At 35.4% G+C, this 104,157-nt stretch overlaps 7 protein-coding genes and 1 long non-coding RNA gene across 13 annotated transcripts in view; 5 read left to right on the forward strand and 3 right to left on the reverse strand.

The window, feature by feature from the left end:
- The window catches only part of LOC131938944 (uncharacterized), a 10,499-nt gene extending 10,178 nt beyond the window's left edge, over positions 1-321 (forward strand). For all 3 annotated transcript variants that reach the window (XM_059297189.1, XM_059297191.1, XM_059297190.1), the window contains exon 6: positions 1-321. This exon is cut by the window's left edge and continues 342 nt beyond it. The gene's annotated coding sequence lies outside the window, so the exon portion shown is untranslated.
- An 18,696-nt stretch (positions 322-19,017) lies between these two features.
- Positions 19,018-30,137, forward strand: LOC131938959 (uncharacterized). The gene is made up of 6 exons (XM_059297209.1): positions 19,018-19,273; positions 21,966-22,196; positions 27,840-27,931; positions 29,437-29,467; positions 29,669-29,773; positions 29,948-30,137. The coding sequence occupies exons 1-5, from the start codon at positions 19,018-19,020 to the stop codon at positions 29,674-29,676; spliced, it is 618 nt and encodes a 205-aa protein (XP_059153192.1). The 3' UTR covers positions 29,677-29,773; positions 29,948-30,137.
- Positions 30,138-36,132: 5,995 nt separating this feature from the next.
- LOC131938931 (uncharacterized) lies at positions 36,133-39,719 on the forward strand. Its single transcript, XR_009386375.1, has 3 exons — positions 36,133-36,284; positions 38,318-38,376; positions 39,506-39,719. It is a non-coding gene; the product is annotated as an uncharacterized LOC131938931 (long non-coding RNA).
- Positions 39,720-46,017: 6,298 nt separating this feature from the next.
- LOC131938954 (peritrophin-1-like) lies at positions 46,018-49,068 on the reverse strand. 2 transcript variants are annotated; one of them, XM_059297202.1, is made up of 5 exons: positions 48,955-49,068; positions 48,878-48,921; positions 48,006-48,261; positions 47,110-47,328; positions 46,018-46,318 (listed from the first exon to the last, which is right to left on the reverse strand). In XM_059297202.1, exons 3-5 carry the CDS (start codon positions 48,259-48,261, stop codon positions 46,314-46,316), a joined length of 480 nt encoding a protein of 159 aa, XP_059153185.1. In that variant the 5' UTR covers positions 48,878-48,921; positions 48,955-49,068; the 3' UTR covers positions 46,018-46,313. The 2 variants fall into 2 exon arrangements, with proteins under 2 accessions (XP_059153185.1, XP_059153186.1); XM_059297203.1 differs by having other exon boundaries at positions 48,878-49,006.
- Positions 49,069-59,816: 10,748 nt separating this feature from the next.
- Positions 59,817-61,898, forward strand: LOC131938955 (peritrophin-1-like). The gene is made up of 4 exons (XM_059297204.1): positions 59,817-59,835; positions 60,225-60,480; positions 61,160-61,378; positions 61,657-61,898. The coding sequence occupies exons 2-4, from the start codon at positions 60,225-60,227 to the stop codon at positions 61,659-61,661; spliced, it is 480 nt and encodes a 159-aa protein (XP_059153187.1). The 5' UTR covers positions 59,817-59,835; the 3' UTR covers positions 61,662-61,898.
- Positions 59,832-85,630, forward strand: LOC131938953 (peritrophin-1-like). Of its 2 annotated transcripts, XM_059297200.1 has the most exons (5): positions 59,832-59,857; positions 83,389-83,465; positions 84,063-84,318; positions 84,997-85,215; positions 85,435-85,630. In XM_059297200.1, exons 3-5 carry the CDS (start codon positions 84,063-84,065, stop codon positions 85,437-85,439), a joined length of 480 nt encoding a protein of 159 aa, XP_059153183.1. In that variant the 5' UTR covers positions 59,832-59,857; positions 83,389-83,465; the 3' UTR covers positions 85,440-85,630. The 2 variants fall into 2 exon arrangements, with proteins under 2 accessions (XP_059153183.1, XP_059153184.1); XM_059297201.1 differs by lacking the exon at positions 59,832-59,857 and having other exon boundaries at positions 83,342-83,465.
- Positions 70,197-72,276, reverse strand: LOC131938957 (peritrophin-1-like). The gene is made up of 4 exons (XM_059297205.1): positions 72,257-72,276; positions 71,460-71,715; positions 70,663-70,881; positions 70,197-70,443 (listed from the first exon to the last, which is right to left on the reverse strand). Exons 2-4 carry the CDS (start codon positions 71,713-71,715, stop codon positions 70,439-70,441), a joined length of 480 nt encoding a protein of 159 aa, XP_059153188.1. The 5' UTR covers positions 72,257-72,276; the 3' UTR covers positions 70,197-70,438.
- A 6,775-nt stretch (positions 85,631-92,405) lies between the features above and the next one.
- On the reverse strand, positions 92,406-94,516 carry LOC131938952 (peritrophin-1-like). Of its 2 annotated transcripts, XM_059297199.1 has the most exons (4): positions 94,415-94,516; positions 93,688-93,943; positions 92,990-93,208; positions 92,406-92,639 (listed from the first exon to the last, which is right to left on the reverse strand). In XM_059297199.1, the coding sequence occupies exons 2-4, from the start codon at positions 93,941-93,943 to the stop codon at positions 92,635-92,637; spliced, it is 480 nt and encodes a 159-aa protein (XP_059153182.1). In that variant the 5' UTR covers positions 94,415-94,516; the 3' UTR covers positions 92,406-92,634. The 2 variants fall into 2 exon arrangements, 1 of the variants encoding a protein (XP_059153182.1); XR_009386377.1 differs by lacking the exon at positions 92,990-93,208 and having other exon boundaries at positions 92,624-92,639.
- Positions 94,517-104,157: the final 9,641 nt, after the last annotated feature.

The raw sequence follows: 104,157 nt of genomic DNA on the forward strand, positions 1-104,157 counted from the left end.
ATACAATCTATGTAATTTTTTTAAATGTAAGTTGTTAATTTCTCGTATGATAGGGTTTTAGTTTTAAGCTTTAAATTCACTGAAACGTAACCTTTAAAATAAAAATAAAAAGCGAAATCCAAAAAAAAAAAAAAAGTAAAGAATTGAGTTACTCCACACCACGCGTATCTATCAGTTGTCTCAAAGTAGCAAACTATTCAGATCTGCACCCTCCTCTCTATCTTAGCCCCTTATCTGAGCCTATGTCAACCACATTTTTAAAATGCAAGTTAAACAATTTTAATCTGTTATATTGTTGACATTTTACATTTAAAAGTTTAAAAACACTTCATAAATAAAATGAAAAATAAAGAACCAACTATTTTTTATTTTTTGCTTAGTTTTTATTTTTTATTTTTTAACAATAAAAATTAGTTTAAAAGTATTTCAAAACATTCAGTTTACGAGAAAAATGGCCCTTTGAGGAAGGATACAACGGGCGCTAGGTTGATATTGCTGTCTATTTTCTCTAAACTAAAACGTACTCCCCCCCCCCCCCCACACACACTTACCGTCCCATTCAAAGAAATATAATTATATACTTTTTCCAGTGTCCGCCCCCTCCCAGAAAATTCTACCCCCGCCCCCAAAAATTTCAAGTACCCCCACCCCTCTCCGGGGAGGAAAAAGTTTGAAAGAAACACTGGTCGCATTTGTAAATCATACAAACTAAAGGAAGAACCTGGGCGGGGCTTCGCCCCTACCGGAAGAAATGCATGAAAAAAACTGCACACTTTTTTTAGATTAGAAAAAGTTCCTCCCTTCGGGAAGGAAAAAGTCTGAAAGAAACACTGGTGTCGCGCTTAGCAACTACCCGAAGAATTGCATGAAAGAAACTCTGCTCGAAAACTACTTTTTAGATTAGACACATGAATTAGGCGGTAATTTTATTATAGAGTATCGATGACGATATTTCTTTAGAGTTCTGGGGGGGGGGGGTCGGCTTAGACGTTCTTACAGGGGGATGGGCTTCGCCCCTACCCGAAGAATTGTATGAAAGAAACTAAACTCTTCACGCAAACCACTTTTAAGATTAGACAAAATTGGCTTTTTAATTCAATGTTTATTCGAGAATCAATGACGTCATATTACTGTGTGCACTCTCCGGCTTGATACTATTTTCTACTATATGCTAAATGTGACGTCATATTTCGTTTTCGTTTTACTATGCATGTTTTTAATTTGCTTGTGTTTTCTCTATAGCGTTCTTGTCAGATAGATACACAGATAGATAGATATATACATAGACAGACAGCGAAAACTATTAGTATTAACGAGAAAAATGGCCCGTTGAGGAAGGATACAACGGGCGCTAGGTTGATAGTGCTGTCTATTTTCTCGGTACTTTAATTTATACAAAATATAGTCATAGGCATATCCCTAAACCATGCACCTAATCCCATTCATGACAAAAGTCGCATTTAGAGTTTCTTTCAGGCAACTCTACTTGGGAGGAGGGGGCTTCACCCCCCTCCCCCCCACACACACACTCCAAAACATGTCTACCGTCCCATTCAACGAAATATAATTATATACTTTTTCCAGTGTCCGCCCCCTCCCAGAAAATTCTACCCCCGCCCCCGAATATTTCAAGTACCCCCACCCCTCTCCGGGGAGGAAAAAGTTTGAAAGAAACACTGGTCGCATTTGTAAATCATACAAACTAAAGGAAGAACCTGGGCGGGGCTTCGCCCCTACCGGAAGAAATGAATGAAAAAAACTGCACACTAAACACTTTTTTTAGATTAGAAAAGTTCCTCCCTTCGGGAAGGAAAAAGTCTGAAAGAAACACTGGTGTCGCGCTTAGCAACTACCCGAAGAATTGCATGAAAGAAACTCTGCTCGAAAACTACTTTTTAGATTAGACACATGAATTAGGCGGTAATTTTATTATAGAGTATCGATGACGATATTTCTTTAGAGTTCTGGGGGGGGGGGGGGGGTCGGCTTAGACGTTCTTACAGGGGGATGGGCTTCGCCCCTACCCGAAGAATTGTATGAAAGAAACTCTTCACGCAAACCACTTTTAAGATTAGACAAAATTGGCTTTTTAATTCAATGTTTATTCGAGAATCAATGACGTCATATTACTGTGTGCACTCTCCGGCTTGATACTATTTTCTACTATATGCTAAATGTGACGTCATATTTCGTTTTCGTTTTACTATGCATGTTTTTAATTTGCTTGTGTTTTCTCTATAGCGTTCTTGTCAGATAGATACACAGATAGATAGATATATACATAGACAGACAGCGAAACTATTAGTATTAACGAGAAAAATGGCCCGTTGAGGAAGGATACAACGGGCGCTAGGTTGATAGTGCTGTCTATTTTCTCGGTACTTTAATTTATACAAAATATAGTCATAGGCATATCCCTAAACCATGCACCTAATCCCATTCATGACAAAAGTCGCATTTAGAGTTTCTTTCAGGCAACTCTACTTGGGAGGAGGGGGCTTCACCCCCCTCCCCCCCACACACACACTCCAAAACATGTCTACCGTCCCATTCAACGAAATATAATTATATACTTTTTCCAGTGTCCGCCCCCTCCCAGAAAATTCTACCACCGCCCCCGAATATTTCAAGTACCCCCACCCCTCTCAGGGGAGGAAAAAGTCTGAAAGAAACACTGGTCGCATTTGTAGATCATACAAACTAAAGGAAGAATCTGGGCGGGGCTTCGCCCCTACCGGAAGAGATGCTTGAAAAAAAACTGCACACTAAACACTTTTTAGATTAAAAAAAGTTCCCCCCTCCGGGGAGGAAAAAGTCTGAAAGAAACAATGGTGTCGCGCTTAGCCACTACCCGAAGAATTGCATGAAAGAAATTGCAAGAAAACCAATTTTTAGATTAGACACATTAATTAGGCGGTAATTTTATTATAGAGTATCGATAAAGAAATTTCTTTTGATTTCTTACTCGGGGTGGGGCTTCGCCCCTACCCGAAGAATTGTATGAAAGAAACTCTTCACGCAAACCACTTAGATTAAACAAAATTGCCTTTTTATTCAATGTTTACTCGAGAATCAATGACGTCATATTACTGTGTGCACTCTCCGGCTTGATATTATTTACTTCTATATGCTCAATATGACGTCATATTTCGTTTTCGTTTAACTATGCATGTTTTTAAATTGCTTGTGTTTTCTCTTTAGCGTTCTTGTCAGATACATAGATAGATAGACAGATAGATAGATAGATACATAGACAGACAGCGAAACTATTATTATAGATGATTTCTCTTTGATAAATTTTAAAATAGAAAATATTTTGTTGAGACAAGTATTGCTAAAAGAAACATTACTTAGTTTTGCAATCTTGTCCGTATATCTCTCTCTCTGTGTGTGTATGTCTGTAAACACGATAACTTGAGTACCGTTACAGCTAGGTTGATGAAATTTCAAATATAAGTATTCTATCAAATTTGTAGATCCATCTCAACTTTTCAGTGATTTCCGATTAACAGAAGTGGTACTTTTTCTACTTTGAATTTTTCAAAAGTCTTTAACTTGAGTACTATTTCAGACAGATACATGAAATTTCACATATACGTCTGACTTCTATCACATTTTGAGTAAATTCCAATGACCGGAAGTAGTAATTTAGGCTATTTCCGATTTCTCAAAAACGCTTGTGAATTTATAAAGTACTAATTATATTCCATACTATTATAAACATTTTATTTGGCGTTTACTTGGTGTGCAACTCTTTTTTCTACGAGATTCTATTTTTACATAGTTTAAGTAATTACAAATGGATTAAAAGTATTGTGTATCCCCCGTTGTGTTATATAAGAATATTCGAGACAGTTTAAGGGAGATCATTACCGGTTTATTTTTAAATTACGGCACAGGACAGAACAGCATGCAGGTATGTTGTAATTGACCAATGATATATAATATAAGGGAGTGCATGTTATCTCTATACTTACTGGAAACAATTATTATAATAGTTGAGTGTCGACCTTTCCAAATTACTAACTGATAGCATTGGTAGACTTCCTGGAGGATTTGGACGATAAAAAAAGTGAACTTGCTCTTCCTGCTTCATGCAACATTGATACAGATACGTAAACAATATCTTAGTAATAAGATGTGGAGATAATCAAATAAATAAGATACCAGCCTGAAAATTTATAAAGCTGAGCTTCCTGGTTCATATCTTTTGCCGATCTTAATGTGCTTTTAAACCATGCAGAATATCAAAGGTGACATTCTATGACTTTCATCTCATGACATCTCCTGCTGATAGGGACATGACTTGAGCCGTCACACCTGAATAAGTTGCTTCTTGTTTTGTACACACATGTCTACATAGACCACCACCGTTTGCCGACATGTACACTAGCAGATAATACTTGGCGTTATAGCTTGTATAACTTACTCGCACATTTAGTCAATTTTAGCGGCACCCCCTCACTAAAATCAAACAAACAAACACACACACACATATATATGTATATATTATATATATATATATATATATATATATATATATATATATATATATATATATATATATATATAAAATAAACATACATATTTCATTTTTTATTTAAACCCACAAACATGTTTGATTTAACATTAATTATAAACAACTATATATGCTGGAGCAAAGCCTTGCCGATTTGTCTTTGTATATTTCGATGAATGGTTGACTTCTACATCCAGCAAAGCCATTATATTTACAGCTAGAAAGTAGTATAATATATAAACGATTGAGACCATGGGAAAAAAATGTCTTCACTGCATTCGATTTGTTAGCATTATTTGTTAATATTTTAAAATATGTTAATCCAACTAGACGAAAAAAATAGAAAGTGTTCCTCGAATTTATCTAATTTTTTATTCATAAAAAACGTTTTAATAACAAGCTTTTATTTAATAACTAGACTACCCGTTGTCCAGTTAGATAACTGTGGGTTTCGGGGCTCATCCATAAATGACATCACGTCTGTCACTTATCATCACAAAATAACCAGACCCCACATTCAAAAAGACGTAAATTGAAAAAAAAAGTAACATTGATATGATGTGTCTAGAACCCGTGCGACCGGCATGGAAGACAAATACACTATCACCTTAGTTATCAAGGCTTGTGACGTCATAACAATTCTTGTGCTTCATATAAACAGTTTGACTCTGTATAAGAAACTTGATTTACGCGAATAGGCCCTAGATCTAGGATCTTTCAAATCACGTATGTCAGCACTTATCATCCCAAAATAACCAGACCCCACATTTAAAAAGATGTTTTTAATATTTTAAAAACTCTACTTAACTCTACTTCACCTGCCCAGTGTCCCGCCAAGTGTCAGACATGTTTGAATTTAAAAAAAAAACGATTCCGGCCGAGCATGGCTCTGCCCACACTATCCCTTCATATGCTGAAAACATAGAAACAGGTGAACTCTACTTCACCTGCCCTATGCCCCGCGAGGTCCTGATAGTCAAACTTATCATTCACATGTAGGCGGTAAGAAAAAATATTTGAAAACATTGTTGTAAAAATTATATTTGCTATTACTAAATTTATTGTTCTAAACTTTTATAATTAATGTGGTTAATTTACCAATTAATATATCAATAAATTAATTAAAGGCTTTACATTAGTTTGTAATTAACAGTGTGTTTAAGAAAGAACAATATTTACCACCTAAAACCTATTTTACAGCTCTACACATAATGCAGATCCTTCCCAATAACAAATAAAAAAAAAATGAGTTATCAAACGTCACTATTCAGTCAAAGTTTAGCCATTGTTCTAAAACTTTAAAACTAATGTGGTTAATCTACCTATGAATAAATCAATAAATTAATTAACGTCTTTAAATAAATGTGTGATTAACTGTCTGTCTGCAATAAAAAAATATTCTCTACCTACATACTATTTTACAGCCCCCCATATAGAGCAGTTTCCTTACAGTACAAAATCAGACAAACAAATAAATATTCAAACATGTAAACAAAGTTGAGTTTTAGTAGTATATAGATAATGAAAGTCTCAACTAGTTTAGTATAGAAACTCATTATTATCTAGATATAATTATCTAGATTCTAGATTCTACGACTGGTTTGGTTAAGTCGAGATTTTTGCGGTAACTCTAGCTAGACTCTAGCTAGATCTAGATAGATAAATCACTTGTATTCTTGAATAAGATGATCCGTGAAGCTAAAAAGCAAAGATTTATATCAAATATTTAAGGACTAAAATAGTTTAAAAAAGAAACTCAATAATGTATTCTGATTTTAAAAGGCTTTTTAATTTTAAATAATTAATTTTGGCTTGACCTAGATTCTAGATCTATCAATAACTCCCTTCAACAGCTGATATTTAGATTCTAGATCTAGATGTCTAGAGAAATTTGATGTATACTAAAATAAAAAGAACTGTTGAAAATTGATATTAGTGTTGGAACGTTTTAAAAATAGCAAACGGACATATCTTTAAAGCTATAGCCGACAGAAAATTAGCTTTATAATGCGTGTTGAAATTTCGAATGGGCAGCACAATATTCAATGGAAGCCGCCATTGTTGTTATAAAAAGTAAATAAATCATGTGACGTCACTATTCACTATAAGTAAAATTATTGTTCTAAACTTTTATAATTAATGTGGTTAATCTAAAAATGAATAAATGAATAAATTAATTAACGTCTTTAAATAAATTTGTGATTAACAGTCTGTCAAAAAAACAAAAATTGTTCTCTACATAATTAGTATTTTACAGCTCTACACATAGTGCAGATTCTCTCCTGTAACCAAACGGACAAAAAAAAAATAAAAAAAAAATAAAATAAATTAAATTAAATATTCAAACGTGTAAACAAACTTGAGTTTTAGTCAGAGTTTCTTCCAGGCATCTCTTCGGGGGGACATTGTCCCCCCAAAAATTTTTTACCGCCCCCCCCCCCCCCCGAACGAAATGAAATTTATATAATTTATATAGAAAATATATACTTTTAACAGTGTCCGCCCCCCCCCCCCCCCCGAAGAAAGTTTACCGCCCCCCCCGAAGATTTCAAGTGCCCCCCCCCGGAGAAAAAAGTCTTGAAGAAACACTGGTTTTAGTAGTATATAGATGCACTAAAAAGTAGAAAATAAATTATAGACTACTATTTAAATAACTAAAGAAAAGCGTGGGTCACTTTAGTATCTATTGGATACCTTTACTAATATTAAGGAAGAAATTCATGCTTTTATTTATAGTTATTTAAATAGTAGTCTATAATTTATTTTCTCCTTTTTAGTGCATTATTACATAAAAGCTTGTTTACAAAACGGTTTTTTATGAAATTTGTTTTAAGTACTTTACAGATTTTAACTACAATAGAGTTACATGACTAAAAAGAACTGCGCATTGAACGCAATGACACCCTATTGAACGTGATGGAGCGTATGTAATAGCGCTGAATAGTTTGATGAGACAGCCTACTAATTTGGATACAATTTTAATTAATTTATAAAAATTTAATCAACCAAATAATTAAGTGAAATTTAATGTCACGTTGCATTGTCTTCATGTCTTGACCCACGTACCAACTACGAACTGTATCTTACAGTTAGAAGTGCCTGCAATTTCGCTCGGGCCTTTTTTATCTAGACAGACTGACGACAGACTGACGACAGACTGACGACAGACTGACGTCAGACTGACGAGGAAATGAGTTAAATAAAAGCTTGTAAAAAGCGAACTTTTCTTAAATGTGATGTTAAAGATTTAAAAAAAGTGCCCTATCAAAAGTGACAATAAGAACAACAACAACAAAAAATAAGTGCACATAAAATGCACTAACACAAAATAATAACAATTATAAATATTTATCAAAAGATTTGTCCAAGGGACATAGCTGCATTTATAACAAATAATTTTTACAAAACAAATTAACCCCCCTTTGCCAAATAATAATCCAATTATTTTTTAAATTTCTTTTTCAGGACAGTGACAGGCGTTAAACAGAACATAATTAAACTTATCAATAATTAGTGTTAAAACGTAATGGTGGAATTGCTTGAAGTGGGTCGTCCATAAATGACGTCACGTGTTTTTTTTTATTTCTGCCTCCCCCACCTTTCAACGTCATCGCCTAACACCTCCCCATCAACTCCCAGTTCCAAAGCGGTTAGATACGCACATGGGGTAATTTGATTGTGGGTGCTGCACAGATAGACAGACCGACACATTTTAAAACGCTCACACACACACACACACAAACAAACACACGCACACACAAACACACAGAAACACACACACAGAAACACACACACACACACATACACACACAAACACACGCACACACAAACACACAGAAACACACACTCACACAGATACACACACACACACACACACATATATATATATATATATATATATATATATATATGGTTCCATGACACATGATCTCAGGACAAATGATCTCGAACAAAATATCTCACGGACAAATGATCTCAGGACAAAAGATCTCAGGACAAATGATCTGAAGATGTCTAAAAGAAACTCTGACTTTTAAGAAGGTTTCTGCCATTGAATTTTTATTTTATTTCGGTGGGCCGCCATAAAAATTGAACCTGCAGGATTAGCTAAAAAGGATCTCATGGAACGAATATCGGAATAAATCATTTTGCAAAATTAAAAGCATGGAAAAAAAACAGATCTAAAGAAACCATGAGCAATTAAAAAAAAAATTGTTTGGTTAGTGTCGCCACAATGAGGGTTGTTACCTTATGAGGGTTACTCAATGTGTCACCCCATCATCCCCAACAATTTTGCATTTTCGATGAGGCGTGACCCGTCTCTCACTAATCTTTTATTATTTTAGCTGGATAAAAAAATAGTTTTAACAGTAAATTTTACAATGTTTCGTCATGGTGTCACTCCAAAATGTTGTCTTTGATGAGGACCGCACCTCAGCCCCCGTCTTTTGATGATACTGTGTTACTGCGTTTGGTTACTTATAATGTTACAGGCCAATTTTTTATTTATTTTTGGGGTAGTAGGCCTACATAACAATATAGAATAAATACACAATCAGACGTATAAAATACTAAAAATGTACAGAATATTTACATTATTTAAAACCCTCCATCTTAAGTAGCAGTCGATTTCCACGCTTCCCGTTTATATAGCCCCGTTGTAGCTTATCGGTTCACGAAGGGGACCTCTGATAATTTGTGCATATCAACCCAAAAATCTTAGCTACGCCACTGACAATGACGAACACACATATATTAAAACACACTCTGACGCACACACTGACGAACACCATGTCGAACACACTCACTCATACACGCATCATAAAAAGGTTATCATGCACAAAAGACTAAAAGCCTGCTGTGCTATCCAGAATATGTATTACAAATGTATTGACCAAAACAAGGAAAAGTTTTAACTATTTTTAAAACAGCAGCAATTGCAACTATTCTATTATTCTAGATTACCATTATATATGGGACACTTAGCTTCAAGTTTCTTAACATTTTCTAACATCAAAGCTAATTCAGCGCACCTGTTCAAACTATTTACCAGCTCAGGGGCCCTTAAGATCTTGGGTTCAGGGACTGTTCACCTTCGTTACTTATTTGTTACGTCACTTGAAAATCCATTTTCATAAAATTCTATCATATATAAACTCTGAGGTAATATCCATATCCACACCGTGGCGAAGCACGGGTATAAACTAGTCTAAATATCCGTGTTTTACCTACCACAGTGCATTTTATCAATCCATGCTAACTATAATATTCTAACAATAATGTCCTCTTATTGGTAGTGTAGAATTCACAAATTATGAATTACTGAAAAGTAGCAAATAAAACAACTAAATAGCGGCGTTTGCTTACGGCGAGGGTCAGCTCGTTCCTAATAATAAGACAATGCGATGCAATTTAAAAGCACTCATGGTTCGATGTTTACTTTTATGGTTCCAAAATCTATAGCGATGACGAAAGGAAGGAAGGAAGGACTGACACACTACACCAGCGTTATATTATGTATATATATATATATATATATATATATATATATATATATATATATATATATATATATAGCTAATATATAAAGTTCTTTTTTTATGTCTCAGCTTTGTATCTTTATCAGCGAGCCTCGACGTTGTACTGGAGGCATCCGCTGTTACATTATTTTGTTCATCATTCGACATATGCGGACTGGTGTAGGCTTACAATTTTCAACTATCCTGTTGTCTTTCGTACAAAAAGTACATAGTGGACTATAAGTAGGCTATATAGTGTTATAGATGTTGGGGAGTTATGAATTATGTTGTTCTACCTGAAAGAAAATGAAAGCACAGTGAAATCGGGGTTTTAATGGAGAGCGTGGGGCGGTAGGGAGCAGGGAATGCGCCAAAAGGTTGTCTGTGTAAAATGTTGGTCAGGTTCAGGTTGGGGTTTGGGATTCCCTGTAATAGAGCATGTATTTTAGGAGGGCGGGACAATGTTTATAATGTACATTTTTATTTTGTTAATAGAAGAAGTAGCATTCATCCAGTTCAATTACACCTACTACCCACCACAGTCCTCCTTTTTTTTTAAATTTGAAGATTAATATAAATATAAATACTTACAAAATCCAAGTTAGGCATTACAGAAAATATAGAGAAATTTAGAACATGTGATAAATGGTGTTAAAGGGTAAAATAGTCAATAAAGGGAGACAGTCCCGGCTTCCTGCCTCACTCCGCAATTACTTGATGGCTTTCCCCGTTCGGGAACAAATTCCTAGCATACAATAATCCTTAAGATCTTAATGCATCAACAAAATCAAATCAAATTGTGTGCGTATGTGTTTTAAGTGCAGTTGGAGAACAAAAGAATGGGGCCGGACTTTGCTCGTTACCTGGCCCTGCATAACATTATTTTTTTCCAAGAAGGGGGAGCACTTGCGGTTGTATGACGGATTGGTATGGCTCTGAGATGTTTACTGTTGTAGTGCTTGTGGTATTGCGTCTATTGCTTTGTAATTTCAGGGGAAACAATGTGTGTTACTTGAACCAGTGTAAAGTGTGTCCATTTCCTTATTGTTTCCCTTTCAGGCTTGTATTCGTTGCCTCGTCGTTCATGTCCTTTACGGCGATGGTATATATCGGTTCCAGGAGCTCATCATTCCACGGGTTTTGCTAGACTGTTGATATAATCTGTCACGTTTTATTTGTAGTTGTCCTTCATAAGCCCTTAACTACAGAATGTCTTGATCGTCGTTTGGCTTGGTGTGTTGTGTGCTTGTTCCCTCTCTTGTCGTCTAACAGTGTGTGTGTGTGTGGGGGGGGGGGGGAGATTAGTAACTTGGCGTTAGGGTGCCAGATCTGCCCATGTACTTATTGAACAGGGGGAATAATCGTGTGGTCTCCCTGTTTACCCGTCGCTCACTGACATCAACAACTGAGTCAGTGAGCAATTTGTCGTCTTGGTGTGTTCACACAGTTTTTTTGTATATACCTGTCTCATCGCAGTCGCCTCGTGATCCCTAAGGGTTATCTACTTTTCCCTAACCGTCAAGTTGTCACTCTGAGTCACTCACCGTCTTGGGGTTAATGGGCGATTTGAGCCTAGTTGTTGTTTAGAATTGAAGAGTGTGAAACATTTGGTGATGAAGATTGTTGTTTGGTGGTCTCCCCTACTTTTTTGTTTGTTTATATGTTTGTATTTTTCCCCCCTACATTTGAAAGTTGCATTGAGTGTGTCCATGTATTTAAATGGGTGGTTTTATATTTATATTCTAAATTGTGGCCGTATTGCCTAGTCTTCGTCTAAGTGTTGCTTTAAAGATTGCGTCAATGTCGTTTTCAGTATAAATCCGTCCTTCGTGCTTGATCTTATTGCGGGTTATCTATATTGTTCATCTGTATCTGGCTGTCGCTGTCAATTTATCATTGTCATCTGATCTAATTTTTTGTTTTTATTGTGTTGTCGAGCGTAATGGCTGTATTTAGGGTTTGCCTAACTTTTTGTAACGTTTTGCATTCCAGATATATATGTCGTTCTGTTTCTTGTATGTTCTGTTTACATATTTGACAAGTTGTATTGAAGTATGTGTTTACTTTGTGATGGGTGTTGTGTTGTAAATAAGTCTGTAGCTTACTCCTCTTTCTCTCTTTCTTTTTGTGGGATCTGTTTATTGTGGAGGTTTCTAAAGGGGTCGCTAATGTCTATAGTATTGTAATCTCTTTTCCATTTTATCCTGATATGTAGAGGTACTAGTTGCCTTTCGACCAGGATGTCATATATTTTCTTTGTGTTTTCCCCTATAATGTTTCTGTCTGTTTTGAAGATTTTAAGGGCGTCTCTGTAAAAGCTACCTATATCTGTCCCTCCGTAATGTGGTGTCATATTGTTTGTCTTTAGAATGGTGTTAATTCTATGGCCCATATAGTACTGTGCTAGTGGTTGGTAGTGCGGTTCTATTCTAATTCTGTCCAAATGTTTTAGTCTGAAAGCATTGATTTTCGTCTTAATGTCGTGTAATCTGAATATGTCAGAAGACATGTCTCCTCCGTCCTGCATGTCGTCCTCTGACGTGCTGTCGGTCGGGACTTCAATTACGTTTGAAGAAGTGGGAGAGGGTGTTCTTGCTGGAGTGTCTGCTCTCTTGGATCCACCTGAGCTACTCTGTGCATAGCCTGGGCCGTGTTCCACACTCTCGTTGCTGTCTTGTGTAAGTTCAACTATTACTGTGTCTACAGTAGGGACACTTACGCTGCCTTTCTCTGATATATTCTCATTATCCGATAGGTCCTACGGGAGCGGATAATGTTCCGGTTTGGTTAACCTGGACTCGTTGCGATTTAATTTTGCTTGCTTCCTCTCTCTTCCCAAGGCAACCTCTCTCTTTCTTTTCCTTAGTGCTCTTCCATTCTCCGTCTCCATCCCCTCATCTGTCGTCTTTTCTTTCCTTGATCTTGTTCTCTATTCGGTTCTGCCATCTTCTCTTTGTTCGTCGCTTTCTTCCGGCATATCGAGTGGCCAACTGTCCCAATCTAAGAACTCTCTGATTCCTCTCGAACTAATTGCAGTTCTTCCTTCTCTGTCTTTTTCTGTCCAACGCAAGTGGGTATATAGTTCTCATCTTTCAGCTGAATTTCGTCTACAATTCTTGCATATAGATTGTCACATTGACGGGGCAAATGTCTGTCCGTACCGCAAAGACAACAGACAACCCTCCTACCCTCTATCTGCAACGACATGTGATGGGTCTCCTCTCCTAAGGTAGTGTGGTAAATCCTTTACATCCTTCTCCACTTGCGTGTTTAATTTTATAACGTTGCCTGCGTCAACTATTCTTATGTAATGCTATGTTCCCTCCTTAACATAGACTAGTGAGGGAATTTTTTATCTGGCTTTGTGGGTAATCAGGAGGGATCCACTTTACGATTCCCCTGATCCCTTCTTGTCGGCGTGCACGCAGGAGATCATGTTCACGATGAACCGGTCCCTCGAAGATCCTTGATGCCTGCGTGAGCCGTGTTCAGACATGTGTAGTCTCTGGTACAAATCCTGTAATCCTATTGTTACGTACCATGTTTTAATGTCCCCGTATGTAAATACTCTGACTATTTCTGATGTGGGTATCATTGTAAGAGCCGCAAATTGCCGCTTAAAGACCTCGTGCGGCATATCCGCTGCACCAGTGGCATCCACAATATAGACTTCAATGGTTTTAGGGTGATGTGTTAGCCATTAGTGTGTCATAGTATGTAGTAAAAGTACTTACATGTGTGAGAAACAAAATAATTCAAATGGAAGCACGATACCTTCCTGGTTGTGACCCAATGAACAAAACACATCCAATAGAAATAAAACACATAAGAAAAATACTGTGTAAAATAAAAGTAAATCCAGCAAATGTCAGTTGAATTCTTTTTTAAAATTTTTGTTTAATACTTTTATTTTCCAATTTAAAACAAATACAGTAAAATTCCACGCCGTTCGGGTGGATATTTACAAGATAGTTACATTGGTGTACAGAGTATAGTAAATAAATAGCGAAGTATGTAAATGAATACAAAAGATTCATTGACTTTAAAGCTTGTTGGTTCAAAAATTGAAAAGAGGCTGATTTGTAACATGTTTGCCAACCAAAGTGGTGGAAGATTAGTCGAAAACAAAGCTGGTTTACATGAATTTCATCTCATTCTGTACAATAAACATAGTAAATACCAAAGAAAAATGAATAACCAGTAGAGTAATCACACACACACACGCACACAGTCACACACACATTTGTTGTTTTACACAGATTTCGTTTACATTTGTACAATAGTGAATTAAAAAAATAGTTAATAAGTAAATGAATAAATATTCGAAACTGATGTTTTGGGGGGTGGTGGGGTAGTTGGAACAGTTAAAAGAGATGTGGGGTTATCATATCTGAGGGTGATGTGGGCAGAGTGGGTGGGGCGGTAGAGTGTCTGACGAGCCATGGAGAGAGTGTCTTTTTTTAACCTTCTGTCTTGCAAGGCGGTTAAACGTATTCATAGTCAGAGGTTTGATATATGTTATGGTTTCCCACGTTTATTTTATTTTTGTGTTTTCTGCATTTATATTAATAATTTTGAACACATTTCTTTTTTACACCTATGTCATTTTTTAGTATTCTCTGATTTAATAATAATTAAGAGAATAAATTGCTTTTTACTTTGCTTAGTATAAAAATATTACAATTATTACACTTGCTAAATAGGGGTGATAAGTCATGGAAGAGGTTTGAAGGTTTGTCTATCTTAACACTACAGCTCATATAGTTTTTTGTCTATGAAATTGTGTGTGTTGGTTACTGTATAACAATCACTGCTGTAGTAGATCTTTTAAAAAACAAACAAACGTTAATCATTTAAGGTTCAAAACAAATTATTTTGTTGTTTTTGGTCTGATTTTGGCCCCCAAAACGACCCCCCCCCCACCATTGCGGGGTCTGGCGGCATGGCAGTTTCATCCCCGTTGTTCAGTAAAAACAAACACTGAATGGTAGATTTTTTTTTGGTATATTGTTTTTTTTTCTTTATTACATTATGCAAATCTCGTGTATGCATGTCTTCGCTTGTGTGCAATGGTATAGGTGATCTATATATAGAACATAATAAGCTTCGTGTTACATTGTTAATCTTTATCTTGTAGGGTCACGATTGTTCGTGATGTTACAAAAAAAAACCGGATACGGATATAGATCAAACTATTTATAGATCCGAAATAATTCACCGTCGGATGTTATTTAATCCTACCATCCTTTTTTCTCCTAACTAGTGGAATAATATTACATGTTTTATTACCAGACCTAATGCACTATTTGAAATATCTTTATTGCTGCAGCTGTCATTTAAATCAGAAAAATAATACATCGCTTTGTATCAATAAAATAACATTATAAAATGAAGGACTTGAGGTAGACGAATGAGCAGTAAATAGGTTGTTTGATACGGACAATTTTCTAGCAATCACTACGATAAGATGGTTTGCTTGTTGTATATGTTAGTAAACATAGTATTTATGTCTTAAACAGTTGATAGCGTTCGTGTCGCCAGTAAACAATCAAGTATGTAGACAGGACCAATTGATAGAAGGAAGTGTCTGATATCTCTATGTCCTACTTGTCCTTAACACTTTTTATTCCAACATTTAAGCGTCGACTTTGTCAAAAGTTGTAACTGATAACACTGGTCTATATCCTGGAGGATTAAGACGATAATAAAATAAACTTGATTTGTTGCCGTATGCAAAAATAGTGGGTTGATGTAAACTTAGGCTGGATTAAATAATGTTAAAAGGATAAAAAAGGAGTAACGAAAATGTAAGTGTATCAAGATATAACTCCGGGTTTGCATCTTTGAAATTGATGCAACACTTTCTCGATGTCGTTCTAAGATTTCTGCAGTGTTGTCGTGACTTGAAGTGTTATGCATGAGTGCACGCAAAGAAACAGGTACATTTTTTACACGGATTTGTTTTTTGTTTGTTTAAGACAACAGTCAGTGTGTACACGTGTGTCTACATAGGTCACCATCTAAAGTCTACATTCACAACTAGCAAACTAAGTCTATTTTTGTAACTTCGAAGCACTACACCATATGGACGATCGCACAATCATTCAATGTGGGGGAGTTAATTTAGACATTCCTCACACAAATTAATGGAATATATATATATATATATATATATATATATATATATATATATATATATATATATATATATATATATATATATATATATATATATAATATACCATTTTCAACCAACCATACATTTTCTGTGCGCATTTCTTGAACAAAAGTCTATTTTTATTTAGAACTAATTTTTTAACTAAAATATGAAGCCACACAAAGATCCAGATTAAAAGATTTTTTAAACTAAACTGTCTGTTGCAATGAGACACCGGTCTAGCATGAGTGCTGAGTCCTGTTTAACTGGATATTTAAGGCGTGGCATCCTATTTTCCACAGCACCAGCTGGTTTATGACGTTAGTTGACACCATTTAAAAATTAAAAAAAAAAAATTATTGGCTCGTCGTCATGAATGGAAGCCGTCATTGGTTATATAGTATACTAGCCAAAGGTACCCGTTTCACGTGAATTATATGTCTATATAATTTAAAGTGTACTTGTTTGAGAAAAATAATTAATACTAATAGTTTCGCTGTCTGTGTATCTATCTATCTGTGTATGTATCTGACAAGAAAGCTCTAGAGAAAACACAAGCAATTTAAAACTTGCACAGTGAAACGAAAACGAAATATGACGTCGTATTGAGCATAGAGTAAAAAATAATCTCAAGCCGGAGAGTGCACACAGTAATATGACGTCATTGAATAAAAAGGCAATTTTGTCTAATCTAAATGGTTTGCGTGAAGAGTTTCTTTCATACAATTCTTCAGGTAGGGGCGAAGCCCCACCCCGCGTAAAAAGAAATTTCTTCATCGATACTCTATAATAAAATTAACGCCTAATTAATGTGTCTAATCTAAAAAGTGGTTTTCTTGCAATTTCTTTAATGCAATTCTTCGGGTAGTGGCTAAGCGCGACACCAGTGTTTCTTTCAGACTTTTTCCTCTCTTCCCCTCCTCCCAAGTAGAGTTGCCTGAAAGAAACTCTAAATGCGAATTTTGTCATGAATGAGATTAGGTGCATGGTTTATTGATATGCCTATGACTATATTTTGTATACATTAAAGTACCGAGAAAATAGACAACACTATCAACCTAGCGCCCGTTGTATCCTTCCTCAACGGGCCATTTTTCTCGTTTATAAAATAGTTATTGGTCAAACGCATTGTGCTTTATTACACGCTGAACGATATTAGTGACAAAGCAAAGAAATAACTAATTAGCTAAAAATCCGACACAGTTAACATAACACAGGCACACACTGATTAAGTGACTTAAATTATTCCGTTAAAAACTCGGCTATTCAATGGTATTCTTCTTGTTTTTAAAATGATTTATTTTTATTACGTTTTTATGTATAGATTTATAGATTTTAATGAAATAGTTCATTTCTTCATCAGTAATCATATTAAATGCACTCGCAGATTGAGACTGAAAATTAATTAAGAGACTTAAAGATTTCTTAAAAAAACCCGGCTGTTCAATGGTGGTTATGTTGTTTTTGTCTTTTAAAATCACCTATTTCGGCTGAGCATAGGTCTGACAATACCATCCCTTCATATGCTAAAAAGACAGAAACAGGTCAACTCTACTTCACCTGCCCCGTTTCTCTCCAAGTCCCTATAGGCAACTTTATTATCAACATATTAAAAAAAAAAGAAAAAAAAAAAGATTGACTTCGTGTGTCTCGAACCCGTAACACCCGCATGGTATCAATTACACTCTCATCGCAGCTGTTTAGGCACCTTATGAAACATGAAGAATAAAAGACTTATACTATACTTACGCAAATAGCCCTATTCTTTCAAAGTAAATTTTATCCCAAGTTTGCCAATTCCAAATCCATAGCTAAACAAAGATTTCTATAAAATAATTAAGGCCTGAAATAGTTTAATATAGAAATTTACTATGGGAATATAATCTAGAGTAGATATTCTAATTCTAGATCTTAGCGTCTACGTCTAGTTTTTCCGTAGGTCTAGTCTAGATCTAGAATCTCTAGATCTAGAATCCAAATAGATAAATTAAATTTTATAAGTTTAATCCGAGAAAATTGTATTGTATACATTTCATAGCGTACTTAGATCTAAATAAAATTTGAATGAAGTAGTTCATTTCTTTATATTCTAAAATCGGAAGATGACGCCATGAGTTTTGCGTAATTTCCTTACTGTAAACAATTGGCCTGTGACGTCATTGTTTCATGGGTTCTTTTTCACAACTATGAACACTTTTCCCGTGGCATAATTAAAACTGTTTTTCTACATTCGAATATGCCTTTATTTTTTATTTTTCTTCTTTAAATAAAATTTTGTTTATACATTTAAAACATCTACCATATTATTTTCAACAAATGTCCGTATCAAGTTCTCCATATATCACTGAAGATTCTGATGTGATATCCTGCGAAAGTATTTTGCGGACAGAGAGAGAGAGAGAGAGAGAGAGAGAGAGAGAGAGAGAGAGAGATTAGTGCGCGCATGGGCTTTTATATATTAGGATAGTATATCTATTGTTATTTTCAACTGACCATTTATATAATGGAATGTTTTGTTTAACAAACGCCCGATGTTTAGGTAATATATTTCTTCTTGAAATCGAACGCAAGAAGAATTTGTACATTGAACTGTCTGTTGTGATGATTGCCAGTCTTGCATCAATGATTTTTCCAGTTTTGGCTGGATATCAAAATTGTCACATCCTGTTTCACTTTATGTACCTTGTTTGGGGAATCTGTATAAATAGGACAGAAGCTACCTGAGAAATAAGCTCCCAACATTAGTTTGGTTTAAGAGCAAGTTGATAAACATTAGACATAAATTTTTAATCTTAATCTCTTTCGTGATCTACTACTATAGGATGACACCACAGATTCTGATCCTCGCCTTGACCGTCGGCCTGGCCTGGTGTGGCCCCCTCACCAACAGATGTCCCCAGCCAACAGCAACCTACCCCAACCCCGCAGCCTTCCTGTACGGCAGCCCCGACGACTGCCAGACGTTTTTCATGTGTAGCCATGGCAACCCTATCCGTATGTCATGTCCAGCCACGACCACCTTCAGCGAGGCTTACCAGACCTGCGTCCACAAGGACAGTCACTACGACACCTGTACACGTGAGTTCGATCTTTGATCTCATCGATCACAATGTTAAACTGCAGAAATCAATAATGATTACATAGTTACCTATTGTTGAATTGATGTAGCACAAAGTAATTATAACCTTCTTAACTCTCTAGCCACATAGCCGGACTTTATGCCATAATTTTAATGTGCGTAGCTGACGACATGGTTGTGTTAGCTATCCCGATTGTAATGTTTGAATTTCGATATTTAAAGTCTGAAAAAGTGAAAAAAAAATGCAATACGACAATATACTTTGTTATATGAGGTTACAATAATCTAACGTAAATTTCAACAAATCTTAACCATAAACATAATTCTTTAAAAGAGCGCTGTTTTCACATTTTATTTTTGGAATTTAAAAGGAAAGTACCAACACAGGTTAGATTTCGATTAATTGTAATTTTAAAAAAGCACGGGTCACTTTACTATCGATTGGATACCTTTAATAATATTAAAGAGGAGACCCACGCTTTTCTTTATAGTAATTTAAATGGTAGTGTATTATTATATATAAAAAAATCATTTATTTATTTTATTTTATCCAACTGTTTTCTTCGTTTTTACAAGTTTTTATTTAACTTACTGTCACTGTCGTCCATCTAGATCGAACGCCCGAGCGAAAATTCGTGCACTTCTAACTGACATATACCGTTCAAAGTTGGCACGTGGGTCAAAACATGAAGACAATGCAACATGACATTAAATTTGATTGGTTTTGATTAGATTGGTTGCCGTATTAATTTTTTATGAATTAATTTTATTTTTGTCCAAATTAGTAGGCTGTTTCATCCAACTTCTCCGCACTATTATACACGCGTCATCACGTTCATTAGGTGCGCACTGGTTTTTAGTCATGCAAATCTACTGTAAATTAAAAAAAATGTAACGTACTAATTTTTTTTCTCAAAAACGTTTTAAAAACAAGCTTTTATGTAATAATGCACTAAAAAGTAAAAAATAATTCATACACTACTATTTAAATAAATATAAAGAAAAGCTTAGGTCTCTTCCTAAATATTATTAAAGATATTTAACAGATACTAAAGTGACCCACGCTTTTCTTATTATTTTCTTATTAGTTATTTAAATAGTAGTCTATAATTTATTTTCTCCTTTTTAGAGCATTATTATATAAAAGCTTGTTATTAAAACGTATTTTATGAATTTTTTTACAAGCTTTTATTTAACTTACTGTCTCTGTCTGTCTATCTAGATCGAAACGCCCGAACGAAATTTCGGGCACTTCTAACTGACAGATTCGGTTCACTATTGGCACGTGGGTCAAGACACAAAGACAATTTAATCTGATATTAAATTTGACTTAAATGGATCCCTAAATAATTTTTTATGAATTAATTAAAATTGTGACCAAACTAGTAGGCTGTCTTACCTAACTATTCCGCAATATTATACGCGCATTATCACCTTCGTTAGGTGCGCAATGGTTTTAGTCCAGCACCTATATTTTAAATTTAAAGAATTTAAAGTACTTAAAAAATAATGCACTAAAAAGTAGAAAATAAATTATACATTACTACTTAAATAACTATAAAGAAAATCGTGGGTCTCTTCCTAAATATTAGTAAAGGTATCCAATAGATACTAACGTGAGCCACACTTTTCTTTCTAGTTATTTAAATAGTAGTCTATAATTTATTTTCTACTTTTTAGTGCATTATTACACACAAGCTTGTTATTAAAACGTTTTTTAGGAAAACATTTTACAACCTTTTATTTAACTCACTGTCTCTGTCTATATTCAGTCATCAGTCTGTCGTCAGTCTATATCGAAACGCCTGATCGAAATTTCGGGCACTCCTAACTGACCTATTTGATTTAACGTTGGCACGTGGGCCAAGACATAAAAACAATGCAACATGACTTTAAATTTGAGTTAATTGGTTACCTGGTTATGTTTTTATGAATTCATTAAAATTGTGTCCAAATTAGTAGGCTGTCTCATCAAACTATTCCGCACTATTAGACACGCGTCATCACTTTCATTAGGTGCGATTGGTTTTTAGTCACGCAACTCTACTGTAAATTTAAAAAAAAAATTAAAGTACTGAAAAAAATTCATAAAAACTTTTAATAACAAGCTTATATGTAATAATGCACTAAAAATAGAAAAAAAAATTATACACTACTATTTAAATAACTATAAAGAAAAGCGTTGGTCTCTTCCTAAATATTAGTAAAAGTATCCAATAGATACTAAAGTGACCCACGCTTTTCTATATAGCTATTTTAATTGTAGGGTATAATTTAAATTGTAGGGTATAATTTATTTTCTACTTTTTAGTGCATTACTACATTAAAGCTTGATATTAAAACTTTTTTTATGAATTAAAAAAAAATTATTATTTGATATGTCGTAAAAAAACTTACGTAAATGTTTTAGGCACGCAAAGGGTCAGTTTTTAGCCGTATTTAATTATTTATACATTTGTATCTAAACCTATATGTAGCAAATTTTATTTAGCCTATTATTTTTTCATTGGTTTGTTTTACCTTTTTAATTTCGCTTTTTATTAAATCAACTTTTTAGTTTTTTTATTTACACTGTTCGCTTTTCACTTCTTTAAGTTCGCATTTTACACGTTTGATTTAAAAACGAATTAAATGACGTGATAACCACTGTAAAACGGGATGCCAATAATATTGATTCATATCTTTTTCCAGGTGAGAACGCCATCAGAGAATGTTCTAGAGGATCCACCCTTATCGCTCACCCCACAGCCTGCCAGAGGTACTACAACTGCTCTGACAACACAACGAGGTCTATGTTCAGCCGATTCAGTCAGTTTGAGATGGAGTGTCCCTACCCTCAACTCTTTGACGTCACTGAGAGACGATGCAAGCCTTACAGAGAGGCCTATTGTGGCCCTAACAGGGTTGCTGCTACCGACGCCTGTATGTTCATGTTAAAGTTTAAATTTTATAAAATAAAATGTTCACAGTTATTACTCAATATTTGCGTCATAATAACAAAGTAGAAAATGGTTGAAAGTTAATTGTTTCTTTTAGCTCCGAACACTGGGACTTATAAGAAAATTTTATAAAAAAACAAAAGAAACGAATGCATACCTGAAAAATTAACTTTTTTTTTTGTTTAAGGGAAAGCTGTTAAATCCCCAATTTAAATATTCCCATAAAAAAAAAGACAAATCACGTTCGATCTTAGTCTAATGTTCATCGGCAGTGGGCTAATCAACACATACTAGTTTGTAATTTGTGGCATTAGATATAATTTAGAAAAGGTTTACGAATATATATTGTGCGGTACAGGCAAACACTATCTATTGCATGGATATTAAACAAGAAAGTAACGGATAACGGTAAAAACATATTATTTTTTTTTACTGCAGGTGACTACTACAGTACACAGTGTGGCTCCGCCGACTGTCAGCCTTGCAGGACCAGGTTCCCCTCATGTCAGGGTCTAGCTGACGGCATCCATGTAAGTGCAACTTTGAAATAAACAAAAATTAAACCTTTATAGTATTAAGCTTTTAAATGCACTGAAAATAAGACAATAAAACAAACTTGCTACCTTTTATAAAAGCATTGGTCTCTAAACTACGTAAAAATCTCATGAGCAACCTTGCTTTCATTAGAGAAAGCAATGTTTTTCTTTTCTTTTTTTGCAATGCATTAAATGCTCATTATTATAACGTTTTTTACTTTATTTTCTACTTTTTAGTAGAAAATCTATGCTGTCAGAGATGTTGAAGTTTAAAATATAGTGCTCAATTGGTTATTAGAGCTAGAGCAAGTGTTATGTCAAGGTCTAGTTATCGGCGATGCCAATTGAAAGTTTCTTAATTAGTTTCTTTTATCGGACTTAACAATATATCACTCTAAAAATATCATTTGAGATTGCTTTATTGAAATAATTTCAAGATTTCTTTTACTTAAAAATGTTGATAGAAACTTTACTGAAATCTACATTTAGAACACATTACTATGGTCTATTCGTGCTTGTAACAGGAAATCCCTAGTCTTCTCTGGTCGCCATGGTACATCCAGTGTGATGCCGAACGAGTTGAGAATTTGATGTGCCCGTTCTCTCCAGTAGGAACCAGTGACATCTTCTCCCCCATCAAGAAACAGTGCGTCTCTTTGTGGGAGGTTCCACGAACCAATGGGGGTCTGGCCCCCAGCTGTGTCAACAAGGCCGCAGGGAAGTTCAAGACCGAGGAGATTGACAGTGTCTACTTCACCTGCCCAGGCGGAGATGTGTTCTTCTGCCCCAATGGGAAGGCGTTTAATGAGACCATACAGCAATGCTAATAAGCCACGCTGATGGCCTGGTTAACTGTACCTTTGTACACATGATATATGTAACATCTTTTTTAAAATATATAATTTTTCCCTTCATCCAGTGATAGGGTTTAGTTTAAAACTTTATTTTCACTGACATGTAACTTTTAAAATTAAATAAAAAGGCGAAATCCAAAAAACAACGTCACGAATTGAGTTACTACATACCACGCGCATCTATCAGTTTTTTAAAAGTGTCAAATTATTCATGTCCCACTTCAGATCTACACCCTCCTCTCCATCTTAGCCCCTTACCTGCCCTCATGTCAATCACATGTTTAAAAAATCTATTTAGTCAACTTCTGATAATTAACCTCATTAATGGCAGTTGCTAATAAATGGAGTTCTCTCATTGAAAAACAGATATTTTGCTTGAAATCCCACGTTCATAATAAATCCATCGATGCTAAATTCATTTCCTTATTGGGTTTTTTCTTGTTTACAATGCCAGTTGTTATAACTACTAAACGTACATAGTTTGTTATTTTTTTGACATTTGACATTTTAAAATTAAAAACAAATGTTTAAATTTAAGTAAAAATAAATAACCAACCCTTACAAACATTTCTTATTTGTTTCTGTATTTTTTTAATAATATAAATTAGATTAAAAGTATTTTCTAAATTCAAAACATTCGACTAAAAATAGTTGAATAAGTTTATGATTTTCATTTTTAAATTGTTAATTAGAATGTTTTTCGGTGGGACAAATCTTCTAGCGTATCACACAATCCTAAAGTATTGGTAAAAAACGAAATGTTGCGTTTTGGGTTAACAGCTCAGCTTTATTCAACCATTTACTAGTCAACAAAATAAAAACAGCAAAATTTTGATAGAAACATTCAACACACAGAAACAACATCAAGCATTTCTCTATGGTGTATTAAAGACGACACAGCAACCACATTCAAATATCGCCCGAAGCATATTAAACCTAATATATTACTATCAGCAGTAACAATAATCGCGTGGGTATCAGTACAATTCTTGCTAGATTTATAAGAAAAATAAAATAATCACCTAATTATAACCAGAACTTTATTAGATTAAAAAAATGAATCCAATTTTTATCAAAAAGAATAATCTAATATTTATTAATGTAAATTAAACAACACTACACTCAACTAAACATAACATAACAACTAAAACTTTAAAACTAAACATAATAAAACGGGAGTGATCTCCCCTAAACTTTCTCGAATATCTATAATATATCTATAATATAACGCTACTGGTAGTGTGCCAGTCCGTCAGTCATCGCTATAGATCTTGGAACCATAAAAGTAAACATCGCACAATGCAGTGCTTTTACATGTAATCGCATTGTCTTATTATAATTAATAGAGTAGGATTTGTTTATATAACGACTTAAAGTTATTTTATAGTTGCCACAGTTTTTACACTTTCGAATAACGTGAAGAAAATATTAAATACAAGCACATTGCTAAAACATATTAAACGGATCAATGTCAAATATAATTTTTGTTTAGATTTCTAGAAAAAAAGTGGATACATTTTTTTAACAGTAGGGACGGAAAAAAACTAATTAATTTAAATATTTTAATAGTTATGCCAGGGGAGGTAATTTAAAAATAAATTCAACTCATGCTAATACAAAAAATGTGAATGCAAAATCTGCGGACGTGCAAGAGTGAATTATTGTTGGAATAACATAATGCATATTCTGAAAACGTGCAAGAGGACATTATTATTAGAATATTATAATTAGCATGGATTGATCAAATGCAACGTGGTAGGTAAATCACGGATATTTTAAATATTGCCTTTTGTTTATTTTATGGATAAGTTGGGTTATTATAGTCGTTTACTAAGTTGAATCAGACGGTTCCACCGGCGCCCCGGCCGGATGCAATTTAAAGCCCCGGGCTAGACTGTGAGCACTGTGTGTTTAGCTTTGCATTTAAGTTGTGTTTATGTTTTGCGTTTGGGTTTGTGTTTTTTTTTCGTTTGCATTTGTGTTTGCATTGTGTTTGTGTTTGTTATTTCTTTAGTGTTTGCGTGATGCGTTTGTGTTTGTGTTTGTTTGTTTGCGTTTGCGTTTACATTTGCGTTTGCGCTTGCATTTGCTTCTGTCATTGGTAAAATTGTATTTCATTTCTCTTTGAGCTGTGAAAAGATGTTAAATTAAAATATAACTTGTACAATTACATGTGATACAACGCTCAGTAAACTTGAACAAATTCTCAAAGAAGAATTTAATTTCTCCCCATCTCATCATAAAGCTTGGGTGGAGTAAATAGAAATTTTTATTCAACCTCAAGTTTATTACTTCTAAGGGACATTACCCTGACAACAAACAAGCTATCACTCACTGTATTAATATTATTACTTCCCATTTTTTTAAATTTTGTTTTTAATCCGACCAAGGGAAATAACCTAAGGGAATTAGGGAATTACAAGCTAACCCAAAGCTACAAAGTTATCTATAAAAATGAATATTTTACTTTACGAAACAATTTTTTAAATTGCAGGTGACTACTACAACAACCTTGCAGCAGTAGGTTCCCCTCATGTCAGGGTCTAGCTGACGGCATCCAGGTAAGTGTGAACTTTAAATAAAACAATTTTTTCATTTAAAATAATTAATTACACATTTTATCTGATACGAGACGACCCGCGGCGTATCATACGCCGCTATTTAGTTGTTTTATTTTCTACTTTTCAGTTATTCATAATTTATGAATTCGACAGTACCAATGCTACCTCTGAAAATATTTGCTTTAAAATACTAACCCCCCCCTTTCCCCTAATCCCGCCCTTACCCCCTCCTCCCCTCCCACCGTGAAAGCAGCCTCCTCTTAGTTACCTCCTGCTCCTGTAAGTTTAAAATCGTTTCAAACTAAGTTATCTGCCCCTAATAGCCGTCACTAAACCCGGCTCTACGATTTGTAAACATTTAGTTTGACTACAGCTCACCAGACCATGTGGGGGTGGGGTGGGGGTGGTAGTGATAGTGATATAGAGAAAGAGAGGGGACTGTAAGGCGCGCTTTGCAGCTTGTTTTCTAGCGTCTCCCAGAAGAGAATTATATATATATATATAGATCTTGATTAAAAATAACTTTGGCGTGAATAAAAGATAACATGTCGCTGGCACATTCAGTCAATCATCAATATGTAACATATTCAAAGTGACCATCTGCTTCCTCACATTCATGCACACTATTTTGAGCTGACTGGGCTAGCTGTTTAGTTAAAATTTAAATATATTTGGGATAGCTGTTTAGTTATCTGTATGCCACAAATTAAAGAATGTATATTTGCCAATATGTTACCAATGTCCGAAAGACAGTTACCCCAAGGGTGTGGGTGTGTGTAGGTGTGGGTGGGTAGGTGTTGGTGTGTGAGTAGATGTGGGTGCACACATGCACACACGCACAAACACACACACATCCACACCCACACCCACATACACACACTCAGACCTACCACACACACTCTCACCCACCCACCCACCCAAACCCACCCAACCACACTGACCCACATCCACACCTGCACACACCCACAATCACCCACACATACCCGCACCCGAACACACACACACACCCCTACACACACAACCACCCACCCACCAACCAACCCTTACAGACACTCACGCACACACGCACACACACACACCCACAACCAACAACCCGCACTTACACACACACACACCCCTACCCACACAACTACACACCCACCCACATACACACACACGCTCGCACTCATACATACATATCCTAATCCACACAACCAAACCCACACTCACACTCAAAACCCACCCCCAACCACCTATCTAAACGCACATCCGTTTAAGTGATTATCTTATTTTTATTTTAAATCTAGCCAGAATTGTACTGACACCCACGAGATTACATTCACTGCTGATAGTGCTAGAGTTGGTTTAATACCCATCCAAACACACATTCCACACACACCCACACACACCGACACACACACCCACACACACCCAAACACATACACACATTCCCCCCACCCCACGCACACCCACATACCCCAACCACCCCACCACGAACCCCCTTCATCCCACACCCACACACCCACATTCACCCACACACTGACACCTATCCACCCACACCTACACACACCCACATAACTCACACCCTTGGGGTAACTGTCTTTCGGGCAGTGGTAGCATTTTGGCAAATATCCATTCTGGAACTGTGGCAAACAAAGATACAAAGTTATCATTAAAACAATTTTTTTTCCTGCAGGCGACTGCTACAACAACCAGTGTGGCACCGCCCACTGCCAGCCTTGCAGGAGCAGGTTCCCCTCATGTCAGGATCTAGCTGACGGCATCCATGTAAGTGTGAACTTTAAATACAAAACTAAACTACTCTCCCAATCATACTTTAATTTTAAATTTCGTAACTAAACAGCTAGCCCAGTCAGTACAAAATAATGTGCATGCATTAGAGGGAGCAGATGGCCACTTTCAATATGTTACATTGTGATGTAATACATGAGTCATGTGTGTGGGCTGACAATAATTGATCGGAAAAAGAAGGAGTGGTAAAGCAAACTGGCATTTACAAAATTTCAGAGGCGAAACCATCTTTGGAAAACTCCAGAAACGGTTAATGTTCTTACAACATAAACAAAAAGATAAAACATTGAAATAATTTTATTTTGACTAACAACAGCGTTAAAGAAAATAATTTATTTATCGTAAGGTTGATATTAAAAGATAGTTGGATGTCTAAAATGTATTTTGAAAGGAGTCAAAGTAAATGTAAAAAACAATGTTTAATTGACTACTTTTTATTTAATGTGGAGTTCGTTGAGATTCGAATACATATTTGTAGAGAGAGATCTGAAACACTTTTCTATTGGTGGTAATAGATTTACATTAAATATTAGAAATATGCTTAAAACAGAAATCTCACGAAATACATATATTCTTCATAAAACGTAGGTATTGGTGGGTTTATTTCAGTTTAGTTTTTGGTGTACTTTCAGTTATTCGTGCGTTTATGAGTTTTAAGTTTGTAAATTACTATACTAAAACACCCATAGATGCAAGAAACATAATAAAAATAGAAAAATTGCTGATTGGTGCTTGCAAAGCCGGTGTTGTTACCGCAGTAATCTCGTTCAAAAGCTGGTGTTTGAAGTTCGGATAAACAAAGATTCGTTATGTGACATAAAAAAAGAGGCGTCTATTAAATAAAAAATTCAAATGACAGACTGTCAATTTTACATGCACAATCAGTTTAACAGTAAGGATCAGTAGGTTCATTTCAATGTCATTCATAAAACTACCTGAATATGTAAAAATAAATATTTGACACGGAGATACTTATTTTTAACTCACGACATTTTCAACAACAAATCAACAATAAGAAGAATCGCCAATGAATTATACAGAAGATAACTTTTTAAACTGAGACAAAAAGAGCAGAAGTTTATGAAGTTTTATTTGTTCAGCGAAATGAAAATTCAACAAATACTTTCTACACTTTTAAAAGTCTTTTGAGAAAAACGTGATTTTCAAATGAATATGTTGCACACACCTAAATTGGTTTTTGTCAGCACTATTTAAGTACTTCTTTTATCATCAAAAACAGAGGCTCGCCCATGGTTTGTAATTGACAAGGCTTCTCACTGAAGAACACAAGAAGAGAACATCTCTTCCAATAATTATATTTACATATGTTCTATACATATTTCAAAATATGAGGGTGTATGCTGAAAACACGACAATATATCTTCATATCTCTGAAAGCATCAAAAGAATACATAATATAGTAAAAGGTGTTTATTTCAAAAACAGTTTTAGATATAAAGTTGGCTTGCTTCTCTCTGCAGATGTTCATCTGCCACGGAACACTAACCAAAGGTATGTTATGTATATATATATGTATATATATATATATATATATGTATATATATATATATATATATATATATATATATATATATATATATATATATGTATATATATATATATATATATATATATACATATATATATATATATATATATATATATATATATATATATATATATATATATAATTAAATACGTTTATATTTACAGACAATTAATTAGTTGGATCCAAACTCAAAAGTTTAAATAAAATGTGGGCGTTTACTTTCACAAAAGTGGTAATTCTGCAAGTGTTACTAATTGAAGTCTACGGTGGTAAGTAAATAGCTATTCCTGATAACATCATATAATGTCAACTATTCATGATTATATCCTGCAAATAATATGTGTGCTGAAATGTTTTCCTTTATTATATAAACATCAGACTATACCTATAAATAAAATAACACATAGTCCAAGACTATGAAATCTTACGTATCGTTCCAACAGCTGACCTCAGATGCCCAGACAACACACAAATTGACGTGACGCTTTTCGTCGACTACCCCAACTATCTTGGCCCCGACAACTGGAACAAGGCGCTCACGTTTTTGGCTGACGTCATCAAGCAGTTCAAGATCGGACCCAATGATGCCAGATTTGCTGCCGTCGGATACACAATGGGCGCTGCCACGTTGTACGACCTTAGAAGTTTGACCGACTACTCGGCTTTTGATAAGGTAAAGAAAAAAAGAGATTTTTTTTACTGGTTACTATCTTCTGATACGGCTAGATCTGGGAAACGTAAGTTAATAATATGAAGGAGTTATTCGCTAAATATATCAACAACCGCCAACGTTTTCTGATAGTTAAAAAACTGTTTAAATGTTTAACCAGATTACTAAAGCTATACCCCCATAAACAACTTTCCCAGGCTTTGAAAGGACCAGGAACCCAAAGTGCCCAACCCTTGACTGACCAAGTCTACAACACCATCACAGGATGGAACATGTTCTCTAACAAGGAGACAGCAAGAAAATCTGCACCGAGCGTCGCCGTTTATATCACAAATGGCGTCTCATCATATTGGAACAAAAGTAAAGAATATCGTTCTAATTCAGTGGTTCCCAACCTTTTTCGAGTGGCGACACCCTTTTATAAAAATTAAGTGACCCGCGACCCCCATAGAATTAAAAAGGCGAAATTAGTATGGAAATTAATAAGCATTTAAATAACATTTTCTAATAGACTTTCAATATCAACTACTCTTGATAATTGTTTTAATACCATGAGTAAAATTGCATACTATTCACTAAACATTCGTGGTTAATTTTTTTTAAAGCATTTTTTTTGTTAACGCCAACCTATGTCATTATCATTATCTTAATTTTGTTTTTAATCGAAAAATAGTGTTGAAAATATATTCTCGAAAAGTCAATCAATTTAACGTTTGGGTATGAATGGTGAATACTACGCGGAATCGTTCTACAAATCAAAGAATTCATCTTGTAATTCATCGTGAATGCTGCAACATCGAGGGAAGAAGAGAATGGATAATGCGTCGATACATATTCTTTTTTTTTCAGCTCAGAGAAATAGCGCTGCAGTTCGTTTTCACTTGATTCAAGATGCCCAGAAATTTCTTCTTTCAAAATGTTAATTATCTCACAATTAGATTCATCTACCACACTGCAGAGTTTCTCAAATTTACAATATTTCCAAGATTTTGCAGCTTTGATAAAAATGCCCCGAGATAAACATGGAAAGTTATAATATTCGCTCATTTTCCCTGAAGCTTCAGGTTATGCTTATGTTGATGTTCGAACACATCTGCTAGGTATGATACTCTCTCCAACCACTCGATGTCGTTTTAAGTATACCAAAAGGTCTTGTTTCCTTTGCATTTCCAAGAACAATATGATTTCAGATTTCAATTCAAAAACACGATTCACAACAATTCGTTTGACAGCCAGCGCACTGTAGTGTAGAAGAGCAGAACCTCATGATCTTTATTCAGGTCTTTGCTCAGTTCTTTGAAGGCTCCAGATTTTATATAATTTACAACTTATACTAGCAATGGAGTCTTGATGGCGATTGGTGAGGGCAATGGTTAGGGAGCTAACTCTTTCTGCTTTCTGAAAGCTCGATTTTGACCTAAACATAGATGGTGCACCATCCGTACAAACCCTCACAGCCGTTTTAACCCATTTTAATCATCCAATTAAAAAAAAACGTATTTATTTTCTCCATGCTATCTTCACAAAAGAGCAACTCTTTTTTGCTATCATCTGAATGAATATAGACAAAGACCAGCAACTGCGAACACGAACTCACGTCTGATGATTTATCAACTTGAAAAGCAAACAATGGTGAAAGCTTAATTTCAATAAAAATGTGTTATTTAACATCTACGGACATGTAATAATTAACTTCACCATCTTCAACATGCAGCGTTTAATGAGATTTTCTCCTATTGTGTTTTTTTTGCTTGGCATTTTCTGTCGCGACTTCATTTGATGCTTGCATTAATGCTGTGTTTCCTTGGTGAAAACTTCCTGTTCGATCAAGTCTCTGACGTTTGCAACTAGCTTCATACCGACGAAAGAACTCCATATCTTTTTTGGTGTTTTCGAATGACTCGTCTCAAATAACGTTTTAGTTTTGAAGATTTCATAAACTCGTGACTGAGAAAAAACTTTGTACAGTACGCTTTGCTTCTTCTCTATTCCCTTTCCAGTGATGTTAGTAAAGCCGAATTTCAAAAATTCTTCTAAATATTTATGTTTTGTTTCAAATTACTAAGGTTTAGTATACCAGTTGGCGACCCCCCAGAAAGCCCTTTGCGACCCCCTGGGGGGTCGCGACCCCCAGGTTGGGAACCCGTGTTCTAATTGTTGTTCATATATAGCTACTTGCCTTTTCAAAGGCTAAGTGCTCTTGGCGTTTGAGAATATATTATACGTTACTTTACATCTATTCACGTTAGAGAAGTGACACCAATTCTATCTACAATGTGCAATACATTTTAGACATTGCTAAAACTCATCCTGCCCGTGATTTAGCTCGCATGACAGCAGAATATACGTATTATAATGAATCAGCTCACCGTATATAATATATTAAATATTTTACTTTTCCTGTAGAGAAGTGGCTTACAACTTAATTTTTTTTTAAAGTAATTGAAGTCTATGATTTTTTATATTATTATCAGTTATACTTTTAAAAAAAGATATATTTTGAAATTTTCTTTCGTTAACAATAACTTTCAAATAGTTTCAGCTTTTTAACATTATTTTGTAAGGGATATATTTAGCAATGTTCTCTAACTTATTTATAAATCAATTTGAAATTTGATGCTGAGGCTGTAGCACGATTATTTTTACAATCTTTTATTTAACTTGCTTTTTCTGTCTGTCTGTCGACAGTCTGTCGTCAGTCTATCTGTCTAGATCAAAACATCCGAGCAAAATTTCCGGCACTCCTCATTGACAGATTCGGTTCAAAGTCGGCACGTTGGTCAAGACATGAATACAATGCACTCTGACAATAAATTTGACTTAATTGGATGCATAATTACTTTTTAATGAATGAATTAAAAGTGTGTCCAAATTAGTAGACTGTCTTATCCAACTATTCTGCACTATTATACGCGCATTATCACGTTCATTAGGTGCACAATGGTTTTTAGTCATGCAACTCTGTTTAAATAATGAAAATTTAAATTACTGAATGTTTAAAAATGAAAAACGTTTTAATAACAAGCTTTTATGCAATAATGCATTAAAAAATCGAAAATAAATGATTTTCGTTAAATATATTATAACACATTTCTCTTTAAAAAACTATAAATAAAAGCGCGGGTCTCTTCCTTTTCTTTATAGTTATTTAATTTATAAATGTAACGAAAATCATTTAATTTCTATTTTTTAGTGCATTATTACATAAAAGCTTGTTTTTAAAACGTTTTTTTAAAAATGAATTTTTAAAAAGAAATTACGTTAAACTTTATGTAAATACTATTTTTTACTTTATCAAACGATTTCATTCTGAAGTAATTTAACCCTAAGTTTTATTTCCATAATAGCGATTACCCTTTTGAAGAGCTTTAACGTAAAGATTGTCACCATTGGCATTGGCAAAAGCGTTTCTGTGCCAATCCTCAAAGCTCAGTCCTCGTCACCTGATGACGCACTACTGACCGCAAGTTCTGACACCTTGCCCGATGTGAAAAACAAAACCGTTGAAAGGATCTGTGCAGGTAAGTTGAGGAAATGGGCGGGGGGGGGGGGGGGGTAAACCATTGCTTATACTTAGTACCCGCTAAAATCGGCGCCTACTAATTCCTCATTCCTACTCAGCTGACTAATGTCGATGTAATAACACTGCCCTCAACTCGGCGATTGTGAACGTCCGGCTGTTTTTAAAGTAGCTCGATCGCGACACATATTTATAACTGAATTAAGGGATGGCTAATCACTCTTGTGTAACGTAATTTAGAAAGTAATTAAGTTATTACGATATGCATTTTGTTAGACAATAACGGACACACACATTTCCCCTTTACTAGATGGTGCAAATATTTGGTTTTGTTTGGTTTGAATTATCGAGATGTAGGTAATCAGCTTTTGGGTAAGCTTTCGAAAATTTCATCCTCAAGCAGGAAAAATTCAACTGACAACTCAACAGGCGACAACTCAAAAGACAACTACAACTTTACCACCTGTGCAATGTAAGTATAATAAAATAGCAATTTTTAATTTACCAAAAACGTAAATAAGTTACGCAGAAAAAAAAATTAACCTATTGACAGCGACTTGATCTCATCATTAAGACAACAAATTCTAGAAAATTGTTCAAGATACCGCCTATAATTGAAACTATCATTTTTTTTTTGCAAATATTGTTTTAATTGGTTTAAAATATCGTGGTGTAGGCAGTCAACTTTTTTTTTTGCGCCAACAATGTCTTGATGCAGAGACTCTAAAAAACATATCCGTGAAGTCCTACTTGCGAGAATAGACTAATTGACTAATTATTAAATAGAGTTATTATAAAACAGACACCTAAAAACGTTGAACTGCGTTTGTAGCTAGGTAATTTTGAATGTAATTTTATTGGTTTATCATCTGGGCTCGCTCCACGCACACATACACACATATATCTAACTATATATATATATATATATATATATATATATATATATATATATATATATATATATATATATATATATATATATATATATATATATATATATATATATATATTGGTTGGAAGTATGAACTTCATTTCGAACAAAATGTTACACAAAAGTGGAAAATACATCTCACATAAAAAAGGCATAACTGAGCATTCATTTTTAGTCGCATCAGCGTTCAGCTTCAGTAATGTTACACCAAATTAAATGTATTTGTTAATTTTTAGCGCATGTTTCATTAGTAATTGTTTTGTGATTATGATAAAAGTATTTTCCATTAAAAGTTGTATTTAATGTAAGATTTATTTAAATATTTTTACTGCAAGTTGTGAGTTGTTTTCATTCATCAGAGGCGTAGCGAGGGGGCGGAGGGCGGGGGGGGGGGGAGATATGTCCCCGGGCGCCGACCTTAGGGGGCGCCAAAATGGGTTGGAAAAACAAATTGAAAGTTTGAGGGGGGGGGGGGTGAAAAATCAAAAGTTTGAGGGGGGGGGGGGTCGGAAAGGGTCGCTACGCCTCTGGCATTAATTCACACTTATACATCGGAATCTACAAATTATTGTAACCATCATTATGTATTACTGCTTTCTATTACTGAATTATTACTACTACAAACGTATCATAACCTGTGTACCTTATTCAAAACTTAGAGCACATGATACTAGAGAACACATATTTTATATTTCTAAATATATATTCTCTAGAGAAGTGGCATACTATCATCTTACCGGTTGAATTACTTCCATGTTCTTAATATTATAGATAATTATAGTTTAACGTGATCTTCTTTAATTTAATGCTAATCACATAACTTCCATTTACATATTCGTTAAGCTTTAAAAAAATATGACATGTTTCTTTTTTCTAGCTGGTTGTTCGGCCTACTTTTCGTTAACCGCGCAAGCTTACACCACCAAAACCCACTTGGTAATATATTGGAACACTTATCGATATTGTCACGCATTTCTAATAATAATTAGATAACATTACAGAGATAATAGACTGCATAATTTGCAACAAGTATAAATGAAAACATTTTTCATTTAGATGTACACTATTTATCGTTAATATCAATGTGGAACATTTAAAATGAACGAGCCGACAAAAGATAATCGGCTAACTTTAATTAGTAAAAAGTTTTTAAATGAAGGCAATTTTATAAAACAAATTTTTACTAATAATAACAGACTTTATTAACATATTATGCAATAATGATTTTTGTAATTTAACACATTTCGGTGTTCAATACTTCAATTACAATGATGCTTAAGCTTATAAATGTATAGGTTTTCAATTATTTACAAAGTAAGAGTAAAAAGCAAAAGGATAGATACTCGAGATAAACAAGTTTATTCCACCTATCAAAGTCAACGACACATTGTGAATGTATTTTTTATTCTATTAGTAATTAACATATTTATTATATTTAATGTTAAGATAACGCATGTGATAGTAGAGACCAGTCTTGTACAGATATTCTCCCTCTTCCACAGGATTGCTTCAAATTATGTACAGCCAATCGTCTTTGTTATGGTTATGTGTACAAAGTTGGCACCAGTTGTCAACTAAATTTGATGAACGGAGCTGTAATTAACACTAACGATGATGAAACGCAAGTTAGTCCATACATTACCTGCCCCGTCAAATCAGGTGATTCATTTATTTTAAAAAATACGGATATATATATATATATATATATATATATATATATATATATATATATATATATATATATATATATATATAATACATCACACATGTCCAATTTTTAAGGTAAATTTAAACAATTTAGTTCCTTATGACGTAATAAAGTTAGAAAAAAAAGAAAGCGGCTTGAGGTTTTATCTGTTATTTAAAAAAAAAATTATATTTACAACTTCGAATAGAGCGCTTAGTTTAATAATAATTCAAATGTCGAGGAACTTAAGTGGTAGCGGAAGTTTGGTCGTTTCATACCGGACTGTTAGATTGATACGAAAGACATTTAATTAAGATTCGTTACCTTTAACGCGTGGCTGGCTTAATGATACGCTTAACTGGGTTTTTCGATATATGTAATTTTATGCTTAAATAGGATGGTAATATATATATATATATATTTATCAGATAAGTTTCTCGAATTCAGGTTGCAATACTTATAATGCTTCCAATAACACACAGGTAATGATATGGTGTGGGTGCTTTAGTATTTTCGACTGGTCCATCGAATTAAAATGTTTATACTTTGATGTCGGACTTGTCATTAGATCTCGATTGTCAAAGTTATATAAAACAACGATGACCCTATCAGAAAAGACTAAAATAATAAAGTGGAAGTGGGCAGATAATTTAATTTGAAGCGATTTTAAACTTAGTGGAGGTAACTAAGAGGAGACTTCTTTCACTGAGGGGGTGGGGGGGGGGGGGGTAGGGTAGGGGATGGGTTGGGTTGGGGAAAGGAGGGTGGGGGGGGGTTCGTCTTTAACGACCTACTGATAGTGTTTCAAAGTGGCAGCATTGGTACTGTCGAATTCACAAATTATGAAATACTAAGAAGTAGAAAATAAAACAACTAAATAGCGGCATATGATACGCCGCGGGTCGGCTCGTCTTGTATATTCTTAAATAGCATTAAGGTTTGGGATGGCATTTCCGGTGCAATCGCACTATTAAAAAAATCCTAAAAAAAACGTTTCAATAACAAGCTTTTATGTAATAATGCACTAAAAAGTAGAAAATAAATTATACACTACTATTTAAATAACTATAAAGAAAAGCGTGGGTCTCTTCCTAAATACTAGACACTACTATTTAAATTACTATAAAGAAACGCATGGGTTTCTTCCTAAATATGTTTCAAGCCCGCTTTTCTTTATATTTCTCTAAATAGTATTTGACGACATTAATACGTCAAACAATTTTGATATCAGGACCAATGAGACGACATATATGACATTACTTATTCAAACGTTTTCAATTAACAGCGCTCTTTTTAAATAAGTCGTCATTAAAACATATTTAAAGTAATTGCCCAATGTAAACTTTTTATCCACACCTCCCTCGACAATTAGAGGAGAACCGTCAATCCTCACCACCACCACCCATCAACCGCTCAAGACAAAATCCGAAGCAAACTGTTAACATTTATTTTATTTTTGACTGAATTGTATTAGTATCTTCAAACAAAAGCTGATGGGGTTACTTTTATATTTAAATGGACATGGTAAGTTCAGAGAGGTTATACAAAATTAAGACAGTAATGCTGGTTATTATTTTAAGACGAAACACGAGATTTGAAAAGAAATGTTTCACTCTCAAAATTGTATTGGAAATTAAGATTGGCATTTTTACTGAGGTTTTATTGCCTAGATTTTAGCCATATTATTGTGTGCTGACGAAACATTCATAACTTTACTTGTTACATTATTTAAGTTTTGAGATACATTAATTATTATCTTATTATTGAACTGATAATGAATAGTTGCATTATGTTTTATTGAATCAGATGTTATTTGAGCGTTTATATTAACAAATACATTTGTGTATTTGTGATTGTTGTGGTGTTTATATTTGAATGCATTAGTGTGTGTGTGAATGTTTTCCCGATATATATATATATATATATATATATATATATATATATATATATATATATATATATATATATATATATATATATAATTTAAGCTTTTTTTTTAAAACAGGTGGTTGTTTGGTATATTCGGATCTTCGTATTACAGCTATAAATTTCACCAATCACAAGGTAACAATATAAACATTTCACTACAATTTATTTTAATTCATTTTGCTGTGTATTTTAAATATTACTAGACTACCCGTCATCCATTGGATAACTGTGGGTTTCGGGGGTCATTAAACCCATTTAATTTTTTAAAATCTATAGCCTAATTTATCTAAATGTACCTTCTTCCCCTTACGCTGTTAGTGTATATGTTACAAGAAAACTATAAAAAAACAGTCATTCTATAGAATGCACTTACGTTCTCAGGCAAAGTGTTCAATATCGCCGTTGTAATATAAATTTTCCTAGGTATATATACATATATATATATTTATTTAAAAAAAACGCATATATATATATATATATATATATATATATATATATATATATATATATATAATACAAAATACAAAATAAACAACAGGAAATCCCTTTTAAGAGACCTTAAATAAATCAAAAGTGCGATCCGTTAATATTTGTCGCAGCATAAAAGGCTAGAATGGTATTTTGAATAGCTCTAAATTTTCGTTCTAAGCCTAACCCTAATCCTATTTCTATCTATATCCCTATCCCTACCATTATCCCTATCCCTATCCCTATCGCTATATATATATATATATATATAAATATATATATATATTCGGTGGGCAGGAGGTGACACCATTAGGTGCGGCACAGTGTGACCTTCTACCTAGCGACCCCACTGCCTACACCTATTGTAAATTTACTGTAAATTATATTTAATATTTATCTCTTATAATGAGTGTCATGGTCTAGATATAGATTGCTGGCTTGCAATCTTGACGGCGTGTTGGAACAATGTTTCTGTGAAAGAATTTTTTATATACTAGTTTTAATAACTTTATAGACTTAGCACTTTTGCTCCCACGAGTAAAATGTTTTTTTTTGACATGTCTATTTAAACTACAGATACGTTATATAAAAAAATTAAAACAGTAGGCAGCGTAATCTAAACTATCTTATAAAATATAGTATTATGATTTGTAGAATATGTTTCACACATTAACTTAATACAAACAATTATTATAAATTAACATCGATTTTTTAAACAAAATCAGTATCAAAATGTTATTTCAAATATTCTCTAAATGTACATGTAAAATGATTTGTCTTTTACTCTCACTAACAGGATTGCTTCAACACTTGCGTGGTAAAGCCGACGTGTGTTGCATATTCCTATTCCAAAAGACTTACGTATTGTGCTCATTACACCTTGGATAAAACAGTGATTGACCCAAACATCGACAAGTCAGCCACAGCTTATCTTCGCTGCCCAATGCAGTAAAAATGGTGTTATATAGCGTGGAATTGGATGCTCAATTTGGAGTATTATATTCTAATTAAAAGGATTAAATAATAATACGTTTTTTTTAATTTCTTTTACAAAAATGTTGATTAGGTCCAATTAACCAAAGTATTAATATATAGTTAGCTAACGTAGTTATTTGTTTTACATATTTTACATAGCTAATTTTAAGTTATTTTAAAATTTTAAAACTCATTAGATGTTATAATCAATGTCACCAGTATAACTAGCTGCATACCCGTGCTCCGCCATTTGAAATCTTTTTAAATGTATCAACTAAGAAAGAAAACACAAAAGAAAACACAAACACAAACACAACACAAACACAAAAGGAAACACAAACCGAAAAACAACGCAATCACACACACATCAAACACAAAAGAAAACAGAACACAAACATTTTACAAACATAAAAGAAAACATAAACACAACGCAAACACAATGCAAACACAAACGCAAAGCAAACACAAAGCCATAGCGCTCACAGTATAACCCGTCGCGCAAAATCGAACCCTGCCCGGGTGCTGGCGAACGCGCCTGATTCATCTTAGCGAACGACTATAAAAAAAACCAGCTTGTCCGCAAACCTAAAGATAAAAGTAAACATAGGGGTATTTTAGGAGTGGCTTCAAAACTGTTATTGATTAAAAATAATAATTAGTAAACAGTGCGCTGTTGCAAAGTACTAAATGATATAATCAGAAGACTTCCTGGATGATTAGAACAATAAACAAGTGATCTTACTCTTTCTTCTTCATGTAGCATTGATACATATACTTAAACAATGGCTAGGCAATGAGGTATCCTGTTGATAGTCAAGTAAAGCAGATACCAGCCTGAACATTTATCAAGCTTAGCTTTCTGGTTCATATCTTTAGCCAGGCTTAACGCGCTTAAACCATGTTAAACATCATAGGTGAAATTCGATGACTTAAATCTTATGTCATTTCCTGCTGAGAGGGGCATAACTTAAGCCGTCACACATTGGTGCACACACAGAGGCGGGCACAATGTTTACATGGATATTAACTCTTGGTCTAAGACAACGGTCCATTTGTAGATGTGTTTCTACATTGGCCACCAACTAAAGCTTACATTTACAACTAGCAGACGATGCTTGGTGTTATCTAATATATAAAGTTCAATTCTGTATGTTTATATGTTTGTTATCAAGGATCAAAAGGAATATAAGAAAAAAAAAGATACTTGATGGATTTAGATTATTAAAAGTGCTCATGGTCTAAATTTATGAGTAAAAAAATGACTATTGAAAGTTTTTCAAAACAATTTTCATTTTATATACTAAGAATAATAATATTCAATTACAAACATTATATAAAATTAAAAAAAAATGTGTATCAACGTTTATAAAATTTCTAAAATTGTGTCTGAAATGTATTTGCATTTTGTCCTTTAGTTCTCATAATGTCCCTTGATTTGGAAACAGTTACTTCCCATTAAAAAACCCATTAAATCGGGGGAAGAAAGAATTTACTTTTTATTACTTTGTTTGGTGTTAGGAAAAAAAATAATTACATAATTAGCGGGGATCGATTAAGTGCAATGTCGCTGGTATTTTTAATACTGCCTTTTATTTATTCTATACACTGAACATACTGTTTGCTAATTATTTTTTAAAATCAATAACATTTAATAAGCCAGGCTATCATGTGAGCGCTATGCTGCATAATTTCGTTTTAAACAGTGCGATAGACTATGGATAAGAAAGGTTACTATCGCTCACATGATAGCCCAGGGCAGGGGAGTAGCGGGGGGGGGGGGGCGGGGGGGTGCGGACCGCACCGGGTGACTCCATTTAGGGGGGTGACACCAAGGCAAAAAATAGCAAAATATATAGAGAAAAACTCGAGGGGTGGGGGGTGCAAATCGAAAGTTTGAGTGGGGGGTGCAAACAAACAAACACAAACACATTACAAACACATTACAAACACACCACAAACACACCACAAACACACCACAAACACACCACAAACACACCACAAACACACCACAAACACACCACAAACACACCACAAACACACCACAAACACACCACAAACACACCACAAACACACCACAAACACACCACAAACACACCACAAACACACCACAAACACACCACAAACACACCACAAACACAACACAAACACAACACCAACACAATACAAACACAACACAAACACAACACAAACACAACACAAACACAACACAAACACAACACAACACAAACACAACACAAACACAACACAAACACAACACAAACACAACACAAACACAACACAAACACAACACAAACACAACACAAACACAACACAAACACAACACAAACACAACACAAACACAACACAAACACAACACAAACACAACACAAACACAACACAAACACAACACAAACACAACACAAACACAACACAAACACAACACAAACACAACACAAACACAACACAAACACAACACAAACACACCACAAACACAACACAAACACAACACAAACACAACACAAACACGACACAAACACAACACAAACACAACACAAACGCAACACAAACGCAACACAAACGCAACACAAACACAACACAAACACAACACAACACAACACAACACAAACACAACACAAACACAACACAAACACAACACAACACAACACAACACAAACACAACACAAACACAACACAAACACAACACAACACAACACAACACAAACACAACACAAACACAACACAAACACAACACAAACACAACACAAACACAACACAAACACAACACAACACAACACAACACAAACACAACACAAACACAACACAAACACAACACAAACACAACACAAACACAACACAAACACAACACAACACAAACACAACACAAACACAACACAAACACAACACAAACACAACATAAACACAATACAAACACAACACAAACACAACACAAACACAACACAAACACAACACAAACACAACACAAACACAACACAAACGCAACACAAACGCAACACAAACACAACACAAACACAATACAAACACAACACAAACACAACACAAACACAACACAAACACAACACAAACACAAACACAACACAACACAGACACAGATAGACAGACAGACAGACAGACAGACAGGCAGGCAGACAGGCAGGCAGGCAGGCAGGCAGGCAGGCAGACAGACAGACAGACAGACAGACAGACAGACAGACAGACAGACAGACAGACAGACAGACAGACAGACAGACAGACAGACAGACAGACAGACAGACAGACAGACAGACAGACAGACAGACAGACAGACAGACAGACAGACGGACAGACGTACGGACGGACAGACGGAAAGGCAGACAGACAGACACATTTTCAAACACACACACACACACAACTACACTTAGCCTTCCCTGTGATATTTTCTGTGCATCGAATTACACGCACAATTGGCTTTTACTAAAGGACCTTTCTTTTTTATCAGGAAATCGTTTTGAAACTGTCTACAGATGTCCAGTCAAGTGTGACGCCTCAAGCCGGAGCCTCACAGCGGGTGATTTCATCAACAGGAAGTCTTAGAGACTGGAGCCAAGCAATTATTGCGTGGGTTAAAAGCAGGTTTAATTTATTCTATAGATATAAACGTATATTCGCCTGGACAAAACCCCACCTTTAACCGTTTCTTTCATTACTAGCTGAAATACCCGTAGTAGGCTGGCTGCGCGGCTGAATATTATTGTACCTGTTAACTTTTTTCTGTCTTTTTAAAATACCCACCCTTGTCCTTGGATGGAGTTTTTATCATACAATTTTGATTCAAGTGTATACTTGTGAACAAAATTGCATGAGAAAATATAGGATGTTTATCAATGTGGTGCGTTAGACAGTTCCTAAAGGTGGTTGTAATTTATGTAGTTAAGAAACTAACACATTTTTCCTAATCTCAACAAAAACCCGAACTATATGTTAAATCGAAAAATAAAATAAAATGAGGATTCAACTTTGAAAAACCTTATTCAGTATTAATGTCAATGTAACAATATTTATTGATTTCACAACTCATAAATCTGCATGACTGTTTATAGCAAATGAAAAACGTAGTTAACGAACTGTGTGCCGTACAGTTATACACTGACACACACCTGATGTTTTATCAGTTGTTTTTGTGTATGAATGATGGAAATTGTTGATTATGAGAATTATTATGTTACATGCCCACATCCGTCAAATCATTTATTTCCATACTAAATTTTAATGTTTCATTCATTTGTATAAATGTAGGTATCGTTTCATAATCAATGTAATGGTCAATTAGTGAATAGACTATTGAAATTTCACCTGTAGTTGTTATTTTCTTCTGATGTTAAGTGTATGTTGTGTATATTTAGTCTTGAATTTTATGTACTTTAAAACGTCCACTGTATAAACGTAATTCATTAATAAAATTAAGCGGTAAAAAAAAAACCCTAGATGTGAAGCATGTCAAAATTGTAACAGTCCTTGGTAATTTAATATCGACGCATTCTACGCCTTGGGGTTTGTCAATAAATAACGTCACGCTTTTTGAACACGTACCTTTGATGAAATGACGTCACACTTTTTAATACTCTCAGCTCACTTATGAAATTGAAAATATTTCTTAAATTTGCAACTAGAATTACTTTTTACAATTGAGCTGACTCAATATTTGGCATATTGATAAATTTTTATTACAATGTACAAAGCCCTTTAAATACATAATGCATTCTAAAACTAATTTTAAAAATATATTTTGAAAAAGCAAAGAGTGACGTCACACTTTCATGACACCTGCTTGTCACACCATCACAAAAAGTTTTGTCTTGTGTCATTATGGGTTGCAGTTGCATAGCGGTAGAGAGCTGAACTGCTAATCTGCAAGTCTCGGGTTCAAATCAGTAGACCGTAACTGAGTCCACCCAGCTCTGATGGGTACCTAACTCACGTTAGGGAAAGTAAAGGTGGCTGGGCATAGCGCTGACCACACTATCCCTACACTTGCCCCGTAGACCGTCATGTTTGAAAGGGAACTTATACTTATCTACATTACTGGTTATATTGTTTCTCTTGCGAACCAATCTTTCAACTAGGCTGTGTAGAGTTGGTCCGAATATAAAATATACATTAGCTACATGTATATAGATACATATTCCATATAGGGCGGGAGTTTTGCTCATATGGACGCCCTCAGGCCAATTTCTTTCATATATTATTTTACCCATGTAATCCATTAAAAAACACAAACAAAATGAAAACTCTTTACAAAAATATAGTCTGATGACACTTGTGGTGTCTTTTTTAGTACACCATCGAGCAATGTTCAGTGGCGTCGGAAGTCGGGTGTCACCTGGTACGGCACTTCGTTGTGTCACCATATATATATATATATATATATATATATATATATATATATATATATATATATATATATATATATATATATATATATATATATATATATATATGTGTGTGTGTGTTTATGTGTGTTTGTGTGTGTGTGTACCGGGTTACATAGTCCTATAATTAAAATATATGCCAAATACGCGTACATGTATGTGTATAAGCTTTAATCACTGCAGACTCAATAGTAACGATGTTTATCAAAAGTCAGTTAATAATATAGATGGATGTAGCAATGTTTTCCCTATAGTTAGCACGTTTACGTCATGGTGTCACCCACACTCTCTTGTAATAGTTGTGAATTAACGGAACTAGCAAAAAGACATTTTTTGTACATTTTTAAATTGTTATGCTTTGGTGTCTTCCCCCTAAATGTTGTCACCCGGTGCGGTCCGAACACCTCGCCACACCTTCGATACGACTCTGGCAATGTTTAATGTAGTTTCTGTATCTTGAATGTTCCTACCTAATTTTTCGCTGTTTTATATTTATGTTCTCATGTTAGAACTAGTAAATGGTTGAATACAGCTGAGCTGCTAACCCAAAACGTAACATTTCTTTACGGCTAGTGTGATAAAAGAGTTCACTTGTTTCTGTGAGATTGGCGTATGAATGGACAGTGTGGTCACTATTCCCAGCCGCCTTTACATTCCCGACTTGAGGTAGTATTCATCAGAGCTGGGTTGACCCAATGGACGTTCCGCTGACCTGAACCCGGATGTGAACACGAGACTTTCGGGTTAGCAGTCTAGCTCTGTACCATTAGTCAACATTGTACCTGTTGTTGTGATACGCTCGAAGATTTGTCGCACCACAATATTTTCTAATTAACAATTCATCAAAGTAAAATAATATACTAGTACAACTATTTCTTGTTGAATATATTTTTTATTTTGATAATTTTTTTTTAATTAATTTTTATAAAAAATACAATAAAAACTAAAATGTTTTTACAACAGTTGTTTCTTTATTTCATTTTTAAAACATACATGATTTTTAATTTAAAAATAAAAAAAAAATTAATTGGATTGTTGTGCACGAAAAGACAACTGGAAAATGCGAACATAAAAAAAACAATCAGAAAATGAATTTAACAGTGATGGATTTCTTATGAACGTGGTTTTTTTTTTTAATTAGCAAAAATGGGTTTTTTGAAGTGCGAAAAAATTCCACCGATCAAGTGAGTTGGCCGAAGTTTCCTAGGACATCCCTCAGTGAAATAAAAGTGTTAAACTGGAGTTCTAACCTAGAAAGAGATATTCATCATATTAATATCGATCGAATAGCATTAAAGTGTTCTTTAAAACTTAGAGTCATAAATTGATTCATTTAACAAGTTTCACATTTTAATAAATAAAAGAAGGACGTGAAGACGCTATAAGAAAAACAGATTAGATGAAAACTTGAACAAAAACATCGCAAAGCAGAGAAATAAATTAAAGTCGAAATAAAAGAGCTAAATAAACATTGCTGAAAATAAATTGGGAACATGCTGTTCATTTGAAATGCGTAAAATCTTTATTGAAAATTTATTAAATTTATTAACTTTTAAAGCAAACTAAGTTTTCTTTATTTTCCATATTAGGTTGGAAATTATGTAGAAATTAATAAATTTGATTCACTATCGTATTTAAAATTGTGATACAATACACTTAGTAGCTGATGAGTCAAATCATACTATGACTTTAATTACAATTACTTTAGATTTTAACTGTCGACATTGAAACATTTTTATCCAGACCGCTGATGCTGTGATGGATGTCATGGATGTCATGGATGTCATGGATGTCATGGATGTCATGGATGTCATGGATGTCATGGATGTCATGGATGTCATGGATGTCATGGATGTCATGGATGTCATGGATGTCATGGATGTCATGGATGTCATGGATGTCATGGATGTCATGGGTGTGATATATGTAATGAACGTAAAACTACTACATTGAAGCAAGACACTAACTTAAAGTAATGGTTTAATTATCATTGATTTCATGAGTTTATTATTGAATCGATGAGATCAAAGATCGAACTCACGTGTGCAGGTGTCGAAGATGCTACCCTTATGGACACAAACTTGGAGCCTCTCATTGAAGGTGGTCAAGGCTGGACATGACATACGGATAGGGTTGCCGTGGTCACAGTTGAAGAAAGTCTGGCAGTCATCGGGGCTGCCGTACAGGAAATGATTGGGGTTGGGGTTGGCTTCGGTTGGCTGGGGACATCTGTTGGAGGATGGGACGGGCACGCTCGGTCCTAAAGAAAACAAACATTAAATATAGGCTGAGTAAAAGAGAAAATATAAACATGGTTACAATTGAGATAAGAAACTGACCGTAGGTTTAATTTCATTTATGTTTATCCACTTCTAAAAATAGCACATATAACTGTGAGATTTCTAAATTTTCCTTGATTAGTTTAAAATAGCTAATGTGAACCTTGATAAACTGGATTCGCTATCGTATTTGAAATTACGCTAAAACACAATCGGGTAGTTAGTGAAGTTAATTTATACATTATATAATGTATAAAACTAAAAGTAAAATCATAATATGATAACCATTATAATTAATTCAAATTTTATTAGTCTTTGTACTTTCGGGTTTAACCCAAAAAAAAAGTAAAACTCTACTTTGTGATTACGATTAGGGCTAGGGTTATGTTGAATGTGAATGCTAGATTACTTCAGATACAAAAGCAGAATATAAAAAAGTGTTGTTTTTGTTGTAGGATATAGATTTCAAAACTAAAACATTCTAACCCAGGAAGCTGACCCCCCCCTCAAATCAATTATTTAAAAAAAAAACAGGCATAACTACATGCTAGGTAGATACAACGGACATACCTTTACTTAACCGCTAGAGTTAAACAGCACGTAACTAATTAACGTTTCAGCTATAATTCAGTGTGATCGATGTGGTTAAAGTACTCACTCGTGCAAGTGTCGAATTCACTGTTCCTGTTGACACACGTCTGGTAGAGCTCATTGAAGGTGGTCGTGGCTGGACATGACATACGGATAGGGTTGCCATAGTTACACATGAAAAACTTCTGGCAGTCGTCGGGGCTGCCGTACAGGAAGGCTGCGGGGGTGGGGTTGGTTGCGGTTGGCTGGGGACATCTGTTGGAGGATGGGACGGACAGTGCCAGACCGATGGTCAAGGCGAGGATCAGAATCTGTGGTGTCATCTAGAACAGATAAACAAGCATGTGATATTATGCAAAATATTAATATGTGGTGCTATACTACAATACTAAATTACGATTCGGATTTAATAAGCCTTTCCTGTTAATCGACATGTTTTTAAAACAAATGACAACCCATTAAATCTGACAGTACTTAACAGATTATTATTTGAGCAGTACCAAACAAAAATACAAGCCACTCGTCCGAACTAATGCTGGGTACTCATCGTCACTGAGACTTATGAAAGTAAGTTTCATAAAGGTTTTTGAAAAGAAATGTTACACTAAAATCTGAATACACACACTAACACACCCACCCACCCACCCACCCACACACACACCCACGCATACACACAGACACACACACACATATATATATATATATATATATATATATATATATATATATATATATATATATATATATATATATATATATATGTATGTATTAATATATATATATATATATATATATATATATATATATATATATATATATATATATATATATATATACATATATATATATATATATATATATATATATATATATATATATATATATATATATATATGATTAAATACATCTACCACACAGATCCAGGTCTTTGTAACTTACTTTTAAAATGCTTGTTCTGAATTTACTTCTGAACGTTGATCTACCTGTAGTCTCCCTGTGATCTACCTGTGATCTACCTGTAGTCTCCCTGTGATCTACCTGTGATCTGCCTGTGATCTACCTGTGATCTACCTGTGTGTTGATGTGAAGTTCTCAGACAGCATCTACCCTATTTATACAAATGTCTCATCTAAGTTACAGTAGGACGTTGTGTAGGAATCAGGAAGTCACGAGTTGAATATCAAGCCACATCTGGAACAATCACCCATGCGAGACAATCTCCCCCCTCCCATCAATGACGTCAGCATCAACAAATCTTTTGTGTATTTTAATCCGGTTCTTTGTGTAATGTAAGACTTTACGCCCTAGGATTTCAGGAAGAAAACAATTACCTAAAAATTGGACTTTAGCTCTCCAAATGCATACAAATTATCTTTAGTTTGTTAAAAAAATTCCTATCATTACTTCCTAGAAACTCACTTTTTACAAAATCTAAAAAAAAAAAAAAAAAAAAAAACTGGACGAAGACAACAGCTTCCCACTTTTCCCCATCACCTCAAGGAACGTGTTACACCACCCCCCCTCCACTTTACCCATGTGTTTGCGACATTGAATGTGTTTGTGACTTGACGTTTAAGTGTAAAACAGATATTTTTTTGTAGTGTTGGAGGGCTCAACGTGTGAATGGGCTTTTTTGGATTGATAAGTTGAGGCCGATTTCTGTGGAGTATGAGTTTAATGTTCGCTCTGTTTCTCTTTTTATATGAATTTTCAAATTTTATATATATATATATATATATATATATATATATATATATATATATATATATATATATATATATATATATATATATATATATATATGATCAGATCGTTGAACAAAAATCACAAGAAATTTGACAGTTTTCACCGTTTTTCAAAATTTTGGCGTTTTACGCGTAATCGGAACGGAGAAACTGGGCTTTGCAATGCTCTCGGTGTGTATGTATGTGTGGATGTGTGTCTGTGAACATGATAACTTGAGTACCGTTACAGCTAGGTTGATGAAATTTCATATATAAGTATTATATCAAATTTCTAGTTCTGTGTCAACTTTTCAGCAATTTCCGGTATACGGAAGTGGAACTTATTCTACTTTTGTTTTTTTTAAAAACCAATAACTTGAGTACTGTTTCCAATAGATAGAAGACATTTAACATATAAGTTAAACAACTCTGTTCCTGTTTTCTTTCAAATTTTGAGCAATTTCCGGTGACCGGAAGTAGTAATTTACGCTATTTCCGATTTCTCAAAAAAAAAAACGCATAATAATTTGTAAAACACTAATGTTCCGCAATATTATACATTTTCGTTTGCTGTTCATTTGGTGCACAATTCTTTTTTTCTACGAGACTCTATTCTATTTTAAGAAGTTTAAGTATTAAACATTAATTAAAAAGCATATCTATTTCCCGAGTTGCAATCCCCCGTAATGCTATGTAAGAAAATTGGAGAAAGTTTAGGGGAGATCACTCCCGGTTTATTTGTGCATCGAATAATACGTAGACTTGGCTTTCACAAAGGAATTTTCCTTCAGATCAGGAAATTGTTTTGAAACTGTCTACAGATGTCCAGTCAAGTGTGACGCCTCAAGCCAAGGCCTCACAGCGGGTGATGTCATCAAGAAAAAGTTTTAGAGACTTGAGCCAAGCAATGGCGTAGCAAGGTCGGGTGTCACCCGGTGCGGCACTTAATGGTGGTGTCAACCCCCAGAGGCGTAGCGACCCTTCCCGGCGCCCCCGGGACAAACTTTCAATTTTCGATTTGCACCCCCCCCCCCCTCCCTTCCACCCTTCGGAGTTGTCAAATTTGCTCTTAAAATACTTTTTAACACTCGAATTAATCACTTAATTTAGTGGAATAATCATTTTTCTCTATATATTTTGCTTTTTTTTTGCCTTGGTGTCACACCCCCCCCCCCCCAACTGGTGTCACGCGGTGCGGTCCGCACCCCCCGCCCCCGCTACGCCACTGAAGCCAAGCAATAATTGCGTGGGTTAAAAAAGTTTTATTTATCTTATTCTAAAGATATGAACTCGTATGCACGGCTGGACATTATTGCCACAATTAACCGTTTCATTCATTACTAGCTGAAATACCCGCCGTAGGCCGGGTGCGGAGCTGAATATTTTTGTACCTGTTAACTTTTTTCTTTCTTTTTAAAATACCCATCCTTGTTCTTGGGTGGAGTTTTTATCATACAATTTTTCTTCAATTGTCTGCTTGTGAATACGATTGCATGAGGAAATATAGGATAGTTTATCGATGTAGGGTAAAAGACTGTCCATAAATGCGATTGTAGTTTATTTTGTTAACAAACTAAAACTACAGAACTCAAACTATAAGGTAACTCGAAAAACAAAATAAAATATAACAATAACTCGAGCCCAGCCTTAACCTATTACATAAAATTAAACGAGAATTCAACTTTGACAAAACCTAATTCAGTGTCAGTGTCAATAAAGCAATAGACATTCTCGTGTCAAACGGGACTGTGGTGACAGGTAGCAAGTGTGTGTTAATGTATGGAATAATTATTGATTTCTCAACTCATAAATCTAAACGGCTGTTTACAGCAAACGAAAAACTTTACGTTAACAAATTGTGTGCCTTGTACTTACTCACTAACACACACACTGACGCACACACTGACAAACACACTTACTCATACACGCATTATAAGATTTCATGTGTTTGTCCAGCAGCACAAAAACTAGCACACAACACATATGCTGAAGTTTAAAAGAGACATTGCCATTTCTAAATAAAGCTGATTCTCCCTTAAAATCTCTACGTCTTGGATAGATTTTCTTGGGCCCAGAGACTGAAAACATGTCGTGCCATCCAAATTTTCTATTGAAAATCTATTCACCCTAACACAGAAAAGTTGAAAATATGTGTATTCCACAGCATCATTCGCCTGATCTAGATGACCAAATTTTGGTACACAGCCTTTTAAATTTCGTTCATGAAAAAAAAATTCAGCCCACCTTTTCAAACTAAATTCATAAAAAGCTCAGTAACTCTGAGATCTTGGGGTCCGTGTACCTTCGTAAACATGTTTGCTACGCCGCTTGAAAATTATATTATTTGGTGTATTAAATGTATAGAGGGAATTTAAAAATTATGTTCTATATATAGCAACGTTTCCTTTTCTTCTTCTTTTAAGCTTTAACTAATTTGAAATAAGTAGATGATTCATTGGTAGAGTGAATTTTACTTTTTAAACTAGTTTAGTTTAGTTAGGGTTTGGGGGGGGGGGTAGTGTTTAAGGGAGCCAGACGTTTTCCCGAAATGACATTTGCCCGACACATTTGTCCCATTCGGGCAAGTGTCAATTCGGGCATTTGTCATATTGGGGCAATTGTCCATTGGGGCGTTTGTCGCATTCGGGCAAGTGTCCTTTGGAGAAAAAGACATTCAGGCAAGTGTCTTTCGGGAAATAATTGTAGACCCGTTGTCAAGATCCAATTTAATTGACAAAAAAACTACCCCTATTAGTGTCACGGCTTCACGAAAGAAAATAGTGTTATATAATCAGCCTTAATAGGAAAGAGCCTCAACATCTTCCGTGATCTCGTCTTACAGTATCGAATGGCCTTCAGTCGTTTTAATTTTCTCCAGACTCGTTGGCGCGTCTCCAAAAAAAAAACTTAAAAAAAAACATCATAAGTACTACAGAACAGATGTACCTGTATGTGGCTCTACCCAATGGGGCAGGCCCTAGAGCAGGGGTTCCCAACCTTTTTTTTTACTCTAGAGCACATTGTAAAATATCGGTAGGGTGGCGGGCACCACCTGTTTTAAATCGACAAACTCCTTCCATAACTTGTCATTTTCCCATGATTTATTTTCTTATTTTCTTATGTTCTTATAGTCATAATGTATTAATAAATAATAAACAAAAATGTTTCAAAATAACAAAATTGTTTGGCATTTTTTTTTCAAATAGCATACACACAGAGAAATGTATTTACAAAACGCTAAGAAAGTAAACAAAACACATAAATACAAAGGAAACATTTAATTAATCGGCACCAGTCAAAAATAGTTCCTTAAACAACTCACCATCAATGAAAGGTTTCTTCTTTTTAGCAAGCATGTGAGATATTTTGAAAGAAGCAATAGTGGCCTTTTTTAGAATTTTCAACATGTCTAGTGAAAACAGTCAGTTGTGCTGTCAGACTTGATTTTAGATTACAATTTTTTTTCTTTTTTTACTTCAGATTTAAGAGGATAATTCACATTAAAAGTGCCATGATTTGTCTGAAAGTGTCGTTCAACGTTATGTTTTTTTCGGCACTGCAATGCTACTACCACACAACAAACGCATTTACTTTTCAAATTAACGAAACGATATGATTCCTCCCAGTCAGTGTTAACATTATAAGCTTTTAGCCTGTTAATTTTGTTTATAGAAAACTCCTAATTCGTGTTTCGTCTGACGAACATTGTTACGGGCCAGTTGTAGGTTAGTTTAGAATAGGTTAGAATAGTCTAGAACTAGGGGAGAGTGCCTGTGTGAGTGGAGTTCACCCTACTGTGTAGTCACCCTTGTGTGTTTATGTCTTGTAATCCCAAGGTCGAATGCGGGTATAAAAGGGCGAGTGAACGATTGTGGGGGCAGTCAGCGGGTTAGTAGCGGTTAGGACGAGGGCTGTTCTGGTACGCTTGAATGCATTGAGACGAATAAAAGGAGGGAAGTTATACTCGAAGTGTTGTTGATGATTTGAAACGAACCCAGAACGTAACAACTGGTGGCCAGTATGAATCAAGTAGAAGCATAAACTTGATGCTGTCCTGTCGTTTGCCTGATGCTGTCCTGATGTTTGCCTGATGCTGTCCTGTCGTTTGCCTGATGCTGTCCTGCCGTTGCCTGATGCTGTCCTGTCGTTTGCCTGATGCTGTCCTGATGTTTACCGGTGGCTGTCTTGATGTTTGCCGGTTGCTGTCCTGATGTTTGCCGGTTGCTGCCCTGATGTTTTCTGGTTGCTGTCCTGATGTTTGCCGGTTGCTGTCCTGATGTTTGACGGTTGCTGTCCTGATGTTTGCCGGTTGCTGTCCTGATGTTTGCCGGTTGCTGTCCTGATGTTTGCCGGTTGCTGTCCTGATGTTTGCCGGTTGCTGTCCTGATGTTTGCCGGTTGCTGTCCTGATGTTTGCCGGTTGCTGTCCTGATGTTTGCCGGTTGCTGTCCTGATGTTTGCCGGTTGCTGTCCTGATGTTTGCCGGTTGCTGTCCTGATGTTTGCCGGTTTCAAATCATCAACAACACTTCGAGTATAACTTCACTCCTTTTATTCGTCTCAATGCATTCAAGCGTACCAGAACAGCCCTCGTCCTAACCGCTACTAACCCGCTGACTGCCCCCACAATCGTTCACTCGCCCTTTTATACCCGCATTCGACCTTGGGATTACAAGACATAAACACACAAGGGTGACTACACAGTAGGGTATTTGTAGTTATTACTACAAATACTTAGGTGGGGGGTAGTGTTACGGGCCAGTTGTAGGTTAGTTTAGAATAGGTTAGAATAGTCTAGAACTAGGGGAGAGTGCCTGTGTGAGTGGAGTTCACCCTACTGTGTAGTCACCCTTGTGTGTTTATGTCTTGTAATCCCAAGGTCGAATGCGGGTATAAAAGGGCGAGTGAACGATTGTGGGGGCAGTCAGCGGGTTAGTAGCGGTTAGGACGAGGGCTGTTCTGGTACGCTTGAATGCATTGAGACGAATAAAAGGAGTGAAGTTATACTCGAAGTGTTGTTGATGATTTGAAACGAACCCAGAACGTAACAAACATGTCTCTTATCTAACTGTCGCGACCCGAACAGGGCAGCAATCACAAGAACAACAACGCGGTTCCAGGCGGGGAATACTTTTTGCACATCACTCCATGTACACGCGGAAAACCCGAAGTGAGCCGATGATCGCCGAAGCAATCAGAGTTATGTGACTTGTGATTTGGCGCCTTCGGCGATTATCGGATCAGTTCGTGGCGTTCGTTCGATTCGTTCACTTCGGGTTTTCTGCGTGTACAATGTGTGATGTGCAAATGACACTAGCCGTTCCAGGCTATCGTAATAGTGCAGTCAGGCTCGCCGCTAGACAAGTTGGGACAAGTATCGAACATAATTAATAAACGTAGGCAGTCAAAAGAAAGTTTAAACTGTGACAAATGAATAAAAATAAATCATATTTTAAAATAATGTTTATGAACAAAATTCTGTCTGTCGAATAGTGAGAGGCGGGCACATACGAATCGTTCAGCGGGCGCCATGGCGCCCGCGGGCACAGGCTTGGGAACCCCTGCCCTCGAGAGGTAATTAATCTGCTTCATGCCCTCTGTCACAGCCCAACTAGGAAGTGGGGAAAACCAACATACGAGACCCACTAGCATGCATCACGGCCGTGTACACCGTACAATAAGATCTCACATTCTAAGGTGGGGGGCAAGGGGAGGGGTGGTGACAAGCTTGTTTTTGTTTTTTTCGGACTTTATTAAAGATCTAACGTATAAGACTGATTTAGTAAAACAAAATTTTATTTTAGATTTAGACATGATATAGAAAAATAAAAGGCTAAACTCAAAGTCTACTAAGTAGAAGCTTATCCCGTTTTTACTTTCTCGTATATACGAAGTATAGAGAAAGTCTTGTAATCGTGCAAAAAAAACTCCACCTTTTACACCTCACTGATACGGAAAAACATAATTTTGCAATATTGTCCGTATGTCTGTGTGTCTGTCTGTGTGTCTGTCTGTGTGTGTGTAAACACGATAACTTGAGTACCGTTACAGCTAGGTTGATGAAATTTCATATATAAGTCAATTATCAAAATTGTAGATCCGTATCAACTTTTGAGCGATTTCCGATAACCGGAAGTGGTACTTTTTCTACTTTAAATTTTTCAAAAGCCTATAACTTGAGTACTTTTTTCAGATAGATCAATGAAATTTCACACGTAAGTAAAATATCTAATTCTCTACCTACTATCAAATTTTGAGTAATTTCCGTTGATGGAAAGTACTAATTTACGCTATTTCTGATTTCTCAAAAAACGCATGTAAATTTATAAAGTACTAATAATATTCCGCACTATTATACACATTTTCTTTTGGCGTTCGCTTGATGCGCAATTCCTTTTTTTTTATGAGATTCTATTCTATTTTTAAAAGTTTAAGTACATAAAAATCATGTCTATTTTCCGAGTTTTATAAGAATATTCGAGAAAGTTTAGGGGAGATCACTCCCGGTTTATTAATACTTCTAATTTATCGGGCTGTAAAATATTAACCAGATATTTTGTCACAAACTACATATCGGGTTAATAAAGCAAATCTTTTTAATTAAAAAAGATCAGTTGAGAATATCCTTGCACTACAAACATTAGGCATATGTATCCAAAAATAAAATAACAAATAACTGTCACATTGCAGTGTCTTTAAGTAAAGTTACGGTTAAAAAGAAAAAAAAATCACCTAAGTATATTTACTTTCTCGTATACAAAGTATTGTAATCGTACAACAACAAAAACAAAATCGAGATTTTTGCAAATCTCGACGTTTTATACCTCCATGAGTCGGGACAACATAGTTTTGCAATCTTGTCCGTATGTCTCTCTGTATGTGTGTGTTTGTGTGTGTCTGTAAACACGATAACTTGAGTACCGTTACAGCTAGGTTGATGAAATTTCATATATCAACATTTTAGCGATTTCCGATAACCGGAAGTGTAGCTTTTTTCTACTTTCAATTGTTCAAAAGCCTATAACTTGAGTACTTTTTTAGATAGATAAATGAAATTTCACATTTAGGTAAAAGATCTAATTCTCTGCCTTTTGTTAAATTTTGAGTAACTTCCGTTCACCGGAAATAGTAATTTAGGCTATTTCCAATTTCTCAAAAACGCATATGAATTTATAAAGTACTAATAATATTCCGCACTATTATACACATTTTATTTGGCGTTCACTTAGTGTGCAATCCTTTTTTCTACGAGATTTCATTCTATTATAAAAAGTTTAAGTAATTAAAATTGATTACAAATCATGTCTATATCACTAGTTGCCATCCCCTGTTGTTTCATATAAGAATATTCCAGAAAGTTTAGTGGAGATCACTTCCGGTTTATTTTAAATTTAAGTAATTAAAAAAATGGATTAAAAATATTGTCTATATTCAAAAATGCCATCCCCCGTAGTGTTATATAAGAATATTCGAAAAACTTAAGGGGAGATCACTCCCGGTTTATTTTAAACTTGTTTTACTAGTTATATGTGGGTATTCCCCCGTAACGTCCTCCTTCGTCTTTCCACACACGTTCTCAAAAAGACGGCGTTAGATCTAGCAAATCTTATAATTCTACATATGGCATTGACAATTAACAACGAAACCATTCAAAGGATCAACTCATCTGTTCAATAATTATGTAGCACTTGAAAATGAAACTATACAAATGCTGAACATAAAGTCAGCCCGTATTGAAATAGACGCTTACGTGGAAGTACACATCACTTCCTAGTTGTGTTACATTCATGATTCAGGTGGTAATACGATGTTACTTCATCGGTAATACGATGTTACTTCATCATCATCATCATCGGTATCATACACATAATTATAATCATCATCATCAAAACATCAAAATCAAAAGCATCATCAACGTCCTCATCATCATCATCATCATTATCATACACATCATGATCATCATCATCATCATCTTCATCATTATCATCATCATCCCTCGTGGATTATCATCATGGATCCCTCGTGGAGCATAGAAGCGCAACCATACCTTTCCATTGTACTCGGTTCAGGGCGATTTCTCCATGTTACTTAATATGGTATACTTTTGTAAATTTATTCTTATATTGAACGTTATTGATGTCTATGTGGAACCGTGTGACGTCTTGATACCACTGTCTGTTTGTCCGTCCGTCCGTCCGTCCGTCCGTCCGTCTGTCCGTCTGTCTGTCTGTCTGTCTGTCTGTCTGTCTGTCTGTCTGTCTGTCTGTCTGTCTGTCTGTCTGTCTGTCTGTCTGTCTGTCTGTCTGTCTGTCTGTCTGTCTGTCTGTCTGTCTGTCTGTCTGTCTGTCTGTCTGTCTGTCTGTCTGTCTGTCTGTCTGTCTGTCTGTCTGTCTGTCTGTCTGTCTGTCTGTCTGTCTGTCTGTCTGTCTGTCTGTCTGTCTGTCTGTCTGTCTGTCTGTCTGTCTGTCTGTCTGTCTGTCTGTCTGTCTGTCTGTCTGTCTGTCTGTCTGTCTGTCTGTCTGTCTGTCTGTCTGTCTGTCTGTCTGTCTGTCTGTCTGTCTGTCTGTCTGTCTGTCTGTCTGTCTGTCTGTCTGTCTGTCTGTCTGTCTGTCTGTCTGTCTGTCTGTCTGTCTGTCTGTCTGTCTGTCTGTCTGTCTGTCTGTCTGTCTGTCTGTCTGTCTGTCTGTCTGTCTGTCTGTCTGTCTGTCTGTCTGTCTGTCTGTCTGTCTGTCTGTCTGTCTGTCTGTCTGTCTGTCTGTCTGTCTGTCTGTCTGTCTGTCTGTCTGTCTGTCTGTCTGTCTGTCTGTCTGTCTGTCTGTCTGTCTGTCTGTCTGTCTGTCTGTCTGTCTGTCTGTCTGTCTGTCTGTCTGTCTGTCTGTCTGTCTGTCTGTGAATACAACAGCTTGAGTACCGTTTCAGTTATGGGGACGGAATTTCTTATACAATTAATTTAACTAATTATTTTTCCTTCAAGTTTTTAGTGATTACTGCTAAACGAAAGTGGTACATACTTTAGAATCGGGTTTCTCAAAAGGCGATCCCATGAGTTTGCCTACCGTTTTATTTAGGTCGGCTGAATTTCACATATAAGCATCAAATTGTATGCGCAAGTTCCTGTTATCTTTTGTGTGAATTACGGTAACCAGAAGTGTTATTTTAATCTCTTTACGTTGCGGGCACTATTATTAATTAGGTAGAAGTTCTGTAATTCAATCTTATACTTAGATTATTATTTGAGAGGCCTCCAACATCCGGTAGTGATACATCACTCTTTTACGTTTCTAAAAACCAATAAATCAATTAAAATCATATCAAAAGACAAACAAACCGAATATCAAACATGCGCCATAGAAAGAGTCCTCACATGTTGGTGTGTCAGTCTTGTCACATCATCACATCTAAATCATTCCCCTTAACACGTGGAGTTGTCAAACATTACACTAAAAAGTCTCTTCTACACTGATACGTCATGCCACGAATTAAAGACAAAACACGTAATGGTTGAAGGGGGAGGGTGGTAATCGTGATGTGGACGTCCAGGTTTTGGAAACTGTGATCATATACAAGGAAGAAGGGACGGTGTGGTCGAAAGGTAGAGCGCTTGACTGCCAGCCAATCTCGAGTTCTGATCTCGGGTTCGGACTTGTGACTGTATGACGTCCCTAAAATCACTCAGCTCTTATGGGTACCTAACTTACGTTGGGGGAAGCAAAGTTATAGTGCTGACCACACCATCCCTTTCTTATGCCGAGGTCAAGAACGATAAAAACACTACTTTATCTGCACAATAGATCGCTTGGTCTATAAAGAATTTTTTACTTTATACAAGGAAGTCATGACCAGGAAGTTCGAATCAACTAAAAATATTTTGTATGCATTTGTTGAGCAAAAGTCCAATTTGTAGTTTATTGTTTTCGTCCTGAAATCCGAGGGCGTAAAAACTTACATCACACAAAGAACCGGATTAAAATACACAAAAGGTTTGTTGAGGCTGAGGTAACTGAGGGGATGGGGGAGGCTGTCACACATCAGTGATTGTTCCAGGTGTGGCTTGATATTCAACACGTGACTTCCTGATTCCCACACAACGTCTTACTGTACCTTAGATGGGACATTTGTATATATAGGGTAGATGCTGTCTGAGAACTTCACATCAACACACAGGTAGATCACAGGTAGATCACAGGTAGATCACAGGTAGATCAACGTTCAGAAGTAAATTCAGAACAAGTATTTTAAATGTAAGTATCAAAGACGTATGTGCATGTGTGTATTCAGATTGTGGTTTAACATTTTTTTTCAAAATCTTTATGAAGCAACCTACTTCCATAAGTCGCAGTTACGATGGGTACCCAGCATTAGTTCGGACGAGTGGCTTGTATTTTTGTTTTGTGCTGCTCAAATAACAACATGTTAAGTGTTGTCAGATTTAATGGCTAGTCATTTGTTTTAAAAACATATCAATGAACAGGAAAGGCTTTTAAATCATAATTAATTTAGTATTGTAGTATAGCACCACATATAAATCTGTATAGCATAATATCACATTTTTTATCTGTTCTAGATGACACCACAGATTCTGATCCTCGCCTTGACCATCGGTCTGGCACTGTCCGTCCCATCCACCAACAGATGTCCCCAGCCAACCGCAACCAACCCCACCCCCGCAGCCTTCCTGTACGGCAGCCCCGACGACTGCCAGACGTTTTTCATGTGTAACTATGGCAACCCTATCCGTATGTCATGTCCAGCCACGACCACCTTCAATGAGCTCCACCAGACGTGTGTCAACAGGAACAGTGAATTCGACACGTGCACGAGTGAGTACTTTAGCCACATCGATCACACTGAATTATAGCTGAAGAGTTCATTAGTTACGTGCAGCTTAACTCCAGCGGTTAGTTAAAGTTATGACCCTTGCATCTTCCTTGCCATGTAGTTATGCCTGTTGTTTTAATAATTTATTTCAGGGGGGGGGGGGGGGTCAGCTTCCTGAGTTAGAATGTTTTAGCTTTGAAATTTATATCCTACAACAAAAACAGCACATTTTAATATTCTGCTTTTGTATCTGAAGTAATCTAACATTCACATTCAACATATCCCTAGCCCTAACCTTAATCCCAAAACAGATTTTTACTTTTTATTTGGGTTAAACCCGAAAGTACAAAGAGTAATAAAATTTGAATTAATTATAATGGTTATCATAGTGCGATTTTACTTTAATTTTATACGTTATATACCGTATAAAGTAACTTCACTAAGTACCCGAGTGTGTTTTGGCGCAAATTTAAATACAGCAGTGAATCCAATATATCAAGGCTCACATTAGCTATTTTAAACTAATCAAGGACGATTTAGAAAACTTACAGTTATAAGTGCTTTTGTTAGAAGTGGATAAACATAAATAAAATTAAACCTATGGTCAGTTGCTTATTTTAATTGTAACCATGTTTATTTTACAATTTTACTCAACCTATCTTTTATGTTTGTTTTCTTTAGGCCCGAGCGTGCCCGTCCCATCCTCCAACAGATGTCCCCAGCCAACCCAAGCCAACCCCAACCCAAATCATTTCCTGTACGGCAGCCCTGACGACTGCCAGACTTATTTCAACTGTGACCACGGCAACCCTATCCGTATGTCATGTCCAGCCTTGACCACCTTCAATGAGAGGCTCCAAGTTTGTGTCCATAAGGGTAGCATCTTCGACACCTGCACACGTGAGTTCGATCTTAGTTCTCATCGATTCAATTATAAACTACTGTAATCAATAATAATTAGACAAGTGTCTTGCTTCAATGTAGTAGATCTACAAATACATTAATCACATCCATCATTTCCATCACGACCATCACATCCATGGCATCCATGACATCCATGACATCCATCCCATCCATAACATCCATCCCATCCATAACATCCATCACATTCATCACATCCATCACATGGATGTTAATGCTATTAGATCGATACAAATATGATCAATATCTCTTTCTAGGTTAGAGCTCAGTTTAACAGTTTTATTTCGCTGGAGAACGTCCTAGAAAACTTCAGCTAAATGACCTGATTGATGGAATTTCCTCCATATACAAGATAACATATTTTGCCACGTTCATAAGAAATCCTTCTCTTTTACATTAATTTTCTTATTGTTTTTTCCTATTCGTTTTTTTTTTCAGCTCGACAATCTAATTAATTGTTTGTTATTTATTTTGAACTAAAAATAATTTGTATTTAAAAAAAAGGAAATAAAGAACCTACTATTGTAAACCCGTTTTAGTTATTATATTATTTTTTATATATAAATTAATAAAAAAAAACAATATTCAACTAGAAATAGTCTTATTAGTTCATGATTTTACTTTGATAAATTATGAATTAGAAATATTTTTCGCGGGACAAATATACAAACGCAGGGACGATGTGGCCTAGCAGTACAGCGCTAGATTGCTAACCTGAAAGGATCGAGTTCGAATCCGGGTTCAGGTTAGTGGAACGTCCCGTAGGTCCACCCAGCCATGATTGGTACTGATCTCACATCGGTAAAGTAAACTCCACTTCCGGGAAGTAAAGGCGGCTGGGCATAGTGACCACACTATCCTTTCATATGCCAATGTCACAGAAACAAGTGAACTCTATTTCACTTGCCCCAATGGACCGTCAAGTTCAAGAGGGAAATTTACTTTTATCACACTAGCCCTAAAGAAATATTATGTTTTGGGTAAACAGCTCAGCTTTATTCAACCATTAACTAGAAATAACATGAAACATAATAAAAACCGAAAGTTTAGGAGGGAAAATTTAAGACACAGAAACAACATTAAACATTGCTCGACTGAGTACTAAAGAAGACACAGCAAGCGCATTGAAACATCACCATATTGTGTATTATATCACAGACTATATTTTTTGCAAAGATTTTATGTGTGTATGTGCTTGTGTGTGTGTGTAAGTGTTGTTTATTTTATTACGTGGGTATAATAATTTATAAAAGCAAAAAGCCTGTATGCGCCCATCTAAGCTTTGAAAATGTATCTGTTAATGTAGCTAATGTATATTTTTCATTCGGGCTTACGACAATTCGGGAAAACGGCTTTCAGGCAAAGGTCTTTCGGACATACGTAAAGCTCCCCTAACCAATACGTTTGGTAGCAACTTTGGTTACAAAAGCTGTCTAAAGGATACCAGTTACCTAAGGGGATGCACTCCTGTTTCTTTTCGTAATTTTACTTTCTAGATGGGTTTTTGTCCCTAGCTAACTTTGATGGCGAACTGCTTTCTATAAAAGTCTAGTTCAAGGGTCGGCAACCTTTTGGGTCGGAAGAGCCAAAATTTACAATTACTAAATATCCCAATTTTTAAAGAGCCACTAACATTTTTATTTCAATATTATAATATTTGCTTAGGATTATATATATATATATATATATATATATATATATATATATATATATATATATATATATATGTAGCTTTAAATATGAAATAATATTTATTCAAATAAAACATACACATGTTTCGCAGAAAAAACGTATTAAAGTATTTTATCTAGCTCTGCTAGAATAATAAAATCAGTAATCAAAGTATATGGCTTTAATTATTGAATACTATTTACACCATTTTCGCATTGCATGCCTTTTGAAAGTTTGTTTAAACCTGGCTAATAATTTGTTATCAGTTTCATGCAAGACTCTAGAATCTAGAGTTTTCCAAACTTTTCAGACCGAAGGCCGCATTAACTATCAAATATAAGTTGGGGGGCCAGAGTTTCTTGGGTTTGTTGTTAGGTTTTTGTTTACGTTTGCTTTTTTGTTTGTTTTTTCTTTGTGTTTGTATTGGTGTTTGTGGTTGTGGTTGGGTTTGTTGTTAGGTTTTTGTTTTCGTTTGTATTTGTAATTGTGTTAGCGTTATGTTTGCGTTTTGTTTGCGTTTTGTTGTTTTGGTTGGTTGTGGTTTGGGTGGGCAATGCCGGGTTTATGATGATTACTAAACACACAGGTAATGGTCTTTAACAGAAAGGTTTTTCACAGAAGCCAGAGCAGGGCCTGGCCGGGACGGCTAGCATATATATATATATATATATATATATATATATATATATATATATATATATATATATATATATATATATATATATATATATATATATATATATATATATATACAAATTTCAAGTGCCTCCCACCCGATAAAAAAGTCTGAAAGAAACACTGTCGGGGACCGACAACCCACTCGAGGTCAAAGTTTGTTCTCAAATTGTTCGTCACGTAGGCCTACTTTATTCTAGATAAAGTTTGTATGTTGTTCCAAACTTTGAAAGGTACTTGGATGCAAAAGTTTTAATATTAGGAAAATCTTCCTTGGGCAAATACTTATAAAACCCACCCGCCCTTATTTTAACAAGTCTTTAAGGAGGTCATTTACTGGGTAACTGGCCGCATTTACCTCAATGGTATTTGCACTCATTGCTTCATTTTACGTTTGTTTTGAATTTTTTCTCAGCCACAATCAACACATTTTTTTCCGTTGACAAAAGGATCTCCGAGAGTCCGAGGGCCGGATGAGAGGACCTCGCGGGCCGCATCCGGCCCGCGGGCCGTAGTTTGGAGACCCCTGCTCTAGATTTTTATTTGTTAGATGGCTTCTATACTTTGTATTATATTCATGCAAGAAAACGCTTGCTCGCATGAATATGTTGACAATATTTTTTAAAGGAATGTGTTGAGACAGTAAATAGAAGATATCTGTTCAGATAGTATGTTCTTGTGTAAATTTGTTTGGACAATTATTTTGTAACTGAAAATTGTAAGTTTGCTTTTAATTTTTTTTACCTACTAAGAGAATATTTCTTAGATAAAAAGTAGATAAAATCAGTTGACTTGTTTCAGAATTACATTTAAGTATCAGTCTTTAGGATTTCTGTATTCTTGAAATATATATATATATATATATATATATATATATATATATATATATATATATATATATATATATATACTGAAATATGGCGTAACTAGATATTCTAATAGAATAGCGTGTGTTTATGTTTATTATTATATCGTTCATTACCGAGTGTTGCAGATCAATATTTTTATGAGTTTTGAACATAAAATAAAACAATTATTAATATTTGTGCATGGAGCTGAAGAGCCGCATCTCGACATCAAAAGAGCCGGATGCGGCTAGCGAGCCGCAGGTTGCCGACCCTTGGCCTAAACTGTTTAGTTATAAAGTCGACCTCAGTATCTGGTTTTCATGCATTTTATTTCCCCACTCAGCTAAGAAAAAGTGTTGAGCGTGGAATTGTAAAAAACAAAACTTGAACGTTTTCGCTGTTCACCGATCATTGAACACATGAAGAGTTTTGTTTCTCCCTATGTCACTAGCTTTTATGGGTAAACTAAGCTGGGATGTCGCCCGTAGTTAAAAGATTTTTTTTGCCTTGACCAGGGATACCCAGGGATATTATACCCTGACCAGGGATACCCAGGGATATTATACCCTGACCAGGGATACCCAGGGATATTATACCCTGACCAGGGATAACCAGGGATATCATACCCTGACGACTTTAGAGCTCTCATTCACTGTATTAATATAATTACTTCCCATTATTTTAAAATATTTACTCATGCAAGGGAAATAACATAAAATAAAATTCTCTAAATGCTAGAACAGTCTAAACAAAATTCAAAATTAACGATTCATTATATTTACTCAATAAATACATGTTTAAAAATAGCATTAAAATTTGGCATTTTGTAATGTTGAAAGAATTTTTAAAAATGTAACGTCCCACACAATATATATATATATATATATATATATATATATATATATATATATATATATATATATATATAACGCGGCGCCCGCAAGGCTTAGCATTGTTACCAAAACGTCCTATATTTTGAAGGTCTTCGTTCTGTTTTTATTTGAAGTTGCCCGTACATCAAACTTAGATAAGAACACAAAGCCTCTCCGACTCAGTGCCTACAGCTGCTATTGTTATTGAATAAATTAAATTAAATAGGGGGACAAAATATCGCGAGCCTGCTGTGTGGACTAAAGATATGAAATTTCTCTACATGAATCAGTGGCTAACAATCGGTCGTTATATCATTTATATGTTGATGTAAAAGTTATATGTGATAACTAATAGTCATTTTCATAGTAAGACAGCTCATGTGTGTCGATGTATCTGTTGATCGTCTGCTCTAAAATTCCTCTGGGTCAAGGTCACATTGGTTAAGGTCATGAAATAAACTTTACGTGATGCATGCAACCAACTACAGAGCGCCAACAGTGGCAGAGCTGTGGGAGGATAGAATCCAATTTTGTTAAACATCCACATTTTTAGTGGCTTACAGAGCTGCGAAGGATACAATCACATTTTGTTAAACATCCACATTTTTAGTGGCTTACAGAGCTGCGGAGGATGCAATTACATTTTGTTAAACATCTACATTTTAGTGATTTACAGCAGTGTTTCTTTAAAGCATCTCTTCGGCAGGGGGGGGGGTATTATTATTCATATAAAGTAAAGAATCCTCATTAGACCTAGCAATCCATAGGCCAGATGTAGGAGAGTTAATTGTAAATTGTGAACCCCAGTTGCTTTGTAATAACCTGCAAACTTTTGGTAGCGTGAGGCAGGTACCGATTAGAGCTGGATGAACTCCAGTTGCTTTGTAATTACCTATATTCTCTCTCGAACTCGAGGCAGGTAACCATCAGAGCTATTTTCGTGGGTTTTTTCAGGTCCCGCCATCCCTCCTTTATGGTATATGATTGGTTATAAGGTTTGAATGGCTCATTCATGCGTAGGGATAATCAAAAATATAGTGAGACTACGCCTTCTATGACATCATAATTTACATAAAAGCATTTGAAATTAAACCTATCTTTAAATACATTTAAGTAGAGCATGGATATATGTTTATTTTTAAAAAAAACGAACAAAACAATGACTATTCTTTCTAAAAGTTTTTAAAAATTGAAATTGTGTGTGTGAGATACGGAGAGAGAGAGAGAGAGAGAGAGAGAGAGAGCGTGTATGTGTGTGTGAAAGAGAGAGTGTGTGTGTAAGAGTGTGTAGGTGTGGGTGGCTATGTCCTTTGTGCATTACTATACCTTTCCTCTCTACGCCGTTAAACTTTGGGCTTTGTTGAAAATGCTCATAGAAAGGTTTGTACGGGGAAAAAAAATTAAATCCCCAATAGCTAAAAAAGGCCCCAGAATAAAAATAAGGAACATGATTGAATTTTGAATATACAGAGGAATTAACGAGGCTTAGATTACATTTAACAAAAATATTAACTTGGTTGTTTCCTTTTGTCTAAAAAAATTAGTAACAAAAACAAAGACTACAGCTCGAAAAATAATTAGGAAAAAAATGTAATTTTGTAGGGCTACTCAAATCTAAAAAATAAATAAATAACGCTCTTTTAGAAAGCAACGTCACACTTCTAAAAATAACTTACAAAAAAACCTTCTGTTTCGTGCCCCTATGCAAATGACGCAATCTGAATCTACTTATGCTCCAATCAGTAATTGAGGTCACACATCTAAAAATACCCATTAGCTAATACGTTGTTTCAGTCAATATGGCATTAATAAACCGTCAAATAATTTTGTTTAACGTGTTAAAGAGAAAATCCTGTAGATTTTCATCACTTTGAGAATCACGCAATCTTCATCTTTTCTTACAAGATCTAATCAAAGAGTGAGATTACGAGCCTCAATATCGATCAATTACCATTAGTAATTAAATAAACCGGGAGTGATCTCCCCAAAACTTTCTCGAATATTTTTATATAACTTGAAATATAGGCATGATTTTAAATTACTTAAACTTTTAAAAATAGAATAGAATCTCATACAAAAAAAGAATTGCACACCAAGCAAACGCCAAAACAAAATGTGCATAATAGTGCGCAATATTATTAGTACTTTATAAATTTACATGCGTTTTTTTGAGAAATAGAAAATAGCGTAAATTAGTTCTTACGGTGAACGGAATTTACTCAAAATTTGAGAGAAGGTAGAAAATTAGATCTTTTACTTACATGTGAAATTTCATTTATCTATCCTAAATAGTACTTAAGTTATAGGTTTTTGAAAAATTCAAAGTAGAAAAAGTACCACTTCCGGTTATCGGAAATCGCTGAAAAAATGATACGGATCTACGATTTTGATAAAATACGTATATATGAAATTTCATCAACTTAGCTGTAACGGTACTCAAGTTATCGTGTTACACATATATAATTACTAGCTGTATGTCATTACTAGCATTATTAGCTGTGTGTCTTTACTTCGCTATGATGTAATATAAAAGTAGCACTCTGAAGAAATAAGAAAAAAACACAATGTAGGCCGACAAAACAAAAATTGTATCAATCTAAACAAAAAAAAAATATATATACACTACAACCAAAAACAATGAACGTAACACAATCTGTTTGGTAATTCTTATAAAAAAATTTCTTACATAATAATTCCTGGGAAATTATTTAAGACAAGTGAAATAGGGGAAATAATCACTCTCTTAATATAAATATGTACATATCTACACATTTAATTATAAATGTCAAAACAAATAAATAATTACTTTAGAATGAAATGAAATTATTTAACACTATTCGTGTTTACAACATGTTTTTTTCTATAATCAGAATTTAATAAATCGTCATCATAAATGCTGAAGTATTACAGCGTAATGAAAGTTTTTAAAATCAGAGTTGGTGTAAAAACACGCTTTTCGATATATAATAGAAACCTATTGAATAACAGCCTACATTTAACTTAATATCGGTGTTTTAGTTCAGATCATATATTTTTAATTAACTACTGCTTCTTTGTGTTCTTTAAAGATCATTTTTAACATAGTGATAGGTATGGGTTAGATCACTGTATTGATCACACAGAGTTTTACGTTTGGAAAGCTAATTTTCTGGCGGCATGGTACTTTGGTACATTATTACGCGTTTTTCTACATGTACTTAAGAGATCAGTTCGGGGTGGGTTGGGGGGGGGGGGGTTCAACTTCATTCACCACTGTCCGGTCACTTTAGGTCAATTATCCAACCCAGTGTATACCTAGTTGTGACATTAATGTCGCTCTACACAATTGTGTTTGTGAGGTGTGTGTGTGGGGGGGGGGGGGGGGGGGAGGGGAGATAACCAACTCAGTGTGAACATAGCGTCAGTTTTTAGATGACTGTTCTAAACATACATATATATTACACAAATATATATTAGACATATATTACAGAAATAGATTTAAATAAGTAGCAGTGGTATTATGACAATATTTTTTTTACAGAGGGGTCCATGGGGGATGGGGGTTGTAACTGTTTCATATAATTTGTAATCGTAATAACTATCGCCCAAGCTGTAAGAATACTACTACTTCATCGTGATGACGTTGTTGACCTTGTCAAAATTTCCCCACCACTACGCAGTTTGCTCCTAAGTAAATTTTAATAGAGATGCCACATCAGTTGTATTTGTTTCTGTATTGTAATTTTTTTAAAAATTAATCACATGATTCAAACTGTATATATATAAAGTAATTATGTGTGAAGTTTTATGTATAACATTTTCTAATTCAATTATTCGTAAGCATATACATTATACAGTTGCCTTAAACTTAACACCCCTCTTGTCAAGTGGTACTACCCGTAGAGGTTTTTTAAACATTGCAATGAATCTTAATGGTTATTTTTAGAATGGCAAACTGATGCAGCTGTTAATACTTGTTGTAAACGTAGACACTACTAGACTAGTACAATAATGCTTTAATTGCTGCATGAAAAGAAATCTTGTGATTTACATAGATGTGCCGACCAAAAATATTTTTTTAAACAAATATCATTGTTTAAAACTTTTAAAAATTTGTTTCCAAAAAGGCGCCACTTTGCTGAAAATGGCCAGAGGGGGAGCGGCTGCTACCTGCCCCCACCCTCCCCCTGCGTACGCTACTGGGCCCACGCTTTTAATTATAATGATATAAATAGTAGTGCATTAATATATTTAATGAAAGTAGTTTTTTTATAAATAAATATTATTTATTTATTATATTTTTAAAAATTATTTTATATTTAATAAAATTGTATTATTTTCTTCTTTTTAGTGCAGTTATAAAAGCTTTTAATTATAAACGTTTTTATGTATTTATTATTATTTTGTTGACATGTTATTACTAGTTAATGGTTGAATAAAGCTGAGCTGTTAACCCAAAACATAACAGTTCTTTAGGGCTAGTGTGATAAAAGTAAATTTCCCTCTGGAACTCGACGGTCCATTTGGGGCAAGTGAAAAATATTTCATCTGATTCTGTTACATTGGCATATGAAAGGATAGTATGGTCACTATGCCCAGCCGCCTTTACTTCCCGGAATAGGAGTTTACTTTACCGATGTAAAATAATGTACTAATAGGACTATTTCTAGTTGAATATTGATTTTTATTAATTTATATTAAAAATACAATAATAACTAAAACGTGTTTACAAAAGTAGGTTCTTTATTTCCGTTTTTAAAATAAAAATTATTTTTAGTTCAAAAAAAATAACAAACAATTAATTAGATTGTCGAGCTGGAAAATAAAACGAATAAAAAAAAACTATAAGTAAATTAATGTAAAAGAGAAGGATTTTTTTTTATGTACGTGGCAAAATGTGTTTTCTTGTAAAGCGAGGAAATTACATCATCAGGTCATTTGGCTGAAGTTTTCTAGGACGTTCGCCAGCGAAATGAAACTGTTAAACGGGAGCTCTAACCTGGAGAGAGATATTGATCCTATTTGTATCGATCTAATAGCATTAACATCCCTGTGATGGATGTGATGAATGTGATGGATGTTATGGATGTGATGGATGTGATTAACATAGTTGTAGAGCTACTACATTTAAGCAAGATACTATCTTGAAGTAATTATTTAATTATTATTGATTTCAGTAGTTTATAATTGAATCGATGAGATCTAAGACCGAACTCACGTGTGCAGGTGTCGAAGACGCTACCCTTATGGACACAAACTTGGAGCCTCTCATTGAAGGTGGTCAAGGCTGGACATGACATACGGATAGGGTTGCCGTGGTCACAGTTGAAATAAGTCTGGCAGTCGTCAGGGCTGCCGTACAGGAAATGATTTGGGTTGGGGTTGGCTTGGGTTGGCTGGGGACATCTGTTGGAGGATGGGACGGGCACGCTCGGTCCTAAAGGAAACAAACATTAAATATAGGCTGAGTAAAAGAGAAAATATAAACATGGTTACAATTGAAATAAGAAACTGACCGTAGGTTTAATTTCATTTATGTTTATCCACTTCTAAAAATAGCACATATAACTGTGAGATTTCTAAATTTTCCTTGATTAGTTTAAAATAGCTAATGAGAACCTTGATAAACTGGATTCGCTATCGTATTTGAAATTACGCTAAAACACAATCTTTGTACTTTCGGGTTTAACCAAAAAAAAAAGTAAAACTCTACTTTGTGATTACGATTAGGGCTAGGGTTATGTTGAATGTGAATGCTAGATTACTTCAGATACAAAAGCAGAATATAAAAAAGTGTTGTTTTTGTTGTAGGATATAGATTTCAAAACTAAAACATTCTAACCCAGGAAGCTGACCCCCCCCCCCTCAAATAAATTATTTTAAAAGAACAGGCATAACTACATGCTAGGTAGATACAACGGACATACCTTTGCTTAACCGCTAGAGTTAAACAGCACGTAACTAATTAACGTTTTAGCTATAATTCAGTGTGATCGATGTGGTTAAAGTACTCACTCGTGCACGTGTCGAATTCACTGTTCCTGTTGACACACGTCTGGTAGAGCTCATTGAAGGTGGTCGTGGCTGGACATGACATACGGATAGGGTTGCCATAGTTACACATGAAAAACGTCTGGCAGTCGTCGGGGCTGCCGTACAGGAAGGCTGCGGGGGTGGGGTTGGTTGAGGTTGGCTGGGGACATCTGTTGGAGGATGGGACGGACAGTGCCAGACCGATGGTCAAGGCGAGGATCAGAATCTGTGGTGTCATCTAGAACAGATAAAAATGCATGTTATATTATGCTAAACAGATTAATATGTGGTGCTATACTACAATACTAAATTATGATTTAAAAGCCTCAAAGTTCATTTGTATGTTCTTAAAACAAATGACTAGCCATTAAATCTAACAGCATTTAACAGGTTATTATTTGAGCAGCACAAAACAAAAATACAAGCCAGTCGTCCAAACTAATGCTGGATAACAATCGTAACTGCGTAGGTTGCTTCATAAAGATTTAAAAAAAAAATGTTAAACCACAATCTGAATACACACATGCACATACGTCTTTGATACTTACTTTTAAAATGCTTGTTCTGAATTTACTTCTGGACGTTGATCTACCTGTGATCTACCTGTGATCTACCTGTGATCTGCCTGTGATCTACCTGTGATCTACCTGTGATCTACCTGTGATCTACCTGTGATCTACCTGTGATCTACCTGTGATCTACCTGTGATCTGCCTGTGATCTACCTGTGATCTACCTGTGATCTACCTGTGATCTACCTGTGATCTACCTGTGATCTACCTGTGATCTACCTGTGTGTTGATGTGAAGTTCTCAGACAGCATCTATCCTATTTATACAAATGTCCCATCTATGGTACAGTATGACGTTGTGTGGGAATCAGGAAGTCACGTGTTGAATATCAGCCACACCTGGAACAATCACTGATGCATGGCAGCCTCCCCCATCCCTTCAGTTACCTTAGCCTCAATAAATCTTTTGTGTATTTTAATCCGGTTCTTTGTGTGATGTAAGACTTTACGCCCTCGGATTTCAGGAAGAAAACAATAACCTACAAATAGGACTTTTGCTCAACAAATGCATAAAAAATATTTTTAGTTGGTTTGAACTTCCTGGTCATGACTTCCTTGTATAAAGTAAAGATTTCTTTATAGACCTAGCGATCTATTGTGCAGATGAAGTAGAGTTCATATCTTTCTTGACCTCGGCATATGAGGAGATGGTGTGGTCACTTCTATGCCAAAGTATGTCAGGTACTCATTAGAGTTGAGTGATTTCAGGGACGTCATACAGTCACAAGTCCGAACTGTGATCAGAACTCGAGATTGGCTGGCAGCCAAGCGCTCTACCTTTCGACCACGCCGTCCCTACTTCCTTGTATATGATCACAGTTTCCAAAACCTGGACGTCCACATCACGATTACCACCCTCCCCCTTCAACCATTACGTGTTTTGTCTTTAATTCGTGGCATGACGTATCAGTGTAGAAGAGACTTTTTAGTGTAATGTTTGACAACTCCGCGTGTTGAGGGGAATGATTTAGATGCGATGATGTGACAAGACTGAAAAACCAACATGTGAGGACTCTTTCTATGGCGGCATGTTTGATATTCGGTTTGTTTGTCTTTTGATATGATTTTAATTGAATTATTGGTTTTTAGAAACAGGTAAAAGAGTGATGTATCACTACCGGATGTTGGAGGCCTCTCAAATAATAATCTAAGTATAAGATTGAAATACAGAATTTCTACCTAACTAATAATAGTGCCCGCAACGTTAAGAGATTAAAATACCACTTCTGGTTACCGTAATTCACACAAAAGATAACAGGAACTTGCGCATATAATTTCATGCTTATATGTGAAATTCAGCCGACCTAAATAAAACAGACAGACAGACAGACAGACAGACAGACAGACAGACAGACAGACAGACAGACAGACAGACAGACAGACAGACAGACAGACAGACAGACAGACAGACAGACAGACAGACAGACAGACAGACAGACAGACAGACAGACAGACAGACAGACAGACAGACAGACAGACAGACAGACAGACAGACAGACAGACAGACAGACAGACAGACAGACAGACAGACAGACAGACAGACAGACAGACAGACAGACAGACAGACAGACAGACAGACAGACAGACAGACAGACAGACAGACAGACAGACAGACAGACAGACAGACAGACAGACAGACAGACAGACAGACAGACAGACAGACAGACAGACAGACAGACAGACAGACAGACAGACAGACAGACAGACAGACAGACAGACAGACAGACAGACGGACAGACGGACAGACGGACAGACGGACAGACGGACAGACGGACAGACGGACAGACGGACAGACGGACAGACAGACAGACAGACGGACGGACCGACGGACGGACGGACGGACGGACGGATGGACGGACGGACGGACGGACGGATGGACGGACGGACGGACGGACAAACAGAAAGACAGTGGTGTCAAGACGTAAGCTAGTCATTAGTTCACACGGTTCCACATAGACATCAATAATGTTTAATATAAAAATACAATTACAAAAGTATAACATATTAAGTAACATGGAGAAATCGCCCTGAACCGAGTACCATGGAAAGGTGTGGTTGCGCCTCTATGTTCCACGAGGGATCCACAGGAATGATGATGATGATGATGATCATGATGACGTTGATGATGATTTTGATGTTTTGATGATGATGATGATAATGATGTGTATGATAATGATGATGATGATGATGAAGTAACATCGTATTACCACCTGAATCATGAATGTAACACAACTAGGAAGTGATGTGTAATTCCACGTAAGCGTCTATTTCAATACGGGCTGACTCTTCGTTCAGCATTTGTATAGTTTCATTTTCAAGTGCTACATAATTATTGAACAGATGAGTTCATCCTTTGAATAGTTTCGTTGTTAATTGTCAATGCCATATTATGTAGAATTATAAGATTTGCTAGATCTAACGCCGTCTTTTTGAGAACGTGGGTAGAAAGACGAAGGAGGAAGTTACATATAAGTTACATATAACTAGTAAAACAAGTTTAAAATAAACAGGGAGTGATCCCCCCTTAAGTTTTTCGAATATTCTTATATAACACTACGGGGGATGGCATTTCTGGATATAGACAATATTTTTAATCCATTTTTTTAATTACCTAAACTTAAAATAAACCGGAAGTGATCTCCCCTAAACTTTCTGGAATATTCTTATATGAAACAACAGGGGATGGCAACTCGGGATATAGACATGATTTTTAATCAATTTTAAATACTTAAACTTTTTATAATAGAATGAAATCTCGTAGAAAAAAGAATTGCACACCAAGTGAACGCCAAATAAAATGTGTATAATAGTGCGGAAATATTATTAGTACTTTATAAATTCATATGCGTTTTTTGAGAAATTGGAAATAGCCTAAATTACTATTTCCGGTGAACGGAAGTTACTCAAAATTTGACAGAAGGTAGAGAATTAGATCTTTTACCTGAATGTGAAATTTCATTTATCTATCTAAAAAGTACTCAAGTTATTGGTTTTTGAACAATTGAAAGTAGAAAAAGCTACACTTCCGGTTATCGGAAATCGCTAAAAAGTTGATAAGGATCTACACATTTGATATAATACTTATATATGAAATTTCATCAACCTAGCTGTAACGGTACTCAAGCTATCGTGTTAACAGACACACACACACACACACACACACACACACACACACACACACACACACACACACACACACACACACACAGACATACGGACAAGATTGCAAAACAATGTTTTTCCGACTCATGGTGGTGTAAAACGTCGCGATTTGCAAAAATCTCGATTTTTTGTTGTTTTAGGATTACAATACTTTGTATACGAGAAAGTAAATATACTTACGTAATTTTTTTTTCTTTTTAACCGTAACTTTACTTAAAGACACTGCAATGTGACAGTTAAATTAAAAAGATTTGCTTTATTAACCCGATAAGTAGTTTGTGACAAAATATCTGGTTAATATTTACTTCAAAAGACATTTTATAGTCCGATAAATTAGAAATATTAAAAACGGGTTAAGCTTCTACTTAGTAAACTTTGAGTTTAGCCTTTTATTTTTACAAGCTTTTATTTAACTCACTTCCTCTGTCGACAGTCTGTCTGTCTAGACGGAAACGCAGGAGTGAAAATTCGGACAGTTCTACTTGACCGATACGATTCACAGTTGGCACGTGGGTCAAGACATGAAGACAATGCAATCTGAAACTAAATTTGACTTAATTGGAAGCCTAATTAATTTTTTATGAATTAATAAAAATTTGGACCGAATTAGTAGGCATGTCTAGCCAACCACACCACACGCGTCATCACATTCAATAGCTGCGCCATCACGTAATGGCTGCGTTCAAAAACCATTGCGCGCCTACTGAACGTGATGTTCAGTAGGCGCGCAATGGTTTTTAGTCATGTAACTCTACTGTAAATAAAACATGTAAAGTACTGAAAAAAAAATTCATAAAAAACGTTTTAATAACAAGCTTTTATGTAATGATGCACTAAAAAGTAGAAAATAAATTATAGACTACTATTTAAATAACTATAAAGAAAAGCGTGGGTGTCTTCCTTAACATTAGTAAAGGTATCCAATAGATACTAAAGTGACCCACGCTTTTCTTTATAGTTATTTAAATAGTAGTCTATAATTTATTTTCTACTTTTTAGTGCATCATTACATAAAAGCTTGTTATTAAAACGTTTTTTATGAATTTTTTACAAGCTTTTATTTAACTCACTTCCTCTGTCTGTCTAGACGGAAACGCAGGAGTGAAAATTCGGACAGTTCTACTTGACCGACACGATTCACAGTTGGCACGTGGGTCAAGACATGAAGACAATGCAATCTGAAACTAAATTTGACTTAATTGGATGCCTAATTGATTTTTTATGAATTAATTAAAATTTGGACCGAATTAGTAGGCATGTCTAGCCAACCACACCACACGCGTCATCAATAGCTGCGCCATCACGACCACGTAATGGCTGCGTTCAAAAACCATTGCGCGCCTACTGAACGTGATATTCAGTAGGCGCGCAATGGTTTTTAGTCATGTAACTCTATTGTAGATAAAACATGTAAAGTACTGAAAAAAAAAAAATTCATAAAAAACGTTTTAATAACAAGCTTTTATGTAATGATGCACTAAAAAGTAGAAAATAAATTATAGACTACTATTTAAATAACTATAAAGAAAAGCGTGGGTCACTTTAGTATCTATTGGATACCTTTACTAACGTTAAGGAAGACACCCACGCTTTTCTTTATAGTTATTTAAATAGTAGTCTATAATTTATTTTCTACTTTTTAGTGCATCATTACATAAAAGCTTGTTATTAAAACGTTTTTTATGAATTTTTTTTTCAGTACTTTACATGTTTTATCTACAATAGAGTTACATGACTAAAAACCATTGCGCGCCTACTGAATATCACGTTCAGTAGGCGCGCAATGGTTTTTGAACGCAGCCATTACGTGGTCGTGATGGCGCAGCTATTGATGACGCGTGTGGTGTGGTTGGCTAGACATGCCTACTAATTCGGTCCAAATTTTAATTAATTAATAAAAAATTAATTAGGCATCCAATTAAGTCAAATTTAGTTTCAGATTGCATTGTCTTCATGTCTTGACCCACGTGCCAACTGTGAATCGCGTCGGTCAAGTAGAACTGTCCGAATTTTCACTCCTGCGTTTCTATCTAGACTGACGACTGACGACTGACGACTGACGAGGAAGTGAGTTAAATAAAAGCTTGTAAAAATTCATAAAAAACGTTTTAATAACAAGCTTTTATGTAATGATGCACTAAAAAGTAGAAAATAAATTATAGACTACTATTTAAATAACTATAAAGAAAAGCGTGGGTGTCTTCCTTAACATTAGTAAAGGTATCCAATAGATACTAAAGTGACCCACGCTTTTCTTTATAGTTATTTAAATAGTAATCTATAATTTATTTTCTACTTTTTAGTGCATCATTACATAAAAGCTTGTTATTAAAACGTTTTTTATGAATTTTTTTACTTTCTCGTATATACGTAGTATAGAGAAAGTATTGTAATCGTGCACAAAAAGAAAATCGAGATTTTTACAAATCTCGACGTTTTACACCTCACTGATACGGAAAAACATAATTTTGCAATCTTGTCCGTATGTCTCTGTGTGTGTGTCTGTGTGTGTGTCTGTGTGTCCGTGTGTAAACACGATAACTTGAGTCCGTTACAGCTAGGTTGATGAAATTTCATATATAAGTATTATATCAAAATCGTAGATCCGTATCAACTTTTGAGCGATTTCCGACAACCGGAAGTGGTACTTTTTCTACTTTGAATTTTTCAAAAGCCTATAACTTGAGTACTATTTCAGATAGATAAATGAAATTTCACATGTAAGTAAAAGATCTAATTCTCTACCTTCTGTTAAATTTTGAGTAATTTCCGTTGACCGGAAGTAGTAATTTACGCTACTTCCGATTTCTCAAAAAACTAATGTAAATTTATTAAGTACTAATACTATTGCGCACTATTATACACACCTTTATTAGGCGTTCGCTTGGTGCTCAATTGTTTTTTTTACTGAGATTCTATTCTATTTTTAAAAGTTTCAGTATTTAAAATGGATTAAAAATCATAACTATATCCCCAGTTACCATCCCCTGTTGTTTTATATAAGAATATTCGAGAAAGTTTAGGGGAGATCACTACCGGTTTATTCTATATAATGTCTAAACCTAAATTAAAATTTTGTTTTACTAAAACAGTCAAATACGTTAGATCTTTAATAAAGTCCGAAAAAAACAAAAACAAGCTTGTCACCACCCCTCCCCTTGCCCCCCACCTTAGAATGTGAGACCCTTTATGGACAACACCTTATTGTACGGTGTACCCGGCCGTGATGCAGGCTAGTGGGTCTCGTATGTTGGTTTTCCCCACTTCCTAGTTGGGCTGTGACAGAGGGCATGAAGCAGATTAATTACCTCTCTAGGGCAGGGGTTCCCAACCCTGTGCCCGCGGGCACCAGTGCGCCCGCTGAACGATTCGTATGTGCCCGCCTCTCACTATTCGACAGAGACATAATTTTTTTCATAAACATTATTTTAAAATATGATTTATTTTTATTCATTTGTTACAGTTTTAGCTTTCTTTTGACTTCCTAGGTTTATTAATTATGTTCGATAATTTTCCCAACTTGTCTAGCGGCGAGCCAGACTGCACTATTACGCTAGCCTGGAACGGCTAGTGTAATTTGTACATCACGCACTGTACACGCAGAAAACCCGAAGTGAACGAATGGAACGAACACCACGACCTGATCCGATAATCGCCAAAGGCGCCAAATCACAAATCACATAACTCTGATTGCTTCGGCGATCATCGGCTCACTTTGTGTTTTCCGCGTGTACATGGAGTGATGTGCAAAAAGTATTCCCCGCCTGGAACCACGTTTTTGTCATTGTGATTGCTGTCCTGTTCGGGTCGCGACAGTTAGATAAGAGACATGTTCTTCAGACCAAACACGAATTAGGAAGGAATCATATCGTTTCGTTATTTTGAAAAATAAATGCGTTTGTTTGTTGTGTGGTAGTAGCATTGCAGTGCCGAAAAAACATACCGTTGAACTATACTTTCATACAAATCATGGCACTTTTAATGTGAATTATCCTCTTAAATCTGAAGTAAAAAAGAAAAAAAATTGTAATCTAAAATCAAGTCTGACAGCACAACTGACTGTTTTCACTAGACATGTGGAAAATTCTAAAAAGGCCACTATTGCTTCTTTCAAAATATCTCACATGCTCGCAAAAAAGAAGAAACCTTTCATTGATAGTGAGTTGTTTAAGGAACTATTTTTGACTGGTGCCAATTAATTAAATGTTTTCTTTGTATTTATGTGTTTTGTTTACTTTCTTTACGTTTTGTAAATACATTTCTCTGAGTGTATGCAATTTGAAAAAAATGCCAAATAATTTTATTATTTTGAAACATTTTTATTTATTATTTATTAATACATTATGACTACAAGAACATAAGAAAATAAGAAAATAAATTATGGGAAAATGACAAGTTATGAAAGGAGTTTGTCGATTTAACATAGGTGGTGCCCGCCACACTACCGATATTTTACAATGTGCTCTAGAGTAAAAAAACGGTTGGGAATCCCTGCTATAGGGTCTGCCCCATTGCCCCATTGTGTAGAGCCACATACAGGTGCATCAGTTCTGTAGTACTTATGATGTTTTTTTTTTAATTTTTTTTTATTTTGGAGACGCGCCAACGAGTCTGGAGAAATTTAAAACGACTGAAGGCCATTCGATACTTTAAGTCGAGATCACGGAAGATGTTGAGGCACTTTCTTATTAAGGCGGATTAAAGATTATATAACACTATTTTCTTTCGTGAAGCCGTTACACTAATAGGGGTCGTTTTTTGTTTGTCCATTAAATGGGATTTTGACAATGGGTCTACAAATTATTTCCCGAAAGACATTTGCCCGAATGTCTTTTTCTCAAAAGGACACTTGCCCAAATGCGACAAACGCCCCAATGGACAATTGCCCGAATGCGACAAACGCCCGAATTGACACTTGCCTGAATGGGACAAATGTGTCGGGCAAGTGTCCATTCGGGAAAACGTCCGGCTCCCCTTAACCACTACCCCCTCCCCCAACCCTAACTAAACTAAATTAGTTTAAAAAGTAAACTTCACTCTACCAATGAATCATCTATTTATTTCAAATTAGTTAAAGCTTAACAGAAGAAGAAAAGATAACGTTGCTATATATAGAACATAATTTTTAAATTCCCTCCATAAATTTGAAACACCAAATAATTTTCAAGCGGCGTAGCAAACATGTAACGAAGGTACACGGACCCCAAGATCTCAGAGTTACTGAGCTTTTTAAGAATTTAGTTTGAAAAGGTGGGCTGAATTTTTTTTTCGTGAACGAAATTTAAAGGGCTGTGTACCAGAATTTGGTCATCTAGATCAGGCGAAAGATGCTGTGGAATACACATATTTTCAACTTTAGTGTGTTAGGGTGAATAGATTTTCAATAGAAAATTTGGATGACACGACAGGTTTTCAGCCTCTAGGCCCAAGATAATCTATCTAAGAAGAGGAGATTTTAAGGGAGAATCAGCTTTATTTAGAAATGACAATGTCTCTTTTAAACTTCAGCGTCTGTGTTATGTATTACTTCGTGTGCTGGTGGACAGGCACATGAAATCTTAAAATGCGTGGATGAGTAAGTGTGTTTGTCAGTGTGTGCGTCAGTGTGTGTGTGTTAGTGAGTAAGTACAAGGCACACAGTTTGTTAACTTAAAGTTTTTCGTTTGCTGTAAACAGCCGTGTAGATTTATGAGTTGAGAAATCAATAATTATTCCACACATTAACACACGCTTGCTACCTGTCGCCACAGTCCCATTTGACACGAGAATGTTTATTGCTTTATTGACACTGACACTGAATTAGGTTTTGTCAAAGTTGAATTCTCGTTTAATTTTATGTAATAGGTTAAGGCTGGGCTCGAGTTATTGTTATATTTTATTTGTTTTTCGAGTTACCTTATAGTTTGAGTTCTGTAGTTTTAGTTTGTTAACAAAATAAACTACAATCGCATTTATGGACAGTCTTTTACCCTACATCAATAAACTATCCTATATTTCCTCATGCAATCGTATTCACAAGCAGACAATTGAAGAAAAATTGTATGATAAAAACTCCACCCAAGAACAAGGATGGGTATTTTAAAAAGACAGAAAAAAGTTAACAGGTTAACAGGTTCAATAATATTCAGCTCCGCACCCGGCCTACGACGGGTATTTCAGCTAGTAATGAATGAAACGGTTAACTGTGGCAATAATGTCCAGCCGCGCATAAGAGTTCATATCTTTAGAATAAAATAAATAAAATTTGTTTAACCCACGCAATAATTGCTTGGCTTCAGTGGCGTAGCGGGGGGGGGGGGGGGGGGGAGGGAGGTGCGGACCGCACCGCGTGACACCATTTAGGAGGGGGGGGGGTGACACCAAGGCAAAAAAAAAGCAAAATATATAGAGAAAAATGATTATTCCACTAAATTAAGTGATTAATTCGAGTGTTAAAAAGTATTTTAAGAGCAAATTTGACAACTCCCAATGGTGGAAGGGAGGGGGGGGGGGGTGCAAATCGAAAATTGAAAGTTTGTCCCGGGGGCGCCGGGAAGGGTCGCTTCGCCTCTGGGGGGTGACACCACCATTAAGTGCCGCACCGGGTGACACCCGACCTTGCTACGCCATTGCTTGGCTCAAGTCTCTAAAACTTTTTCTTGATGACATCACCCGCTGTGAGGCCTTGGCTTGAGGCGTCACACTTGACTGGACATCTGTAGACAGTTTCAAAACAATTTCCTGATCTGAAGGAAAATTCCTTTGTAAAAGCCAAGTCTACGTATTATTCGATGCACAAATAAACCGGGAGTGATCTCCCCTAAACTTTCTCCAATTTTCTTACATAGCATTACGGGGGATTGCAACTCGGGAAATAGATATGCTTTTTAATTAATGTTTAATACTTAAACTTCTTAAAATAGAATAGAGTCTCGTAGAAAAAAAGAATTGCGCACCAAATGAACAGCAAACGAAAATGTATAATATTGCGGAACATTAGTGTTTTATAAATTATTATGCGTTTTTTTTTTGAGAAATCGGAAATAGCGTAAATTACTACTTCCGGTCACCGGAAATTGCTCAAAATTTGAAAGAAAACAGGAACAGAGTTGTTTAACTTATATGTTAAATGTCTTCTATCTATTGGAAACAGTACTCAAGTTATTGGTTTTAAAAAAAAAACAAAAGTAGAATAAGTTCCACTTCCGTATACCGGAAATTGCTGAAAAGTTGACACAGAACTAGAAATTTGATATAATACTTATATATGAAATTTCATCAACCTAGCTGTAACGGTACTTAAGTTATCGTGCTCACAGACACACATCCACACATACATACACACCGAGAGCATTGTAAAGCCCAGTTTCTCCGTTTCGATAACGCGTAAAACGCCAAAATTTTGAAAAACGGTGAAAACTGTCAAATTTCTTGTGATTTTTGTTCAACGATCTGATCATATATATATATATATATATATATATATATATATATATATATATATATATATATATATATATATATATATATATATATATATATATAAAATTTGAAAATTCATATAAAAAGAGAAACAGAGCGAACATCAAACTCATACTCCACAGAAATCGGCCTCAACTTATCAATCCAAAAAAGCCCATTCACACGTTGAGCCCTCCAACACTACAACAAAATATTTGTTTTACACTTAAACGTCAAGTCACATACACATTCAATGTCGCAAACACGTGGGTAAATTGGGGGGGGGGGTGTAACACGTTCCTTGAGGTGATGGGGAAAAGTGGGAAGCTGTTGTCTTCGTCCAGTTTTTTTTTTTTTTTTTTTTTTTTTTTTTTTTTAGATTTTGTAAATAGTGAGTTTCTAGGAAGTAATGATAGGAATTTTTTTAACAAACTAAAGATAATTTGTATGCATTTGGAGAGCTAAAGTCCAATTTTTAGGTAATTGTTTTCTTCCTGAAATCCTAGGGTGTAAAGTCTTACATTACTCAAAGAACCGGATTAAAATACACAAAAGATTTGTTGATGCTGACGTCATTGATGGGAGGGGGGAGATTGTCTCGCATGGGTGATTGTTCCAGATGTGGCTTGATATTCAACTCGTGACTTCCTGATACCCACACAACGTCCTACTGTAACTTAGATGAGACATTTGTATAAATAGGGTAGATGCTGTCTGAGAACTTCACATCAACACACAGGTAGATCACAGGTAGATCACAGGGAGACTACAGGTAGATCAACGTTCAGAAGTAAATTCAGAACAAGCATTTTAAAAGTAAGTTACAAAGACCTGGATCTGTGTGGCAGATGTATTTAATCATATATATATATATATATATATATATATATATATATATATATATATATATATATATATATATATATATATATATATATATATATATATTAATACATATATATATTAATACATATATATATATATATATATATATATATATATATATATATATATATATATATATATATATATATATGTGTGTGTGTGTGTGTGTGTCTGTGTGTATGCGTGGGTGTGTGTGTGGGTGGGTGTGTGTGTGTGTGTGTGTGTTAGTGTGTGTATTCAGATTTTAGTGTAACATTTCTTTTCAAAACCTTTATGAAACTTACTTTCATAAGTCTCAGTGACGATGAGTACCCAGCATTAGTTCGGACGAGTGGCTTGTATTTTTGTTTGGTACTGCTCAAATAATAATCTGTTAAGTACTGTCAGATTTAATGGGTTGTCATTTGTTTTAAGAACATGTCGATTAACAGGAAAGGCTTATTAAATCCGAATCGTAATTTAGTATTGTAGTATAGCACCACATATTAATATTTAGCATAACATCACATGCTTGTTTATCTGTTCTAGATGACACCACAGATTCTGATCCTCGCCTTGACCATCGGTCTGGCACTGTCCGTCCCATCCTCCAACAGATGTCCCCAGCCAACCGAAACCAACCCCACCCCCGCAGCCTTCCTGTACGGCAGCCCCGACGACTGCCAGACGTTTTTCATGTGTAACTATGGCAACCCTGTCCGTATGTCATGTCCAGCCACGACCACCTTCAATGAGCTCTACCAGACGTGTGTCAACAGGAACAGTGAATTCGACACGTGCACGAGTGAGTACTTTAACTACATCGATCACACTGAATTATAGTTGAAGAGTTCATTAGTTTCTGCTGTTTAGCTTTAGCTGCTAGTTAAAGTTATGCCCCTTGTATCTTCCTAGCCATGTAGTTATGCCTGTTGTTTTGATATTTTATTTGAGGGGGGGGGGGGGGTCAGCTTCCTGGGTTAAAATGTTTTAGTTTTGAAATCTATATCCTACAACAAAAACAACACATTTCGGTATTCTACTTTTGTATCTGAAGTAATCTAACATTTACATTCAACATATCCTTAGCCCTAACCGTAATTCCAAAACAGATTTTTACTTTTTATTTGGGTTAAACCCGAAAGTACAAAGAGTAATAAAATTTGAATTAATTATAATGGTTATCATAGTATGATTTTACTTTTACTTTTATACGTTATATAATGTATCAATTAACTTCACTAACTACCCGAGTGTGTTTTAGCGCAATTTCAAATACGGTAGTGAATGCAGTCTATCAAGGTTCACATTAGCTATTTTAAACTAATCAATGAAAATTTAGAAAGCTTACAGTTATATGTGATATTTTTTAGAAGTGAATAAACACAAATGAAATTAAACCTACGGTCGGTTGCTTATTTTAATTTTAGCCATGTTTATTTTACTATTTTCCTCAGCCTATATTTATGTTTGTTTTCTTTAGGCCCGAGCATGCCCGTCCCATCCTCAAACAGATGTCCCCAGCCAACCCAAGCCAACCCCAACCCAAATCATTTCCTGTACGGCAGCCCTGACGACTGCCAGACTTATTTCAACTGTGACCACGGCAACTCTATCCGTATGTCATGTCCAGCCTTGACCACCTTCAATGAGAGGCTCCAAGTTTGTGTCCATAAGGGTAGCATCTTCGACACCTGCACACGTAAGTTCGATCTTAGATCTCATCGATTCAATTATAAACTACTGAAATCAATAATAATTAAATAATTACTTCAAGATAGTATCTTGCTTCAATGTAGTAGCTCTACAACTATGTTAAGCACATCCATCACATCCATAACATCCATCACATTCATCACATCCATCACAGGGATGTTAATGCTATTAGATCGATACAAATAGGATCAAAATCTCTTTCCAGGTTAGAGCTCCCGTTTAACAGTTTCATTTCGCTGGCGAACGTCCTAGAAAACTTCAGCCAAATGACCTGATGATGTAATTTCCTCGCTTTACAAGAAAACACATTTTGCCACGTACATAAAAAAAAAATCCTTCTCTTTTACATTAATTTACTTATAGTTTTTTTTTTATTCGTTTTATTTTCCAGCTCGACAATCTAATTAATTGTTTGTTATTAATAATTTTTATTTTAAAAACGGAAATAAAGAACCTACTTTTGTAAACACGTTTTAGTTATTATTGTATTTTTTAATATAAATTAATAAAAATCAATATTCAACTAGAAATAGTCCTATTAGTACATTATTTTACATCGGTAAAGTTAACTCCTATTCCGGGAAGTAAAGGCGGCTGGGCATAGTGACCATACTATCCTTTCATATGCAAATGTAACAGAATCAGATGAAATATTTTTCACTTGCCCCAAATGGACCGTCGAGTTCCAGAGGGAAATTTACTTTTATCACACTAGCCCTAAAGAACTGTTATGTTTTGGGTTAACAGCTCAGCTTTATTCAACCATTAACTGGTAATAACATGTCAACAAAATAATAATAAATACATAAAAACGTTTATAATTAAAAGCTTTTATAACTGCACTAAAAAGAAGAAAATAATACAATTTTATTAAATATAAAATAATTTTTAAAAATATAATAAATAAATAATATTTATTTATAAAAAAAACTACTTTCATTAAATATATTAATGCACTACTATTTATATCATTATAATTAAAAGCGTGGGCCCAGTAGCGTACGCAGGGGGAGGGTGGGGGCAGGGGGAGCAGCCGCTCCCCCTCTGGCCATTTTCAGCAAAGTGGCGCCTTTTTGGAAACAAACTTTTAAAAGTTTTAAACAATGATATTTGTTTAAAAAAATATTTTTGGTCGGCACATCTATGTAAATCACAAGATTTCTTTTCATGCAGCAATTAAAGCATTATTGTACTAGTCTAGTAGTGTCTACGTTTACAACAAGTATTAACAGCTGCATCAGTTTGCCATTCTAAAAATAACCATTAAGATTCATTGCAATGTTTAAAAAACATCTACGGGTAGTACCACTTGACAAGAGGGGTGTTAAGTTTAAGGCAACTGTATAATGTATATGCTTACGAATAATTGAATTAGAAAATGTTATACATAAAACTTCACACATAATTACTTTATATATATACAGTTTGAATCATGTGATTAATTTTTAAAAAACATTACAATACAGAAACAAATACAACTGATGTGGCATCTCTATTAAAATTTACTTAGGAGCAAACTGCGTAGTGGTGGGGAAATTTTGACAAGGTCAACAACGTCATCACGATGAAGTAGTAGTATTCTTACAGCTTGGGCGATAGTTATTACGATTACAAATTATATGAAACAGTTACAACCCCCATCCCCCATGGACCCCTCTGTAAAAAAAATATTGTCATAATACCACTGCTACTTATTTAAATCTATTTCTGTAATATATATGTCTAATATATATTTGTGTAATATATATGTATGTTTCGAACAGTCATCTAAAAACTGACGCTATGTTCACACTGAGTTGGTTATCTCCCATCCCCCCCCCCCCCCCCCACACACACACCTCACAAACACAATTGTGTAGAGCGACATTAATGTCACAACTAGGTATACACTGGGTTGGATAATTGACCTAAAGTGACCGGACAGTGGTGAATGAAGTTGAACCCCCCCCCCCCCCCCCCCAACCCACCCCGAACTGATCTCTTAAGTACATGTAGAAAAACGCGTAATAATGTACCAAAGTACCATGCCGCCAGAAAATTAGCTTTTCAAACGTAAAACTCTGTGTGATCAATACAGTGATCTAACCCATACCTATCACTATGTTAAAAAATGATCTTTAAAGAACACAAAGAAGCAGTAGTTAATTAAAAATATATGATCTGAACTAAAACACCGATATTAAGTTAAATGTAGGCTGTTATTCAATAGGTTTCTATTATATATCGAAAAGCGTGTTTTTACACCAAATCTGATTTTAAAAACTTTCATTACGCTGTAATACTTTAGCATTTATGATGACGATTTATTAAATTCTGATTATAGACAAAAACATGTTGTAAACACGAATAGTGTTAAACAATTTCATTTCATTCTAAAGTAATTATTTATTTGTTTTGACATTTATAATTAAATGTGTAGATATGTACATATTTATACTAAGAGAGTGATTATTTCCCCTATTTCACTTGTCTTAAATAATTTCCTAGGAATTATTATGTAAGAAATTTTTTTACAAGAATTACCAAACAGATTGTGTTACGTTCATTGTTTTTGGTTGTAGTGTATATATATATTTTTTTTGTTTAGATTGATACAATTTTTGTTTTGTCGGCCTACATTGTGTTTTTTTCTTATTTCTTCAGAGTGCTACTTTTATATTACATCATAGCGAAGTAAAGACACACAGCTAATAATGCTAGTAATGACATACAGCTAGTAATTATATATGTGTAACACGATAACTTGAGTACCGTTACAGCTAAAATGATGAAATTTCATATATACGTATTTTATCAAAATCGTAGATCCGTATCATTTTTTGAGCGATTTCCGATAACCGGAAGTGTAGCTTTTTCTACTTTGAATTTTTCAAAAACCTATAACTTAAGTACTATTTAGGATAGATAAATGAAATTTCACATGTAAGTAAAAGATCTAATTTTCTACCTTCTCTCAAATTTTGAGTAAATTCCGTTCACCGTAAGTACTAATTTACGCTATTTTCTATTTCTCACAAAACGCATGTAAATTTATAAAGTACTAATAATATTGCGTACTATTATGCACATTTTGTTTTGGCGTTCGCTTGGTGTGCAATTCTTTTTTTGTATGAGATTCTATTCTATTTTTAAAAGTTTAAGTAATTTAAAATCATGCCTATATTTCAAGTTATATAAAAATATTCGAGAAAGTTTTGGGGAGATCACTCCCGGTTTATTTAATTACTAATGGTAATTGATCGATATTGAGGCTCGTAATCTCACTCTCTGATTAGATCTTGTAAGAAAAGATGAAGATTGCGTGATTCTCAAAGTGATGAAAATCTACAGGATTTTCTCTTTAACACGTTAAACAACATTATTTGACGGTTTATTAATGCCATATTGACTGAAACAACGTATTAGCTAATGGGTATTTTTAGATGTGTGACCTCAATTACTGATTGGAGCATAAGTAGATTCAGATTGCGTCATTTGCATAGGGGCACGAAACAGAAGGTTTTTTTGTAAGTTATTCTTTAGAAGTGTGACGTTGCTTTCCAAAAGAGCGTTATTTAGTTATTTTTTAGATTTGAGTAGCCCTACAAAATTACTTTTTTTTCCTAATTATTTTTCGAGCTGTAGTCTTTGTTTTTGTTACTAATTTTTTTAGACAAAAGGAAACAACCAAGTTAATATTTTTGTTAAATGTAATCTAAGCCTAGTTAATTCCTCTGTATATTCAAAATTCAATCATGTTCCTTATTTTTATTCTGGGGCCTTTTTTGGCCATTGGGGAACGAGATTTAATTTTTTTTCCCGCACAAACCTTTCTATGAACATTTTCAACAAAGCCCAAAGTTTAACGGCGTAGAGAGGAAAGGTATAGTAATGCACAAAGGACATAGCCATCCACACCTACACACTCTCACACACACACTCTCTTTCACACACACATACACACACACACACACACTCTCTCTCTCTCTCTCTCTCTCCGTATCTCACACACACACACTTTCAATTTTTAAAAACTATTAAAAATAATATTCATTGTTTTGTTCGTTTTTTTTTTAAATAAACATATATCCAATGTGAAATGTGCTACATAAATGTTTTTAAGGATATGTTTAATTTCAAATGCTTTTATGTAAATTATGATGTCATGGAAGGCGTAGTCTCACCAAATTTTTGATTATCCCTACGCATGAATGAGCATTTCAAACCTTATAACCAATCATATACCATAAAAGAGGGATGGCGGGACCTGAAAAAAACCCACGAAAATAGCTCTGATGGTTACCTGCCTCGAGTTCGAGAAAGAATATAGGTAATTAGAAGGCAACTGGAGTTCACCCAGCACTAATGGGTACCTGCCTCACGCTACCGAAAGTTTGCAGGTTATTATAAAGCAACTGGAGTTCACCCAGCTCTAATGGGTACCTGCCTCACGCTAGCGAAAGTTTGCAGGTTATTACAAAGCAACTGGAGTGCGCTCAGCTTCACGATTTACAATTAACTCTCCTTCACCTGGCTAATGGATTGCTAGGTCTAAAGAGGATTCTTTACTTTATATGAATAATAATACCCCCCCCCCCTGCCGAAGAGATGCTTGAAAGAAACACTGCTGTAAATCACAAAAATGTGGATGTTTAACAAAATGTGATTGTATCCCTATACAGCTCTGTAAGCTACTAAAAATGTGTATGTTTAACAAAATGTGGTTATATCCTCCTACAGCTCTGCTACTGTTGGCGCGTTGTAGTTGGTCGCATGCATCATGTAAAGTTTATTTCATGACCTTAACCAGCTCCATGCACAAATATTAATAATTGTTTTATTTTATGTTCAAAACTCATAAAAATATTGTTCTGCAACACTCGGTAATGAACGATTTAATAATAAACATAAACACTCGGTATTCTATTAGAATATTTAGTTACGCCATATTTCAGTGTATATATATATATATATATATATATATATATATATATATATATATATATATATATATATATATATATATATATATATATATATATAGGAGCCGGACGTTTTCCCGAAAGACACTTGCCCAAATGCCGTTTGCCCGAAGGCCGATTTCCCGAATGGACACTTGCCCGAATGCGACAAATGCCCGAATGCACACTTGCCCGAATGCGACAAACGCTCGAATGGACACTTGCCCGAATGCGACAAATGCCCGAATGCCACTTGCATATATATACATATATATATATATATATATATATATATATATATATATATATATATATATATATATATATATATATATATATATATATAATTTCAAGAATACAGAAATCCTAAAGACTGATACTTAATTGTAATTCTGAAACAAGTCAACTGATTTTATCTACTTTTTATCTAAGAAATATTCTCTTAGTAGTTTAAAAAAAATTAAAAGCAAACTTACAATTTTCAATTACAAAATAATTGTCCAAACAAAATATAATACAAAGTATAGAAGCCATCTAACAAATAAAAATCTAGTCTTGCATGAAACTGATAACAAATTATTAGCCAGGTTTAAACAAACTTTCAAAAGGCATGCAAGGCGAAAATGGTGTAAATAGTATTCAATAATTAAAGTCATATACTTTGATTACTGATTTTATTATTCTAGCAGAGCTAGATAAAATTCTTAAATATTTTATTTTTTTGCGAAACATGTGTATGTTTTTATTTGAATAAATATTATTTCATATTTAAAGCTATATATATATATATATATAATCCTAAGCAAATATTATAATATTGAAATAAAAATGTTAGTGGCTCTTTAAAAATTGGCATATTTGGTAAATTGTAACTTTTGGCTCTTCCGTCCCAAAAGGTTGCCGACCCCTGAACTAGACATTTATAGCAAGCAGTTCGCCATCAAAGTTAGCTAGGGACAAAAACCCATCTAGAAAGTAAAATTACGAAAAGAAACCGGAGTGCATCCCTTTAGGTGGCTGGTATCCTTTAGACAGCTTTTGTAACCAAAGTTGCTACCAAACGTATTGGTTATGGGAGCTTTACGTATGTCCGAAAGACCTTTGCCTGAAAGCTGCTTTCCCGAATTGTCGTAAGCCCGAATGAAAAATATACATTAGTTACATTAACAAATACATTTTCCAAGCTTAGATGGGCGCATTCAGGCTTTTTGCTTTTATAAATTATTATACCCACGTAATAAAATAAACAACACTTACACACACACATGCACATGCACATACACACACAAACTCAAACAGACATAGGACACAGGTAACATCGCTCACAAAAGCATGAAAAAAAAAACAGAGCCACAGCCCCACAGGGGCCGCAACTCAATGAATTAAAACTTCATATTTTTATCCCCCTTGGCTGGTAACCATATGTGTTACAAAAAGATACATTTTCCAAGCTTAGATTGGCGCATACAGGCTTTTTGCTTTTATAAATTATTATACCCACGTAATAAAATAAACACTTACACACACACATGCACATACACACACAAACTCTTTACAAAAAATATAGTCTGTGATATAATACACAAACTGGTGATGTTTCAATGCGCTTGCTGTCTTCTTTAGTACTTAGTCGAGCATTGTTTAATGTTGTTTCTGTGTTTTAAATTTTCCCTCCTAAACTTTCGGTTTTTATTTTGTTTCATGTTATTACCAGTTAATGGTTGAATAAAGCTGAGCTGTTTACCCAAAACATAATATTTCTTTAGGGCTAGTGTGATAAAAGTAAATTTCCCTCTGGAACTTGACGGTCCATTGGGGCAAGTGAAATAGAGTTCACCTGATTCTGTGACTAGGCTTATGAAAGGATAGTGTAGTCACTATGCCCAACCGCCTTTACTTCCCGGAAGTGGAGTTTACTTTACCGGTGTGAGATCAGTACGAATCATTGCTGGGTGGACCTACGGGACGTTCCACTAACCTGAACCCGGATTCGAACTCTATCCTTTCAGGTTAGCAATCTAGCGCTGTACTGCTAGGCCACATCGTCCCTGCTAGTGTGATACGTTTGTATATTTGTCCCGCGAAAAATATTTCTAATTCATAATTTTTCAAAGTAAAATCATGAAATAATAGGACTATTTCTAGTTGAATAATGTTTTTTTTTTATTAATTTATTTATGAAAAATAATATAATAACTAAAACGGGTTTACAATAGTAGGTTCTTTATTTCCTTTTTTTTTAAATACAAATTATTTTTAGTTCAAAATAAATAACAAACAATTAATTAGATTGTCGAGCTGAAAAAAAAACGAATAGGAAAAAACAATAAGAAAATTAATGTAAAAGAGAAGGATTTCTTATGAACGTGGCGAAATATGTTATCTTGTATATGGAGGAAATTCCATCAATCAGGTCATTTGGCTGAAGTTTCCTAGGACGTTCTCCAGCGAAATTAAACTGAGCTCTAACCTAGAAAGAGATATTGATCATATTTGTATCGATCTAATAGCATTAACATCCATGTGATGGATGTGATGAATGTGACGGATGTTATGGATGTGATGGATGTTATGCAAGTCATGGATATGATGGCTGTCATGGATGTCATGGATGTTATGGATGTGATGGATGTTATGGAAGGCATAGATTTCATGGATGTGATGGATGTCAAGGATGTCATGGATGCCATGATCGTGATGGAAATGATGGATGTGATTAACGTATTTGTAGATCTACTACATTGAAGCAAGACACTTGTCTAATTATTATTGATTACAGTAGTTTATAATTGAATCGATGAGATCAAAGATCGAACTTACGTGTGCAGGTGTCGAAGATGCTACCCTTATGGACACAAACTTGGAGCCTCTCATTGAACGTGGTCAAGGCTGGACATGACATACGGATAGGGTTGCCGTGGTCACAGTTGAAGTAAGTCTGGCAGTCGTCGGGGCTCCCGTACAGGAAATGGTAGGGGTTGGGGTTGGCTTGGGTTGGCTGGGGACATCTGTTGGAGGATGGGACGGGCACGCTTGGGCCTAAAGAAAACAAACATAAAATATAGGCTGAGGAAAATAGTAAAATAAACATGGTTACAATTAAAATAAGCAACAAACGATATGTTTCATTTTTCTCTATGTTTGTCCACTTCTAAAAAAACACATATAAGTGTAAGCTTTCTAAATTTTCATTGATTAGTTTAAAATAGCTTAAGTGAAACTTGATAGACTGGATTCACTATCTCTTTTTAAAATTGCGCTACAACACACTAGGGTAGCTAGCGAAGTTCATTGATCCAATTTTTAATGTACAAAACAAGAAGTATCTTACTTTGTTTTGTAATTTTTATTAATTCAGGTTTAACCCAAAAAAAAGTAAATGCTTCATTTTGGGCTAACGATTAGGGCTAAGGATATGTTGAATGTGAAGGTTAGATTACATCTGATACCAACGCAGAATATCAAAATTTAAAAATTCAACTATAATTCAGTGTGATTGATGTGGTTAAAGTACGCACTCGTGCACGTGTCGAATTCACTGTTCCTGTTGACACACGTCTGGTGGAGCTCATTGAAGGTGGTCGTGGCTGGACATGACATACGGATAGGGTTGCCATAGTTACACATGAAAAACGTCTGGCAGTCGTCGGGGCTGCCGTACAGGAAGGCTGCGGGGGTGGGGTTGGTTGCGGTTGGCTGGGGACATCTGTTGGAGGATGGGACGGACAGTGCCAGACCGATGGTCAAGGCGAGGATCAGAATCTGTGGTGTCATCTAGAACAGACAGATAAAAAACGTGATATTATGCTCTACAGATTAATATGTGGTGCTATACTATACAATACTAAATTATGATTTAGAACCCTTTCCTGTTCATCGAAATGTTCTTAAAACAAATGACAACCCATTAAATCTGACAACACTTAACATGTTGTTATTTGAGCAACACAAAACAAAAATACAAGCCACTCGTCCGAACTAATGCTGGGTACCCATCGTAACTGCGACTTATGGAAGTAGGTTGTTTCATAAAGGTTTTCGAAAAGAAATGTTACACTAAAATCTGAATACACACTAACACACCCACACAGACAGACACACACACACATACACACATACACACAGACACACACACACACACACATATATATATATATATATATATATATATATATATATATATATATATATATATATATATGATTAAATACATCTGCCACACAGATCCAGGTCTTTGTAACTTACTTTTAAAATGCTTGTTCTGAATTTACTTCTGAACGTTGATCTACCTGTGATCTACCTGTGATCTACCTGTGATCTACCTGTGTGTTGATGTGAAGTTCTCAGGCAGCATCTACCCTATTTATACAAATGTCGCATCTAAGTTACAGTAGGACGTTGAGTGGGAATCAGGAAGTCACGTGTTGAATATCAAGCCACACCTGGAACAATCACCCATGCGAGACAATCTCCCCCCTCCCATCAATTACGTCATCATCAAAAAATCTTTTGTGTATTTTAATCCGGTTTTTTGTGTGATGTAAGACTTTACGCCCTCGGATTTCAGGAAGAAAACCATAACCTACAAATAGGACTTTTGCTCAACAAATGCATAAAAAATATTTTTAGTTGGTTTGAACTTCCTGGTCATGAATTCCTTGTATAAAGTAAAGATTTCTTTATAGGCCTAGCGATCTATTGTGCAGATGAAGTAGAGTTCATATCTTTCTTGACCTCCGCATATGAAGAGGTGGTGTGGTCAGCTCTATGCCAACGTCAGTTAGTTACCCATTAGAGCTGAGTGATTTTAGGGACGTCATACAGTCACAAGTCCGAACTGAGATCAGAACAACTCGAGATTGGCTGGCAGCCAAGCGCTCTACCTTTCGACCACACCGTTCCTTCTTCCTTGTATATGATCACAGTTTCCAAAACCTGGACGTCCACATCACGATTACCACCCTCCCCCTTCAACCATTACGTGTTTTGTCTTTAATTCGTGGCATGACGTATCAGTGTAGAAGAGACTTTTTAGTGTAATGTTTGACAACTCCACGTGTTAAGGGGAATGATTTAGATGCGATGATGTGGCTAGACTGACACACCAACATGTGAGGACTCTTTCTATGGCGCATGTTTGATATTCGGTTTGTCTTTTGATATGATTTTAATTGAATTATTGGTTTTTAGAAACAGGCAAAAGAGTGATGTATAACTACCGGATGTTGGAGGCCTCTCAAATAATAATCTAAGTATAAGATTGAATTATAGAATTTCTACCTAACTAATAATAGTGCCCGCAACGTAAAGAGATTAAAATACCACTTCTAGTTACCGTAATTCACACCAAAGATAACAGGAACTTGCGCATACAATTTCATGCTTATATGGGAAATTCAGACAGACAGACAGACAGACAGACAGACAGACAGACAGACAGACAGACAGACAGACAGACAGACAGACAGACAGACAGACAGACAGACAGACAGACAGACAGACAGACAGACAGACAGACAGACAGACAGACAGACAGACAGACAGACAGACAGACAGACAGACAGACAGACAGACAGACAGACAGACAGACAGACAGACAGACAGACAGACAGACAGACAGACAGACAGACAGACAGACAGACAGACAGACAGACAGACAGACAGACAGACAGACAGACAGACAGACAGACAGACAGACAGACAGACAGACAGACAGACAGACAGACAGACAGACAGACAGACAGACAGACAGACAGACAGACAGACAGACAGACAGACAGACAGACAGACAGACAGACAGACAGACAGACAGACAGACAGACAGACAGACAGACAGACAGACAGACAGACAGACAGACAGACAGACAGACAGACAGACAGACAGACAGACAGACAGACAGACAGACGGACGGACGGACGGACGGACGGACGGACGGACGGACGGACAGAGAGACAGACAGACAGACAGACGGACGGACGGACGGACGGACGGACGGACGAACGGACGGACTGACGGACACACAGACAGACAGACAGACAGACAGTGGTATCAAGACGTCCCACGGTTCCACATAGACATCAATAACGTTCAATATAAGAATACATTTACAAAAGTATACCATATTAAGGAACATGGAGAAATCGCCCTGAATCGAGTACAATGGAAAGGTGTGGTTCGCCTCTATGTTCCACGAGGGATCCACAGGAATGATGATGATAATGATGAAGATGATGATCATGATGATGTCTATGATAATGATGATGAGGATGATGAGGACGTTGATGATGATTTTTATTTTGATGTTTTGATGATGATTATTATAATTGTGTGTATGATAATGATGATGATGATGATAAAGTAACATCGTATTACCGATGAAGTAACATCGTATTACCACCTGGATCATGAGTGTAACACAACTAGGAAGTGATGTGTAATTCCACGTAAGCGTCTATTTCGATACGGGCTTACTCTTCGTTCAGCATTTGTATAGTTTCATTTTCAAGTGCTACATAATTATTGAACAGATGAGTTCATCCTTTGAATAGTTTCGTTGTTAATTGTCAATGCCATATGTAGAATTGTAAGATTTGCTAGATCTAACGCCGTCTTTTTGAGAACGTGGGTGGAAAGACGAAGGAGGAAGTTACTTATAAGTTACATATAACTAGTAAAACAAGTTTAAAATAAACCGGGAGTGATCCCCCCTTAAGTTTTTCGAATATTCTTATATAACACTACAGGGGATGGCATTTCTGGATATAGACAATATTTTAAATCCATTTTTTTAATTACTTAAACTTAAAATAAACCGGGAGTGATCTCCCCTAAACTTTCTGGAATATTCTTATATGAAACAACAGGGGATGGCAACTCGGGATATAGACATGATTTTTAATCAATTTTAAATACTTAAACTTTTTATAATAGAATAAAATCTCGTAGAAAAAAGAATTACACACCAAGTGAACGCCAAATAAAATGTGTATAATAGTGCGGAATATTATTAGTACTTTATAGATTCACATGCGTTATTTGAGAAATTGGAAATAGCCTAAATTACTATTTCCGGAGAACGGGAATTACTTAAAATTTGACAGAAGGCAGAGAATTAGATCTTTTACCTAAATGTGAAATTTCATTTATCTATCCAAAAAGTACTCAAGTTATAGGCTTTTGAACAATTGAAAGTAGAAAAAGCTACACTTCCGGTTATCGGAAATCGCTAAAAAGTTTATCAGGATCTACAAATTTGATATAATACTTATATATGAAATTTCATCAACCTAGCTGTAACGGTACTCAAGTTATCGTGTTAACACACACACACACAGAGAGAAATACGGACAAGATAGCAAAACAATGTTCTTCCGACTCATGGAGGTGTAAAACGTCGCGAGTTGCAAAAATCTCGATTGTTTGTTGTTGCACGATTACAATTAGATACACCTTAGAATGTGAGACCATTTATGGACAACACCTTATTGTACGGTGTACCCGGCCGTGATGCAAGCTAGTGGGTCTCGTATGTTGGTTTTCCCCACTTCCTAGTTGGGCAGTGACAGAGGGCATGAAGCAGATTAATTACCTCTCTAGGGCAGGGGTTCCCAACCCTGTGCCCGCGGGCGCCATGGCGCCCGCTGAACGATTCGTATGTGCCCGCCTCTCACTATTCAACAGAGACAGAATTTATTTCATAAACATTATTTTAAAATATGATTTATTTTTATTTATTTTTTACAGTTTTAACTTTCTTTTGACTGCCTAGGTTTATTAAATATGTTTGATACTTGTCCCAACTTGTCTAGCGGCGAGCCAGACTGCTTTATTACGCTAGCCTGGAACGGCTAGTGTCATTTGAACATCACACATTGTACACGCAGAAAACCCGAAGTGAACGAATGGAACGAACGCCACGAACTGATCCGATAATCGCCGAAGTCACATAACTCTGATTGCTTCGGCGATCATCGGCTCACTTCGGGTTTTCCGCGTGTACATGGAGTGATGTGCAAAAGGTATTCCCCGCCTGGAACCGCGTTGTTGTCATTGTGATTGCTGCCCTGTTCGGGTCGCGACAGTTAGATAAGAGAAATGTTCGTCGGACGAAACACGAATTAGGAGTTTTCTATAAAAAAATTAACAGGCTAAAAGCTTATAATGTTAACACTGACTGGGAGGAATCATATCGTTTCGTTAATTTGAAAAATAAATGCGTTTGTTTGTTGTGTGGTAGTAGCATTGCAGTGCCGAAAAAAAAACATAACGTTGAACTATACTTTCAGACAAATCATGGCACTTTTAATGTAAATTATCCTCTTAAATCTGAAGTAAAAAAAGAAAAAAAAAATGGAATCTAAAATCAAGTCTGACAGCACAACTTACTGTTTTCACTAGACATGTGGAAAATTCTAAAAAGGCCACTATTGCTTCTTTCAAAATATCTCACATGCTCGCAAGAAAGAAGAGAACTTTCATTGATGGTGAGTTGTTTAAGGAACTATTTTTGACTGGTGCCGATTAATTAAATGTTTCCTTTGTATTTATGTGTTTTGTTTACTTTCTTAACGTTTTGTAAATACATTTCTCTGTGTGTATGCTATTTGAAAAAAATGCCAAATCATTTTATTATTTTGAAACATTTTTGTTTATTATTTATTAATCCATTATGACTACAAGAACATAAGAAAATAAGAAAATAAATTATGGGAAAATGACAAGTTATGAAAGGAGTTTGTCGATTTAACATAGGTGGTGCCCGCCACACTACCTATATTTTAGAATGTGCTCTAGAGTAAAAAAAAAGGTTGGGAACCCCTGCTCTAGGGCCTGCCCCATTGGGTAGAGCCACATACAGGTGCATCAGTTCTGTAGTACTTATGATGTTTTTTTTTTTTTTTTTTTTTTGGAGACGCGCCAACGAGTCTGGCGAAAATTAAACCGACTGAAGGCCATTCGATACTTTAAGACGAGATCACGGAAGATGTTGAGGCACTTTCTTATTAAGGCTGATTAAAGATTATATAACACTATTTTCTTTCGTGAAGCTGTTACACTAATAGGGGGTCGTTCTTTTTTGTCCATTAAATTGGATCTTGACCACGGGTCTACAATTATTTCCCGAAAGACACTTGCCAGAATGTCGTTTTCTCGAAAGGCCACTTGCGCGAATGCGACAAACGCCCGAATGGACAATTGACCAAATAGGACAAATGCCCGAATTAACACTTGCCCGAATGCGACAAACGCCGGAATGGACAATTGCCCGGATGGGACAAATGTATCGGGCAAGTGTCCATTCGGGAAAACGTCCGGCTTCCCTTAACCACTACCCCCAACCCTAACTAAACTAAACTAGTTTAAAAAGTAAACTTCATTCTACCAACGAATCATCTATTTATTTCAAATTAGTTAAAGCTTTTTAATTCCCTCCATAAATTGGATACACCAAATAATTTTCAAGCGGCGTAGCAAACATGTAACGAAGGTACACGGACCCCAAGATCTCAGAGTTACTGAGCTTTTTAAGAATTTAGTTTGAAAAGGTGGGCTGAATTTTTGTTTCATGAACGAAATTTAAAAGGCTGTGTACCAGAATTTGGTGCTCTAGATCAGGCGAAAGATGCTGTGGCATACAAATATTTTCAACTTTACTGTGTTAGGGTGAATAGATTTTCAATAGAAAATTTGGATGACACGACAGGTTTTCAGTCTCTGGGCCCAAGAAAATCTATCCAAGAAGAAGAGATTTTAAGTGAGAATCAGCTTTATTTAGAAATGACAATGTCTCTTTTAAACTTCAGCGTCTGTGTTGTGTATTATTTCGTGTGCTGTTGGACAAGCACATGAAATCTTATAATGCGGTATGAGTAAGTGTGTTTGTCAGTGTGTGCGTCAGTGTGTGTGTTAGTGAGTAAGTACAAGGCACACAGTTTGTTAACTTAAAGTTTTTCGTTTGCTGTAAACAGCCGTGTAGATTTATGAGTTGAGAAATCAATAATTATTCCACACATTAACACACGCTTGCTACCTGTCGCCACAGTCCCATTTGACACGAGAATGTTTATTGCTATATTGACACTGAATTAGATTTTGTCATAGTTGAATTCTCCTTTAGTTTTATGTAATAGGTTAAGGCTGGGCTCGAGTTATTGTTATATTTTATTTTGTTTTTCGAGTTTGAGTTCTGTAGTTTTAGTTTGTTAACTAAATAAACTACAACCGCATTTATGGACAGTCTTTACCCTACATCGATAAACTATCCTATATTTCCTCATGCAATCGTATTCACAAGTAAACACTTGAAGAAAAATCGTATGATAAAAACTCCATCCAAGAACAAGGATGGGTATTTTAAAAAGAAAGAAAAAAGTTAACAGGTACAATAATATTCAGCCCAGCACCCGGCCTACGACGGGTATTTTAGCTAGTAATGAAAGAAACGGTTAATTGTGGCAATAATGTCCAGCCGCGCATACAAGTTCATATCTTTTAAATAAGATAAATAAAACTTTTTTTAACCCACGCAATAATTGCTTGGCTTCAGTGGCGTAGCGGGGGGTGGGGGGGGAGGGAGGTGCGGACCGCACCGCGTGACACCATTTAGGGGGGTGACACCAAGGCAAAATAAGACAAAATATATAGAGAAAAATGATAATTCAAATTAATTAAGTGATTAATCAGAGTGTTAAAAAGTATTTTAAGAGCAAATTTGACAAATTCCAACAAGGGTAGAGGAGTGGGGGTGCAAATCGAAAGTTTGAGAGGGGGGGGGGTGCAAATCGAAAATTGAAAGTTTGTCCCCGGACGCCGTGAAGGGTCGCTACGCCTCTGAGGGGTGACACCACCATTTAGTGCCGCACCGGGTGACACTCGCCATTGCTTGGCTCCAGTCTCTAAAACTTCCTCTTGATGACATCACCCGCTGTGAGGCCCTGGCTTGAGGCGTCATACTTGACTGGACACCTGTAGACAGTTTCAACACGATTTCCTGATCTGAAGGAAAGGTCCTTTTGTGAAAGCCAAGTCTGCGTTTCATTCGATGTACAAATAAACCGGGAGTGATCTCCCATAAACTTTCTCGAATTTTCTTACATAGCATTACGGGGGGTTGCAACTCGGGAAATACACATGCTTTTTAATTAATTTTAAATACTTAAACATTTTAAAATAGAATAGAGTCTCGTAGAAAAAAATAATTGCGCACCAAATGAACAGCAAACAAAAATGTATAATAGTGCGGAACATTAGTGTTTTATAAATTCCTATGCGGTTTTTTTTTTGAGAAATCGGAAAAAGCGTAAATTATATATATATATATATATATATATATATATATATATATATATATATATATATATATATATATATATATATATATATATATATATATATATATATATATATGTATATATATATATGTATATATATATATATATATATATATATATATATATATATATATATATATATATATATATATATATATATGAAAATTCATATAAAAAGAGAAACAGAGTGAACATCAAACTCATACTCCACAGAAATCGGCCTCAACTTATCAATCCAAAAACTTCTCATTCACATGTTGAGCCCTCCAACACTACAACAAAATATTTGTTCTACACTAAAACGTCATTTCACAAACACATTCAATGACGCAAACACGTGGGTAAAGTGTGTGTGTGGGGGGGGGGGTGTAGCACGTTCCTTGAGGTGATGGGGAATAGTGGGGGGGGGGAGGGCGTAGGTAATCAACAGGAGCTGTTGTCTTCGTCTAGTTTTTTTTTTTTAATTTCGTAAATAGTGAGTTTCAAGGAAGTAGTTCTAGGAATTTTTAACAAACTAAAGATAATGTGTATGCATTTGGAGAGCTAAAGTCCAATTTTTAGGTAATTGTTTTCTTCCTGAAATCCTAGGGTGTAAAGTCTTACATTACACAAAGAACCGGATTAAAATACACAAAAGATTTGTTGATGCTGACGTAATTGATGGGGGGGGGGGGAGATTGTCTCGCATGGGTGATTGTTCCAGGTGTGGCTTGATATTTAACACGTGACTTCCTGATTCCCACACAACGTCCTACTGTACCTTAGATGCGACATTTGTATAAATAGGGTAGATGCTGCCTGAGAACTTCACATCAACACACAGGTAGATCACAGGTAGATCACAGGGAGATCACAGGTAGATCAAAGTTCAGAAGTAAATTCAGAACAAGCATTTTAAAAGTAAGTTACAAAGACCTGGATCTGTGTGGCAGATGTATTTAATCATATATATATATATATATATATATATATATATATATATATATATATATATATATATATATATATATATATATATGTATATACTTATATATATATATATATATATATATATATATATATATATATATATATATATATATATATATATATGTGTGTGTGTGTGTGTGTGCGTGTGTGTGTGTGTCTGTGTGTATGTGTGTGTGTGTCTGTGTGGGTGTGTTAGTGTGAATTTAGATTTTAGTGTAACATTTCTTTTCGAAAACCTTTATGAAACAACCTACTTCCGTAAGTCGCAGTTACGATGGGTACCCAGCTTTAGTTCGGACGAGTGGCTTGTATTTTTTATTTGTGTTGCTCAAATAACAACATGTTAAGTGTTGTCAGATTTAATGGGTTGTCATTTGTTTTAAGAAGATTTCAATGAACAGGAAAGGGTTCTAAATCATAATTTAGTATTGTAGTATAGCACCACATATTAATCTGTATAGCTTAATATTACGTTTTTTATCTGTACTAGATGACACCACAGATTCTGATCCTCGCCTTGACCATTGGTCTGGCACTGTCCGTCCCATCCTCCAACAGATGTCCCCAGCCAACCGCAACCAACCCCACCCCCGCAGCCTTCCTGTACGGCAGCCCCGACGACTGCCAGACGTTTTTCATGTGTAACTATGGCAACCCTATCCGTATGTCATGTCCAGCCACGACCACCTTCAATGAGCTCTACCAGACGTGTGTCAACAGGAACAGTGAATTCGACACGTGCACGAGTGAGTACTTTAACCACATCGATCACACTGAATTATAGCTGAAGAGTTCATTAGTTACGTGCTGTTTAACTTTAGCTGCTAGTTAAAGTTATGCCCCTTGTATCTTCCTAGCCATGTAGTTATGCCTGTTGTTTTGATAATTTATGTGAGGGGGGGTGGTCAGCTTCCTGGATTAGAATGTTTAAGTTTTGAAATCTATATCCTACAACAAAAACAACACATTTTGGTATTCTACTTTTGTATCTGAAATAATCTAACATTCACATTCAACCTATCCATAGCCCTAACCGTAATCCCAAAACAGATTTTTACTTTTTATTTGGGTTAAACCCGAAAGTACAAAGGGTAATAAAATTTGAATTAATTATAATGGTTATCATAGTATGATTTTACTTTTAGTTGTATACGTTATATAAAAGTATCAATTAACTTCACTAAGTACCCGATGGTGTTTTTGCGTAATTTCAAATACGATAGTGAAGCCAGTCTATCAAGGTTCACATAAGCTTTTTTTAAACTAATCAAGGAAAATTTTGAAAGCTTACAGTTATAATATATGTGCCTTTTTTTAGAAGTCGATAAACACACATGAAATTAAACCTACGGTCGGTTGCTTATTTTAATTTTAGTCATGTATATTTCATTATTTTCCTCACCCTATAATTTATGTTTTTGTTTTCTTTAGGCCCGACCTTGCCCGTCCCATCCTCCAACAGATGTCCTCAGCCAACCCAAGCCAACCCCAACCCCTATCATTTCCTGTACGGCAGCCCCGACGACTGCCAGACTTTCTTCAACTGTGACCACGGCAACCCTATCCGTATGTCATGTCCAGCCTTGACCACCTTCAATGAGAGGCTCCAAGTTTGTGTCCATAAGGGTAGCATCTTCGACACCTGCACACGTGAGTTCTACAACTACGTTCATCCCATCCATCAGATC

The sequence above is a fragment of the Physella acuta genome, unplaced genomic scaffold (assembly GCF_028476545.2).
Source record: "Physella acuta isolate Inbredline_101_S28 unplaced genomic scaffold, ASM2847654v3 ptg000260l, whole genome shotgun sequence".
Lineage (NCBI taxonomy): Eukaryota > Metazoa > Mollusca > Gastropoda > Physidae > Physella > Physella acuta.

Excerpts from the sequence above, each read along its gene's own strand:
- LOC131938953 (XM_059297200.1), top strand. The coding sequence starts at position 84,063 with ATGACACCACAGATTCTGATCCTCGCCTTGACCATCGGTCTGGCACTG. Across the intron at positions 84,319-84,996 it reads TGAATTCGACACGTGCACGA|GCCCGAGCATGCCCGTCCCA; the intron begins GTGAGTACTTTA and ends TGTTTTCTTTAG.
- LOC131938952 (XM_059297199.1), bottom strand. The coding sequence starts at position 93,943 with ATGACACCACAGATTCTGATCCTCGCCTTGACCATCGGTCTGGCACTG. Across the intron at positions 93,209-93,687 it reads TGAATTCGACACGTGCACGA|GCCCAAGCGTGCCCGTCCCA; the intron begins GTGCGTACTTTA and ends TGTTTTCTTTAG.
- LOC131938959 (XM_059297209.1), top strand. The coding sequence starts at position 19,018 with ATGACACCACAGATTCTGATCCTCGCCTTGACCGTCGGCCTGGCCTGG. Across the intron at positions 19,274-21,965 it reads TCACTACGACACCTGTACAC|GTGAGAACGCCATCAGAGAA; the intron begins GTGAGTTCGATC and ends ATCTTTTTCCAG. Across the intron at positions 27,932-29,436 it reads ATCTAGCTGACGGCATCCAT|ATGTTCATCTGCCACGGAAC; the intron begins GTAAGTGTGAAC and ends TTCTCTCTGCAG.
- LOC131938957 (XM_059297205.1), bottom strand. The coding sequence starts at position 71,715 with ATGACACCACAGATTCTGATCCTCGCCTTGACCATCGGTCTGGCACTG. Across the intron at positions 70,882-71,459 it reads TGAATTCGACACGTGCACGA|GACCGAGCGTGCCCGTCCCA; the intron begins GTGAGTACTTTA and ends TGTTTCCTTTAG.
- LOC131938954 (XM_059297202.1), bottom strand. The coding sequence starts at position 48,261 with ATGACACCACAGATTCTGATCCTCGCCTTGACCATCGGTCTGGCACTG. Across the intron at positions 47,329-48,005 it reads TGAATTCGACACTTGCACGA|GACCGAGCGTGCCCGTCCCA; the intron begins GTGAGTACTTTA and ends TGTTTTCTTTAG.
- LOC131938955 (XM_059297204.1), top strand. The coding sequence starts at position 60,225 with ATGACACCACAGATTCTGATCCTCGCCTTGACCATCGGTCTGGCACTG. Across the intron at positions 60,481-61,159 it reads TGAATTCGACACGTGCACGA|GCCCGAGCGTGCCCGTCCCA; the intron begins GTGAGTACTTTA and ends TGTTTTCTTTAG.